Here is a 144,179-nt window from a genome sequence, read left to right as displayed (position 1 = left end):
GCGTTGCATATTTTTTTTTCATTTTAGGCCAATAAAAATGCTCATGCAACACATCCAAAGTCTTAACAACACCAAAATGCCCGATCAATCCGCCTCCATGTGCTTCATGTACAAGCAATTCACGCATAGAACTTAATGGAACACAGAAACGACTCTCTTTAAACAAATATCCATCTAGTCTATAAAATTTTCCAAAAGCCGAAGTTTCGCAAGCATTGTAAACATTAGCAAAATCACTATCATCCTTGTACAATTCTTTTATGTGTTCAAATCCTAGAAATCTAGCATCCAAAGTAGATAAAAGAACATACATGGGCGAAAGTGTATCAGCCACAATGTTTTTTTTCCCTTGCTTATACTTGATCACATACGGAAAGGTTTCAATAAATTCAACCCATTTGGCATATCTCCTACTCAATTTATATTGCCCTTTCAAGTGCTTCAATGATTCATGATCAGAATGTATCACAAACTCCTTGGGCCATAGGTAATATTGCCACGTCTCTAAAGTTCTTACCAAGGCATAGAGCTCCTTGTCATATGTAGGGTAATTTAAGGCTGCCCTATTAAGTTTTTCGCTAAAATACGCAATGGGCCTCCTATCCTGCATTAACACAGCTCTTATACCAATACCTAATGCATCACATTCAACTTCAAAAGCTCTCGTAAAGTCTGCCAAAGCTAAAACTGGCGCCCAACAAAGTTTATCTTTCAACAAATTAAAAGCCTCATTATGTTCATCATTCCATTCGAATCCAACAAACTTTTTCACAATTTCAGTTAAAGGTGCAGTAATAGTATTAAAATCCTTCATAAACCTTCTATAAAAACTAGTAAGTCCATGAAAACTCCTTACCTCACTTACCGATTTTGGTGTAGGCCAATCCCGGATGGCCTTAACTTTCTCCTCGTCCATCTCGATACCCTGCGCAGTTACAACATAGCCAAAAAACATAATTTTTTTCATGCAAAAGGTACATTTCTTAAGATTAGCATATAATTGCTCACTACGCAACACACTAAGTACATTACGCAAATGATCAAGATGCTTATTTAAGTTCTTGCTATAGATCAAAATATCATCAAAATACATAACAACAAACTTACCTATAAATGTACGCAATACATGATTCATTAAATGCATAAACATGCTAGGCGCATTTGTAAGTCCAAACGGCATGACTAACCATTCATACAAACCATGCTTAGTCTTAAATGTTGTTTTCTACTCATCACCTTCTTTCATCCTAATTTGATGGTACCCACTTTTAAAGTCAATCTTAGAGAAAATACATGATCCATTTAACTCATCTAGCATGTCATAGAGCCTAGGAATAGGATGTCGATACTTTACTGTTATGTTATTGATGGCACGACAATCGACATACATCCTCCATGTTCCATCCTTTTTAGGCACAAGTAGCACTGGCACAACACAAGGACTCATACTCTCATGAATGTACCCCTTCATCATCAACTCATATACTTGCCTTTGAAGCTCCTTCGTCTCCTTAGGGTTGCTTCTATAGGCTGGACGGTTAACAATTGAAGCTCCGGGCACAAGATCAATTTGATGTTCAATCCCCCTTAATAATGGTAATCCATTAGGGATGTCTTCAGGGAATACATCATCAAACTCCTGCATCAAAGAAACAACCACACTAGAAATAGCAGAATCAAGATCATTAGTGTTAAAATAAGCCTCCTTATACACAAGTAAGATCATTGGCTTTTTAGTGAAAAATACAGATCTGATTTAAGATCCTTTTACATAAAAATTAGGTTGTTTCTTTAATTTTTCCACACTATTATCATCACACAAGCTTACTTTCTTCACTCCTTGGTTTTTACCTCCACTCTCAACCAATTTAATTAATGATTTAGGTTTAGCCGAATCTGATGGTTTTCTCTCACCATTCTCCTCATGGGAATTTTCACTCTTCTCATCCTCACATTCCTTTTTTAAGTTCATTTGATCATCATACACTTGTTTTGGAGAAAGAGGTACAAGAGTGATGGTTTTACTATCTTTTACAATAATGAACCTATTTCCAAACCCATCATGAATCGCTTTCTGATCAAACTACCATGGACGCCCCAAAAGTAAGTGACTAGCATGCATTGGGACTACATCACATAAAATCCCATCGGAATACTTCCCAATAGCAAACGCAATTAAAACCTGCTTAATAACCCTAACTTTACCATATTCATTCAACCATTGCAATCAAAGCCTATGATGTTTAATACAACTCAGATTCAATTTCTTCACAAAGAGTATCACTAGCAACATTAGCACAACTACCTCCATCAATTATCATGCTACATACCTTGTTTTGGATGTGACATCGAGTGTGATATATTTTCCTGTTGCTGATCTACATAATCTTCTTTAATTTGCATGTTCAGCGCACGCCTTATAACCAAGGCCTCCCCCTCAACAGGATGTGCAATCTCCTTATCACTACAATCCACCAAAGGTGGCATCTCTTCACTTTCAGATTTGTCACTTTCAGATTCAACCTCCCCATTATCTCTTGTAAGCATAACTCTTCGGTTTGGACATTGAGATGCAATGTGCCCCTTCTCTAAACACTTAAAGCATTTAATATCTTTATCACGAGTAGGTTGAGATTCAGATTTACCTTTCCCATCTGTATGAGTATCCTTTTTGGCTTTAGGTGGTTCAGCGTTGGCCTTTGCATAAGGCTTTGGTTGGACAGTCCCCTCTCTCTTCAAATTCAACCTCCATGTTGAGGAAGATGAAGCTGAATTGGTCTAAAAACGTGTATTGCCCTTTCTCTTTATTTGCCTCTCCACCTTCGTTGTCATATGGATCATGTCCTCCAGTTCCACACAATGTTGTAATTCTACAACATTCGCAATGTCCCTATTCAGCCCATTTAGAAAATCTAGTCATAGTAGCTTCCCGATCCTCAATCACATTGGCTCGAATCATGGTGATCTCTATCTCCTTGAAATACTCATCCACGGACCTAGAACCCTGATTCAAACCCTGCAATTTCATATACAAATCTCTATAATAGTGGTTAGGAACAAATCGCCTTGTCATCAAAACTTTCATCTCCTCCCATGATGCTACTAGCCTCTCTCCACTCCTCCTACTAATAACATTCTGATCCCACCAAATTAGTGCATAATCCGTGAATTCGATGACTATCAATTTCACTTTCTTCGCCTCCGAATAGTTATGGCAATAAAAAATCCAATCCACCTTTTTCTCCCACTCCAAATATGATTCACGATAGTTTTTACCTTGAAAAGAAGGTATTTTCAGTTTGATAGCATCCAAATCACCATCTAAATTAGCGTGTCCCCCAACACTACGAAAATTTTCCCTTTGGCCAAATTGGCCCCTAGTTCTATTCCCATAATCCCTTCGGTTTCTAGGCTGTCGAAAACCTTCCTGATGGCCTATGGTCTCATCCTCAAAACCACCATCATCAATATCATCAACGGCCTCCTTAAAATCCTCATAATCAACCCACATTGGCCTTTCAGCCCTATTGCCATTGTTTGCTTTCGGTTCAACCCCAAGCTTCCTCACATTTTGGGTGCTTGTACCAACCTCGTTACCACATTTCTCAACCCTATCAAGTCTGTCACACACATTTCCCATCATAAAATTCATCCTCTCTATCATCTGCGTCATAACGTGCATTTGAAACGTAAGTACTCCCTCGGGATGGGGTGGGTTGTTGTTTTGATCTGTCATGATTAACATATAAAAATTGGTTAGTGGTAAAAAAAATTATCCTCACATCGCTTGTGTTTCGCTCAAACACTCTTAATATCCTCACACACTCACACTTCTCGTCTCACCTTCTTACGGTTCTTGCGAAACTGAAACCAACACCAAATAGAACCAACTTGGCAGCATAATCCAAATATATATAAGACTCAATAAACAATAAAAACTAGAAAACAAGCAAAACAAAACTGCAATGATAGTCTCGCGAGCAGCAAGCGAGTCTATTCGAAATATGAACGAAACTGAAGACTCGAATAAAAACAGAAACAAAAAATATGCAAAATCATGAAACAACACCCAAATATGTTGGATATGATGAAAATAAACTGCAAGAAATGAAAACAACAGAAAGCAAGCAAATTTCAAAAGTAAAAAATATATTATTATTATTTTGTCATGTAAAAAATATTTAAATGTTGTTAAATTGTTTTGTTAGTGGAAATGTTGTTTTAATTATATTGAGGTTGATTTGATGTGATCTGATCTACTTAGCATATCTAAAAACAACCCAAATAACTAATAAAAATATGATTTGATTAAAAAAATCAAGATGATATCTTTTTTAAATATTGAAATGACAACATTATAGATTAATGTGAGTTGCTCTTTCAAATCCGCTACCCAGGTTATGAGACTCTCGTAACCTTATAGAAAGAAAATCAATAAAAAAAATATTAAACTCAATTTTCAATCAACTTAATATATTGAAGGATGAAAATTGAAAATAAAATTTAACAAAAAAAATGAGCCAAATCAACTCAGATTAACCTATTAAACCGAGGTTATGAGACCAGGTTAACTCTATAGAAAGCAAATTGAAACAATTTATGAAGCTCAAATCTTAATGAACCTAATGTTGAAAGTAACTAGGGTCATGAGATTAAGATAACCTCATAACATGAAAACTAAAATAAATTATGAAGTCTATTCCCTAATCAACTCAATATTAAAGGATAAAATTAAAAAAAATTAACTAAAAAAGGGATAAAAAAACCCGAGTCAACGGCTTAACCTGCGATCTGAGTCATTAGACCATAATAACCCCATAAAAAACAAATAAAAAATAATAATTATAAAACACAATTTTCATTCAATCCAATATTAAAGGATTGAGTTGAAAAAAATAAAAACTAAAAGACAAAAAATAATTTGAGTTAACCTGATTTAACTTACTAAACTTGAAGTAACTCTAAAAAAATAAGAAAACAATTATAAAATTTAATTTATAAACAGTAATAATATAGAATGAAGTTGAGAAAATAATTAATTAAAAAATAAAAAAATAACAATTCAACACGGTAACTATCAAAAAAAGATTTTAGAAGGATTTCGTTGGACAAATAATAAATGCACCGGACACTTAGATCCTGCAATCGTGGTTGCATAGATTTATTTTCATGAACTGATCATACAGAGAATAATTCATTTTTTAAAGAATAAAATTTAAAATTAAATAGCCATTAAATTAAAACGCTGAAGGCCCAGAACTCTTAATATTTTAAATAAAATGATAAAGACGTATGATCTTCATTGTCCCACAATATCTGGTGACATCGGTGGCCACCGCCGGAAGAAACCCTTCACGTATATTCAATATTAAGGACAATACTTTACTCAGGCCGTTCGCTGTCCTGTTGTTAGTTGTTCAACTAATATATTAAAGGAGACTGATGACGATATATTAAAGGACAACCAATCATCACCACTTGATACTTTTGTTTTTTTTATCTCCTTGTGTTTTTTTATTAATGGACTCAAATGACTAATGACATGCTACTAGATAACATCACCTTTAAATAAAAAAATATATAATTATAATAGATGGACAGGGATTTCATTTTATTTTTTAATATTTGTAGATTCAAATTATATTGTTTAAATATATCATAAAAATAAATCTTTTAAAAAAACAGATTTATATAAACAAAAATTTAAAGTGACATAAATGCTGATAGAAGAATCTCCTTTTTTATTGTAAAACTACTGACTGAAAAAGATACTTTGCCATGAATATATTTTTAAATATATATTTTTGCAATCATGCGTATATTTTTAAATATATTTAGTGACATAAAACAATCTGCAGCTAATGTTTGCAATATTACAATCATGCTTTATAATGCATAAGCATAAGACAACATATATGTTTTATAATGCATAAGCATAAGCCATTTCATTTAAATCTTTCAAATTAACTTAAATATAAATCTACCCTTTTCTCCTCACATTAAATCTCATTCTGCTTCTTATCAACCCATACATTTAGTATTATGTCACCATATTGGTTTAACCCATACATTAAATCTCATTCTGCTTCTTAAAATTAATATCCATAGTTACATTTAGCCTTTTAACTATAGTATTATGTCACCATATTGGTTTTTGCTCAGATACAAACCTTACCACTTTCATTGATCTCCTTCCTAAATGGTAGATTTTACCATTATCATTAGTCTATGTTTGACACGACAGGCTTTAACATTTTCACTTGTCCCCGTTTGACATGGTAGAATTAACATTAATACATACAAGATTAATAATAATTTATAAAGACTTATAATCAACTATCTAATTTCCTTAAATTCAGATACATGCCCAACAAGCCTCTATTTTTTTCCTGATTTTCCTTTAATGCCTCTCTAATTACTTTTCACCAACCCTTCTTCTTCTCCACTCATCACTATCAATAATAAATTTATTTGTTTAATTTATTTAATTCTATTTTTTTTAGAATTGTGATTTATATTTGAGTAAACTTATTAACATGATTTACATTAATGGGTCACACACATTATAAGAACCATTAGTCAAAAAATAAAATGAAATGATTAGTCAAGTGTAACTTAATTGTAAATAAGTTTTAGAAATTGAGGATTAAAATGTAATTTATACATGGAATTACAATTTTAGATCTAGAAAAATCAAATAGGGCCTTGATTGAAAAACTTCCTATAATTATCTTGAAATAATATATGTGATATTATTCAGGAGAAAAATTGATATTTTATCATTTATAGAGTTTTAAGTTTTCCTATAAATAGAATGTTATATCTCTTATTTTCTACCTAAGTAGTATACAGTACAATATATTACAGAACACTTGAAAAACACAAAAAAAGAGAGCTAACACTCAAAAGCATAACAATCTCTCTCTTAAAAAGGTTTAAGAAATTTCTTACCAGTAATTCATGTGGATTACTATTAGACGTTGGACACTTAATCGACTTATGGTTTGCAATAACCTAACCTTGAAATAATTATTCAAAACCAAAAATAATATTTGATATTCAAGTAATCTTTGTATAAATCCTAAACAACCATAGATCTGTCTAGAAAAATATTGAGACTCTTGAAAAATTTTAAGTGTATTATTTATATTATGTGTATGTGTTTCAGAAAATCCAATAACTATTTCATTGTCATTGGGTCAACTATCCTCATCAAAGAGGTTCTTGCCTGGTGCCATAATAAAATGCACCTTTCATTAGCTTTGTCTATGTTGGGCTGTTTCCCATCACTGATATCCCTAGTGCAACACATTGAAGGTCAAAGAAACTCTTTAGAATTGATAAGAAAATAAAAAATTATCCTTTTATATATATTAGATACTTGACCTGTACTTCTTCGCGAGTTTTATATTTTTTTTAAATAAAAAAATTATATATAAAGGTTTTTTCAATATGTTTTTTGTATTTAAATTTTTTTAAGTGACAATCAAAAAACTTTTGCATACATGTAATCAAATAAATCAAGAATTATGTATTTTAATAAATGAAAAAAAAACATAAACATAAACGATAACTAAAAAAAATAAAAATTAAGAGACATGTGTAAATCAAGATATTTAATCTCGCAAGACAAGACATTCACCCAGTTGTGTTTGCTTAATTGTTTTATTAAAATAATAATTTTATTCAAACAAACAATAATAAAAATATGGACATAAATTAAATTGATTGAATAAAATAAAAGAAAAAAATACTATGCAATGTTACACATATTAGAAATATTATCTAGAAATAATTTTTTTATTTTTAAAAATAAAGTTCATATATACAAAAGATAAAAACAAATTATAGATGAATCATAAAATCTCTTCAAAATTTAAAAGTATAACAAAAAAAATAATTGTCATTTAAAATATGCTCTATAAACAAAATGAAAGAGAGAATGAGTATTAATGTAAATACAAACAAAACAATTCAGAGAAAAAAACCATATAAAAAAATACTTAGAAATAAAATATTTTAGGAAAAAAAGAAGAACAAAGCAAACACCAAACGTTGTTGGGTCTAACCTATTTTGTCAAGGCTCGCGCAGCTAGGCTTTTTTTTTTTGTTGCAACTAGGGTGGATGTTTATTTTGAAAAAAAAAATAGACAACGCGTCATTTGATTTGCTCAAATTCTGGTCATTATGGTGGCTAGAAAATCGGGGCTTAATGTTTTTTTACCAACAAAAAACTACTTTTTCATTTCATTTTTTACCCAAACACACATTTGGAATTGTTATAAACCTATCCATGGCCTTGAGAAAAACCAAAACATCTTCCCAAAAATCAAAATTAAACTAAAACTAAAAATCAAATCGAACTCAGATATGTTTTTTTTCATAAACTTTAAAGGTAAAAAAAAACACTTATATAAACTCTTATATCAAATGGAATAATTTGATACAAATATCGACTATTTTGCTGGCATAAATCGGTGTCAATGATATTTTTCTCTTTCCTAGAATCTAACAACCTCTCTCTCTTCTCTCTCAACTAGGGATCAAAATAACAAAAATAAATTTTTATACCAAAATTAAATTTAAAAAAATGAAGCACGGTATTCGTATAATTTATGTCATTTTAAAAGTTAGAAGACCAAAAATGTATCTTTTTCGAAACTTCTAAAATGTCACCCTTTTTCATTTCAGTCCCTATTCTTCCAATGTAGCCCTTGACTAATAAATTAGAAGCAATTGGTCTTAAATTAGGATCAAATCACCTAAAATAAAACTTTAATGACCAAAATAAATTGTCAAAAAATAAACATAGCCCTTCACAATGATCTGTGTGTGCGTGAATAATGTTGGTATCTCCAGTGAATATCCCACATGTTTTAATTAAGTATAAATTTAAAAGATGTGAAGAAAACATTATTTCCCTACGTACATTAGCATTGGGGATTACAATAGTAATTTATAATATTTTTATTTTTATTTTATTTTGACCCCTCCTTTTCTTTTTTATTATTGATTTTTTTTAATTTAGTCTTTATATGATGTGTTTATGGAAATTTAAAGTTAATAATTTATTTTAATTTGTTTTTTATATGGTTATCATAGTATCAAAAAGATATCCCAGTATTAGGTTGGTATCAGAAAAATATCTCAGCATTGCAGTACAGTCTTTTTTTTTTTACAAAGTTTAGTTAAATAAAAAAAAATATTTTTAAAAAACTAGGTTATTAAATTTTTTGAAGTCAATGACCCGGTTTGCGATATTGGTAAGGCAACTCTGATTATCCCGGTTTGTGAGTTTAGCAGGGTACCTTTTTTTATTTTCCTAATTGAACTCGATTATGTGATTGTCTATTTTTCTTTGTATCATATAATTAAAAAAAATAGTTTTGAAAAAAAATACTAATTAAATTTTAGAAAGTCCATGGGTTTGTTGACGGGTATGACGAGTTTAACTTTGCATTTTTTTTCAATTTTATCATTAAATAATGGGCTAATTGAGAATTGATTTTCATAATTTATTTTCTTTTACTTTCTATGAGGTTATTATATTCTTAAAAAAAAGTTTCAGTATCTATTTGACGCTCGATTTTGCAATCATTTAATTTTTTTATTATATAGTTAAATAAACAATATTTTAGGAAAAAAAAAGTTATTAATCCCAATGAAATCCATTACTCGGTTTGCAAGTTTGACATGTTAACCCGGGTTATCCAATTCATAAATTTAGAGGATTTACCCATTAAACCTAATATGTTTTTTATTTAAGTTTTTGATCCTTTAATTTTTTAATTTTTTTTGTTTCTCTCTTTTTCAATATTAGATTGGTTGAAAAATGAAATTCATGGTTTATTTTTTTTCTATTTTTTATAGGGTTATCACAATCTCAAATAATTTTTTTTAGAGTTAGTGCTCGATTTTGAAAGCATTTAATGTTATCATAAAATTAAATAAAAATAATTTTTTAAAAAAATAAAGTTATTAAACCCATTAAAATCCATGGCCTAGGTCATAGAGGGACCAAGGTCAATTCAATCTGGAATCATCTTTTTCTTAAAGTTTTTTTTTAAACTATTACATATTTTTACGGATCATTCAAGTTATTTTTAGATCCATTAAATTAAATAATTCATTTTAAATCAGCTCTTACATAATTTAATTCCAAAACCAAACTAAATAAAAAATCAAATTACCAATTTCAAGATTGAACGCTTAATTAGATTTAATATTACTGCCCAATAAATCTTCAAACTCTTTTAACTTTTTGTTATGGTAGTCTGACCCGCAGCAGCGGAGCGCTGATGAATATAATAGTATTTAGTATAATATGTTTTCTGTGACTGTTTATTTGATCATTGATTACATAAGCATATCGTCTTGCTTTCTTTGCCTCTAGGAACGTCAACGAACAGATTAGCTCCCTGCGGGCCTTTTAAAAAACATTTTATTACCACTTATGTGGAAAGGAGATCGAGAAGATTTTGGTAAAGTAATAAACAACTCATTATTTTAAGTCACTGCCAGGATTTTGATTGCATGACAGGCATGGCTAGGCTAATAGAATATTTATTAGATATATAGGGCAACTGTCGATTACCTGGTGGAGGGGATATCCTTAAGTCAAACCTAGAGATTTGAGTAAAATCCAATACCAGCTATGAACTGGTGTGTTTATAATACACATATTCAAAGTCTACGTTTTTAAAATAAATATATCTCAATCTTTTTTTTTCTTTTTCTTTTTTATCTCAAAAACCAAAGAGTTACTATTGGTGTTCGCAAGTTTGGTTGAACTATCTTCAATTTATAGTTAACAAACATTCAGCTTCAACTAGAACCCATAGGTTGGATTCCAGCTGAAGTCCAAGTTCAATTCACCTTTTTTTTTTTTTTAATCTTTCCCTAATTGATATATTGAATTATAGTTTGATTTTCCTTTCATTTATGTGTTTTGACCATGTGTCGTCGGTATGGGAAGGTTAATATACTTAATTTGATCTGAATATGTATATGTATTTTGAGACAACTACGCATCCAGTGTACTTTCCCCCTTTCCCAACTCTATTAGAAATGATGATTATTAGCACAACAATTTTTAATATTCTTATAAATAAAAAAACAATACTCGAAGACAAGGGGAGTACGAACCCTTCTTTTCTATAAAAGGCCATGTGTTTCCACTTTTGATAGCCATCCAATCTTTTTGTGTGTGATTAGGAAAACACAGAGAGATGGGTTCCTTAGCTCCGGCTGATAAACCTCATGCTGTGTGCGTCCCTTTTCCAGCTCAGGGTCACATAAACCCAATGCTCAAACTAGCAAAACTACTCCACTTCAAAGGCTTTCACGTAACCTTTGTTAATACAGAGTATAACCACAAACGCTTACTCAAGTCTAGAGGCACCAACTCCCTTGATGGCTTCCCAGACTTCCAGTTTGAGACAATCCCTGACGGTCTTCCATCATCAGATATTGCTGATGCCACTCAAGATATCCCATCTCTTTGCAAATACACCTCCCAAACTGCTTTAGCCCCACTATGTGATCTTATTGCCAAGCTCAACTCCTCAGGTGTTGTGCCCCAGGTGACATGTATTGTCGCTGATGCTTGCATGAGTTTCACTCTTGATGCAGCTGAAGAATTTGGAATTCCTGAAGCAGTGTTTTGGACACCTAGCGCCTGTGGTGTTTTGGGCTACTCGCAGTATCGTCCTCTCATCGAAAGAGGCTTAATACCTCTGAAAGGTAAACAACTTTCTTAAGACATTAATTGGTGCATGAATTTATGATAAATGTTTTTTGATAGTTCAGTATAAGTTATAGTTTTTGCATAATTAATTTACTGATTTCCTATTACAATATATGCTGATGAAATTAATCTTAACTTGCTGTTTGCAGATGCGAGGGATCTAACAAATGGCTACTTAGAAACACCAGTAGATTGGATTCCAGGAATGAAAGATATCCGCTTGAAGGATCTTCCAACTTTTATCAGAACTACAGACGTAAACGACGTCATGCTGCAATTCCTGAAAAGAGAAATAGACAGAACTTCAAGAGCTTCTGCTGTCATTCTTAACACATTCGACTCCTTCGAACAAGATGTTTTGGATGCTCTCTCCCCAATGTTTCCTCCGATTTACACTGTTGGTCCTCTTCAATTGCTTGTTGATCAGATTCCAAATGGTGATCTGAAAAATATTGGCTCCAATCTTTGGAAAGAACAGCCAGAGTGTATTGAATGGCTTGATTCCAAAGAACCAAAATCTGTGGTGTACGTAAATTTTGGTAGCATCACTGTAATAACACCCCAGCAAATGATAGAATTTGCTTGGGGACTAGCCAACAGCAACCAAACTTTCTTATGGATAATAAGACCTGATATTGTTGTAGGTGAAGCAGCAATGTTGCCACCTGAATTTTTATCTGAAACAAAGGATAGAGGCATGCTTGTAAGCTGGTGTCCCCAAGAACAAGTTTTGAAGCATCCTTCCATAGGAGGGTTTCTAAGTCACATGGGGTGGAATTCAACGTTGGACAGTATCTGTGGTGGCGTGCCAATGGTTTGTTGGCCATTTTTCGCTGAGCAACAGACCAACTGTAGGCTTGCCTGTACTGATCAATGGGGCATTGGCATGGAGATAGATAACAATGTGAAAAGAGATGAAGTGGAGAAACTTGTGAGAGAATTAATGGAGGGAGAGAAAGGAAAAGCAATGAGAAAGAAGGCAATGGAATGGAAAACCAAGGCAGAGGAGGCAGCTTTGGCCGGTAATGGTTCTCATCGGAACCTGGATCAATTGGTAAAAGCTCTTTCTAACAAGAAAATAAGTTAGAAGCCTGAATGCATGGCAAGCAATTTCAAGTATTGAGTATCCTACTAAATTATTATTATTTTACTTTGGTTGATGCAATTTCCTTTGTATCTTTCTTTTGATTGGCGATGTACTAGCATATAATTAAAAAATAATAATTCTTGAGATAGTAAATGGATTTTTATTTATAATATTTTTTTGAAAATTTTGCTCCTAATATATTAAAAAATTATTTTAATTAAAAAAATTAAAGTAAATATTATATTAAAAAACTATTTCAATCAAAAAAATTTAATTGATAAAAAAATTACTAAGAATAGTTTTATAATATTCTATAATATAATATATTGGTAAACACTTTCAAGTTTTAGTAAGAAATGTGATATAACAAAAAACTAGTATATTGGTATGAGCTTCGTAATAAATTAACAATAATTTTTTAATAAATATAAAAATAATATTTAAAATATAAATAATATTTTAAGTATATTGAATCTGATATAACTGGTATATAGAAAAGACTTGAATCCGGATAAAACTAAAAATTTTAAGTTCAGTGATTTAGTCAAATCTAAATTTTTTTTGGATCTAGCAACATGCACAGCTGAAAGTCTTACATCTAACTACATGCCAAATCTAAAAAGATAATTCTAGGTTTTTGGGTCGGCCAAGCAATAAAATTGTCAATTGATTGTGTATTATTCTATTGTAACACGCAAAAACAATTATTCAATCCACGTTTTGTTCCCAGCCGCCTATGCAAATTTGTCCACTGTAGTTTCAAATGAAGCTGTGACCAATAGCTACCTTCTCATCTTATGCCCCGTTTTTTTACAGTAATTATTTTTAAAAAATAAATTTTAAAAACATAAATTCTGTAAAAATAAATTATTTTTTAATTTTTGGTAATGCAATGAAAAATAAATTAGAAAATATTTTCTAGTATTTGGTTATGTCATGAAAAATAAGCTGAAAAATAACTTATTAATGTTTTATTTTTCTCAAGTTTATTAAAATAATAAGAAACAAATCTTACAAATTAAAAATTTAAATGAGAGTGACATTTAAAAAAATATATAATTTTATAAATTATCTCAAATAAAATAAATAATAATCAAAATAATAGAGATCAAATCTAAAAAATAAAAAAAATGAAAGATGAAGAAATTAAAATAATAATAATTAACATTCCATAAATTATTTAAAAAAAGAGGTAATAATCAAAAAAATTTGGATCAAATTTGATAGATAAAAAAATTCAATAAAAAATTGATAAGGAAAAAGCAAATAACAATTATAAAAATGAAGACCAAAGTTAATATAAAAATTAAATTTTAAGAGATGAAATTGAAAAATAAATATTCAAAACAAAATATATATAACAATCAAAAGTTTGAGGACCAAATTTGATATAATTAACAAATAATAAGATATTTCTAAATTTTTCACAACTTTCAGAAAATGTTTTCCACCTAAATTTTTCAGGAAAATACTTTTCTGGAAATCAAGTCAAATTTTTCTTTGACTGGAAAATATTTACCGTTGACCAACTTTCTTAAAGTCAAATAAACATAGAAAAATTTAAAAAATAATTTCTAAAAAAAAAAAAAAAAGTAACAAACAAACATAGGCAGTCTTCTGGACCGAATACATCCATGCTGAAATACAAATTTGAAACCAGTAAAGTATTCGACATCTTCAAAATGCAAATAATTAAAGTGAAGAAATCATCTCATCAATTAAAGTGGAGAATCCTAAAAGTTAAAGCTTTTAGTGAGATCACTCGAGAAAGGATCTGATTTTCGCAAATAACCACTTCACCGACCCATGGTCACAAAATCAAAATGCGCATGGTTTAATTGCAAAAAAAGAAAAAAAAAGAAGAAGATATTTTTTACTAGACAACAGGAATTGATTTTATTTTGTTTATCGAGAATTATTTTCAAAATGTTACACATAGATCCAAAATACAAGTATCCAAATGCAACTACTACAAGAATATGCCTGCTCAACATTTGCACCACCATGCCCTGGTTCTCTGACTGTAGATGATCGTTCTTAAACTCCAATCTTTCTTCTCTATCAACATTTCTTTGATTAGGATCCTTTTGCTCCTCCACTGTAAAACACATCAAATATACTAATTGATAATGTTCCAAAAATCCAATTAACTAGAGAATGGGGTTCGTGAATTTAACAATCAATTAATCAATTGGTCATAATAATCTCTTTCATTTTCTTTAGCCAAAGTAGTTGACAGCTTATATTTGGTCCTTGATAAGTCAAAGCTGTTCATAATTAATATCTGTAAAAGATCCCTTTTGGGGAAGGTGAAGAGACTTTTTGATACTTAAATAAGTATTTTTTCAGAGAGAGAATCACTACAACATTATCCAGTGTTACCGACGGACTCATTCCGTCGGTGACAGCAATGACATCCGTCGGTGAAAATCATACCGACGGAACACGTCCGTCGGTAAAACAGTCGTCGGTAAATCCCATTTCCGTCGCTAATTCTGTCGCAAATAAAAAAAATCACCCACCGACAGAAACGCCGACGGTTTACAGACGGATACGCACGCGCCCAAAAAAAAGTTTCCCGCGGGAACATTACCGAAGGAATAAATCTGTCGGTAATTTCAAGGGTAATTACCGACGGCATTACCGATGGAAAATCCGTCGGTAATTATGGCATGGCTAGTAATGTCGTCGGAAGTTAATCACCGACGAATATAATCCGTCGGTGATGCCGTCGGTAATGATGGCATGGATGGTAATTATTCGGCAACTCTCTGTTAAATACCGTCGGTAGGTATTTAAAATATATATATATAAATAATTTATTAATTGTAAAAAACCTTAATAAACAAATAGAAATGCATTAAACATTAATAATGTAAAAGTAATGTTAAATAATATTTATTACAAATTTAATGTGTTTAAAAAGCAAAATTAAACTAGAATAGCGGCGGAGCTGGAGGAGGAGGCTGGTTGTTCCCGGAACCATACGGCCAAAAAGAAGCTGCACAAGTATCGTCACCCATCTTTGATCTCATCTCCATGACTATTTGACAGAGCTCATCATAATTCGTCGAGAGTTGTTGATATTGTTGTTTCAACGCAATGAACTCCTTAGACTAGGTGTTCGATACTGATGGAGAGCTTCCAACAGTTGAGACACTACGAGTCAAACGCAAGTTGTCAGCCGTAGTGTTCGAGAGCCCGTAGACCCTATTTTTATCGGGTCCACCAAACGATCCCGCCTCCATCCACAAATCTGGATCGAAATCTGGATGGGTCAACGGATTGTCCCCATATCTCTCCCTCAACCGGCTATTATAGGTCTCCTGAAAATTCCATCGGTAAAAAAATCATCAAATGCAATTCAAGATGCAATTCAAGAAAATAATAACTTACAAAATAAAATGAATGAACGAACATACCACGAAGTGCTGAGCACGGTTGTCCACGAACTGCTGCACCCCCTTTTGGCGGTCTTGACTCCGCACATGCGTCTTTAGAAACAGCTCCATTGGACTCGGTTCACGTCTAAGAGACGCAGCCTGTAAGGAAAAAATAGGTTGAAAGTTAAATATATTGTAAGGAATGACAAATTAATTAACGATATATTTCATTAAAATTAATCTTACCATCCGTTTTGCATGTGCGCTGAATGGGACGGATCCGCCAGTGTGCGTGGTCACCGAACCATAAATTTGCTGGTTCCGGTTGTCGATGCCAGACTGTGAGCGCCGTGAGAACTCCTCTGAGGTCACGTGCTCAATATATGCCGTCCATATTTCCCCCGAGATGAATGGCGATTTGAATTCCTGCCAAACCGCCATCTCATTCCATCCTTCAAGACCGTTATCCCTCGCATGTCTTTTTGATTTTTTTTGGGTGTCATACCAAAAATCACGCAACCTACTTCTATAGTAACAAATTAGAATTTAAAACATAAACTTATAAAACAAAAATAAATATTATTTTCGATGTTACCTAGTTGCCGCATGATTCTTCCATACCCTTCTCACAACATTGTTGTCCACCCTATCCCACTCAAATTTGTTCTGTGTATATAAATAATTCATATAAAATAAAAATAGTACAAGATATAAAATTATAAAAATCATTTATTAAAAATTAACACCGACCTGAAATCGCTTAAACCATGCATCAATATTAGGTTTCCACTCAGGATGTTTGGAAACATGGCTCCATTGAAACAATGGAATCTCTATCGACGATTTAAACGCCAATGTTATAGTCCTTGCAGCCTCAATGTTTGTGAACCTGAAATTAAATAAAAGTAGTAATTAATATTAATTAGTTGTTCATAAATTATGTTATAAGTATATAAAAAAAACTAAAACCTAAACAAACTTACATTAAGAGGTCATCCTTCCATTGTGCCTGGTACTTGCGGGTGAATTGACCCCGCTGTGAAGGCACACCGCTTCTGCGCTGTGAAACCGCGCTAGAAGAGGCAGCATCACAAGTTGGCGTAGATTCCTCGCCGTGATCAGCACCTAAGGATACGTCCTCCTCGCTGCTAGAAGAACTAGTTGCAACCGTCTTCTGACGACGTGCTGTAGATTTCATTCTACGCATCTACACAAATGTATACGAATAATTATATAATTAACTTCGATTATTTAAAAAAAATTTGACAGAGTCTCCCCTGTACTGGGGGGTCCCAAGTTGTCGACAAAATCATATTACACTTCCAATTTTATTTCACATCCCGATCCAATTATCCTGGATCTCAACCCAACTCATCATCATCAACACAACATTTTATTCAATAACATCATATAGAATTACAACTATGAACATTCATTGTTAAATTGGTACTTAGAGTTACAAACATTAGATTTAAGTCATACATTCAAATTTACGGATTAATATTACATTTTTAACATAAATTCAACAATAACAATTATAGCAATACAAACAATAATATCTTAAATTAAGATAAACTAATTAAATGCAATTCTATATATATAAATTAACATTTTTAAAATAAATCAACAATAACAATTATATTTATAAATTAACATTTTTAACATAAATTCAACAATAACAATTATAGCAATACAAACAATAATATCCTAAATTAAGATAAACTAATTAAATGCAATTCTATATATATAAATTAACATTTTTAAAATAAATCAACAATAACAATTATATTTATAAATTAATATTTTTAACATAAATTCAACAATAACAATTATAGCAATACAAACAATAATATCCTAAATTAAGATAAACTAATTAAATGCAATTCTATATATATATAAATTAACATTTTTAACATAAATTCAACAATAACAATTATAGCAATACAAACAATAATATCAAAACTAAAAACTAAAATTAATAAATAAAATTAAAAAACTAAAAAACACTACACAACACACAACATAAACACAAAACAAACAATACATAAAACTAAAAAACATTATATCAATTCAAAATAAATTTGGGAATAAAAAATGCTTACCTTAATAATGTGTTGAATTTAAGATTTTATCTACAAACAATATACAAAACAAAGAACACCAAAAAAAATAATCATAATTAAAATAAAAAAAATACAAAGATAAAGAAAAAAAAATACATACTTTTTAAAACTACCACCAAAACAATAAAATCCTTCTAAAAGCTAAATATAAATGAGAGAAGAAGAGCAAGGGAGAAGAGGAGAAGAGAAAGGGAGAAGAGGAGAAGAGGAGAAAATGAACAAAGTGGGGGGATGGGCGGTATATAAAGCAATATTTCCGACGGAAATTAATTGCTGTCGGTGCAATTAATTTCCGTCGGTAATTCCGTCGGAAATTAATTGAAATTCGCACCAAAAAAGTTTGGAAATCCCGCCAAACTTTTCGATCTGTCGGCAAATCCGTCGGGATTCCCGTCGGTACTGTGCAGACAGACACGTGTCAGACATGCGTGATCCGTCGGTAATGCCGTCGGTATTGGACATCGAAATTTCCGTCGGTAATCGTGCAGACGGACACGTGTCGGACATGCGTGCGACAACCCGTCGGTGATTCCGTCGGTATTTGACGTAGGAAATGCCGTCGGAAATCCGTCGGTGAATGTGGCAAAATCTCGTAATTTTTTTTGCAACTCTCTGTGAAATACCGACGGTTTATATTCCGTCGGTATATCCGTCGTTGAAAAGGTAAATTTTTCTTATTTTTTTAATGTAGCCCTCTCAAAAAATCTTGAATTGCAATCTTACAACACACACAACACAATAACAAAGGCTGACCCTTAAAGAAGAATAAATATTTCATGTTTCAAATTATTACATTATAAAAATAAGGCTTTATAACATGTTTAGTTAGTCGGAATTTTCATCTTCGTCCTCTATTGAATTGTTATCATCAGCTTCATCGAACTCTTCAATTTCGTTATCATCTTCTTCAATAACATTCTTTTTTCCACTAGTAGGGCTCAGAACAACATTCAACTCCTCTGCGTCAACATCAACAAGACTATCGTTGAAAACACGAAAATTCAAATTTTCTTCTAAGTCAATCGACGAAGCAACTCGGTATGGTTCAACCAACTCACTAGCTTGAAAGACTTCATCTATCACACTTGTGTCTTCGTTCTCATCCTGAACAACCTCGACACGACCCTTGGGTTTTGTTTTTAAAATGAATAACCAATCAACTCTTGATCGGTCCTTTCTAAAGGAAGGGGTGTATGTGTAATAAACTTGTTGGCATTGCTTTGCGAAAACAAAGACGTCGTTTACGTTGCGGTGTCTAGCTTTTGAATTGATTTCAACGAGACCATAGTGAGGATCTACTTTGATTCCTCTGTCAGTTGTTGTGTCATACCAATAGCATTTGAATAAAAACACTCTATTTTGCTCGCTATGATATTGCAATTCGATGACCTCTTCCAATCTACCGTAGTAGTCAACTTCAAACTCACTAGAAGTCGATCCCTTAATACAAACACCGCTGTTGTATGTCTTTCTTCCATGCCCCTATTCTTCAGTATGAAAGACATATCCATTGACAAAATATCCATTATAGCACTTGACTTTTCTTTCAGGGCCCAGACATAGTAAAGACAGTGAAATAGCAGCACTACCTCCCATTTGATAAACCTAGCTTGTAAATTAAACACAACAATAATCAATAAACGGATATTATGTAACATTGACTACAATTAATTACATTGCAAGAGATAATGAGTTTGTGATAGGACTTACATGTGTTCTAAACCATGTGGCAAATTGTTCATCTTGTAATTGAAAGATCTGGGATTCGGTCAGCTGTGAGTTATTGGACAGTAAGTATCGTCGATGTTGCCTGCAAGGTTGTTCCAAAGTATATGAGTGTATGGTATCACAAAACATAAATAGTACACTCTTGACAAAGTTTAAGTCGAGCATCCACTTACTTAATAAAAGGTCTAAACTTATCACAGTTAAATATGACATAATTGTGTGCTTGTCTGAACTCTATTTCAGACAAATATCTTCCCCTCACGGCATTTTTAGGTGTGGGTCGTCCAGGATTGGAGAATATTGACAAGTTCCCACTTGAATGCACTTCACCACCATCATTATGCCGTGGAACACGGTTTATCCTCGTTCTCAAATGAGGTTCGAAATAGTATGAGATAAATGTTGAGATCTCCTCAATAATATACGCCTCACATATTGACGCCTCAACATGCGCCTTGTTCTTAACCTTTTTTTTAAGATTGAACAAGTATCTGCATATATATATATATATATATATATATATATATATATATATTAATAAAAAAATTTCAATTAAAAACATTAAAATAAAAATAAAAACATTTAATTATAAATGTCATAGCAACTGTAATATCTAGCCTCTCGAATGGATACATCCATCTGTACTGGACCGGTCCTCCAACTTTTACCTCAAACGATAAATGTACGGGTAGATGCTCCATTGAGTCAAAAAATGATGGAGGGAATATCATCTCAAGTTTGCATATTGTCTCGACGATATTCTTTTCAAGCCTTTCAATGTGATCAACATTCAACTTGCTGGAGCATATGTATCTGAAGAAATGACTAATCTCCGTTAGTGCATCCCATATCCCCTTTGGCAACAAATCACGAAAAGATAATGGGATGAGTGTTTGCATAAACACATGGCAGTCATGACTCTTCATTCCATATAATCTGCATTCCTCCGTATTAACCAACCTTGATATGTTCGAGGCATGTCCATCGGGGAAACGCAGACTCTTAAGCCATTTGTAGACTAGTAGTTGTGCGTTTTTCTCTAGCACGAAGCTTGCTCTTGGTTTTGCGACCCGTGACCCATCACAAACCAACTCCATATTTTTACGGTTACAGAACAGCGCTACATCCAATCTAGCCTTGATGTTGTCCTTTGTCTTCCCCTTCACATCCATGACGGTGTTGAAAATGTTCTCAAACACGTTCTTTTCAATGTGCATGACGTCAAGGTTATGGCGGAGAAGATTGGTCTTCCAATAAGGAAGCTCCTAAAATATACTTCGCTTCACCCAATTATGGGTCAAACCAAAACCAGGAAACTTCTACTTACCTGATTGGAGACCAAACACAATTTCACCATACTCTAACACAACATCAAACAATTCTTCACCGGAAAGACGCGGGGGTGCAACATCATTTTCAACTCTGCCAACAAAGAAATCCTTTCTGTTATTTCTATACCTGTGGTTATGTGGCAAGAAACGACAGTGACAGTCAAAAAAAGAAGTTTTACCCCCGTTTGTTAGCGTGAATGCCTTGTTGTTCTCCATACAATATGGACATGCTAGCTTTCCATGCGTGCTCCAACCAGAAACCATTCCATAAGCTGGGAAATCATTGATAGTCCACATCAAAGCTGCTCTCATAACAAAATTTTGTTTCCTCGAGATGTCATAAGTCAAAGCTCTAGAGGACCACAACTGCGTCAACTCATCAATCAACGGACGAAGACAAACATCTATATTCCGCCCCGGACTGCTCGGACCTGGTATGACCATAGATAAAAACATGAACTTCGGCCTCATACACATCCCTGGTGGCAAGTTATAAACCGTCAGTATGATCGGCCAACAAGAATAAGGAGCAGCAAATGACCCGAATGGGTTGAATCCGTCTGTACACAACCCAAGACGCACGTTCCTTGATTCAGCTGAAAAGGGAGGATGCATACTGTTAAAGTGTTTCCAGGCTTCACCGTCAGAAGGATGAACCATCACTCCATCAACCGCATGGTGTGATTGGTGCCATGTCATGTGCTCAGCAGTCCTTGGTGACATAAATAACCTCTGCAGTCTAGGTGTGATTGGGAAGTATCTAAGTTTTTTATATGCCATGAGAGTCTTCCCTCTACCAGTTCTAGGTTTGTAACGGGAATGCCCGCATGTCATGCACTCGGTCATCTCAGCATTTTCAAGGTAGTATAACATGCAGAAGTTAGGGCATATATCAATTTTCTGGTATCCTAAACCGAGGGGTTTCATCATGGACTTGGCAGCATAGAAGTTCTCTTTCAGCCTGTTCCCTTCAGGTAAAATGCTTCTCGCCCATTCAATAATCTTGTCATAACCGGCCTCACTCAACCCGTGATCTGACTTAATGGTGAACACCTGTGCTACGGCTGATAATTTACTGTGGTTCGTGCAGCCATCCCATAATGGTTCGTCAGAATCTCTCAACAGATCAAAAAACCTTGTTGCATCTGCATTAGGTTCTTCTTCTATGATTGGACATTCCCTGACATTACCTTCACTCATTCTCATTGCATCCATAACCATATTCCTGTAAGGATTACTGTTCTCATTTCCAACTTCATGCATGTTGCTAGCACTAGAAGTTGACCCAACCACCTGTTCTTCCATGCTCTCATCAGGAACAAATAGTTCTCCGTGAGCATACCAACACAGGTAATCTTCCATGAACCCTTTGGATAGAAGATGCATCGTTACAATATCTTGATGCAGAAACTTTAAATTTTTACACTTCCTACATGGACACCTAATACCGCCATCAGTAAAATTCCTCGGAATAGATGTTGCGAAATTAATAAAACCCTGGACACCGTTACAATAATCCATCCTCCGCAATCCTTGGGGTGAGTCCCGATACATCCATGAACGATCATCCATGACTTCTATTGAACCTCTATAAAACATAACAAAAATATTGGTTTTCCCCGACATTATCTAACAAACTAAAACAACACTTATGTTAAATATTCATTATCAATTATCAACTATCAACGTTCATACATACAAATTTATACATATATAAATTTACAGAAATCACAACTTCAAAATATAATTGATAACAATTAAACAAGACACTTAAACAAGCTATTAATTATTTATTTCATCACAACGATACATTTAATTCGATGTAATTCAAACAAAATTTCAACAATTTACAAACAAATATAATTTGACAAAATCTAAAACAAACTATAACAACTACAAAATTATACATTCATACTACAAGTTTCTTTGACAAATAACAATTAAACAAGTACAAACATTAACAAAATACATATACTAAAACAATAAAATTCACAATTAAATATTAAAACTAAAAAGGATAGATTTACTTACAAAAAAATGATAAAATCTACAAGAAACGGATATTGTGACCACGTACAAGATATAAGAAACTTGAGTGCTCGTGTTGAGAATAGTGGAGAGTTTGGGATGGGTGTTTGGCTGCAGTTTGGGAGGGAAGCTGTAGTTTGAGAGGGGAGAGGTGGGATGGGAAAGAAGAAGAAGGAGAAATAAAGGAAGAGAGTGTCGGCAGATGGGTGCATATAATGGTTTTTTTCTGACGGAATCACCGACGGATTACTTTCGTCGGTGATTCCGTCAGTGCTTCCATCGGTGACAGCGCCACGTCACTCAGTTTGAATCCCTCGGTAATTTTCGTCGGTAAAATCGTCTGACGTCACCACGCCGTTGTATATTTCCAGACGAACTGTATACCCCGTCGGCAAAACCGTCGGTATATACCAACGGAATTATCGAAGGAATAAATCTGTCGGTATATATCGACAGATTTGGAGACGGAATTATTTCCGTCGGTAATTCCGTTGCTTTTCTCCGGTTTTCTAGTAGTGAATATATATATATATATAAAATGAAGATTGTGAATCTTTTTTCATGAAGCTCTCATGGTGTATTTATAACTCAATCTTGGTGCAATCTCTCTAAGCTCTCTAAACTTAATTTTTCTTCAATTAAATCCTTGATTGAATCCATAAAACCCATTAGAAGTTTAATTAAGTCTTTAAACTTAATTAATTTTTTCAATTTTTTTCCTAGATCTTCCAATCTTTTGCGAATTGATTTGAATTAGACCTCCAAATTTGATTTTTTTTCAATTAAATCCTTGATTGAATCCATAAAACTCATTAGAAGTTTAATTAAGTCTTTAAACTTAATTCATTCTTTTATTTTTTCCCAGTTGATTTTCAAATTAATTTTTCTTAAATAAGTCAATTAAACCTTTTAAAATTTTAATTAAGTCCTTAAACTTAATTAATTCTTTCAATTTTGACCAAGTTTGGATTTTAACCTCATTTTTCTTTCTATTAAAGTCTTTCGTCATCCCTTTTTTGTCAAAATATCCTAGTATAGTTGTTCTTCTAGCATTTTGGTCTATTGCAGCTCGAGGGCTTATCTCCTCGTATCCTGAAAATATGTTTTTGGATTTTAAATTTTTTTAATTTTTAAATAAAAAATTTAATTACCTTGAAATGGATTGACTTATTCACTCTAATGCGATTGCACAATTCTCTAAGGATGTGATAGACACAACAACTCTTCTTAGAAGGGATGGATTTGAAGCCTTCATTGTGCGATAACACAACTCTCCTTGGAAGGGATCAATCTAAAGACTTCATAGTGCGATTACACAACTTTTTATGTGTCCAATCCCTACCCCCTTAGAAATGTTTTCTAAATAAAGGTGTAGACATGGGTCTGTCTCATTCGCTTCTTAGAAATTTTTCTAAGTATAATGTCGACATGGGTCTGTCCTCTCTGCCACTTAGAAAGGTTTATAAGTATAGGCGTCTACATGGATTCTCCCTAACTACTCAAAATTTTTCTAAGTATAAGGCTTACCCTTTTCAAGTTCCCTTTAGCTTATAAGAAAATTTTCTAAGTATAACCTCACCCTCTTTGGGTTTCAACTTCACCCCTTAGAATTTTTTCAAAGTATGAGCGTTGACATAGGTATATCCCTTCTACCCCTAAAATGTTTTTGTAAGTATGGGCTCCTCTTCTATGGGTTTCTTCATATATTAGAAAATTTTTATCAATATGGGTTTCTTTATGGTTCCCCTCTACATGCTTAGAAAATATTTTTGAATCATGGTGTATGCCCTTACACACGGACTCTCCAGTATATTACCCGGGGTTTACACTCCTTTTCTCATACAAATAAAATTTGACAAACTTGGTGTACTAGGTATTTTTACAAAGTCTTTATGTATAAATATCACAAAGACATGGGGGACTATTGATAAACTCAAATTTAATGAGTCTAAAAAACCCATTGAAGGCCCAAAAGCCCATGGTATCAGGCAATGTGCTTAGGCCTAATCTCAATGGGCTCAGCCTTAGAGAAGAGCATAGTCTCCATAGGTTTAGCTTTGAAAATATCTCAATCCCTATAGAATCAACTTAGAAAAAGAGTCTAACTCCTATAGGACATGCCATAGGAATAATCCCTCCCCCCTAGGCTTAGCCTTAGGAAAGAGCCCAATTCTTAGAGCTCAGTTTAAGGGAAGAGACCACACTATGGGCTAAGCCTAAGGGAAAAGCCTAACCCTCATGAACTCAACCTTAGGAATAACCCAAACCTTGTTAATTGTCATTCCACCAATCATTGCTTTGTTATTTCTACTTAGGGCTTATGCTGCAATATTTGCCTTTCCCAAGTGATAATCACTAACATAATTATAATCCTTAATCAATTCTTTCCACCTTCTTTGTCATATATTTAATTCCTTATGTGACATCAAGTACTTCAAACTCGTATGGTTTGTAAAAATTTATACTTAGGATGTATACAGGTAATGTCTTCATATTCTTAATGCGAAGAATACTGTTGCGAACTCTAAATCATGCATTAAGTAGTTTACTTCATGAGGTTTTAACTGCCTTGAAGCATAAGCAATTACCTTTCTATTTTGCATTAACACACATCCTAGTCTTTTGTTTGATGCATCAATGTATACTATAAATCCTTCTTGTCTTTTAGGTAATGTCAGTAGTGGAGCAATGGTTAGGCTTTTCTTGAGTTCTTGAAAGCTTTTATCACATTTCTTAGACCATTCAAACTTAACTTTCTTTCGAGTTAATTTGGTCATTGAAGAGACTACAGTTGAGAAGCCTTCTAAAACTCTCCTGTAATACCCAACTAGCTCTAGAAAACTTCAAATCTCAGTCATATTGGTGGGTCTCTCCCATTTTAATATAGCTTTATTTTTCCTGTGATCTACATATATGACTTCGATTGAAAATACATGTCCCAAGAAAATTACCTTGTTTAACCAGAAGTCACATTTGTTTGTTCTAGCATACAGCTGGTTTTCTCATAACACTTGCAAAACATTTCTTAAATATTGCTTATGATCGATTGAAGATTTGGAATATACCAAGATATCATCAACAAACACCACTACATACTTATCTAAATAGGATTTAAACACCTGATTCCTAAAATCCATGAACATTGATGGGGCATTAGTTAACCTAAAAGGCATTACTAAAAATTCATAATGCCCATATCGAGTTCTAAAAATAGTCTTCGATACATCCTACACATTGATTCTTAGTTGATGGTATCTCGATCTCAAATCTATCTTAGAAAATACTTGCGCTTGTTTAAATTGATGAAATAAATTATCTATCCAAGAAAGCAAATACTTATTCTTCATTGTCACCTTATTCAACTGTCTATAGTCTATGCAAAGTGTGAAGGTACCATCCTTCCTTTTGACAAACAATACAAGGACTCCCCAAGAGGAATTACTTTGTCCTAATGAATCCTTTATCTAGTAACTCCTGTAATTGCACCTTTAATTCAGCTGACTCTATTAGTGTCATTCTATAAGGAGCTTGAGATATGGGCATAGTATCAGGTAGTACCTCTATAGAAAATTATATATCTCGTCTTGAAGGTAATCCTAGCAACTCCTAAGGAAACACATCCGAGTATTCTCTTACTATAGGAATGTCCCTTAACTCATTGCCCTGCTTCTCACTATCTATTATATAAGCTAAATAAGCTTGACACCCCTTTCTTGACAATGTTTTAATAGTCATTGCAGAAATAATACAACCTAAAATTACCCTTCTTTCTCCTTTATATTCTATTTATTTCCCTTCTGCTACATTAAAAGTCACAATCTTATTGTATCAGTCCATGTTTGCATGGTGTTTATCCAACCAATTCTTCCTCAAAATTATATCAAAATCTTGGATAGATCTACTTACAAATTTTGACCTTGAATTTGCACATTGCACGTACCCCCTATATATTTCATCTATGTCTGCCATTTCCCCCAAATGACTACTAATTATTAACCCTTTTTCTTAACATACATTTTGGCTTATTTAGCTTATGTATAAATTTTTTTTTCCACAAAAGAATGAGTCGCACTTGGATTTAGCAATGCATAAACTTGTTGAGCATTCAAGGTAATCATACCTGCTACCATATTTGAGGCAACTCATATAGCCTCCTGGTTCATATTATATACCTTTCCTTAGGTTTTGTTCCTTGTGCTCCTACCCCTACCTTTGTTTGCATTGACCCCCAATTGTGTAGGTCATATTGGTTCCCTTTCAGGTCTATCCATAGTTATTGATTGTTGCTAACTTTAAGCTAGTCCCCTATTTGGACAGTTTCGATTATAATACCCCTTTTCCCCATATAAGAAAAACCTTTTAGTAACATATATGCACTCCTTCCAGCGATGCACCTCTTATCTAAAAACAGAACAACGCCCTGGGTCATCCTGCAATCTCTTAAGTGGAATCGATCACACACTTCACAGTGGGGATAGTTTGAAGTTTCTTGCCTCATAGTTCCTGCTGAACTTCCCCTTCTAACTAGTTCCTGCTGAACTTCCCCTTCTAACTAGCCCCTGTCGGGCTCTACCACTCGATTTCCTACTCCTTTCAACTTGAAAGAATTTGCTAGTATTTCCTCTAATAATATGATTTCTGGATAATCCCCCCCTGACTTGAAAGAGGTGGCCAAGAAAACTGAATAGCAGTCTTTTCTCTTTCCTGCTGCTATATGCCCCTGTCCAATCATGTCTTGTTGGTTCACTTTCAACACCGCTTCTAAAGCTTGAGTGACCAATTCCCTTAGAGTCTTTGATTGATAAGTGATCAATCCCTTCTTCAATTCCTGGGTTAATTCCTTCTTAAATCTCTTGATTTTATGATGTTCACTGGGAATCAACATAAAGGCAAATGTAGAAAGACTCTAGAAAAATATTTCATACTCCATAACTATCATGTCTAGCTGTTTTAAACTTAAAAACTCTTGCTCCTTATTCCATCAATACTGTGCCAAGTAGTATCGAATCTCAAACTCATTTTTAAAATCCTACATGTTTGTTTTTTAATAAATATATAGGATTTGATACACACGCACGCATTTATATCATAATAAATTCAAAACAATAAGATTTTTAAATGAAGATTGGAGACTGAACTAAAAAAAATTAACTATCTAAAAACTCAATAAACCTTTCGCGGGATAAAAAGAAAAGAAAAGAAAAGAAAGAAGATAGATTGCTGGGCAAGCACCAAGATTCGAATTTTCATGTCAATTTTAAGTCGTCAACAAATAGTTTCCATATTTTTTAATCCAAATACGACTCTTTGTTTTGCTGTCTTTCTCTACAAACCTACCTTACGATCATTAATTAATCCGTTACCCCGTGTACCAAAAGGTCTAGATAGATGCTATTATGCTATTTAATTTATATTTTTAATTTAATTGTAAAGAAATATATTTGGAACAACTTTCTTATTTATCGATCAAAATTAAATTAAACTATTTAATTAAATTTATATATGCACCGGAAAGAAATATATCTATCATACTTAATTAATACAGTAAAAAAATAAGACTTGTACAAATGATTATCAGTATTCTTTTTTGTTAATATAATCAATTATGCCTCTTACATAAGATCCTGATCCTGGGATGTTTTATATTTTTTGAGGTGGTCGTGGATGGCATGAAATGTTTTGAAAATATATAATTGCTAGTCTCAATTTTGCTAATAAACGTATGCATGCAACTCTTAACATCATAAACCCTTTTTTATCCCTTGAAAAGTATACTAAAACCTTCTTAAGGAAGAAAAAGCTCAGAAAAACTATTCATGGTTAGTAGGCCCTATCTCGTATCTAATCTAAAATTAAACCTAGGTTAATGAATTATTGAATTGTGAATAACTAGATTAACCCAATAAATTATTTTTTATTAAAATTAAAATCATTTTATTTTTGCTAAAAACTTTTCTCGATATTAACCCAATCTAGTTTAATAAGATTATTTTATGAAATTAACTAAATTTAACTAGATGAATCTATTGAATCTACTAGATTCAATTTGGTAAATATATATTTTTATTCAAATTAAAATCCAATTCATTATTAGAGCACGGAATCACATGTGTTTAATTACCAAAACTTTAAGAAATTAATTGAGTATCCACTTAATTAGAACATCAGTTGAAAATGATTCAAGACTTCAGTTGATTTATTATATCACCCTTACGTTATTATCCTATTATCAATCAAGTCCCAAACATTTTGATATTATCAATTTTATCTCAACATTAGACAAGATTATTTTTCTATTCATACGTTGTTTGTTGGCAATTTGAAAGATTCCATCTCTTACACATACCTAATTTTCATGTTGTTGACTAGAAGAATTAAAAAAGTGGGCAATTGTTATTTATTTCCAATAAAATTAACGTTATTTTAAAATTAATCTCCTCGAGATTGGCTAGCTAATTTTTAAATTAGTTAAAATTCAAATTAAAAAACCTTGGTCAGCATTCAACGGTTGTCTTATCAACACCTTTTTAGCAACGGCACACAAAACCAATACATTCAAACAAATAGAAAACATAAATATAAAAAATATCATAGCAAAATCAAAGCTAATCTCTACTACCTAGTCTTCAATACAATGCTTTCGTTGCGCCTCCGCTCCTCAGTTTGCAAGACCCTTCCTCCTCAGAAATTCTTTCAATTCCTTAGCCATCAAAAGACCAGTGATGATCAAACACACGGCTTTCCTCCACTTCCCGCAACGAAAACGAACTCCGGTCTCAAAGAAGAGGAGAAAGGAGGAATAGAGCAAACTATGCAGTTGCCGGAGGGATTACGCAGAGAATCCATGCCCCGGCATGTTGCTGTAATCATGGACGGAAATTCCAGGTGGGCTCGGCAACGAGGGATGCTCACACCTTCTGGTCATGAAGCTGGCGTGAGGTCATTGAAAGAGTTTATAAGGCTTTGCCTTCAATGGGGTATTAAAGTTGTCACCGTTTTTGCATTTTCTATGGATAATTGGACGAGGCCTAAGGAGGAGGTTGATATCGTCATGACTATGATTGAGAATCTGTTAAAGTCTGGTTTGGATGATTTTATCAGGGAAGGTGCTCGAGTCTCTATAATAGGTGATACCTCAAGGGTCCCAAAGTCTTTGCAGAGAACGATATGTGACATAGAAGAGATGACAATAGAGAACTCAAAATTCCATTTCATCATGGCTATCAGCTATAGCGGGACATATGATGTTGTACAAGCATGCAAAAGTGTTGCTCAAAAGGTAAAGGATGGTGTTATTCAAGTGGAGGACATCAATGAAAGTGTAGTTCAACAGGAATTAGAAACTAAGTGTTGCGAATTTCCTTGTCCTGATTTGTTAATAAGAACAAGTGGTGAACTTAGAATTAGCAATTTTTTGCTGTGGCAGTCAGCCTATAGTGAGCTTTTCTTTGCAAAAGCACTATGGCCTGATTTTGGAAAGGCTGATTTTGTAGAGGCCTTAACTTCATATCAGCATAGGCAGAGACGTTATGGTGGTCGATATTCATAATTACACTATATATCCCTTTAAAATTTCTAGTTCTATACTTGTTAGGAATGATTTCTTCGATCATGATTAGTTTAAGACAATGATTTTGTACCTGTGTTTTGATGTTCTGTTATCTGTGTTTAATTATCCTTTAATAAACATATGCTTTTAAAATCTGTGTAAGAAGAGCAATGAGCCTTGTACCTCTCGATCCCCCTTGTGTAAGAATAAAATGAAATAAAAGAACCATATAATAGGTGGTCCAATAATAAAAACTTGGGACTAAAATATTTGTTTTTTCTAATATTATGGTTATTGGAAATTTACATTGTCATTAACTTTAGAACCAGTGGGATTAGTCGAGGTCTATACAAGTTAATCCAAACACTCACGTTAATAAAAAAAAATTGAAATAAAAGGCTAACGTAAGATGCATCTTTAAGATCATTTGAATAAGAATTTAGTCTTGGATGATGCTTAAACTGATTCAAAATACTTTTATCATAATAAAAAATATGGTAAACATTAACCCTTTCTCCTACTTGGATTATGAATATAGACAACAGCACTCCTCTAGCACATGCTTTCTACTCTAGGATTTTAAGAAATTATTAGATGTGTCATGAGTATTTGAGTTTCTAGTACACTAGATAATTCCTCTAAAATTCAATCCACAAGACCACAAGTCAAAATGCCTCCACAATTCCCTTTCTCAAGTCTCAACAACTCCTTTGGAGTTCTTATTGGAGGAGAGTTAATCAATCTTAAGTATTGATTGATAATGTGCCGTCGGTTTCCAATTGGAGAGCGATGAATTTAGTCAAATACAGTGGTCAACAGAAAATTCAGGCACGAGAGGAGAGGAAGAAAGTGGAAGGGAGAAAAACAAAGCAGCAAAAAATATGAGGAACATCACGGTCTTACTGAAATCCACAGTGTTAATGAGTGTGTGTCTTCTCATAACTGAAACGGAGAAACGCAATGAGTTTTAATTTTTTTTCATAATTGTAACCATATTGTCTATGGTGGGAGAAATGCCTGCATATATATAGTAAAGTTACTGTGCACAAAAGCACATTTTGCTATTTTTTAGAACAATGTAAAGATGCTGTTGCCATTCCACAGTAAAATCTGTGATCCAGGGGTAATTCAGTTTTTTATTTTTAGAATCAATTGGTTATTAGCAAATTGATATAGGATAAATCGATATTCTCTTATTTTATAAATAATAAAATAATTAAAAATTTCTTGAAAGCAAAAATTATTAAACTAATTTTCAGGGCTTAATTGTCTTTTTATTTTTTTAAATACAGTAAAATAACTGATATACTCTTACAAGTAAAAAAAAAAATCTTAACTGACACACATGCTTTTTCATAGTTTTTTTATAGTTTTTTTTTTGTTATAATCAAGTTGATATATAGTCAATTCGGTCATTTAAAATCTATAGATACTAACAAATAAAAAGTGGTTTGACGTTTGCAATACACACTTCAACACTTGGGTAGTTCTCGTACTATTTGGGCAACGCATGTGGCAAACGGACTGTGGTTTGGCGGGGACAACCTATTTTCCTTTATTTTCTCTTTTCTTCTTGATTTACGTGCTTAACCCTCTAAATTTTCAAACAATATTTCAATTTGTTTTTTCTTTAGATTTAGTTTATGTTCTTTTTATTACTATTTATTTTATTTGAAATAATTTATATAAATATAATTTTTTTTCTCAATTGCATCCACCTTCAATTTTTTTCATCTATCATATTTGGTCATCGTTCTCTTAATTGTTATTTGTTTTATTTTAGAAGGTTTTTAAAATTGAATTTTGCTTATGATTTCATCCTCTTTCAATTTTTTTCTATCAGATTTGATCCTCATATTTTTTATTGATTTTTTTTAATTTTATCCTTTAACATTAAATTGGTTAGGAATTAAGCTTTTTAATTGAGCCTTGATCTAGGATTTCATGGGCTGTGAGTTTGGGGGATTAACCCAGGTTTAGGATATTTACTCGGGTTTGCTTTTTTATGTCCCTTTTTTTTAAGCTCATGTTTTTTTTAGTTTCATCATTTAACATTTATTTAATTGGTTTTGAAAATGACCCAGGTTATCTCAAAAAAAATTATTTGTTTTTCTTTGTTAAATTTAGTCTTTTTTAAAGAATTTTTTTATTACATTAAGTTAATTGATTAAATATAATCATGAGATGCTCACTTCATGATATTTTATTTGATTTACTTTCTGTGTCATTGTTCTAACAATGCATGTGGCTTCTTTCGGTGTCGTCATACAGTCTTTCACAATGATGTTAATACTGTTTTGGTAAGCTCTTTCTAGTAATGAGGCGGTGTCTACAGTGTAATGATGATGACTTTCCAATGGTCTTTTTTTCTCTTATATCGAGTATTATATTAACAACTCATTTTTTATAGTTAATTGTTGAAAAAAAAACAATGACATCGCCTAAATATCTTTTTCCGTTGTCAATTTGTTTTTCAATTTATTTATTGTCAATTTATTTTTTTTTTATTTAAATTAGTTGAACTTAGCTTATTAAATATAATCGAGAAAATGATTGAAGTCTTGGATTTTTTTGCTTTTTTAAAAATACTTACATTGCTTTAACATTATTTTTTTTGTTGAAAAAAAATTTAGGTTGATCGGTGGCATAACAAGGCCACCCATCTAGTTAGCTACTAATTGTTTTATTTTATTTTTTCAAAGCTTTGCTTATTAAATGACATAACATATATTATAAAGAAAGAACTCCAAAACATATAATATAGATATTATCATATTTAATGTAAAATTATTATAAAATTAATTAAGTGATTGATAAAACATAAATTACATAATCTCATATCACTCAACAAAGAATTTTAATAAAAAAAAATAGTTTCTTCAATTCAATGTCATTTCAACAACAATCTCTTCTCTCAAAATTCCATGTAATAATTAGGATTTTACATAATATTTGAAGCATGACGTTTGGCATCTAGTTCTGATCTTTACTTGGAAAAGTCCTGCTGTTTGAAATATTTGCCTCAGTACGTTGAATCGAAGGAGATCTGAATCCATTCAACTTTTCTTTTCTATAAACCAATAGGAAAAGACTGCTTTGAACATGTTTTGGACGCCTTTTTTTCTGAATAGTGGTTAAAAGAAAGGGCTGAGAATTTATTTTATGGATACCGATCAGTTAATTTTTTATATATAGTTATTCTATATAAATATTGTTAAATCCGACTCTAAAATTTAATCTAAATTTAAATTAATATATATATATATATATATTATTTTTTATTAAATAATAAATAATAGTCTGATAATAAATATTAACATAAATATTTGAAACTTAATAAATATAAATATCTAATTTTTTTATAAATTTGAATTGTGTAATATATAATCAAGTATAATTCAACTTTTTAACGTGTCAATTACATGAAACATCACCCATGCACGTTCAGGAAAAAAAAAAACATTCAATCATGTCTTGAAATATATCAATAAATAAAACAAACAAGTAATATTTAATTTAACTGCATTCCATTAATTAATTTCATCAGACAAGACTATATGTTGAAGTGTGTCCTTGAGCAACAAATTAATATTTTACATCGCAAAAAAAAAAAAAAAAAAGCAAAAGAAAAGAAAATGCAAGATGGCAGCGAAGCATAGCTGCAATAGGTGGTACATATATACCACTCGTAAAATCAGATGATTTCCACTCGATGCTAATAATACCATATGACCATTTTGCTATGACTTGACGATGTTGATGATGTTGTTGTTGTTGTTGTAATGACATCTTTCTCCTAAACCTAACACCATAAACATTCAGAGAAGATTAAAAAAAAAAAAGCTTACAAAGGTTGGAATGGAAAAAACACATAAGCGACAAGCTAAAAACCAAGAAAAAGATATTAGGTTTAACAAATACATCTCGGCCTAAAGACTGGGCTAGGTAGGCTAGAGATCCAAACCCAAGCTCAATGTAGTCAGGTTAGTGGACAAAAACCCAACAATTCTCCTGTTTTAGTGGAACTTGATCTAGCCCAGCTATACAACCTAGGTTTAATCCAGCATACACAACTTGGTCACTGGCCCAGCCCAGTGACCAAAAGTTGTGGAACAAAACTTGCAAAACGTGAATTCTAATTCACGTTTTTCAAGTTTGGGCGGGGGTAACTAAAAGGAAGGGGAGAGAAGGCAGCTTACCTGGCCGGGAGGGAGTGTTGCTATAGTCGTCGGTAGCATTATTTTTAGTTGGGTTTGAATTTTATTAAAAAAAAATTAATTTGGTTTTTTTAACAAAAAAACTAAAATTAATTTAAATTGATCAATTTTGATTCGATTTGGTTTGGTTATTTTAGAATAAAAATTATTTTTTTGATTTGGTTCGGTTTTTTTAGTTTGTCTCGATTTTTTCAGTTTGGATTCGGTTCGGTTTGGTTTTTTCGGTTTCAAGCTTATAAAACCAAAACTAAACCTAACTAGCTGGTTTTTTTAAAAAATCTAATCTGTTTAATCAATTTTTTTTTTAATATGAATCGGTCAATTATTTTTTTCTTATTTTTTGCTCATCTCTAGTTGCAAATAGAGGAGATTGAAGTTGGTGAGGTGTTGTCATTCATGGTGGCGTGATGCTGCTGTGAGGAGAGAAGGTCCCTGCTAAAAATGTAAATTGCTATGAATTGGTGCATCGTAGCAGGGCTGAGAGAAGAGGTCATCGTGCTGGAGGAGGAGTTCTCTGTTGGGAGGAGGGGCTTCTGTTTGTGGTGTTTTTGGTTTGGAGTTCAGCTCACAGTGAGGAGGAGAAGAGGAGTTGAAGTTTGTTAAAAAGCTATCGTGGGAAGAGGAGACGTCTGGTGTGGCTGAGACGAAGATGAAGCTACTGTCGATGGTGGAAGGAGGATTTACAATGGAGGTCACGGTGGGGTGCAACTGCTGGAATAATGTTTGTTGTTGCTGGTGTTCTTTGGTTTTTTGGCAAAACAAAATTGGAAGAGGGGTTTTCTTCATTATTTTTCTCCTTTTTTTTCTCTTTTTTTTCTTTTTTTTTGGATGAGAGATGAGGGAGGTGTAGTGGCTCCCATTTGAAGCCGCCATTGAACCCTCTATGAGTAATCCTAGTCATTGATAAAATGCCAACAAATTGTACCTTCATACCAAGCTGTTAAGTGTCGTTTGGTCCATGACTAGAGGGTATTTGGTTATGAGGTGTGGTAGATTTTTTTCAAAGGTACAATCCTTTTAAAGCATAAATTGTATCTCCAAAAGCTAAAAATAATGGCAGCGGTTTCAAGGATGACAAACAAGCTATTATTGGGCTGGACACAAAGGATAATGTCAAGTGGTGAAGAAGGTGTGTTTTTTTGTCTCATTTGATAGAGAAAGCAGGCATTAAATAGCTCTTCAAAGTAGGGCCATGGCCAACCTTTTCACAGAAAAAATAAAGAAAAAAGTGAACAATGGTGCCAAAACGGCTCCGTTTTGTTCTTTCTTTGAAATGGTCATGTTCTAATTTTGTTTAATTCGGTTAATTTGGATTGATTTTTCTCAATTTTCTTTCGACTAAGTCCATGGTCACGTCAATTTTGACCCTCAACAATCAATACCTTTTGTAAAATGATCTTTATTCTTGAATATCTTCAATTTCATCCTTAATTATCCTTTAAATTTTTAAATTCTTTAATTTACCCCGCTTTCAATCAATTTAAGCCCCTAAATGTCCGTGTCTTTTTCAACTTGATCCTTAATTTTGAAATTCTTTGATTTTCCCCTTAATTGACCCAAAACTTTATTTGTCTTGCAATTTTGTCCATGTTTTCACCCAATTGACTTTGTAGAAATTACATTTAGTGCTCTAAAAATCCAATCTTCTCAATTAAGCTCAAATTAAGCTTCCAAACTTATTTACTCACCAATAAAGTCTCTAATAAAATTAATTTGACTCATTAAAAGTTCAATTAAATCCTTGCACTTAATTAAATCTTTTAATTTGACTCAAATTAATTCTTAAACTTAATTAAACCTTTAATTGGGCTCATGATTAAATCATATTGGGCTATTAATAGTCTAATCAAGTCCCCGGACTTAATTTTATATAAATTCATCCAATAATTATTTAATTTGACCTAGAAGCTACCTTATCTTTTGATATTGGGTACAATAAGATAAAATTGGACTTCCAATTCTGTCAAAAATATCAATTTAGTTCTTTCATATGTCTGTAACCCTTCTCAACTTGCTCTTGCCAAGTTGTTAGTCCTTTTCTATTTTATTTTTTTTAATTTTAAAAGAAAAGGTGATTTTATAAAATAATTACTTTATTTTTCAACTAATGTCTTAAATTTCTTAAAACAATTAAATACATTAGACTTTTCTTTTAAGAAGTATAACCATGTTTTTTTACTATAATCATCAATAAAAAGTAGAAAATACAAATTTTTACCAAATGAGCATGGTTGAAAAGGATCATACATATTTGTGTGTGTTTCTTGTAGGGGTTAATTTGCTCTAGTTGTAGATGTTAAAAGCTTTTGTGGAACTTTTTGCCCATTAACCATCCTTTACATAATTGATTTGGATATTTGATGGATAGTATACCCTTCAATATCTTCTTTTACATCATCATTTTCAAGCTATCAAAGTTTACATATCCAAGTCTCGTATCTCAAAGCCAAGTCTCATATGCCAAAGTCAAGTCTCATCTTTCACACATGTTTTTAGGCATTTAGGCACATTTGTCTCTATATTTAGCAAAAACATCTCGTTCTTCGTAATGGTTACCCTTGTAATCATAGTTCCATAAGTATCAAATAATGTTAAAGTATGATCTTTCATCTTAATTTCATAACCCTTCTCCAATAATTGTCACAAACTCAATATATTACATTTTATAGTTGGGATATAATAAACATCACCAATAAATTGATGACTACTATTTTTAATTTGAATCAGAATCGTACCTTTCCCTTTATGGAAAACCTTTGAATGATCTACAAATGTGACATTACCTTTAATTAATTCATCAAGCTCCATGAACTTGTCTTTATCTCCACACTTGTGATTATTGGCTTCATTGCCAAGATACCATTTTTTTTTTTTTCATTCGTTCATCATAGACTCGTAATAAGGTGGCTTCTTGCTCCTTTTATACTACTAGATTGACATTCTTTTTAACTCTTTTGATTGGATTCCAGAAATCTAGCATAATGACCTATTCTTTGATAATTATAACATTTAATTTTTGTTTTGTCAAACCTGGGTCTCAAATTGTTGTTGTCTGTGGAATCAGTTGACCGATTAGTTTCAATTGGTTGACTAATTGACCTATTAAAGCTATCTCAACCTTCTTTTTCAAATATACCTCTTCCTCTTCTTCATCTACCGTGTCCACGTTCTCTACCTCATTGGGTATATCTAAAGCCATCTTGTTTTTCTTTTGTAGAGAATTTTGAGAAGAGTGTTTGTGCACCCATGTCTTCTTGAATTTTATTGACTCTTTCTTCATGAGTTTATAGTTTTCTTATAAGACCTCAAATTGTCAAAAAAACAAAATACATATTTTTCAATTCCTTTATAACATTTTGCCACCAATCTCGGCTTGTACCTCTCTACTTCTCCTTTAGCATTTTTCTTTTTTTTATAAATCCACTTGACACCTATTGACTTTTTTCTTTTTGGTTTTAAAACCAATTTTCATATATCATTCTTCTCAATTGATGCAATCTCCTCATCCATAGCAATTCTCTATTTTTCATCCTTTATTGCTTCTTGAAACACTATAAGTTCACATTTGGCAAGATGATAAAATAGTGTTGGATCAATCATCAATTGGATTAGTTATCTCATACAAGTCATTAACATTCCTCATCTGTCTTGGTGGACTTGGTGGGCTGTCATTACTTGAACTTCTACTAGAAAAAGATGATAATGATGAAATTGAGTTTATTGGTGATTGTGGAGGTGTAACTAGCTCTTGATGATCTTTATATCTCCGTAACTTTTGTGGTTGTGGTTTAAAAAAAATTGTTTTATAAAAAATATTTTTAGTTGAGGTTGGTTTGATATTTATATATGTTTGGTTAAAACTGTGGTTAAAATTGAGGTTGAACAAAAAATAGTTTAATGTGTTTGATTAATAATGCCTTTTAAATTGAGGTTATATATATATATATATATATATATATATATATATATATATATATATATATATATATATATATATATATCTGTGTGTGTGTGTGGTTTTAAATTTAAATATTGTATATTTAACTACTACTATTACATCATGAAATAAATAATATTTTTTATTTTTTATTGTTCCATTAAACTATCTACAATTCCATTACGTACAAAATTCATTCAACAAGAATTACAGTTTTCATGATTTTTTAAGCGTGCAATAAAATTAGGTAAAATATTATCAGGAATAAAATTGAGATTACAATGCGAGTAAATTTAATTCACTCTAAACTAGTTTTTTAAAAAAAAACAATTAATGTTCATGTGAACAGTGCGTGCGAGTGAATTAATAAATTCACTGCACTAGTTTGGTTTTTCAAAAAAAAAAAAGCATTGTTCACTTATGAACAGTGCAGAGGAAGAAAAAAGCAGCTGAGAGCTACTTTGAATTTAACTGCGTTTTAAACGCAAACTTAATGGGCCCCACCAGAAATAAAATGCATTTTAGAGTATTACCAAACGTTTGTTTTGTTGTGGTTGCTTCAAACGCAGAAGCAACCACGCAAACAAACGGACTCATAGATAGTCATACTTCTCACCATTATTTACCTTCCAATCTCATTCTCCTTTTTCACTAAATTTAGCATCCCTACTAATCACCATCTTTCCTTCATTAGGGTTGTAAAGCTTGTATCCTTTGAACTTTTATTCATAACCCACAAATATCATTATTTGGCTTTTATTTGATCATTTACATACACATAGCTAATGGTCCCAAACACCCCTAAATGAGTAGCACTTGGCTTTTTTCCATTCCATGCCTCTTGTGGAGTCATGTCATTCAAGCCTCTCATAGGATGTCTATTTAACAAGTAAACAACACAATCTACTGCTTCAGCCCAAAACTCCTTTAACATTTTCTTGGTTTTAAGCATGTTTCTCGCTATGTTAAGGATGTTTTTATTCTTTATATCCACCACTCTATTTTTTTTATGGGGATCTTGGTACTGTTAAGAGTTTTTTTACACCTTGATCTTCATAAAACACATCAGAACAAAATTCATCCCCCCTATCTGTCCTAAATGATTTTATAAAATAATTACTTTATTTTTCAACTAATACCTTAAACTTCTTAACAATTAAATACATTAGACTTTTTTTTTAAGAAGTATAACCATATTTTTCTACTATAATCATCAATAAAAAGTAGAAAACATATTTGTTTACCAAACGAGCATGGTTGAATAAGACCATATACATCCTTGTGTATCTCTTGTAGAGGTTAACTTGCTCTAGTTGTAGACTTATTTGGAAAGCTCTTGTGGAACTTTTTGCCCATTAACCATCCTTTACATAATTGATTTGGATGTTTGATAGATGGTAGACCCTTTAACATCTTCTTTTACGTTATTATTTTCAAGCTATCAAAGTTTACATACCTAAGTCTCATATGCCAAAACCAAATCTCATCTTTCACATATGCCTTTAGGCATTTAGACATATTTGTCTTTATGTTTAGCAAAAAAATCTTGTTCTTTGTAATAGTTACCCTTGCAATTATAGTTCCATGAGTATCACGTAATGTTAAAGTATGATCTTTCATCTTGATTTCATAACCTTTCTCCAATAATTGTCCCAAACTTAATATATTACATGTTATAGTTGGGATACAATAAACATCACCAATAAATTAATGACTACCATTTTTAATTTGAATCAAAATCGTACCTTTCCCTTTAATGAAAACCTTTGAATGATCTACAAATTTGACATTACCTTTAATTAATTCATCAAGCTCCATGAACTTATCGTCTCCATATATGTGATTGTTGGCTTCATTACCAAGATACCATACATTTTTTTTGGTTTTCTTTTGTTTTCATTTGTTCATCATAGACTTGTAATAAGGTGGCTTTTTGCTCCTTTTCTACTACTAGATTGACATTCTTTTTAACTCTTATGGTTAGATTCCATAAATCTTAGGCATAATGACCTATTATTTGACAATTATAACATTTAATTTTTGTTTTGTCAAACCTGGATCTCCTATTGTTGTTGTTTGTGGAATCAGTTGACCTATTAGTTTTAATAATTGACCGATTGACCTCTTAAAGCTGCCTCAACCTCCTCTTCCAAATATGTCTTTTCCTCTTCTTCATCTACCTTATCAACGCCCTCTGCCTCATTAGGTATGTTCAGAGTCATTTTGTTTATATATATATATATATATATAGAGAGAGAGAGAGAGAGAGAGAGAGAGAGAATGTTGAGAAGAGTGCTTGTACATCTATGTCTTCTTGAATTTTGTTGACTCTTTCTTCATGAGTTTATAGTTTTCTCATAAGACCTTAAATTGTTATATATATCTACCACACACGTTTCTTCAATCTTCTCCCCATATCTTTTAATCTGATTGTATATAGCCAATACTCTAATAAAGTAATCTGAAATACTCTCTGATTCAAACATATGTAACTTTTCAAAGTCACCTCGCAACTTTTGTAGGCGTACCTTTTTTACATTATCAGCTCCTTGATCTGATTGTTGCAAAACCTTTCTTGCTTACTTGGCGGTGGTTGTGTTAGTCACTATATCAAAAGTGGTATCATCTAGACATTGATGGATAATTGTGAGTGCTTGTTAATCATTTATTTGTGTCTTTTGCACAATCTCCCTTTAGGCTGAAGTCAACATCACTCCTTCTGCAGGCTCTTCAAAGCTTTTTTCAACCATTTCCCACATATCTTGGGAACCTAGCCAAGCTTTTATATGGATACATCAAATTTTATAGTAATCCTTTCTAAAACGAGGTTATTAAAGTGGGAAGTTTGGATTGATTATGTCAAACAATTAGAATAAACTCTAATACCACTTGTTGAAAGAAAATTGGTATAGTAGCTAATTATGGATAGTGATGCTTAATTGCAAAGCTAAAGAACAAGAGAGAATTCGAGAGGAAGGTATGTTTTATTAAGTGTTTTTCTCTTATGTACGACTTTTCTCTTTTCTACACCGATGTTTATGTTTTTTTTATTACAAGCTTATTTATAGGTCTAAAATCCTAAACAAATAAGAAATTAAACTAAACAAAAAAAAAATCTAATCTAATCATGACAAGTAATTCTACCGATTTAATCGGTTGAACGATTCTCAACCGGTAAACCAGTTCTTTTATTCTTCAGAAAACCCAAAAAACTAGTTTATTTTAAATATAATAGTTACTTCATCCTTGGAAAGGAAACATACAAAAAAGCTGACTTTCAGATATACCAAGCAGCTGCAACTATATTTTCAAGCAAGACCGGAGGTTGGAGTCAAGAGTACGGTCCAGTTTTGACAAGAGTTCAAACTTTGGTTCGCTATATCAGTGGTTAGTCAAAGCCACAAATCATTAAAGCTTAAAATATAAGGGGAATACACAGAGACTGTTACTCTGCTTGTATACTGTGTTCTGGCAACCATGCCATTCATTTACAGGAAATCCATAGTAATTTGTTTTAGTTTGCAGTTCTTGTTTTTCCTATTTGTTCATGGACTGCCAGGCTCAATCGTCGAGACTCTGCCAGGATTCGAAGGTGTTCTGCCATTCAAACTTGAAACCGGGTGAGCTATTATTCGCAGTGATATAGCAGCATTGAGACTCCATTCTAGTTGCCTATTGTGGTTGGTTGATGGTTGATGGTTGAGGTTTCTTTGTTCAGATATGTAAGTGTGAATGAATCCGAACTGTTCTATTTATTCGTTGAATCGCAAGGGAAGCCTCTAGAAGACCCTCTTTTAGTCTATTTGGTTGGAGGCCCTGGCTGCTCGGCATTGACCGGATTTTTCTTCCAAGTTGGTAAAGTCTTTCCTCTCTTTCCATCATACATGAAAGCACAGGAATTTCTCCAAATGATAGCTTGTTGATGCTTTATCCTTTTCATTGTCTTTCCAAACAAAAGAACTACTTAGTCATGTCTTGGTTAATGACCCTGCTATGAAACATAAGACATAGGTTTACCAAATCATTGTGTTCGTAGTTCTTCTTAATCTAATTTGTTATGTTTCTGCATAGGTCCACTAATTTTTAATACAACTGATTATCTTGGGGGCTTGCCAGAACTGTTGTATAACCCTTATTCATGGACAAAGGTGCAAGATTCTCTGCATTAGTTCTACTGAAAGACCATTCAATTTGATGAATTGATGCTAAGAGTTTTTCATGTTATGATTGAATGGTGCCGAATAATGTTTTTTTTTGCAGACAGCTAGCATAATATTTATAGATTATCCTGTCGGCACCGGTTACTCCTACGCAACAAGATCAGAAGGTTACCATATGACAGACACAGCATCCGCAAAACTAGTGCACCAATTTTTGAGAAAGGTGAGTGAAACAGTGGGTATAATGGTTTTTTTTTTTTTCCATTAATGTACCTGAAGAAGTTCTTCAAGCCAAACAAAAAAAAGACAATGGCAATGAGTGTTTTTCAAATCCTAAAGCAGTGGTTGATTGATCATCCTGAATTCACCAAAATTCCATTCTTCGTCGCGAGTGATACGTATGCTGGTATAATCACGCCAATTGTCGCGAAGGAAATATTCGATGGTAATTTCTTTTCTAATACTCTGTGCCCAATATTTCTGTTACTGCAAGAAGGCAGTGACATATTTGAAAGAAATTAGTGAACTATAATTGATCGATCCCCTGAACAAAGTTGAGCTAATGAAAGAGCTATAATTCATGAGCTTGCAGGTAATGAAGCTGGACTACAGCCACACATAAATCTAAAAGTAATATATAGCTTTCTGAATTCTTTATTCATGGATCTTTTGCTTTCCTTTTTCTTAATTATGGTAAGGTCATAGTAGCTATAGTTTATAGCGTTGAGTAAATGTTCTTGGAAATAATCGCAGGGATTCGTGAGTGGATCACCGCATACTGATACTGCCCTAGAGCATAACTCTAGAGTACCTCTTGCTTATCGTCTGGCACTAATATCACGGAGTCTTTATGAGGTGATTCCATTTTTCTCTCACTACTAAAACAAACGAGTTTGCAAAATCAGAAGTGAAAGAAAGCTTTGTTGTTCAATTAACAAGTGCTTTCAAATTTGGAGGTTGTGTTCGACTTTATCATTTCTGAATTCTGCTCTCTAATAATGGTTGTCTTGTGTTCTTGGCCATTAAGGGCATGCATGTTCTATGTAAGAATTTCTTACATTTCTGCTTGCTTTTGCAGTCAGCCAAAAACAGTTGCAAGGGGAATTACGTTGATGTAGATCCCTCTAATGCACCATGTTTAGAGGATCTAGAAAAAATCAACCAGGTTTTTGAAATTTCAAATTATACATGCAAACAAATGCATATGCCAAATACTTGCATGATTCCTTCTGAGAGTTTCTTGTTGATTTCAGATTTCTTCAGTTAACACATTTAAGATTCTTGGATTTGCAGTGCATTACACAAATTAACAAAGAAAATATTTTATATCCCAAATGTGCCCGATTATCCCCAAATTCGAACAATGAGGAACAAAGTAGAAGATTTCTCAAGGCAAATTCTCAGCGTTTCCCTGCTCTATCTTCTAAAATTCAAGACTATTGGTGCCAGGTCTCGTCCTTTCCGTGCTTCCTTTTGCTTTGTTTAAGGATTTCATATCCGTTACCAAGTTATTAACCAACTTTGTTTTCTATAATACTCTGCAGAATTTTGAGTACGTACTTGTTGATGCATGGGCCAATGATGAAAGAGTTAGAGATGCTCTTCATGTTAGAAGGGTATTCATCATTTACTTTTTAGGGCAACACCATATAAGATTCTTCAAAACCCGAAGCTTATAGAAATATCCTCTGCTTTATGCAGGGAACAGTCACAACATGGTACAGATGCAATTCTTTCTTGCAGGATGTCTTATACACATATAATGTTTTCACTGCTGTTGATTACTATCAAAACCTGACAAGAAAAGGCTTACAAATTCTGATTTACAGGTTACATCTCAATTCGTAATTGTGATATTATTTCCGTCAGAATCTTCTTAACCCCAAGTTTAGAATGTTCTTGCTATTCAATTCATATATTTTTCTCATTCTGCAGTGGAGATCATGACATGGTTGTTCCATATATATCAACTGAAAAATGGATAAATTCTCTTAATATAACAGTAGACAGAGATTGGCGACCATGGTTCGTCGAAGGCCAAGTTGCAGGGTACTTCAATTCCTCTTTGGTTTATATCTTTTGTTTCAAAATGAAAATTGGTGTTAGAAAAAGTTCATTCTAGCCATAATTTAGCACAAAATATATCATGTAGGTATACAGTCAAGTACACAGATTATGGATTTCGTCTGACATTCGCGACTCTGAAGGTAACAGAACCTTCTGCTATCTGCATTATTCTTGTGCCATAACTGGGAAGGAGCAAAGTGGAAGCTAATGACATGATTGATTTTTGCACATATAGGGGGCCGGTTACTCTCCTACTCAGTACACGCCTAGATGGTGTTATAACATGTTTGAAAGGTGGATCCATTATTATCCATTGTAAGTGGCAAGTAAGCAAGGTGGTTGACAGTAATTCTGAATTGACGAAGAACTGTATGTCTTTAGAGTTGCTGTTTGAACTTTTTAATTGAATAAACTTTTGCTCTATAAGGCAATTGAATAAAAACTTTGTTCCAATTAAGGGTTTCCAAAGTAGTGTAAGAAGAAATGCTTTGAATCATGGCTATGACTCGTACTTGTTCTGAAAAATTCTAAGGCATTTCGAATTGTTTGTTGACACAGATAAAGTTGAGAAACATCTAAAAAAGTTTCAATATTGAAACTTATACATAGAATAGTTGTGAATCGAATCTCATTTCAAGTGTTCTTCTTCATATCAGGGGTGCAAAACTGCCCCAGCTTGGTGAAAACCATCTTGCGGCAACCTGAAAAGGCCTAATAAGTAGAGTAGGCTGTTTGAATGTTGATTAAATGCACAAATAAACCCTTGTTTATGAGAACCAGTTGAAGTTTTGATTTGATTTAGCATACGGTGAATCCAAGGGCTAAGGAAGGAGCGTGTGGTGTCATGCAGCAGAGGCCTGTAAGCAGTTTTATATTTTCTTAAATTTATTTTAACAATAACATTTTCTCTGAAACCACGAACATCTTGGGGTGGTGGCGCAGTTGGCTAGCGCGTAGGTCTCATAGCATCTGAGTTATCCTGAGGTCGAGAGTTCGAGCCTCTCTCACCCCATTTTGTAATTTTTAATTAATCCAATTCATGATGGAATATAAATGACTTAAAAACTTCACTAACGTAATTATCAATATTTCAATTTCATATGATTTCTGGGGACTCAGTTTCTATGAATGTTCACTTTCCACAGGAAGACTCGTTACTTGCCTTAAACCACAGTCATTAAAATTATTCTGGTTCTAGTTTGATTTATAGTTATGGATTGAGTGAATTAAATTGGTCATTTTAATATTTTGTTCAAAAAAAAAATAATTAAAACAACCTTATTTAAAAAATAAAATTTATTTTTAACCAGTGTACCTGATCAACTTTTACCTAATTTAATTTAAAATCTAATTTAAATTAAATATAAGATTGATAAGTCACCAAGTTAACATAATAAGTTAAATTTAATAAAACTATCTCTAATTGGCAATGCCTTTCTATATATATATATATATATATATATATATATATATATATATATAAACAAAAAAAAACTAAAGTAGACCACCTTTTTGCACACTAGCTACAATGTAATCCCAATTTTACCTTTCACACACAAAAATTGGATTGATTATTAGTGGTAAAATAATCTTTTTCATAGGATATATTTGTTATTATTATATTGATTAAGGATAAATAGATTTTATGCTATGTTTTATGTATAATAAAATAACTTAAATACCTTTAAAAATATTTTTTTAAGTTGAGGTCTAGGAACTTTTCAGTCATTTTACTTTTTTTGCACAGTAAAATGACTTCATTGCCCTTAAAAGTGAAAAAAAATTAAAACTGGTATTGAAGGATATTTCCATCATGGTATTTTCATTATAATCAATTTAAACAAAAGGTAAATCAATCTATTAAGAAATAAAAAGAAAATGTGGCATGCGCCAGTGAGTAGATGTTACATGTGTCATTCGAGTGGCGCATACAATGTTGTATGATAGATAAAAATGTTCAATCATCATGTCTTTCAAAGTGCTCAATGGCAATTAAGATGATAGGGTTGCCCACGTGATGAGATTCGTGATGGTGTAATTTTTTTTCTCTCATCTTCTTGGAATTCCTGTTGATTCAACTAAAATTCAAGTTGCTTTTCCATTTATTTTTATTTCAATTGTAGTTCTCATTATTTTGATTGGTCTTTATTTATTTTGAATTATTTTTTTTATTGATTTTTATATCAAATACAATCCTTATTCTTTTGATAGTTATTTCTTTTCTTTTTTATATCATTTTCTTAATTGAATTTGTTTTTTAATTTTATCTCCCATCATTTTATTTATGTTAAATTTGGTCCTTATTTTTTTCAATTTATTTTTGTTTTGGATCCTTTTTTGAAATTGATTTTTTTTTAATTTCGTACTTCATCTTTGGATTAATTGATGATTGGTCTTCGTGATTTTTTCAGTGTAGTGATCCTCGTTTCATGACCTGGGTCACGACATTAAATGCAAGCCTAGGTTGAAAATTGATCCCTTTTTTATACAGATTTTATTTTCTAACTTCGTCTTTCAATGTTGAGTTTATTAAAGATTAAAATTTTTTATTTTTATTTTTATTCTTTCAATGAGGATAATCCAATTTTATGACCCGAGTCTTGAATTTATCATGCTAACTTTAATTGACTAAGGGACCGTTTGGGAACGCGGCTGCGGCCGCGTTCCCAAAAAATTTGAAAATTTTTTGTTTTTTTTTTTTGCTAAAATTTAATATGGTTTGTACGTTTTGGATCGTTTTGATGTGCTGATGTCAAAAATGATTTTTAAAAAATGAAAAAACATAGTTGGCATGCATTTTGGCATGAAAAGTTATTTGAAAAGCACCCGCAACCACACTGCCAAACACGCTCTAAGCCTTTTACATCATTGTATTTCATTTTATTTTGGTATCTTATTTGATATTTATTCTTTTAATTTTATTTTTTTTTTGCTTTTGATTTTTTTTAAATTGATTTTTTTAATTTTATTTTTCAATATTTAATTCTTGAGAATTGATTTTGTTTGTTTACATTTTTCTATATACTTTAAAACACATTAACAACACTAAAACATTATTTTTTATTTTTCTTTAAGAAAAAACCGGCCCGCCTGCGACCATCTGTCTAGCAGCTCCTAATTAAAGTCTTAATCCATTCAAAACTAGGATTAAAACTACATGCGTATCTATTTCTTTAATTCTCTATATCGTGGGATAAGATCTTTCTCTTCTTTCCCTTGTCTAGCAAATCACAGGCGTTTTTACAACCTTTCAAGAAGAAAAAGATTCAACTCGAAAGCCTTCAATCTCTAGCAGCGAAGCTAAAGTCGAAGAAGAAGCAGAAGAAGGAGGAGGCTGGTTACGAGAAGCTAGTAGCTACACCAAGCAGACACTTTCAGTGCATGTTGGTGATCAAGAACTTCATGGAAATTAAGATGAAACGTTACGTACGATGTCCCAGTTGCATGCACATCTTCCATAATTTTTCAAGCTTTGATACGACAGTTCGAGCATATCCTACTGGTAAATCACATTATCTTGCTCAAAACAGGTGTTTGAATCGGTGCTCTAACTTTCTCCTGACGGGTTAAGAATGTCAGAGGTTCATGATTCTTGAAGAAGATGACAGATTGTCTGTATTCAAATTCGCTGTAATTTTTTTTTTCCCGCCTAACAACTTCCAACGGAAAAATTCACTCTTTATAAGTAATCTCTTGTTTATTTCTGAAAAAATAACTTCTTAATATTAAAAACTCTGGCAGTACATACAATCCCATGAAACTGAAACGAGAGATTTATGACATGAAGACACAGATGATGACCATATGCTGCTGGAGTGCCTTCTGAAGGTCCCCTCTCAATATTTTTGTTCAGAATGAAGTATAGGCTATTCATGATTTCTACTTTCTGCTACCTCAACCAACATCTTTGCCTGTTTTGAAACTTTTTCTTAAAATTTCCTTTGAACTTTCAGCATGATGAGAGAGATGCTTAATTACATCAACCGAAAAAAAGTTCCAAAATTAGATTAAAATATAATTGAATCCCAAGAAATTATCGGATTGAATTCAAACTCATTCTATAATTTTTTCGAAAACTCAAGTTAATTTTGAGAAAGCAATATGGAGTGATTGATATCTATGGTTGTTTCTAGCTGATGTATATGTACATTGAAAAATGTTGGAATTCATCAGGTTTCAAACGTTGATATGAAGCCAGTTTTCAGAAAACGAACCGTAAGAGAAAACTAGTGTTTGATTAATGTTTCGGACAAAAAAAAAACATAGTTTATGAAATATGTTTTCTTATATTTTTTATTTTAAAATATAGAAATTTATTTTATCTATTCATATCTTTTTAATAAAACATATTTTTATCCTATATATATACACTAACCAAACAAAACTTATAAATATCCAACTACCAATAAAAGAGAACATCCCAAACCTCTATATATTTATTTTCAATTGAGTTCCAATCTTATAGATGTTATTTTCAATCAGATTTTTCTATAGTTTTAGGGCACAAATATGCAAATTAGACAAAAAAAAATGTGAATATTAATTAACTTTTTCATCATTGTTTTTAATCAAAGACGTTTTAGTACATAAACTTTGCACATAAGACTTCCACAATTGAAAGAAATTGACAAAAGATGAAAATTGAGAAAAGTATAATCTTTTGGAGCCTAATTGATAAAGTTTATAGATCTTGGACTAAATTTGAAGTTTTGAAAGCAAAATATAGTGATAGGCTGCTTCCTGGTTTCTACTTTTTTCCTTCGTTTTTCTAAACAGAGGTAGCGTCATTACTCTCAGCTCCGCCACCACCAAAATGGCTACAACAGCCACTTGCACCACCACACCCACCACCACCACCACCAAACCACCGCAACCTCTCCCACCAAACTTCCTCCCTTACATAGACATGAGAACCCTTTCCCGGTCAGAACTCCACAAACTCTCCCTCACCTTCTCCACCCAACCTTCCACCACTAATAACACCATATCCCCTACCATTGACCGCACAAACTTCAATGAAAGCGCCGGCTCTCGTCGCCAAACCTTCGCCCGCCCTTCCCACCACCACCACCGCCATCGCCTCGCCGCCACTCCCTTCACCAAAACCCACCCTGACCCACCTAACAATCCCATCCCTAATGACCCTGACCGCCTCGAAAACCCCACCATAATTAAATTCCTCAAGAATCTCTTATCTTCACACCCTGAGTTTCAAGAACCTGATTTCTCTGTGGAATTCGATACTTTCAATCATTTTAATCATCCCATCACTATCATTTCTAACTCATTAATACCTCGACAAGTTTTAGATTTTGATATGCCGCCGGGGGTACGGAAGAGAAAACGAGGTAGAAAACCCAAAGTGAAAGCTTTGAGTATTGTGCAGAGGGAAATGGGGTTAGAGATTGTAAATAGAAAAGGGGTGGTTGTAGATTTAGTGGGGTTGGCAAGTTTAGATGATCCTTATAAAGATGAGTTGAAGAGAAGGACTGAAGGGATGGAGAAGGAAGAAGAGTTGTTGGGGTTTTTTAGAGAGTTGGGTGGGCAATGGTGTAGTAGGAGAAAGAAGAGGAAGATTGTTGATGCAGGTGAGTTTGGAGATTTCTTGCCTGTTGGCTGGAAGCTTATTCTTGGACTTAAAAGGAAAGAGGGGCGCGCTTGGGTTTATTGCCGCAGATATCTAAGGTGGCCTGCTTCTATTTTATTTGTTTTGTGTCTGTTTTTTCCGTGGGATTTGTGCGTGTGTTTTTTTTTTTTTGTGGGAAATGAAGAAAAAGAGAAAATGAGTATGAAACTGAAATTAGATTCTGCTTTGTTATTTTGTTGAGAGGAAATGCTTTCTGTATCTTGGGGTGGGAGATGATGAAAGGTTTTTTCTGTTCGGTTTTGTTTGGAGGTGTTGCATGTGTAATCTTTGAGATTTGATGAAAGTTTGAATTTGAAATGATCATACAAAATAATGACTGATAATGTGAATTGCCTGATGAATTTCGTATAGTGACTTGCTTGCTTAGGCATTGCTCTAACTCCAGTTCCTGGTTATACATTTCTCTGAACGGGCATTGCATGCTTTATTGTTTCATTTTTCCAGCCCTTCTGGACAACAATTTATATCCTGCAAGGATGTATCTGCGTATTTGCAATCTTTAGTTGGACCTTATGATGCACAGCAAGCAAAGGATCATACTGGTCACAGTATTCAGCAGGACCGTGGAGGGGCTCCTGTAAGTGTAAGTTATAAATAGTTGCATAATAATCTGCTCTATTTTAACTTGTTCAAAAAGGTTGACTATGTATGCAACAGCATGCAGGTGCAATTGAAAGGTTGGAAGATCAGAGACAGTCAATTGAGCATCAGAAGCAAGTTTCCTTACTGGAAACTGACAATTTGGCAGAGGTTCAAATACGTGATCTTTTTGAATGCCATAAATGCAGAATGACATTTGATGAGAAGGGCACATATTTGGAACATCTTTTGTCATTTCACCAAAGAACTACACGGAGGTATAGACTCGGTTCTTCTGTTGGGGATGGTGTGATAGTGAAAGACGGAAAATTTGAATGCCAGTTCTGCCATAAGGTGTTTCATGAAAGGCGCAGGTACAATGGCCATGTAGGAATCCACGTGAGGAATTATGTGAGGGGGATTGAAGATTCACCTGGTGTGAAGAACTATATGAGGGGGATTGAAGAATCACCTGCTGTCCAGTTGGCTCTGCAAAAGAGTGATCCTCCAACCCCTGATGACTTGCCTACAAGAATCTCCAAAATGGATGCGTTGATTGAAATAGCTCAGAACTCCATTCGAGAAACATCGTCTTCTGGAGCTAATGATGAACAGAATGTGGTTTCTGATTCAAAACTTCCTGCTTCAGTTTCTGAACATGAACTGAATTCTGATTCTCCTCCCAGTGAACCACAAATGGAAGATAGCATACCTGGCAAGTCTCTGGAACTCAATTTACACCAACAGAAAGTTGATTTTATGGTGATTGATGAAAAGATGGAGAAGGTTGAAGATGCTAGTGATGTTCAAGATTTTAAAACAGTTTCATCTGCTGATGCTCAACATCATAATACATTTGAAAGTCTTAGTAGAAATGATGGTCTGGCACCTGGCACCAATGAAATTGGCAGGTCTGGAATTAAAGGGGAAACAGTTTCTGAAAGCCATTCACTTGCTTCAGTGAATACTCAGAAAATATTTGGTGCTGAGAGTAATATGATTTTTGTTGGTTCTGACAAACCACGCCAACATAAGCCTGATGAAGTGGATAAAAGCGTGAATGTTGAGATGAAAATTGGTTTTGGAAGCAATAACAGTATAGCAGATGGTAATGCTATTCAAGACACCGGAGGACTTTCTTTCAAAGAAAATGTGCTCAAGTGTGGAGTTCCTGAGCAACAGTTGCAACTGCCCCATGACTTTTCAACACCAGAGGCAATCGTGGACAAGGTATCATGCTTTATTCTTGTAGATTATTCTGAGGAGCAAATACTAGTGTGCTCACACCTATCTGAAACTTGCCTCAAATATAGTGGTGAGAACAGTTATTGTCACTCATGGCATTATCCATGCATCTTCTCTACAAAGAGTTGTTCTCCCTTCTCCGTTAGGTGCTTTAAATCTTAATTGTATAAGGAAAGTGAAAGGCCTATCTCTTATGAGGGACCTTTTAATAAATACAAAGAGTAGACATGGCCTGGCATCTCTTTTAGTTGCAACCCTTTACTCTTGGGAAAGTTGCATTTGCAACAATCTGCAATGATGTAGTGGCTGCAAAGCCACAGTTCTCTTTGTTTCACAAAATGTCTACTATTTGGTTATGCATGATGTATAAGAAATGCAGTTAGATATGACCATTTAGAAATAGTTTGCCTTAATTACCGTGCTTTACTCAATTGTGAAATGGATTGTGTTGTCTTTAGGAGTTACATAAATCCTTTTGACTAAGGAGATTGGACAGATCACACAAAAAGATGAAATGCTTTATTTCGGGGCTGAGGGACTGCTGTTTATTGAGATAGATAGGGTATCATGTCTTCTTACATTTTAATTTTGTAAGTTTAGATGTGTGAACTTGTAATTGATACTGGGTTTGTCTTAAGAACATTAGTTTGCATTCTTGATTGCAAGTTTGGTAGGGTGGTTGAGCAGGTTGTGTAAATTGGATTAGTACCACTAGTGTAGATCATGGTTATTATGGTTCTCACATAATCACACCTATTGATGAGGTGAAATTTAATAATTTACTTGTCCCTAATTCTCTGATACAGTGTGGGGGATGGGTGCATCCTGTTCTCTTTTCAGCTACCCAGATTTTCATGATAGTATTGTTGGTTGAGCATAATTTCCGTGGTAAATTAGTTTGATGTTTTCTATGCTTTTTTCACAGGGAGAAAATGAATTTGGTACAGCTGACCAAATACATGCCAAAGTTACAGGATTTGACGAGCTGAAGCTGGATGAAATAGAGCACCTAAAATTTAGTTTGGGGACAGGGCAAGAGCCTATGTCTCTGCATGAGGTTCCATTAGGTGTGGGAAATATTACTGAGATGGAAGCAGCATATGATGCCTCACTCCAGTTTGAATCAGATGTCATTGTAGACACAGCTGACAGACAACTAACAACTGTGTGTGTATGGTGTGGAGCCGAGTTCAGCCACGAGGCTTTTGATACAGAAATGCAGTCAGATTCAGTTGGCTACATGTGTCCGGTCTGCAAGGCCAAAATCTCGGGGCAGCTCAATATTTAAGATCTTGGTTTAAGAGGCATGATCTTGCTCATGGATTCTAACCTGTTTAGGGGGTAATATGAACTTCTCCAAAACAATCTTTTGCTAGTTATCGTTTAAGATGCACTAGTTATCGTTTAAGATGCATGATCATTCTCATGAACAATCTTTTGCTGATTTAGGATAGGTCTTAATATTAATGCCACTGGATTGAACCAGGAAAGTATTTGAGATCATGGTTTATGATGCATGATCTCCTAGAATACATGATGAGAAGCATTGCTAGCATCTTTGAACATTATAAACTCAACCTTTTTGAAACATGACCTACTCTATCGATGAGGTGTTTGGTACATTCTGTATTTCAAATTCAGCTTCCTTCTATGTTTCTGTCTTCTACATATCTTCTCTGGCCTCGAAAGTTGGCTTGTATTAGATGCATGATATTTCCAATCTTTATGTGACAGCAGATGCTGGCAGGAGAATCTCTGTTGAGGAAAATGTTTGCGGTGAGGAATAGGTGTGATCCCTGTCTGTATGCATTGTATGTACTTGCTGGTTGTTGTAAGATATACCTTGTAGTCACTGTATGTTATATGTTATCCTCAAGAGACTGTAAATGATGGCCATTTGAATATACCTAGTTCGCCTGCCTTAACAATGTCAACATTTTTACATCATTTCGTGACATCTAAAAAATCTTTAGCTATAAAAACTCTGGCTTGGCAGGTTAAACCAGTGAATTGCCATTCTAGAGCCTGATCAGGCAAGGTTGTACTTTGAATATATATATATATATATATATATATATATATATATATATATATATATATATATATATATATTTTATCAAAACATTATCTTTTTTGGGTTGATTTGCTGACCCACATATTAGATGAATATTAAAGCCCAAACTAGTTCTAGACCTTTGGGTACAGCTGCTTTAAGCCCAATGCAAGAAAACTAGGATAGTGTTATTATCCATTTGAACCAATATACTATTATTTTAGATTTGAAATATTTTTGTTTAAGAAAAAGCCATCTTACAAAATCGAAAGATATACTCTGGGACCTCCTTAAATTTTATAAAACAAGATTTAGGTTTCATGAGATGTAATTTTTTATTTTATTTATTTTTTGTAATTTTAGACCATGCGTGTTTCTTATCTTTAGGAAAAATAACATGGTAAAAAAGAAAAGTAAAAAAGAAATTTAGGTGTGAATTCGTTTAAATCAATGCAAGCTACTTCAAAGTTAAGCTGATATTAGCTGTTGTTTGAAGATCAATTTAATAACAATAGGTATTCATGGGTTGAGTGTTTTTTTATGTTTATACTCTATCAATTATTTATTGGGTAAGATAATTTTATATATATATATATATATATATATATATTTGGAATTTTTGGTATAAATAACATAGCTTTAGAATTTATAAATAAAATATCCTGATGAGAAGAGTACTATAAAGTTTCAAAACATTTATCTTCTAAAAAAAGTAATGATATTGTCTAGAGACCAAATATATCACAATTATTAACAAAAAAAAAAAAAACTAAAAGAGAAGGAGATTTTATTGTATCCTTCCTCACAAAATGCTATTTACTAGAATATATATTTTTTTCTTTTTATAGTAGAGATTTTATTATATCCCTCCTCACAAAATACTATTTACTAGAATTTTTTTTTTATAGTTTTTTTTTCAATTTATGTTTTTTTAATTTCAATTTCATATTTTAATATTATATCTATTGAGGATTAGGTTTTATAATTGTTTTTCAATTTACTTTTTATGAGGTAATTACTGCTCATGACCCGGATCATTGGTTTGTTGATTTTTTTTTCTCCTTTTTCATTTGACTTTTCTCCCCTTAATCCCATCCTTTAATATGGGTTGATTGAAAATTAGGTTTCAAGATTTGTTTTTGTTTATTTTCTATGAGATTATCCCTCGCCTCATAACTTGAATTACGAATTTAACTCGAGTACTTTTTTGTATTTTTATTAAATTATTTTTTTTTCAATTTCATCTCTTAACATATAGTTGATAGAAAATTCGACTTTATAATTTGTTTTAATTTATTTTCTATTGGGTTATCTTGATTTTATGAACTAGGTCACAAGTTTAGTAGATTAATTAAAGCTGACCTAGGTTATTTTTTGGGTCCTTTATATTAATTGATTTTTTTAATTTATCTTTCAATATTGAGTTTATTGAGAACTAGGTTTTTATAATTTGTTTTTATTTGCTTTCTAAAGGGTTATTATAGTCTCATAACCTGGCATGCAGATTGATAAGTTAACTAGAGATTATGTTAATTTTTTTTTATCAGATCCATAATATATCATATCATGAGCAAATAATCTAGTTAAGAATATAGCAGTCTTAAAAATAGATATTGTATATATAATTTAAGTGGATACCAATCATGGTGATTTAGGTCAATCTAGAATAAAGCATATTTCAAGCCCTTATTTTTTTTTCTTTTGTTTTATTTAATTAGTTACTTATTAGAAGCTAATCATGCTCTTCAATCAATCCTTGCTTCCACTTTTTTCTGTCGTCCAAATCCATTTGTTGATTTTATTTTCATATATATGAATTATTTCTTCTTCTTCCAGCAAATGTGCTGAATGAATATGGCTGGTAGAGTAGGCATCCAATCAACTAAAGTAGTTCTCCCCACCTTTCAAAGTGATTGAAGTGAGAGCCAGATATGTCAATATTCACACTCTAAACTAATGCACTCATCCTTTTCTTTTAATTATTAATTATTTTAAAATAGTTATTTTAAAATTTGAGTCAGAAGTTTTTTTTATTTAAAACTAAGCTTTCACTTATTAATTTTAACGAAAACCATAATCTCAACTTCATTTTCCAGAAAAAATCAATTCAAGTCATTTTTTATAAATACACTTTGAAATTATATTAATATTCTCAAAATTTATTTATGAAAAAAATAACACTGCATCATGACTTGAAGTATGAAACCAATTTTTATAAATCACACTAAACTAATACACTAATCCTTTTCTTTTTTCTTTTTGGTGGAAGCTCAATAGTTTAGAAGATACTAGATTTTTTTCACGTGCAATATTGCATGTGGTCCCCACATGATTAGTTGATTTTATTACTTTTTTTTTTTTTTGTTATTTTAGAATGTTTACGTAAAAGAAGTATCTTGGTATAGATAACTAAAATCAATGTTATGGATGAAAATAATTCAATTCACTAAAAAATTAATTCAATTATCTTTAATTCAATTATGACTTAATATATATTATTATAAAAACAATAATGTCATTAAATTTCTTATCAAAAAATTTTAATGGATTTATTTTTTTTATTAGCAAGTGATAATAATATGAATTTTTAATTTTTTTTTCAATTCATTAAACAATATATTTATTCAAATTATGTGTTAGATAATCAAATTTCATAATTCAAGTAACTCTACATCGTTTGTATATATTAAAGGAGTATATTGCTTCTAAAGATAACAATAAAGAACTTTTACAGGAAACATTAATATAATTAAAATTAATTTTGGATGAATAAAAAATTAATTTTAAATAACTCTTAGTTGGCATGTTTTGTGAAATTTAAAATTTTTTATCTTACATTGAAAGAATACAAAATTTTCTTGTAATTTATATAATGAAAAATTAAAATTATAAAATTAAGCTTGTAAAGCACAAAACCTTTCAGATAAAAAAAGCCCTAGGTGAGTGGACTTTGTGCTTAAGTCACATGGATGTTCTTGCTCACCTGAGGCCTCATGTCCTAGGCTTTAGATTGAATTTATTATAAAATAATTTTCATGTCTATAAAGATTATATTTTGTCCAACTTATAAATAAACAAACAGTCTAAACAATTTTCTTCTTTAACCTGAATAAATTTTAATTTAAGCAAAAACATTACATTATTCAAGTTAGAAATGAATCTTCTTATATATGTTAACTTTCCATAGAGACTCTTCAACTCGTGAATATTTCTTGGCCCTAAAATTTTTAAGATGGCAGCAATCTTAGACTGATTAATCTCAATTCCTTTATGTTGAGCTACCCGACATGCAGATTGGTAGGTTAACCCGAGTTTATCCGAATCAATCTAATATATTTATTGTACTGGTCAAAATTTTGAGTGCCTGAAATTAAACAAGCACATGTATAAATATTTAATTTTACTAAGATATATAACTGCGCACAATCTCTAGTTAAAATATTCTTACAAAAGATTAAAAAAATCATCTGATTCTTCCATTGGATTCAATACGTGGTGACTTGATTTATTTGTAAAATCAAGTCAAGATTTGTGCTTTGTAAGAATATGAATTTGACATATAATGCGAAGCAAGATTTGATGATTTGATGTTTTGAAGAATACATTGATTTTTCTTCAAAATATTGTTGAAGAACTCTTACAAGATATAGTTTTGTTTTTTGTTGACTTCAAGCGTAGAAAAAAAAGCTTGAGAGTTTTTGAAAGAGCTTCCTTGCTTGAAATGTTTATTTTAAAGAAAATTTTGCATATATAAAAATCTTTTATTTTTGTAGTCTAAGGTGAAACCCTCTATTTATAGAAATTTATAAAGATTAAGTTTTTTCTCAATATTACATAACATTATTTTATTGGTGGAGAATTATTTGAGTTTTTGTATATATATCACTACCAGAAATTCGCTAAATACCAACGGATTTACCGACAGAATATTTTTGTCGGTAATTTGAGGTCGAAATTACCGACAGACACTTTTCCATCTATAATTCAGTCGGTAACTACCGATGGACCATTTTCTGTCTGTAATTTAGTCGGTAACTATCGACGAAAAATTTCCGTCGGTAGTTACCGACTGAATTACAGACGGAAAAGTTTTTGAATTAAAAAAAAAGGCGGGTCGCTGACGTGGAGGTTTTGGCGGGTTTTTTTTTCCGACGGAATCACCAACGGATTCAAAACGACAGCCCGTGCAGTGCCCGTACAGTGACGTGATTGGTTCGCCGTTTAAATTGCCGACGGACTCACCAAGGGATTTGAAATGGAAGATCCGTACGGTGACGTGTCTATATTTCCATCAGAATCACCGACGAATCGGTGAAACCGTCGGAAAAAGTTAATATATGTCAGCTCTGCCGACCCTCTCCTCCCCTATTTCTCCTTCTTCTTCCTAATCCCAACTCTCCCTATCTGCAAACAACCAGCCCCCCCTCCCCCCCCAAAAAAAAATCTTCCTCATATCAGCATAACAAGTTATATTTCTTGAAGTTTTGTGGTCACAGCATCCGTGTTCTGATTTACCGACGGATTTTATCAATTTTTGTAAGTAATTCTATCTTTTTAAATTTTAACATTTAATTAAATGTCAATTTTATTGTTTTTTTAGTATATGTATTTTGTTAGTAGATGTACATGTTTTATTGTTATTTCTCAAACAAACTTGTAGTTTATGAATGTATAATTTTATACCTGTTATGGTTTGTTTTAGATTTTGTAAGATTGTATTTGTTTGTAAATTGTTAAAACTTTATGGAACTACCAAATTACATGTGCTATTTTGAAATAATTAATAGCTTGCTTAATGGGTTCGTTTAAAGTTTTATCAATGGTATTGTGGAGTGGTAATTTCTGTAAATTTATATCTTTTAATTCGTATGGACGTTGATAAATGATAATGAATATTTAATATTTATGAGAAGTTGTGATTGGTTTGTTGGATAATCTCGAGGTAAAGTAATATTTTTGCAAGTTTATTTACCTAACTTAGTTAGTTAATACATGATGTCATCATAATTTTATAGAGGTTCGATATAAGTCATGGATGATCGTTCATGGATGTATCGAGATTCACCCCAAGGATTGCGGAGGATGGATTATTGTAACGGGGTTCAGGGTTTTATTAATTTCACAATATCTATTCCCAGAAATTTTACTAGAGGCGGTATTAGGTGTCCATGCAGGAAGTGTGAAAATAAAAAGTATCTGTATCCAGATGTTGTAATGATGCATCTTCTACACAAAGGGTTTATGGAGAATTACTAGTGTTGGTATGCACATGGAGAAGTATTTGTTAGCGAGAGTGAGAGGAGAATGGAAAAAACGATGGTTGGGTCTACTTCTAGTGCTAGCAACGTGCATGAAGCGGCAAATGACAACACTAATCCTTATAGAAATATGGTTATGGATGCAATGAGAATGAATCAAGGTAATGGTAGTCAATGTCCAATCGTAGAAGAAGAACCTAATGCAGATGCAGCTAGGTTTTTTGATTTGTTGAAAGATTCTGACGAACCATTATGGGATGGCTGCACGAACCACAGTAAATTATCGGTCGTAGCACAAGTGTTCACCATTAAGTCAGATCACGGGTTGAGTGAGGCCGGGTATGACAAGATTATTGAATGGGTAAGAAGCTTTTTACCTGAAGGGAACAGGCTGAAAGGGAACTTCTATGCTGCGAAGTCCATGATGAAACCCCTCGGTTTAGGATACCAAAAAATTGACATGTGCCCTAACTTCTGCATATTATACTACCTTGAAAATACTGAGATGACCGAGTGCATGACATGCGGGCATTCACGTTACAAACCTAGAACTGGCAGGGGAAAGACTCTAGTGGCATATAAAAAACTTAGATACTTCCCGATCACACCTAGACTACAGAGGTTATTCATGTCACCAAGGACTGCTGAGCACATGACATGGCACCAAGCACACCATGCGGTTGATAGAGTGATGGTTCATCTTTCTGACGGCGAAGCGTGGAAACGCTTTAACAGTGTTCATCCTCACTTTTCAGCTGAATCAAGGAATGTGCGTCTTGGGTTGTGTATAGACGGATTCAACCCATTTGGGTCATTTGCTGCTCCTTATTCTTGTTGGCCGGTCATACTCACAGTTTATAACTTGCCACCGGGAATGTGTATGAGGCTGGAGTTCATATTTTTATCTACTGTCATACCCGGTCCAAGAAGCCCGGGGCGGAATATAGATGTTTTTCTTCGATCGTTGATTGATGAGTTGGCGCAATTGTGGTCCTCTGGAGCTCTGACTTATGATATATCGAGGAAACAAAATTTTCTTATGAGGGCGGCATTGATGTGGACTATCAATGATTTTCCAGCTTATGGAATGCTTTCTGGTCGGAGCACGCATGGGAAACTCGCATGTCCATACTGCATGGAAAACAAGAAGGCATTCACACTAGCAAATGGAGGTAAAGCTTCTTTTTTTTACTGTCATCGTCGCTTCTTGCCACTTCATCACAGGTACAGAAAGAATAGAAAAGATTTCTTTGTTGGCAGAGTTGAAAAAGATGTTGCATTCTCGCGTCTTTTTGGTGAAGAATTGCATGATGTTGTCTCAGAGTACGGTGACATTGTGTTTGGCCTTCAATCAGGTAAGCAAAAGTTTCCTGGTTTTGGTTTGACCCATAATTGGGTAAAGCAAAGTATCTTTTTTGAGCTTCCTTATTGGAAGACCAATCTGCTCTGCCATAACCTTGACGTCATACACATCGAAAAGAACATGTTTGAGAACATTTTTAACACCGTCATGGATGTGAAGGGGAAGACAAAGGACAACATCAAGGCTAGATTGGATATAGCTTTATATTGTAACCGTAAAAATATGGAGTTGGTTTATGATGAGTCACGGGTCGCAAAACCAAGAGTAAGCTTCGTGTTAGAGAAAAACGCACAACTGCTAGTCTATAAATGGCTTAAAAGTCTGTGTTTTCCAGATGGACATGCATCGAACATATCAAGGCTGGTTAATATAGAGGACTGTAGATTGTATGGAATGAAGAGTCATGACTGCCACGTGTTTATGCAAACACTCATCCCATTAGCTTTTCATGATTTGTTGCCAAAGGGAATATGGGATGCACTCACGGAGATCAGTCATTTCTTCAGAGATATATGCTCCAGCAAGTTGAATGTTGATCACATTGAGAGGCTTCAAACGAATATCGTCGAGACACTATGCAAACTTGAGATGATATTCCCTCCATCATTTTTTAACTCAATGGAGCATCTCCCTATACATCTACCGTTCGAGGCAAAAGCTGGAGGACCAATATAGATGGATGTACCTATTCGAACGGTTAGATATTACAGTTGCAATGTAATTCATATATAAAAGTATTTTATATATTTTTCTTAATTGAAAATACTTGATTAATATTTCAATGCAGGTACTTGTTTAATCTCAAGAAAAAGGTTAAGAACAAGGCGCATGTTGAGGCTTCGATATGTGAGGCCTATATTGTTAAGGAGATCTTAACATTTATCTCGTACTATTTCGAACCTCATCTGAGAACAAGAATCAATCGCGTTCCACGGCATGATGATGGCGTTGAAGTGCCTTCTAGTGGGAACTTGTCAATATTCTCTAATACTGGACGACCCACACCTAAAAATGCCGTAAAAGGAAGATATTTGTCGGAAATAGAGTTCAAACAAGCACACAACTATGTTCTATTTAACTGTGATGAGCTGAGACCTTTTATTCAGTAAGTTTATACTAATTAAACTTTGTTAGTAATATACTGTTAATTATATATTGTAATATCATACACTCATTATCACTTGCAGGCAACATCGTCAATATTTACTCTCCAATAACTCACAGCTGACCGAATCCCAGATCTTTCAATTACAAGATGAGCAGTTTGCCACGTGGTTCAGAACACATGTAAACACTATCACAAACTCATTCTAACTTGCAAAATTACTGTACGTATGCATGTCATTACGAGATTCTCGTTCATTTACTGTTTATTAATGTACATTACATACAAGGTTTATCAAATGGGAAGGAGTGCACCTAAGTCACTGTCTTCACTAAGCCTGGGGCTTGAAAGAAAATATAAGTGCTACAACGGGTATTTTGTCAATGGATATGTTTTCCATACTGAAGAATACGGGCAAGGAAGAAAGACATACAACAGCGGTGTTTGTGTTAAGGGATCCACTAGTAGTGAGTTAGAAGTTGACTACTATGGTAGATTAGAAGAGGTCGTCGAACTGCAATAGCATAACGAGCAGAATATAGTGTTTTTATTCAAATGTTATTGGTATGACACGACTGACAGAGGAATCAGAGTTGATTTACATTATGGTATAGTCGAAATCAACTCAAAAGCTAGACTCCGCAACATAAACGATGTCTTTGTTTTCGCAAAGCAATGTCAACAAGTTTATTACACATACACCTCTTCATTTAGAAAGGATCGATCAAGAGTGGATTGGTTGTCCGTTTTAAAAACGAAACCCTGGGGTCGTGTCGAGGTTGTTCAGGATGAGAACGAAGACACAAGTATGCGAGATGAAGTCTTTCAAGTTAGTGAGGTGGTTGAACCATATCGAGTTGCTCCTTCAATTGAATTGGAAGAAAATTTAAATTTTCATGTTTTCGATGATAGTCTTGTTAATGTTGATGCAGAGAAGTTGAATTTTGTTTTGAGCTCTAGCGGACAAGCAAATATCGATGAAGAAGATGATATTCATATTGAAGATTGCGATGAAGGTGATGACAATTCAATTGATGACGAAGAAGAAGAAAATTCTGACTAACTATCAAAATGAAGCCCTATGTAAAACCCTTTTTTTCATGTAATTTAGATTATGGATGATATATTTTGAAACACAAAATATTTATTACTTGAAATAATTAGTTGAAATACCACAATTATGAAATAATTACTTGAAATAATTATTGATCATGGATGATATATTTTGCAACACGAAATAATTACTTGAAATGCCACCACATCACCGACAGCCACACTGACGGCCTTAAGTTCGTCGGCATTTCACAGAGAGTTCAAAAATAATTACTTGAAATGCCACCACATCATCGACGGCCACACCGACAGCTTTAAGTCCGTCGGCATTTCACAGAGAGTTCGAAAATAATTACTTGAAATGCCACCACATCACCGACGGCAACACCGACGAACTTAAGTTTTTTCTTCTCCTTCGTTTCTTACCTTAAGATTTTGATTTTTTTTCCTCTCCATTCTTCAAAGCTTTCACCTCCAATCTCTAGCAAGTTTTCTTCATCATCTTCATCAGTTTAAAAGTTTAGTGTTTCCTCTATTTTATTTTACTTTAATGGTTTTTTTTTGCTATTTTTTGGTTTTTTTTTTGTTTTGGTGTATTTTTTGTAATGTAGATAAAGTCTATAGTTTTTTTTTGCATAATTCATTGCTAAAGTCTATAGTTTTTTTTTTAATTTATTGAATATTTTTTATTGTTGTATTGGCATAATTATTATTAGTTAATTTGTTGAATATTTATTGTTAATGTTGAATTTACCATAGAATTAGTAATTGAATATGTTGGAATAATTATTAATTTTACTTTATTATTGCATGATTTATGTTTAATTTTTTCCATTTATTTTGATTGTTATTCTAGAGTTTTTTTTTTAATTTATTGTTTTGTTGTATTGGCATAATTATTGAATAATTTGTTGAATTTTAATTCTTAATGTTGAATTTACCTTAGAATTAGTAATTGAATATGTTGGAATAATTATTAGTTTTACTCTATTATTGCATGCTTTGTGTTTAATTTTTTCCATTTATTTTGATTGTTATTCTAGAGTATTTTTTTTAATTTATTGTTTTGTTGTATTGGCATAATTATTGAATAATTACTTGAATTGTAATTCTTAATGTTGAATTTACCTTAGGATTAGTAATTGAATATGTTGTAATACTTAGTATAGATTGGGTAAATTGGTTGTGGCTATTGTTAATATGTGCAGGTTTGTGGATTTGGGTAGTATCCGGTATAGAGGAGGTGCTGTCGAATTTTTTTTATATATTTGAATTTAATTATATAATTATTTGTATCAAATTGTGTAGATGCGTAGAACGAAAACCAGAGCTGCTCGCTCAAGTGCGGTCGCAGCTAGTTCGTCTAGCAGTGAGGATGATATTTCCTTAGGTGCCGCTTAAGAAGAGGCACCTACACCACCTGCACCGTCAACCGATGCTGCCTCTTCCAGCGGTACTTCACAGCACAGAGGCGGCGTGCCTTCACAGCGGAATCAATTTACCCGCAAGTACGAGGCACAGTGGAAGGACGATCTTTCAATGTAAGTTTGTTAAGGTTTTAGTTTTTTTTTTTAAATTACAACATAATTTATGAAGTAATCACTATTGAATTTATTTCATTTATTTTCAGGTTCACAAACATTGAAGCCGCCCGAGTAATATCATTGGCGTTTAAATCGTCGATGGAGATTCCATTGTTTCAATGGAGTCAGATATCCAAGCATCCTGAATGGATGCCTCAAATCAATGCATGGTTTGGCAGATTTCAGGTTGGTGTTAATTTATAATTTTCAGCTTATTTCTAATAAATTATTAATATAATTGTAAATAAATTATTGTTTTTATTTAAACTTGTATATTTATACACAGCACAAATTCTGCTGGGACAGTGAGCATAACACTGTTGTGAGAAGGGTGTGGGAAAATCACGCGGCAACTAAGTAAGATCGAAAACAATACATGATTTTTTTTAGACAAAAATTTATGTTTCGAAATGTAATTTTTGGTTGCGTGAAGTAGGTTGCGTGATTTTTGGTATGAAGCACAAAAAAAGGCAAAAAAACCAGCGAGGGATAGGGGTTTCCAAGGCTGGAACGATGTTGCGGTTTGGAGGGATTTCAAACCGATATACATCCCGGAAGATATATGGACGCACTATTTTGAGCACGTGACGTCTGAGCGGTTCACACGACGCTCACAGTCTGGTACTGGAAACCGGAATCGGCCAATTCATGGCGGGGTGACAACGCACACTGGCGGCTCCGTTCCGTTTGCTGCACATGCGAAACGGATGGTAAGATTAATTTAAATGAAATATATCGTTAAATTCAGTTGTTGTTGATATATCTTTTTCCATTATAGGCTGCGTCTCTTGGACGTGAGCCGAGCCCGATGGAGCTGTTTGTGGAGATGCACGTGCGGAGTCAAGACCGCCAGAAGGGGGCGCAACAGTTCGTTGATAACCGTGCTCAGCATTTCGTGGTATGTTTGTTCAACCATTTTATTTTGTAAGTTATTATGTTTATTGTATTGAATATGATGATTACTTTTTTATTTTATTTTCAGGAGACCTATAATAATCGGTTGAGGGAGAGATACGAGGACGATACTTTGACCCATCCGGAATTCGATCCAGATTTGTGGATGGAGGTTGGCTCATCAAGTGGACCCGATAAAAATCGGGTTTCCGGGCTCTCCAACACTACGGCCGACAACTTGCGGTTGACCCGTAGTGTTTCAACCGTTGGGAGCTCCCAATCAATATCAAGCTCCCAATCTAAGGAGTTCGTGGCCTTGCAGCAACACACGGCTCAGCTCACCGAGAAATACGATAACCTAAAAACAGAGTACGCACAACTCAAAGCGTCTCATGCACAACTCAAAGCGTCTCATGCACAACAAAGAGCGGAACAAAGAGCGGAACAAAGAGCGGAGTCTGAGCAATTCAAAGCGTCTCAAGCACAACAAAAAGCGGAATATGAAGCGGCTCATAAACAATAAAAATCAGCTTATGAACAGCTTCGCGAAATGATTATGAACATGGCAAATAGTGGAACATGTGCGCCTAATCTTTTTTGGCCGTATAACCACCAGCCTCCTCCAGGATCTCCTCCTCCTCCTCCAGCTCCGCCTTTATATTAATTTGTAATCAACATTATTTACCTTTAAAACTTCATTTAATATTTTTCTTGAAACATATTCAGTTTGTAATGAATATTATTTAACTTTGTTTTTTTTTAATGTTTAATATAAATTTTATTTGCATAATTGGTTTGTATTACAATTAATTTATATAGTTTTATATTATATATCCTAAATAATTTTTTAAAAACAAATTAAGAAAAAAACAATTACCAAGGATTTTCCCGACGGATGAATTCGGTCAGTATTTTAAACACTCATCGACAGACTTACCGACAGAATTCATCCGTTGGCATTTAACAGTAGCTTCCACCAGTACCAACGAATTTACAGACGGACAGATTTGGTCGGTATTTCATACACTCACCGACGTAGTTCCCGACGGATAGTGTCCGTCGGTAAATTACAATATCACCGACGGAATAAAAATCTGTCGGTATATTTCAAGCGAGAATCTTTTTTTTTTGCGTGCAAATTTCGTCTGTAAAACCATCGGCAAATGGTTTTTTTGTTGCTCCGACCGATATAGCGACGGAAGGGGGAATCACCGACGAAGGTAAAGTCAACGGACGTAATCCGTCGGTGATGACGTCGGTAAAAAAATTACCGACGAACTTCTAATTACACACCGACGAAATTGGTCCGTCGGTAAAACTGTGAAATCTTGGTAGTGTATAGAAGAGATATTAACCATTATTTTAATTTTTTAGATAAAAATAAAATAAAAATAATATAAGGTGAAATTTGATTGGTGAATATTTTTTTTTAATACACTCTTTCCCACCGCAAATAATAAATTACAGTACGATTATCAAGCAGGGGCCAAAAACCAAGCAAGGTGACAAAGTGATGAATCGTTTTTTTTTGTTTTTTTTGCTTACCAAGAAGAGATATGGCAGAGACGGCGATTACCATCATTAATTTGTTGCCTATGAGTGAATGGCAAGAAGACAACACAACATGATTATTTACAAGTACAAGACAGCTTTGAGGAAAAAACTTGAGGGCTGCCGACAATGGCAAGAAGACAAAACCACATATATTTATATATAAGAACACCAATTATTTGTCTTATTATTAGTAGTAGTGATCTAAGATCTGATGCATTTTGAGACAGCGGGAATGAACAAGAAATTCAAGAGGACTAATATTTTAAGAAATAAAATTTTTTCAGCATGCAACCAATTTCGTTGCTAAAAGTCAAGATTGTGTGCGCATTTGGAACATTATTTGAAAAATACTGAAATTAATACTTATTTATGGTCACAAGATAATTTTATTCAGCTTAATGCATGCAGTGCATTGCCAATACAGAAACGATAAGAAAGAAGATCTGCCACTAGGATTCTAACATGTCTGCTTGCATGCAAGAACTTTCACCAATGCTTCCAAGTTCTCAAAGGAGGAACCACCAGGCCTAGTGACTTCCTCCGCTTTGGTTTTCCATTCCATTGCCTTCCTCTTCATATCCTTTCCCTTCTCTCCCTCCATTAACTCCCTCACAAGTTTCTCCACTTCGTCTCTTTTCACGTTGTTATCAATCTGCATGCCAATACCCCATTTAGTGCAAGCAAACATACAGTTGGTCTGTTGATCAGCGAAAAACGGCCAACAAATTAGTGGCACACCAGCACAGATAGAATCCATTGTAGAATTCCACCCCATGTGACTTAAAAACCCTCCAATGGAAGGATGCTTCAAGACTAGTTCTTGAGGACACCAGTTTGCTAACATGCCTCGCTTCTTCGTTTCAGATACAAATTCAGATGGCAACATCGCAGATTCGCCTTCAACTAGGTCAGGCCTTATAATCCATAAAAAAGGTTTATTGCTGTTGGCTAGCCCCCAAGCAAATTCCATCATTTGCTGTGGTGTTATTACAGTGATGCTACCAAAATTTACATAAACCACTGAGTTTGGTTCTTTTGAATCAAGCCACTCAATGCACCCAGGCTCTTCTTTCCAAAGATTTGAACCAAAATTTTTCAGATTACCGTTTGGAAACTGATCAACAAGCAATTGAAGAGGACCGAGAGTGTAAATTGGAGGAAACATTGTGGAGAGAGCATCCAAAACATCTCGTTCGAAGGATTCAAATGTGTTAAAAATGACAGCAGAAGCTCTTGAAGTTCTTTCTATTAGTGTTATAATCAAATTGATTTCGTCCACGTCTGCAGTTGTAACTAAACTTGGAAGATCCCTCAAACGGATATTTTCCTTTCCTGGAATCCATTCTATAGCTGTTTCTAAGAATTCATTTGTTATATAACTCACATCTGCAAACAAAAAACATGTAGTATAAGTTGAAGTAAATACCATGCATTTTACTAAGATTCACAAGACAATCTTTCGAGTTTCGTTTAAACAGATACCTTTAACAGGTGTCAAGCCTCTTTCAAAAAGTGAACGACATTTTGAGTAGCCCAAAACACCACAGGCGCTAGGAGTCCAAAACAGTGCATCAGGAATTCCAAATTCTTCAGCTGCATCAAGAGTGAAATTCATTACAGCGTCAGAGACAATACATGTTACCTGGGGTATAACACTGGAAGAGTTGAGTTTGGCAATAAGATCACGAAATGGGGCTAAGCAAGTCTTGGAGGTGGAGTAACAAAGAGTCAAGATGTCTTGAGTGGAATCAGCATCTGATGGTGGAAGACCATCAGGGATAGTTTCGAATTGAAAGTCTGGCAAGCCATCAAGAGAGCTGGCGCCTCTAGACCTGAGTAAGCGTCTGTGGTTATATTCAGTATTAACAAAGGTGATGTGAAAGCCATTGAAGTGGAGGATTTTTGCTAGTTTGAGCATTGGGTTTATGTGGCCTTGGGCTGGAAAAGGGACGCACACAGCATGAGGTTTATCAGCCATCTCTCTCTCTCTCTCTCTCTCTCTCTCTCTCTCTCTCTCTCTCAACAGATTGGTGAATGATAGGAATTAAGACGCTGCCACCGAACAAAATGAGTAGATCTCATGAGGTTGGCCGCATATATAGTTAAAGAGGTATGCTATTTTTTTTTATATTTTGGTTACCTAACATTAATTAAGTTTTTCTGAAGGCACAAGACGAAATGGAAAATGGGCTTTCAAAATTCTTCACGAAGAGATTTAGTTTTGGTTTTGGTTGACACCTAAAATCTGTTTTTAATCCTTTTTTTTTATATATATATATATATCAAACAATATGGAAGGTTCAATTAAATGAATGTAGGTATGCGTAGGTTTCATGGATTTATATCATGTTTAATTTTCTTTCCAATACATGCATGGGAGACGCTCAAACCATACATTTTCATAGACAATTCCTTCTTCTTTTTTAATGCAATCTTTTCACCAGAAATCGATCCACTCAGTAGATACATTCGTATTGGGTAAATGAGCCAAAATAAATAAATTAATTAATGGCCTAAACTGAATTGCATATTCATTAAAGTCATTTGTCCTATTAGTTCTAACTTTATATTATAACAAGGTTGTTGGATTTTATATTATAACATTCAGGGACCAAGCTAGCCACATCAATATATATATATATATATATATATATATATATATATATATATATAAACATATTTGAGAGTGTAATAATAATTATTTTTTAAAATAAATTAAAATAATATGTTTTTAGTTTGTAAAAATTATTTTTGATATCAGTATATTAAAACAATATAAAAACACCAAAAATATTATTTTAAAATTAAAAAAATAATTTTTTTAAAATATTTTTAAAAAGCAAAAACAGGATATAAAACGAACATCGAATCTATACTAACAACTATACAGGGTAAGGAGCCAGTAAATAGTCGGATTGGAGTGCTTTATATGCTCATAATTGCAAGTGTGTTTTGCATGCCCTCTCTCACGTCGGTAATAATACTCGGCCTTGGCCATGTCTCTTGTAAACCAACAAAGCAATTAATGAATATGCCGATAGAAATTATCAAAATTATGATTTGTGATTATTTGTTGTATCTAAACCACTGCTTGTGTCATCATTCATTCCTACATGTACATTCTTATGTTTTCCTTGTTTGTAAGAAATCCCATGATTTATTATGTGTGTATAAAATTACAAACTCTTTTTCTCTGCATGAGATAAGATCAATGCCTGTAATTGGAGCACGGGACCCATTTAATTTAACACCGACAGGTGGAGGCCAGTTTCAGTATTGGGGTGGACCCACCCATGTCATAACTACGAGCATGAATACAGGCAGGCAAATAAGACGACAATGCTATCACTTTCACCCAGCTAATGTCAAATTACATTAATCAAGCACGGGCTAAAAACCAAGCAAGGTGACAAAGTTATCAATCACTTTTCTTACCAAGTAGAGATATGGCAGAGATGCGGATTTTAATATAAAAACAAAAACACATGGATTTTACTGTACCACCCCCTATCACTCTTTATTAAAATATTTTATTTAATATTTTTTTAATTTTATCTTTTAATATATAATTTATTTTTAATTAAATTGTTATATTTTTATGAAATACATCATTAATTTAGCGGGTTAATTAGTTAACTTGATTTTTTTTGTTTGATGTTTTTTTAGTAAATATTTTTTATTTTTAATTTTATTCTTTAAAATTTACATTACTCTCATGATCCAAGTCAAAGCAGGTTGTGGAGGTCGAGTAACAAAGAGTCATGTTGTCTTGAGTGGAATCAGCATATCTGATGGTGGAAGACCACCGTGGATAGTTTCGAATTGAAAGTCTGGCAAGCTATCAAGAGAGCTGGTGCCTCTAGACATGAGTAAGCGTGTGGTTATATTCAGTATTAACAAAGGTGATGTGAAAGCCATTGAAGAGTAGGATTTTTGCTAGTTTGAGCATTGGATTTTTGTGGCCTTGGTCTGGAAAAGGTGCGCACCCACTGCATGAGGTTTATCAGCCATCTCTCTCTCTCAACAGGTATGGTGAATGATAGGAATGAAGACTTTGTGTGTGCTCATGCCTGCGATATCAAGTTATTCTCAACAGTGAGTGTGTTATAAATGGATAAGTACCTGTTTAAGATAGATTATATAAATATTCTATCAGATATATTTATTAATATATTTAAGTCAAATATAACGAATATCAACTCAAAAAAATTATAATTTTTAATCCGATTGGTGGATCATATTTAATTTTTTACAAGAATTTATAAAGGTTATTTTTTTTTAAAATAGCCATTGTGTAGCTACTTGGACCATTGCATTTTTAGATATAAAAAAATCTTGTCAAGGCTCCTAGTTTTGATAATTTTGATAATTTTTCTTGTTATTTTTTGATTTTTTGATATTTTTGGATTTCATGTTTCTTTCTTTTATAATTTTGGATTTTTGTTTTGGTATTCTAGTTGACATAGAGTTTCTAGCTAATTAAGATTTTATAAATCTTCTAAGAAAACAAACTTTAGTATTATTATTATTTAGAAAAAATAAATCTTTGAATTTGAAGCTCACATTTTTGTGGCCTCTTTTGCCCATAAAAAAATATATTCTTTGTTTAATTAATTTTTGCATCACACTGTCAGAAAACAAAATAAATACATATGTTGAGGTTAGCTAAGTAGTTAATATGTTATATTTTTATATTTTTCTCGTTTTAAATCTTTACCCAATATTTTAGAAAATTTATTAAATTTTGATGAAGACAGAAGAACTCAAGATCTTTCAAGAAGATTAATGTTGGTTGAGACACAAACTTATCAGAAGATATGTTCATCATAAAAAGAATGTAAATGCTTTTGAGTTGTCACGGAATATATGTAAAGGTTTAATTAAATGGATGTATTGCCTTGCTGGTATGTGTCTGTTTCATGGATTGTTTTTCCAATCCATCCAATGGAGAGGCTCAGACCAAATATTTAATTTGGAGAAAGGGACGTATAGGTACTGAAAGAGCTAGGAATCAGAGACAATTCCTTGTTTTCGACGGAGAATCTTTCACCATAAATTGGTCCCCTCGGTAGATACCCTAGTATTGTTGGATGAGGTATTGCTAGCGTCGTGCTCACGCTTCGCTGGAGGATATATATATATTTTTTGTTCATTAGGAAAATAAATATATTATTATACATATTAAAAAACACGGCAAAAATACTATGTAAACTTATTAAATTGTGAACCACGCTGTAAATATAAAGTGTTTGAACTGTGAATAATATTTTAGTGCAATAGAGGCGTTGTTTTTACTATTTTTTTAGTCAAAAAGTACTGCTAGTGGCATTGTCTTTTCTGTTTTATGTGTCAAAAGTTGTTGAGTCTGACTTGGGAGCCAGACTCAATGCTATTGGGTCTGGTTTTCAGTCAGACCCAGATATTTTTAATTTTATTTTTTTGCCTCTTTAGATTTTTTTTATTTAATATTTTTCATACGGAACAGAGAAAATAAATTGATAAGATTTTTTTTATATTGTATAAAAGTTGGGTGATGATAATTTTTTTTAATTTAAGGTTGAGTTGGTTGAATTTCTTTTCTCCCAATATAGTTGGGTCAGTGTTGGGCCTTGTTGCCCAGCATAACCCAATAACATTGGGTCCTGTTGCTAGTAGGACCCAATTCATGACGTCTCCATTAAATGTATTTATTTACAAAAGTTATGGATTTTGTTTATATGGTAGAAGTTTAATTTGTTTCCAGGCATATTCATATAAGAATTAGGATTGGGTCCTTCTATTGTTATTCTTAAGCCATTTTTACATGAACCTTAAGTGATCGATCATTTTTTATTCACTTAAGACAATGAATTGCACATGCCGCATAAGAGATGCAAATTAATAAAAAGTAAAGAGATGGTGTTTCATATCATTCATACCATCATATGCTTGCAATTCTTCGTCATTTTTTTAATTAAATAATTGACTTGGAATATTAAACAATCAGTATTTATATATTAACACCTATAGATTTTTCCACAAAAAATGAAAAGCCTATTTACATGGAGTAAAAGAAAAACTAGGTTAATTTTTGCCACAGATTAATTTAAAAAAAGTATTGTTTTTTAGGGATGACAATGTAATGGATTGTATTTCTTTCCATCCTATTTACTATAGACATAGACTCATTACACTATAGACATAGAGTGTTTGCATTGTGGATGACACTGTAATGCAATTGGGGCATTGTCTTTGCTGTTGTTTGTCAAAACATACAGATAAAGGCATTGTCTTTTTTGTTTTTTGTGCCAAAAGTTGTTGGGTTTAGCTTGGGAGCCATACCCAACACTATTGGGTTTACCTCGAAGCCATACCCAATACTATTGGGTCTGACTTTTAACCACACCCAGATTATTTCCAGTTTCATTTTTTTGTCTCTTTAGATATTTTTTATTTTCTATTATTTAATATTTGTCATACAATAAAAAGGAAATAAATTGATGAGACTTTTTTTATATTGTACAAAAGTTGGGTGATGATTTTTTTTTTCATTTGAGGTTGGGTTGGTTGAATTTCTTTTCTCCCAATAGAGTTGTGTCAGTGTTAGGCTTTGGTGCCTAGCAGGACCCAATTCATAAAACTTTCATTAAATGCATTTATTTAGAAAAGTTATGGAATTTGTTTATACATTAGAAGTTTAATTTGTTTTCAGGCCTATTCGCATAAGAATTAGGGTTGGGTCCTTCTGCTGTTATTCTTAGGTCAAGTTTGCATGAACCTTATAGTGATCGATCATCTTTTATTCACCCAAGCCAATGGATTGCACATGCCGTATAAGAGATGCAAATTGATAAAAAAGCAAAGAGGTGGTGTTTCATACCATTTATACCATCATATGCTTGCAATCTTCGTTTATTTTTTTATTAAATAATCGCCTTGGAATTTTAAACAATCAGTATTTATATATTAACGACTATAGATTTTTCCACAAAAAAAATGAAAAGCCTATGTACATGGAATAAAAGAAAAACAAGTTATTTTTTTGCCATAGATTAATTTTTTTAAAAAAAAGTGTTGTTTTTTAGAGATGACAATGTAATGAATTGTACATCTTTCCATCCCATTTATTATGGAGATAGACTCATTACATTGTAGACTACACTATAGATATAGAATATTTGCACTGTGGACAACACTGTAGTGCCTTGGGGGCATTGTCTTTGCTACTTTTTAGTCAAAACTTGATGTTGGAGGGCATTAGCTTTTCTGTTTTCTGTGCCAAAAATTGTTGGGTCTAGCTACCACATTATTGGGTCTTGTTACAGAGCCAAACCCAAATTGCTTTCAACAGGTTCTAGATTTGGCTTGTAGCCAGACCCAAGGCTATTGGGTTCGGCTTTCAGCCAAACCTAGATATGTTGAATTTTACTTTTTTACCTTATTAGATTTTTTTTTCTCTTATGTAATAGTTTTTTCATATGGTAAAGAAAAAATAAATTGATGAGACTTTTGTTATATTATACAAAAGTTGGGTGATGATTACTGTGGACATAGACTCATTGCACTGTGGACCACACTGTAGATATGGAGTGTTTGCACTATGAACGACACTGTAGCGTCATGAGGTGTTGTCTTTGCTACTTTTAGTCAAAAAGTGTTGTTGGGGGTGTTGTCTTTTCTTTTTTTAGGGTCAAAAGCTGTTGAGTCTAGCATGAGAGCCAAAAGCGACACTATCGGGTCTTGCTGGACAGCCAGACCCCACCCTATTGGGTCTGGCTACCCAAATCGCTTCCAACAATTGCTTGGTCTGGCTTGGTTGCCAGACCCACCACTATCAGGTCCGCCTTTCAGCCAGACCCAGATATTTTCAATATTATTTGTTACCTCTTCAGATTTTTTCTTTTCTCTTATTTAATTTTTTTCATACGGTAAAGAGAAAATAAATTGATGAGACTTTTTTATATTATACAAAAGTTGGGTGATTATAATTTTTTTTTTCATTTGAGGTTGGGTTGGTTGAATTTCTTTTCTCCCAATAAAGTTGAGTCCTGCTACCTAGGAAGACCCAATAGCGTTGGGCTTGTTGCCCAGTAGGACCCAATTCCTGACACTTTCATTAAATGCGTTTATTTACAAATGTTATTGAATTTATTTATACGGTATAAGTTTAAATTGTTTTTAGGCCTATTCGTATAAGAATTAGGGTTGGGTTCTTCTGCTGTTATTCTTAGGCTACTTTTGCATGGACCTTATAGTGATCAATCATCTTTTATTCGCCTAGGAAAATGGATTACACATGCCACATAAGAGATGCAAATTGATAAAAACCAAGAAGATGGTGTTTCATAGCATTCATACCATCATATGCTTACAATTCTTCATCATTTTGTTTTATTAAATAATTGGCTTGGAATATTAAACAATCGGTATTTATTTATTAACACACACACACACACACACACACACACACACACACACATATATATATATATATATATATATATATATATTTCCATAAAAAATGAAAAGACTATCTACATGGAATAAAAATAAACTTGGTTCATTTTTGCCACACATTAATTAAAAAAGGGTATTGTTTTTTTAGGGATGACAATGTAACGGATTGTTTATCTTTGCATTCTATTTATTATGGATATAGACTCATTACACTCTGGACCACACTATAAACAAAGAGTGTTTGCACCGTGGACAACACTATAACGTCATGGGGGCATTGTTTTTGCTGTTTTTAGTCATAAAATGTTGTCGGGGGTGTTGTCTTTTTTTTGTTGTCAAAAGCTATCGGATGTGGCTTGGAAGCCAGAGCTAACGTGACAGCCAGACCCAAGGCTATTAAGTTTAGCCAGACACAGATATGTCCAATTTTATTTTTTTACCTCGTTAGATTTTTTTTCTTTTCTCCTATGTATTTTTTTTTCATACGATAAAGAGGAAGTAAATTGATGAGACTCTTTTTTTTATATTGTACAAAATTTAGATGATAATTACCGTGGACATAAAGTATTTGCACTGTTGACGACATTGTAGCACCATGGGGGCATTGTCGTCGTTGTTTTTTAGTTAAAGAGTGTTGCTAGGGGCGTTGTCTTTCCTTTTTTTGTTCCAAAAACTGTTGGGTCTGGCTGTCAAGCCAGACCTAGCCCTAGCCCTGCTAGGTCTGGCTTGTCAGCGACACCCAAATTGCTTCCAACAGGTGTTAGGTCTTGCTTGGCAGTTAGACCCAACGCTATTGGGTCCGGCTTTCAGCCAGACCGAGATATTTTCAATTTTATTTTTTTGCCTCTTTAGATGTTTTTTCTTTTCTCTTATCTAATTTTTTTCCATACGATAAAGTGAAAATAAATTAATGAGAGTTTTTTTTATATTGTACAAAAGTTAGGTGATTATAATTTTTTTTTATTTAAGGTTTGGTTAGTTGAATTTCTTTTCTTCCAATAACATTGGGCGCTACTACCAGCAAAACTCAATTCATGACACTCCCATTAAATGTGTTTATTTACAAATGTTATGGAATTTTGTTATACGGTAGAAGTTCAATTTTTTTTAGGCCTATTCATATAAGAATTAAGGTTGGGTCTTTCTGTTGTTATTTTAGGTCATTTTTGCATGGACCTTATAGTGATTAATCATCTTATATTCTTCTAGGGTAATGGATTGCACATGCTACATAAGAGATGCAAATTGATAAAAACCAAAAAAGTGGTGTTTCATAGCAATCATACTATCATATACTTGCAATTCTTTGTCTCTTTTTTATTAAATAACCGCCTTGGAATATTAAACAATAGGTATTTATATATTAATGGCTACAAAGTTTTCCATAAAAAATGAAAATACTATATACATAGAATAAAAGAAAAACTGGGTTAATTTTTGCCACAGATTAATTAAAAAGAAGGTACTATTTTTTAGTGATGGTAATGTAACGAATTGTATATTTTTCCATCCCATTTACTATGGACATAGACTCATTGTACTCTGGACCACATTGTAGACAAAGAGTGTTTGCACTGTGGACGACATTGTAACGTCATGGGGGTATTGTTTTTGCTATTTTTTAGGCAAAAAGTGATGTTGGGGGCATTATCTTTTCTGTTTTCTGTGCTAAAAGCTGTTGGGTTTGGTTACCAAGCTAGATCCAAATCGCTTCCAACAGGTGCTAGGTTTGGCTTGAAAGCTAGACCCAATGCTATTTGGTTCGGCTCGCAGTTAGACCCAGATATTTACATTTTAGATTTTTTTTATTTTCATTTAAGTAATTTTTTTTTCATGCAGTAAAGAGAAAATAAATTGATGAGATTTTTTTTATATTATACAAAATTTGGGCGATGATAATTTTTTCTCATATGAGGTTGGGTTGATTGAATTTCTTTTCTCCTAGTAAAGTTGAGTCCTACTGTCTAGGAGGACCCAATAGCGTTGGGCCTGTCGTAGCATGACCCAATAGTGTTGGGCCTCACTACCGGCAGGACCCAATAGAGTTGGGTTACCGTCAGATCTAATGCATTAAATATTCTCTATATTCTTCATAATTTTTTATATTTGAAAAAAAAATATTATTAACCCGCTGCGAAGCACAGGCCAATATGCTATTAATCATTAAAAACATGTTTTAAACCATAAAAAAAAATGGAATTATATTATGTGTTAAGAAAATGCTAAATGCGTTTAATGAAACAATGCTATTTTTAACATAAAAAGTTTTGAGAAATGATAATCTTGACACCAATGTATTAAAAAAAAAATATGTATAACAACAACACAATACACTACAAGATTTAACAGTTTTACCGATAGAATTTTTCCGTCGGTGTAAGACACATATTCCATCGGTAATTATATTACCGACGGAAATGATCGTCGGTAATGTTTTGTCCGTCGGTAAATCCGTTGGTAATAGAATTACCGACGGATTTACTGACGAAATAGACGCGTCAGTAATAATTTTTTTATTACCAACAGAATTACCGAGGGATTTACCGACGAAATTTCCGTCGGTAATTATTGAAAAACATTTTAAAAAAAATTTATTTTATAAAATTATAAAATAATTAAATTAACATAAATTAACACTGTATAATATATACTCAAAATGCTTGGAAAAAAGAATAAGAAAATCAATTCAAACAAATTTGCAACAAATAAATAAAATAAAAAAATAAATTCAACTAAAAAAATTCATATGAAAAAAATGAAGTTGCAATTGCTAAAATTTTTAAAATCCTATAAATAAATCTACTAAAAATTGATCTCATATGAAAAAAAATCTCACAACAACATTTATACAATTATTAAGAACAAAAACAATTAAAAATAAAATAAAAAACAAATATAGTGAAAAAAATCATGAAAAAAGAAGAAAAAAGAAAAATCTTACCTTAATGTAGTTGCAAGTGAAGCTAAGGAGAGAAAAAAAATTTCATTAAGCATATTAATTAAAAAAAAAACTAAGAGGATAAAAGAAGAAAGAAGAAGAAGACATACCCAAGCATGGAGGAAAAGAGAAGGAGATGAGGAGAGAAAAGAAGAGAAAGAAATAGATAAGAAATGATGTTTTTTACATAAAGTGAAGAAGAAGAAGAAGACATACCTTAATGATGTTTTTTACATATAGTAAAGAAGAAGAAGAAGAAGAAGAAGAAGAAGAATAAGAAACGGGTCTGTCTCTTATGAAATAAGGGCATTCAGGTTTTTTATTGGGACACTTTACCGACGGATTTACCGACGGATAATTAAATATTAATATTTTTTAATTATTCCGTCAGTAATTCCATCGGTAATATTTAATTTAAATTTTCAATTTCGTAAAAAATTTTCAGAATCCGCCAAAAAATTACCGACGATTTTTCAATCCGTCGGTAATTCTGTCTGTAATATTTAAATGAAAATTTTAAATTAATTGAATTTTTTCAGAAAACCGCCAAATAACATCGACGACTTTTAAATCCGTCGGTGATTTACTCTTTGGAAAATACCGACGGAATTTTCTGTCAGTGATTCCCTTTGTAATTAACATGATGAACAGTGTTCACAATTTACCAACAAATTTACCAACGGAATCACCGACGGAATAAATTCCGTCGGTAATTCCGTTAGTAAAAATGACATGTCATTATTTTTTTTTGCTTTGTTTTAATTTTTTTCCCACGGTAATTCCCTCGGTATATACCGAGGAAATATTTCTGTCAGTAAAATCCCTCAGAAATTTACCGACGGAAATATTCCCTCGATATTTCCATTTGTATTTATCAATTTTCTGGTAGTAATACTTGTACATTGGCGAGGGGGCCTACTTTAATCCATAATATATTTACTCATACATAAGAGAAATAAACACGAGTAAGAAATATAACAAATAAGATTCGATGATTTTTTTTTAAATGAAGAGTTGCATAAAAGAGCACCCTTATTGATATCATATGAAAAATGCCACAATATAAAAAATAGAGTAAAAAAGAATGTTATATAATAAAATAATATAATATTTTTTTTAATAATTAACTTTTAAAGACTTTAAATTTAAATGAAGGGAATTTTTTTATTTATTAAAGCTTGCTTTTATGATTATGGTAAGTTGTTGTCTAAGAAATAAATATTTTAATGAAAAAAATATCAAAATTATTATGATTCATTATTTATTTAAATATATGATAAGAAAAATAGATATATGTATAAAAGAAAACGAATACAATTTCAAAAAAATAAAAATAAATAAAGGGTTGTGTTGGGTTTGTCTTAAATTATGAAGTCCAAGCTAAGTGAAAAAAATAAATATCCATGTATTTAGTTCATATATAAAAAGCTTAAAATTATCATTTTTTAAGGTTAAGATTTATTTGTAAATGTTTTTATTTTCTACATTTTAGGTTGCTAGAGAGAAGAAAGAAAAGGTAAGTTTCAGATTATTTTAGGATCTTAGGTGAGAAATTAATTTTGTGTGATATCTTGTAATCTTCTATTTTTTCATAGTTAATTTTTCTGATCATCTTGCATGTGGAGTAGTTGTAAGTTGTCAATCAACATAAGTTGTTTGTGTATTTTTATACTTTTATGTGATTGAATGTGATAATTCTTTTATATTTTTTTACTTACTAGTTAGTTTGAGATTTTATAATTGTTTCCGGGACAAATTGGATAAAGAGAGTGCTCACTAAAACTATAAAAGAATGCTATAATCTTATGAAAACTAAAGTAAAATCAAATATTATATACAAAATAATATCGTAAGTATTTCTTTAATAATTTAATTCTAAAGAATTTAAGTTTCAATCGAGGTAAAAACAAATACTCAACAATTAGAGCCCGGGTACCTGGGTTCAAGTTGTTTAACTAGGCTAGCATTTATTTTTTCAAAATGGAAGGACAATGATTCCAACTTTTTTTTTTAAAAAAAAAAACTATTAATTAGTAGATGTCACATTGTTTGTAGTGCTACACATCGCTTCATATACCAGCATAGTTTCAACTACCAAAGTAGTGATCCAAAATTTTGGTAAAAGAAAACTATTTTCTAACTTATTCATCCAAAAACACTTAATAAATATTATTAAAATCTCAAGAAAACAATTTATCTCTGTTTATTCTGTGTATTTTGAGATTTTATTAGATTTTAAAACTTTATTAAAGGCTAATTTAATGAATATAGAGATAAGAATAATGTGTTATTTGCACGTTCTCACGAGAGTTCTTTGGCAATGTTAATAAACTCGTCCCGGCTTAATGAGTGAACATGGAGATCACCTGACAAGTATCCTTGGCCGGCACAAATTTGAAATTAAATCGTTCCACACCATCAAGCTGTGTATATATGCATATATGTGTTTTTAAATTGTTGCATTTTCCATTAAACATTTGTAGGATGTAGTGGAGAATTTAAAGAATAGTGGCTTAAGTGTGAAGGAAGAGGAGTTTGAGGGACTTGAATGAAAAGAAGAGATAAAATGAAATGGTAAAAAATAAATTCTCATGTGCACGCTTCTCTCTGCTTATCATCGACTTTATGCCATGAAACAATGATGACAGCCCCGAGAAAACCTCAAGCTTCCATTTTTTTTTTAGCCAAGAAAGAGGATCTAAACGACTAGAAACCTACTAACCCACGACCACTCAGTGAGAAACCCAGCCTTCTCTCCCGTCAACAAAAAAGCCATCGACAAGCCTTTCATGAAAAAATTATAAAAAATATATCTTTAAATTTCATTTAATAAGATAAACTTAAGTTAAATTGGTTTTTTAAAAAGATATCATAGTTAATCACAACTTTAAATCTCACAACCATTATTATAACTAATAAAAATAAAATTAAATATAAGATAATATGAATCCATGCAATTTTCAAGTTTAAAAAGTTTTTACTTTAAGGGGTGTTAGAGAATTATATAAATCATTTGTGAAACGTAATATGATCAAATCGTACTATTTCACCAAATCTTTTTGAAACAATGTTATTCTGTCAAATTTGTACATTTGTTGTGCTAATTTTACAACAAAAAAAATTCATTTTTATTTTTTGTTTGGCTTATGTTACTATTGTTTTAACGAATAATGAATTGTTAAATTGTTTCTTGATGAACAATGGAATCAACAAACCTTTTAGTTTTTTTAATTTAATTTTAATAACGTTCATATGTGATGTGTGTTATATTTGAGGTTAAAAAAATAGATAATGCTAGGAATATTTAAATTTTTTGAATATTTTTTTATTAGGTGATGTGGCAATCGTTATATAGAAAGATTTTTGAAAAATGAAATATGAATCTTAGCACATTTAATAATGCACTATGATCATTATAGAATGTATTGATTAATGCATATTGGCCTGCCATAATACTTATGTTCATCCTTGCATGGCCCGAACTTTGTGCTACGCGACTATCATCAATTTATATTATGTGCAGCTTAAGCCAATGCCAAACCAAAATAAAAATAAAAATAAAAATATATATTATTATAAAAAAAATTAAAATACTTAATTAGTTTTATGGACAAATCCAGCATATGTATATAGTGAGCATTCCTTATGTCACTTTATAAACATGTTTAATCTCTAAATTGTATATTTGTCATTTACTTTTTTTTTAGTTTTTATTCATTATAAAGAGGCAATTCTTGATTTTCTTTGGCAGCAAGTTATGGATGATAAACTTTCTGCTTTGCATAAGATAAATACTTGGGACTTGGTTTTTCTACCTCCTAGTAAGAGTGTTGTTGGTTGTTGTTGAGTGTATAAGATCAAGACTAACTTTGATGGGTCTATTGAGCAATACAAAGCTAGGTTGGTTGCAAAAAGATACTCTCAACAGTATGGTATGAATTATGAGGAGACATTTACCCTTGTTGCAAAAATAACTACTATTTGTACTCTTATTGTTGTAGCTTCGGTTCGTCAATGACATATCTCACAACTTGATGTTAAAAATGCCTTCTTCAATGGAGATCTTCAAGAAGAAGTTTATATATCGCCTCCTCTTGGTGTTTCACATGACTCTGAGTATGTTTGTAAGCTCAAAAAAGCATTATATGGTCTCAAACAAGCACCTCGTGCTTGGTTTGAGAAATTTTCTGTTATAATCTCATCTTTTAGATTTGTTTCTAATAGTCATGATTCTGCTCTTTTTATTAAGAGCACTGATGCAGGTTATATTATTTTGCCCTTATATGTTGATAGCATGATTATTATTGGTAATAATGTAATAATATATACATGATCACCTGATTATTATTATTATGATGATGGAAATAACAATGGTATATAATTTAAATTTAATACTAAGGATTCCATAATAAAAATATAGTTTGGAATTATTTAATATTGTTTTCAAATTAACCACAAAATTAATTTCCACGCGCCTGTGAAGCATTTTATCAAATTTACTCCCCTCGGGTTTATTTTTAACTATCATGTAAATAATGTAATGAAAATTGAGATAATAGTACAAGAAACATATGATTAATTGTTTTAGCTCAGATGTTTTTTAATTTTTATGTTTTTGCATTATTTACATTAAGAACTATGTAAATCTACGAAATTTCACTTCGTATTGCTCATCTAAATTGTCTGATCTACCTATAATGATTGAATTATTGATAATTATATAACATTTTTTAATATTAATTAATTTAAACTAATATTCTATGTGTCATTAATAAAGTCATTAAAAATGCACTAATAGCTATGAGTAATTAAAATTGATGTAATCATTCTAAATTTATTTATACTTCTTTATTTTTCGAACTCTAAATTGCATATGTTTCAAGACCGGTTATTGCTGGTCAGCTTCGATTGTAGACTTCATTTTTCTTGTTGGAGACTGTATCTCTGTAAATCATTAGACATTAGAGAGCATTCCCTGTATCTCTCTGTAAATTACATGACTTGAATTTTTGGTGAAATCGATCATTTGAACCATAAATTTGATGTTTTTGATGTCTATGAAAGTAAATGTTCAGAATAAATTAAAATATTAATTTCCAGCAACGACCATGCAAACTGGAAGAGTGCCTTTCAAATCGTGACTATAGACTATATATTTCTCTTCGCATGAAATAATGGAATGCACAAGAAGGATCCTTTGGGACTCAGAAAGTCATGCAAATAATAGACGTACGCATCGGTTTTAGCCACAAACATCCCTTTCATGTGCACAGTATTCTCCATGGAAAGGTAAAGAGGACACTACCTGGTAATAGCCCAGAAAATAAAAGAGATGTAGCCGAGCCATCTCAAAATTATTGTATACTATATTGATGCATGTATTTTCATTTATATGATTCATAAAAAAAATCTGATAATCGAGAAAGTTTATTTTCTTGTTCGATTTCTTGAATTCAAATCTTAAAATTAGCATTTACAAAAAAATATTATTTTTAATATATCAAATAGATGCGGGAGTGTATTTTTAAATCTCTCACAAAAAGAGTTTGTTTTGAGTAATGTTTAAACTAGTTTTAAAATACATGTTATTATAAAAAATATTAATTCGATTATTATCATTATTTTGATCATATGCTTCTTCAGATTACTAGTGTGGACGAACAAAATGACTAATACTAAATGTCCAAATTTTGTTAACGGTTGTTTAACGACTAAATGGCATAACAAGGGTTGTAATTTTATTATTATTATTATTATTAATGTGGGTATTGAGACAAGTTTACGTGCACTTTGACTAATCTTATGTGCCCTGAAATTAACGACCATATAAGTCTCTATTGATTATCATATTAACAACCATAGAGCTTGAACCTGAGACCATTAGAGGAGCAAACTTTTTAGTTTCAAATTCTTATCACTAGACTATCTACTAGATGATTAAGGTTGTAAAATTTTAGTTGGTGGAGGCTGTTCTAGCTTTAAATAATTAGCTTTGATTCTAAAAAATATTAATATTAACAATAGAAGAAAGATAGTTAAACAAAGACTTTGATTAATTAAAATATAAATTTTCTAATACTACAAACTTGAAGCATGTACAATGTTTATTTTATTACACTAATGAAAATCTAAAACATAATTAACCTAGCTACTTATCGATTTCATTTAAGAATTAAGAGCTTACGAGAAGCAGTGCACCATCTAGCATAAGAGGCATGGAGGTTAGGCCAGTCAGAAGATGGGCTATATGTGAAGTGGTGCAGCCACAAAGACAAGACCTGCTCCTGCTCTTCTTCATGTTCCAGCATCTCTATCATCTCTTCCAATATTCTCTCTAGTTCAGCCCTTTCTCTCACGCTGAGGACTGGTGCATCAGTGCCATTGCTTGCTCTACATAGTAATGGTAGCCAAGACATCATCATCTTCATCATCGTTTGCCTTTCTTGTTCTCTTTGGCCTTCTTCAGTTTCATCAAGTCCCAACTCCTTGGCTTGTTTAAACAGGAATGCTGAAAAGAATTTCATGCAGTTAAACACACTCATAGTATAAATTTAAACAAATTAAACACAGAAGAATCAGCAAGCAATTAGTAAGTCTTGTCCCCCCCCCCCCCCCCCCTTTTTTTTTTAATATTCTTCATTACAAGTTCATTATTTGAGCCTGTAGGTTTCTTACTTTAATCATGGATGAGAAACATTCAGAAAAACTCGCATAAGAACAAACCTGCTGCACCTGTCTCATCACGACATGATCCTATATATAGTACTTATTAACTGATTAATTAATTAGAATTTCTTGTTTGACCAATGAAGAGTTCGTCTATATAATTTATTTATAAACAATTGTACATAAGACTGTTTTCCCTTTCAATCTCAGGATTCTATGCATGTCAGTCCTCACGAACACATCCCATCACAAGAAAATATTTTCTTGTTCTTTATCAGTGGTATAAATAGTGGTCAAACTCGGATGGCCGCAGTAATTGGCCGTCGAGAAACTTTTCTGAGATAAAAATTCTATGCATTGAAATTTAATTCATTGAAAAACATCTACCATCTTATTAATTAAAATTTTTCCATAAAATAAAATAGAAATGTTTGTTCATATAGTTTTCCCAAATAATATTATGAAATTTTAATAATCATAATCAAAGTGGACAACAATATCAATCATTATTGTTAAACTTGGTTGCCATCGTTAAATTATTCTTAAAAAATTAGTGATACAAAGTTTGATTTAAGCTGAATTTTGAATTGAACTGATTTTAACTTGAACCAGTAGATCCAACTAAGTTGTCCTGTAATCTTATTTACTTAGTTAAATCCAGTCCAAATTTAGCCTAATTAACACTAAAAAAAATTTAAAATGATATTAAAATATCATTATTTTGAAAAAAATCAATAATCAGATTAATCAAGTGATTTGTGAGTTTATGCAATAAATAAGTAATCCAGTCCGAACTCTTTAACAACTATATTATAAACAAAAAAGAAGTGCTAGCAAAGAGTGTTAATTGAAGTGCAATCAATGGCGTATAATCAAAATAAGGGAAAATCAAGCCAATCAAGAATACAAGTAATCAAAAACTAAAAAAGAACCTTTTCTAAGAATGTATGTTTTGATTGAAAAATAATAATATTAGCCGTTTAATTTAGTTTAGGAAATTAAAGCTCTGGTTAAGCAACTTAGGCCCAATTAGTCCTGAAAGAATTAACTTACCTGAGACTTTCACCAATGAACCCTGTAGCCGAGCCTCAGCTGAGAGAGCAAGCCAAGCCAAGTTTGAAGCCGAAGCCCACCTCCAAACAGCTTCTTCCCCACATCTACAAGTAGCCAATTTCTGACCCAACCAAAGCAGCTCAGCCGCCAACTTCTCTGCGGACCGGTCCAACCCTTCTCTACCTCTACCAAACCTGGCCCAACTCCTACCCCGAACAGCCCGAACTGCTTTTAAGACCCGGTTCAACTGATCATTAACTGGTCCCGTCCTTGAGCCGCCAGTTTCACCCCCATCACGCCCTATTTCCATCATGGCTGCTTCAAGCTGGCTAAGAGTCATTGAAAAAGCCGCAGATAAAACCCCACGGTTGACCTCTTGTAAAGCCTCGAAGTTTTCTTTATGGTTATCATCTATAAGCTTCTCTGCTAATGATCTAACTATTTCATACTTTCTTGAGCTAACAGGAATATCATTGACGATTGACAGTAGCTGTGTAAGTGCTCGAGCAATACCTGAATCTCCAAAACCTGATGATGGCAAGTAGTTTTCACTTTTGGGTGGCTTAAGAGGATGGTACTGATGAAAATTGTTGTTATTATGATCTTGGTCACTAGGGTTTAAAGAAGGGAATAGAGAAGGAAGTAAACGTAAAAAGAAGAGAAAAGAAGTGACAAGAAGATAACGAATGTGTTCAAGAAGTTTATATTTTTGTGCTAAGGTAACGAGGGATTTATCAGCAAAGATAAATATGGTGATTGCTATGTTTCTTATTAGCAAAGGAGCTATGGTGATGGGAGAGGTTTCCATCATGCCCATGTTTTGATGGAGTATACTTTTTAGGTTTTTCTATCTCGTTATGTGAAGAAGAGAAACTATGTGGTTTTTTTTTTTTTTTTGTTAAGAGTACAAGGAAAATAAATATAGGGGGTGCGGATGGTTTTGTTTTTGTACTTAAGAGGTGGGAGATCGATGAAGTGATTACAGCTGTGTGTGGCTAAGGAGCAATTAATCAGGACATGGTCAAGTCACAATTGAGTCATTGGAATGGAATATGTGGTGATTGGTAAGCACTCGTTCCATGAGATTTATTAGGGTTGTTAAAAAAACGACTAATATATATTATTTGCATTATTCAATCCAATAAAATTAGATAATATAAATATTTATAAATGATGGTGGATTAAAAAAATTTGAAAAATGAATATCATGGGTCTAAATTTTTTAAACCCGGTCAATCTGATTCAACTCATGTACCTTGTAATAATAAATTTAGTTTGTTGAAATATGTCATATAATTATTTTTTTTTGCAATTGATTTTTATATTTTAATTAATTGATTTAGTTAATGTACCAAGCCTAAATTGTTTATTATAGTTAGAGAATAGAAGAATAATATAATTGTATAAAATAGTAATGGTTGCGTGTGTGAGTAGCAACCATCTTTTGCGTGTATATATGTTTAAAGTTGTGTACAATAGTAATGGTGGAAAACACTGCACATGATAATTACACTATGTATATGATAAGTTCTCTGTAATATGCCCTCTCAAGTCGAAGAGGGAGATTCCACTCGAAGCTTGGATCGAAAATGAGCAACAGGTGCAGATAGTAGCGGTTTGGTAAGGACATCAACTAGTTGATCCTTCGAAGAGATGAACCGAACTTGAATCTCCTTCTTGGTAACTCGATCATGAATAAAATGGTAGTCCACCTCAACATGTTTAGTATAAACATAAAAGATAGGGTTTACTAACAAAAATATTACCCCTAAATTATCGCACCATAAGGTAGTTATAGGTGGAGAATGAAGACGAAGTTCTGACAGTAACGAACAAAGCCATAGGATTTCAGTAATGCCATCAGCGACAGCTTTGTATCCGGCTTCAGTAGAGGATCTAGCAATAGTACGTTGCTTCCTAAATTTCCAATAAACATTAATATTACTTAGATACACCAGATAACCACCAGTAGATTTTTTATCGTCAACATTGTCAGCCTAATCTGCATCAGTAAAGTCATAAAGGGACATAGATGACCCTTAAGTAACATGTAAACTATAAGATGTCGTAGCCTGAAGATACTATAAAATATGTTTAACAACCGTCTAGTGGTCTTTAGTAGGAGCATGCATGAATTGACACACCCTATTGACAGCATAGCAGATATCAAGTTTGGTAAAAGTAAGATACTGCAAAGCACCGACAATCTATCTATACTTAGTGGAATAAGAGTATGGAGCACCTGAAAGGATGGTTAACATAGAAGAAGGGGATGAAGGAGTGTCAACCACTTTACAAGATGGCATACCTACTTGTCAAATGATATCAGTAGCATATTTATGTTGACATAGTAGAATGCCCATAAAAGTGGTTTTTACCTCAATGCCTAAGAAGTAATGCATAATACCCAAATCCTGAAGCTTGAATTCTAAGCTCAGTATGGTAATCAATTAGTGGAGTAACTTAGAGTTACTCCTAGTCAACAAAATATCATCAACATACACAAGTAAATAAAAAAGAGCACCATAAAAAAGAGGATAAAAAGAGAGGTGTCAACCTTAGATGCTTGGAAACCAATAGAGAGCAGAAAGTACTTAATCATTTGTACCAGGCCCGAGGAGCTTGCTTGAGACCATATAGTGATTTATAAAGACGACATACATGTGTAGGAAAAACATAATGAATAGAACTAGGCGGTTGGTCCACTTATACCTCTTCCTGAAGGATGTCATTTAGGAAAGCATTGTGAACATCCAACAGATGAATCGGCCAACCATAAGAGACAGCAATAATAAGTACTAACCAGATGGTGGTAGGTGTGATTACAGTACTAAATGTCTCTAAATAGTTAATCCCCTCTTGTTGAGTGAACCCCCTTGACACTAGTCGGGCTTTGTATCTCTCAACACTATAATCGGCATACCGTTTGATCTTATAAACCTATCAACTTCCAACCAAGTTCATAGAGGCCTGGTAAGGGACTAGGGTCCACTTACTATTATCATGTAAAGCCTGGATTTCCTTTTGTATAGTGTGTTGACAAGACGATAAACGATTTGCCTCCTAAAAGATGGAAGGTTCATAGGCAAAGAAAGATTAATGCCTCGGAGTAAAGGTGATGTTGAGGTTAGCAGTCTTAGCCTTTTGTGGCCTAGAAACCATAATGTGTTGACGAGGAGCCAGAGAAAAAGATGTCAAAGCACCATTATTCGAGACCTGTTGAAGACCAAAATATGAGACTTAAATGAATAAATTCGAAGCAGGAGGAGAAACATTAGGGAGACCTATTGGTGTGGTGGCCAAGTATGAACTAAGCCGAGAAGAAGCGTCTAGTAATGGGCGAGCCAACATAGAACCAGTTCGTTACAAAGCTATTAATTTTAGTAAAACATGGCGAGAAGCTGGAGCTAAAACTACACCTAGACACTGATCAACAAAAGTATATGCATGTAGAGATAATGAGAGCGGGCTAGCGCTCATGAGGTGATGCAAAACAGGGGCAGATAGGGCTGGTAATGCAAGTTGGGCAGGGGAAACAGAGGCAAGAAATAGTGATAAATGGTAAAAGGGCATAGGAAATATGAGGAATAATTGAGGTAAATATGTTCTGGTGTTTGATTGTGGGGGAGAGTTATTCTATTTAGAAGTTTCTGGAGGGAAAATATGTTCATGAAATCGAACATGATAGGCCATAGAGATGTAATGAGAAGATAAATTGAGACAGCGATAACCTAAGTGGGAGGTGTTGTAACCAAGAATGACACAATGAGAGGAACAAAAATCGAGTTTATGAGCATTATATGGATGAAGAAAAGGGAAGTAGAGACACCTAAAAGTGCGAAGAAAACTATAGTCAGGAGTTAATCGGAAAAGACATTCAAAAGATGATTTGTAATTAATAATAGAAGTTGGCATACAATTTATTAAATAAACAGAAGTTTGAAATGCATAGCGCTAGAATTTTAGATGGGCTTTACATTGACCCAGAAGTGTAAGGTCAGTTTCAACAATATATCAGTGTCGGCGTTCAACCATGTCATTATGTTCATGGGTATGTGGGTAGATCAAATGATGGTGAATGCTAATAGATTTAAAAAAAATATTTAATTTATGATACTCTCCACCTCATTCTATTTGAATAGATTAATTTTTTAAAAAGAACTGACGCTTAACTTGAGTTTGAAATTGATGAAAATTAATGAAAACATCAGATTTTGCAACTAAACGAAAGAACAAAATATACTTCGTATGAGCATCAACAAATATAACAAAATATCAAAAACTATAAAAGGACAACATGGGGGAAAGTCCCCAAATATCACTAAAAATTAATTCAAAAGGAGCCGAAGTTTTGTGACCCGTAGGTCCTAAAACAGATGTGATGATTTTCCTAACTGACAAGTATGACAGTCAAAATGAAATTGTTTTGACATATATGACACTTTTTTATTTGACACTAAGAAACTTAAAATACATGAACTAGGATGCCTAAGTTAGTGGTGCCAGACATCAGCAAAAGTGGATCGATATGTAGTCAAGAAAGCTTGAGGCAATGAGGTGGCAGAGAACTCAGACATAATGTAAAGACCATCTCTACTATGACCAGAAAGAAGCATCTTCTTGGTTATTAGATCCTTAACATAAAACACAAAAGGATGGAATTCAGAAAACACATTATTTTCTAAGCAGAACTTTTGAACAGATAATAGAGGCTTTTTAATGTGAGGTACGTGTAGAATGTTGGATAAAGTGAATATACGTTTAGGTGCGTGGATTTTAGAGTGGGCAGTATGATAGATAGCAAGGTCCTTACCATCTCCAACATGCAGTTGATCAGTGCCAGCATAAGGTTCTGAGCTCGCCATATTTGTAATGTTAGGTGTTACATGCTGATTAGCACTTGTATCAGGAAATCAAGTAAAAGAAATACTCTTAGATTTAGTATTATACACCAAATTAGCATTGGCTTACATATTATGAGTGGATAGTTGAGGGCATTGCTATGATGAATGCCCAAAACTATAACATAGTTGACATTTTATTTTCTGCGGATTAGACCACTAATTGGAACCCCCAAAACAATTGTTTTGTTGCCTAAAATTTTGTCCAACAAACTATCCAGAACCAAAAGCATTACTGTTAATATTCTGACAAGAGTTATATTAGTTAGTTCCGTGATTAAGATAGCCACGATTATGATTCTTCCATCCTCCATAAAAATGACCCTTGCGACCAAAATTTTATTTATAATTGTTAACTGAAGATCATTATTGATGCTGTGGGAGGAAGGCTGAGAGAGGCTGAGATGGTGTTGGCAACAGTAAGGCTGTCACAATGGGTTGAAGAGAAGCCTTGTGTAGAAACTCATATATGAGAGGATGGTTGTGAAGATCAATGTATGAAATAAGTTTTGCTCTAGTAGAGAGGATGGTTACTAGGTCCTGAAATTCTCCTCTCAATCCATGAAATATATAGAGGTTAAAATCTTCCATGGACAGTGGCTTACCAGCAACAGCAAGCTCATCAAATAACATCTTGGCTTGCTGCAAATAAGCACTAACAGTGCTATCATTCTGCCTCGGGTCGGGTCTTGGAATGATCCATGGAGTTGTATGATTCGTGAGTTAGAGGGTGAAGTAAGAGAAGTTTTAAGAGTTGTCCACAGACCATGGGATGTATGGCAATTAACGACAAGATACAACACTATAATAGACAGAGACGACAGAATAACACTCATAATCAATTAATCTTACTGCTTCCATGACAGATATGACGGATTAAGATTGGATAAAGCCATATCATCAAATGGTACATACGCAAGGGGCATGGGAAAGAGCCATCAACATAGGAGTACACACCTTGGCCTTACAAGTAAGGTTTCATCTGCATCCTCTAGTATAAGAAATTTATGTTTGATAATTTTAAAGAAATTACTTGTTGAGTGTTTGATAGAGGAACAATCTTGTAAGAGGGTCTGGCTGCTGCTGTGAAATCAGATGAAGAAACCATTGTAATAGAGTAGATGTGTGGGAAGGCAATAATCGAGGTGTTGTTGATGGCTGTAGTAGAAGAATGAAAGTCAAAAGAGAGTGATTCGTTACCAGAAGAAAAAATAGCAGCAACAGCCGATACACTAGCAGAAGGAAGGATTGTTGCAGTAGAAGAGAGAATTGATGCAGCCATGTGAGAGTCCATATTTTGGGTGCTTGCAGAGTCCATGATGAAGAGAAATATCAAGTCTACTCTAATACCAAGTTAGAGATTAGAAGAACAATATAATTGTATGAAATAATAATGGTTGTATGTGTGAAAAAAGACTTCACATGATAATTACACTATACATATGATAAGTTCTTATTAATAATCACAACTTATAACATGTTTGGGATAATTTATTAAATTCAAATCTTGATTCTAATTGAGCTCAATCCATGAAAATTAGCAATATAAGCTTAACTTGTAGATAACTGTAATATCTATAAAAGATTTAGATTAACTCAATATATTCAACTCATTTAGATAAAAAAAATTTGAATGAATCGAGTATAAAATTTGTAAAATATCAGATATTGGACATAATATAATTATGAGCCCGAACTTCTTCCAACTATATCCATAAACACTCATAAAATCTTATATAGTCGCCAACTTTGTTCTTTGATGTTATTCAATTGATTAATATGAAAATTTAATGATTCATACTTTGGATTGGGTAGGATTCATAATCAAAATTACTATAATAACAATTGCATGCTGAATTATCAATTCAATCAAATCATAGAGTTATAACTACTAGTCCAAGAATTTCATTATATCATATCTCAATTTGAGTTTAACAATTATTCCTTCTAGAATATTAGGTGAAGCATGTCAACTCAAGTTATAATAAATATAGTTATTAAATTTAATTTGAGATTGATTTGGTATATAATCTTGATTATAGAATGGATGGGTTCAAAACAACATTAATTTGAAAAAAAAGAAGTCAAATAGATTTTTAATTGCATCACAAATTCATCCATTACATGAACCAAGTCAATTCTATACTAATTTTTTTTCATACAAAATTAAAAGAAGAATCGGTCGGGTCTTCAGTTCACTTTGGCAGCCAGACCAGATTTAATATTAGCGGTTACAGATCAACAAAGAATCGAGCTTCAGATTTAATATTAGCTGTGGAGCCAAAATCCGTAGTGTGAACAGGTTGAGTTCAGTTTTTGTTTAGAATAGCTAGTCTGGCCAGTCAAACAAAGAATAGAGCTTTGGCTAAACTTGCTTGTATTTTGCTTTTCTCTTATAGAACTGGCCCAGCTACTTAAACATAGATGTGGCAGGCTTTCTCATGAATTGGATGGACGAAATGTTTTTATAGGTCAACTATGGACTGGTTTGGTATCATTGTTAATTTTTGTTTTCTAAAACTTTTTTTGTCAAGTATTTTCATTAATTATCCTAATTTTCATCTTTTCTTCTACGTATTTCTACCACTATTCCTTATTTTATGTTTTTAAAATCTGTTTGCAAAATTCTAAACTCAATTATAATATTCAATTTACTTCTATTTTTCAATTTTGTCAACTATTTTTTTCCTTCACAAAATTATACGTAGTTTAATAAATGTAAACTAATAAGGTGTTTTCTAAAGAAGAAGAAGAAAGAATTGGTGATAGAATTTTCCTTGATGGAAAAGTCTTCAATATTCCTCGAAGTACATTCACTCTTGATGATTACATTTAAGAAACAAATATCAGTAATTTCTACTCCAATATCATCCTCAGCCTACTGAAACAGTATGTGACAGCTTCCTTTGATTTTCTTTTTACAAGGAAAGAGACATGCTTAAAACTAGCCATGTGAATCACAATAAGATTTGATTAACTAAGATCCATCATGTTTTATAAATGCTGATTCGAATATTCATGTTAAACTAAAAAAAAAAAAAAGATCCACCATGTTTTTTCAAATAAAGATTCCACAACTGATAGCCCACAAGAACTAGAAAAGCATAAGCTATTCAAAAATAGGTCTTGAATTCAGAGCCTCCATAATCCTTGGCCAAGCCTTGACCATTTTTGCAAAGTATAATAGCTTCTTGTTACGTATTTTCAATCATCCTGTTTTAAGCAAATGCTCATCCTTGATTCTTTTCAAGGATGAAATCTGTCAAGGATCCTGGAGATGGAGATGGAAATGCGGCTGAATCAATGAGGAATGATTTTAAGTGCTTAGCAAATTCCTTGGCCTTCTCTAAATTAACTGCATGTCCTGCATTCTTAATGATCACTAACTGAGAACTTTCTCCCACATGCCTGTAAAAGAGCAGTTCAAGAATTTAAACTGTTAGGAAATAGTTGATTACAGGAAAAAAAGACTCAAATTTTCAGAAATTAAAATGCCAAAATCATCAAAGAGTTTTGTTCTAACCTTTTCAATCTGTGCCCCAATTCCACAGGGAAGATTTGGTCTTTCTCTCCCCATATTATTAACGTTGGCTGCTTTGCAGGAAAAAAAAGAAGAAGAAAAGAAACTGTTTTAAAGATTCATTAACACATCCTTTAGCACCATTGCCTCCTATGTTGTAAAGTGTCGGAGGCTATAAATTGGCACAAAATCAAGGATTTGAACTAGATAGGTCAAGAATGGTAAGGAACCTGAGTGATCTTTGGTAGAACAGAAAGGTTTCGACCATGAAGTATGGCTTGGATCAATTCCCTCTTCTCCTTAACATAATCTGTACACATAACCTGTCAGAGAAGAAACATTGCAGACTGTAAACCGAAAGATTATCATCAATGTATCGAAGGGTAATTTTTTTTTGCGTATTGGGCCTAACCTACGAAAAAATCCATTAAATATAATAATTCACAGAAGTTAGAAGGACTTGCATCAATAAAATCTGTGAGAAAGAAAGACGGTATGCCCATGGCAGGTTTGACAAACGAAAACCGCATCAACTCCCTCAATTTCTCTGCTGTCTGTGGCAACAAAATGCTGGCTGCTTCATCCAAATTTGGAACAGCAAACAAACCATTGTCCATATCCTTTTCTTCCAAGCAAACCCCAGCACAACACAACACAACTTTTTCTATTCTCTCTTGAAACTGTGCAGCCATGCTATACCCCACAAATCCTCCATAACTGATCCCAACAAGGTTCATTCTATGCACCCCATTGGCCTCCATTAGCCTCATAACGCATTGAGCCTGGAAAGACTCGGTTCTTTCAGGCCTGGATGTGTAGGACTCACCGAAGAAAAGAAGGTCCGGAACGTAGACATTGAAACGTGATGTGAAGATATGGAGATGCTGAACATATTGCCACATTGCATTGGCTCCAAAGCCATGGAGAAGCAGAAGACTGGGTTTCGATGATTTGATGATTCTTGGTACCCAACAATGCATAATGGTGCCATCTCCAAGATTAGCGGAGTGGGCACGAAGACCGGCCTTGGCGAATGAGTAGCGGTAGAACCAATCCCGGGATGCTGTAAAGCTGAAACATTTTGACATCATGTTTCTTGATATATGTATGAAAATCAGAATATATAATTATGTATGATTATTGAATTCTTGGCTTTCAGTCCTAGCAATCTACAAAGAAAAAAAATTTCCGAGATTGTACCTAAGATTTTTATTTTTTTATTTATTTTGCACTAACAGGATCGAAAACTTGAAATCCTTTGTCTTTTGTTTCAATGGTCAAGTGACCATAAAAAAGTTAGTAAACAGATATAATTGGAAAAGACTCTTCCCAACAATTCGGAAAAAAAAAATTGCACTAATTTTAATGCTACTCACAAAAAATTTAAAAACAAATTATATATTAACCAATTGGGTTAGTGATATATTAGATCATTGGTCAGAATTGCAGGTGATTTCTAATAATTTTTTAATCATTAACTCAAATTACAATTGGATGATATCTTTTTGTTTAAATATTAATATGAAGATTTATTGGATGATATTTGTTTTTGAAATATTAATACAATGGCATATTGAATCGATTCAGGTTAACCTGATCAAATCTGTGACTCGGGTCATGAGATTGTGATAATCCTATAAAAAGCAAATTAAAATAATTTATGAAAGTCACTTCTTAATCAGCCAATGTTAAAGGATAAAATTAAAAAATAAAAAGAGAATAAAAAAATTAATCGAGTCAACTCGGATTAACTTGTCAAACTCACAACATGAATAATGAGATTGGGATAACCCTATAGCATTTAAGTAAAAAAAAAATATGAAACTCAAATTTCAATCAATTTAATGTTGAATGACAAAATTGAAAAAAACAATTGATTATAAAAAGGATTAAAAAACAACTCTAATCAACTCGGGTTAACCTGTTAAACCTATAACTTGGATTATGAGACTAGGATAACTTTATAAAAATAAAATAAAAAAGACTTCGAAGCTCTATTTCTAATAGATTCAATGTTGAAGGTTAAAATCAATAAAAAAAATTAAATATATGAAACCAAGATAACTCCATAGAAATCAAATAAAAAAATTATGAAGCCTAATTAAAAAAATATTAAACTAAAAAAGGAAAAATAAATTCAATGTCAAACTCGTGATTCGGGTCATAAAATTAGGATAACCCTATAGAAAGCAAAACAAAATATGACAACCAAATTTCCAACCAACTCAATGTTGAAAGATGAAATTAGAAAAAAAATCATTTAGAAAAAATAAGCAAAAAATATTATTTAAGTCAACTCAAGTTAACTTACTAAACTCGCAATCTATGTCATCAAAGTAAGGTAAATTTGTAGAAACAAATAAAAAAAAATTATAAAGTCCCACTTAAAACTGATCTAATAATGAATGTTGAAATCAAAAAAAAAATATTAAATCTTTGAGACTGATATATAGCCCAAAAGAAAGAAAATTGAAAAAACTATGAATATAGTTCCCAAAATAATATTGAAGGAAAAAATGCAAAAAAAAAAGATTGAGTTGTTGAAAGGTAAAATTAAAAGAAAAAACAAAATATTATTCTAATGAATAATGTTTTGTGATTGTTGCTATGATGATTTAGCTATACCTTTTAATATTTAATTAATTATGAAGTACAATTTCTAAAACAACTTAATATTTAAGTAAAAATTAAAAAATAAATAAATAAAAGGTTGATTGTTGAAAGTTGAAGGGTGAATTGAAAAAAAAAAAACAAAATACTAGTGTGTCTATAATAATTTAGCCACACCTTTTAATATTTTGTTAATAATTCCATGAATTGTTTCTAATGTGGTCCTTCTACTAATTTTAGTATCCCTTATTGCATCATTAGTCAAGAATGTGATTGATACCTTGGATGATGACAATGTTTATTTTTACTTTTTTTTTGATAATGTAATGAAGTATAGCCGAAAATGATGAAAAAATAATAATTGTTGCTCATGAAGGAAAATTATTTTAAAAACATTATGCAGAACAACACACCAAACGAATTTTTTAAAATAATAATGATTGTGATTCAAAATTAACCCGGTAAAAATAATTCATCTTGATTTGACCAATAATTTTTTATTTTTTTATTTTTTTTTCCATATATATATATATATATATATATATATATATATATATATATATATATATGATTGGTGTATTTATTGTTGTTCATTAATTTTTAAGATCGAAAACTCCATTGACTTGATAAAACAAAAAAAAATAAGAGAAATATTTTGTATTTAAAAGTATTTACACCCTGTTTCTTTTGATTAGGTTCTAGCTGGTGAAGACTTGAATGGTTGCAGTTTGAGGTGGATGGTAAGAACAGGTGTGAGGTTTTATGATAGGCTAGCTGTTGAACGATGGAAAAAGCAATGGATCCATGCGAGTTCATGTTGGAGCTTAACCTGGTGAATTACATCATCAGCCCTGGGAAAGGGCTTGCTTGTGTGTTGGGGAAGCGCAAGAACCTGGAGAAGATTCATTTGGACATGTGTGTTGGAGTCAGAGGTTGAGATACTATATGCTTAGCGAAAAACACAAGTAATCTTCGCGCAATTTCTCTCCGAGTTCCTTCAGATTTCTCTCTGCCACTTCTGATGAACAGTTCACTAAGATTAAACAGATGAGAGTCCTGGCTCAGAACTGTTCAGTGCTTGAACCTGTCTGGTCTCTTATCTTCATTTACACAAAATGGAATCCTCAATTTAATTCAGATGTGCCCAATTCAGGAACTCGCTTTAGACCATGTGTATTCCTTCAATGGCGTTGGGATGGAAGTTCATTGTTCAGCTCAAAATCTTGGAACCCGAGAGCTTGTCAGATGTCAAGAAATTAGATTAGCGATGCCCTCTACAGCTTGGGAGCCAGTTTCCTTGTTTGCGTATTATGATTAAAAAAATATTAGGGAGTTACTGGTGATGGATTGGGCCCTCTTATTAGGAGATACAAATTGGAATTCTTAGCTGTTGAAGATTGCCCTCAAATTTCTGAAAGGGGCGTTCAAGGAGCTGCAAGATATGAATCATTCCGGCAAGACTTGTCCTGGATGTATTGAACTTGTATTGGACTCAAAAAGAAAAGGAGTACGCATGAAATTTATGCAATCTTCAATGCATTTTGTAAGTGGTGATCATTTACAATTAGATCAAAATCCTGTTTTCAGGATCTGTTGTTGTATGATTGTTACTCCTAGCAGTGGATTATTTGGCTGTGATTGTAAAATATGTAATCCTGTAATGGACCACCAATTTGTGGAATAGTAGCATGATCCTTGTGGATTTATTATGAAATAACATTTTGAAACTTCGATTTACTTTCATTTTGAGATTTTTATCACTTGAAAGTTTGAGAACCTTTACTCTAAGCATACATGTTTTGGAATTGATAGAACTAGTTTGCAGAACTGGTCGGAAGGGCATTCCTAAACAAATGAAATGTCTGACAAACTTTTTCCTATATATGCACATCCATAATGCAGCGCATCTGTCTCCATTGTTATTCAAGGACCTGCAGTTTCAAAAACATAAGTGGCTTCCGGTTTCGCTTAATTTGTTTTCCTCAGCAGTGTTGAAGGATCTGGACATGAACTCAGTGAGCGAGGATGTTGTCAACACCAGGCTTTGAACACAAAGAAGATACTATCAAACACTCAAACAAACAATAATCAGAATTCAATGAAATACAAGTGGATAAGACTGGATTACAAACTAGGAACAAGAGAAAAAAATGGGGAGATAAAGAAGGAAGGCAGAAAAGAATTATTACGAACTAAAACAAATTTGCGATTCTGTGCAATATGAAGTAGCGATGAAGAAAATCATTGTTTTTGTAGCTTCATTCTGCCATCTCAGCAGCTCTTTCTACCAGTTTTTTCTCCCTATGTAGGCATTTTACTGACTGGCTCTGCTAGTATCTAGAGGCCGCTTATCCAGAAACGGGCAGTCAACAACTCGGACATCCTTCACTGATGGTAGTGGCAGGGCATTCCAATAGAAGCTTTTTAGATTTGGCAAGGATAATAATTCGACAGCTTTGAGTTTTGCAAATGGGTTTAGATTTTCCACCAACTCAGGAACCTCAGGCAGTTTCTCAACACTTGCTACCTCTACCAGTTTAGGGCAGTTTGATACCCTAAGAAATGTAAGGTTTTGAGCAAGTATAAGCCATGTCAAGTTACTCAATTTCAAGCAATTTTCTACATATACACTGGAGAGGCTGTGGAAGGGTCTCTCGGTTGTGGCCACTTGGGCAAGGTTGTTGATAGCTTGCATCTTTTGTAGCTCCCCTTCCCAGTCAATCTGCAACTCTTCCAAACTCCCACAATGACAAATGTGCAGAGTATCCAGATTTTTCATATTTGCTAATGATGAAAAATTAACTAGCTTTGAATCATGGAAAAGCTCGAGGTGTAGAACTCGAGTAGAACTCTGCATCCCTTGGAAGCTTGACAATCGCTCAAGAGCAGCAGCACTTCTTATGGTGACAGTCAGCATATTCAGTTCTTTCAAGCACTGCAGTTCTTCTACCAAGGATTCATCTCTTGAAAGAATACAGTCTTCAGCTGCCTGTTCAGAAGAACCACAACGGAACATTCTTAATATACACATCATCGGGAAGCCAGATATCACTCCGTGTGGTAGTAGATAGAGCGAATGCGTATACTCCAGGTTCAAATATCTCAACTTTACCAATTCATTCAACTCTGTTGGCAACTCCTTTATGCCTGTCCGTGAAAGATTCAGATACTGTAACGAAACCAACTTCCAAACATTCCCAGGCAATCCGAGTAAGGAAATGTTATTTGACAAGTCTAGAACTGTTAGTTTAGGCATAAATTGGAAGAAACCTCTGGAGATTTTTTTCAAATGAATACTACCAAGAAACAAAGTTTGAAGATTGGAGCAGTTTGGTGTTTCTGAAAGATGTTCTATATGATTTGCCATAAACGAAACCTTTCTGCCACCTTCCCATTTTCCAACCTCCGGAGCCTTACTTGATTGAGCTCCAGTTTGCACGAAAAAATTTTGTTGATCCCTTTCAATATCAGATGCTATCCACAACGCCATATCGCGAATCACATCATGCATTCTCACACAATCATCTTTATCTTCCAATAAACATGCATGGAGAAGACAACCGATAACGTGATACCCCCAATTCTCTACCACTTCCCTGCCATCATTTCCATCTAAAATTCCCTCACCAATCCAATAATCTATCAGATCATTTTTATTTATCAGAAAGTCCTCTGGAAAGAGACTACAGTACAGAAAACAATTTCTTATTTTTTGTTTGGATAGATTATCATAACTAAACTTCAACAGAGGGAATACCTCATCTCCCATGCCTGAAAATTCTGAAGCTGATTTACTTAAGACCTGGATAGCATGACGCCATTCTTGAGGTGTTTTCTTGCAAGCCATAGCCCGACCAATAGTGATGAGCGCAAGGGGCAAACCTCCACATTCTCTGGCAACATTTCTTGCGAGTTTAGGAATATCAGGATGAACACAAAGAGTTTGATCTCCTACTTTTTTCTGAAACAAATCCCAAGCATCGTCCCATGCCAAGCAATCTACCTTCACAGTTTTGTGAGCATCCATCAGGCCGCAAATTTCTTCGGAACGAGTTGTGAAAACTACCTTGGAACCGTTCTTCATATCAGGAACAGGAACTCCAAGTTTTTTTAAATCAACCCTCTCCCAGATATCATCCAACAACATCACAAACCTTTTATGGCGTAAGGCATTAAATATGTCCACAGCTTTTTCGTCAAGGCTTTTATTCTTCCACAAATCATCAGAACAACCTATATTTCTCCCTATGCTTTCTTGAACAGTGTTAAGTTTCAAATCTTTTGACACCACTACCCATATCACAATATCAAAATAATCGAGTGTCTTGAGAGACTCGTTGTTGATTTGAGTCAAGAGGGTAGTTTTTCCGACACCCCCCATTCCATATAACCCTACAATTCCCACCTGTTTTTCTTCTCTCAGGCAGGTCCACACCTGATTGAATGTTGACTCCAACCCCACTGTTGGTTCACTGGGCCTTGCAACTCTTGAAGCTGCTGGAACCTTCTCAGCCACCACTTTGAAATCTCCGCTGGCCTTTAAATCAGCCACATCCCGTAGCATCTTATCCACTTCTTTGGCAAACCTGTAGCTTGACTTGTAGTTCTTGGAACAGTAACCTCTAAGACACAGTCTTTCAATTTCTTGAGAATCTTCTCTTAGCAATTCATTAGCTCTATCTATAGCAGCTTCTGCCCTTGAAATCCACCTTTGTACTTGGTCTAGCCGCTTCAATTGTTGCTCCTCGTCAACTTTCACTCTTCTCATCACATCATTATGTAGATCTGTTAGTCCTTCCACTGCAATCTTCAAACCATTGACATTTTCTTCAAGCTTGGATATGTAGACAGCTTTTCTGAAAGTGAAATCCAAGCAACCAGAGAGTAATTTATCGCATGATATGGAGATCGAGCAACAGTTTCCCATATATTCTTTATCAAGATTTCAGTAAAGTGAGAAATCTGTCAGGGAAAAAACATCAAAAGAGGAGGTTTCAGAAGAAGGACACAAGCCTAGTTAAGCCCTTTGTTTGGAAACAAAAATCTTACTTATTAGATCATTTTGGACATGGACTTGAGTTTTTCGTTGACTTACGGAATAATGCTAAAGATCATTAGTGATAAGGTTTGAGAGAACCCTACGAACCATGAAGGTTCCATATGGGGTCCCCAAGGTTGATTAATTAGAATTGTTTGGAAATAATTGTAAACAGCTTGTTAAACTTTCCTTTTAGTTCATTTCCAACCTGTACCAAAACCAAAAATAACAAATTAATAACATGTCGATGGGGTCTGTTTTTTCCCGTGAGCTTGAACACCTCGGGATAAAATCATTAATTTTATTTGACCCATCTTTTTATGAAATAAGCATAGGTAAATTATCATCGTTATTATAAAATATTTGTAAAAAAAATTATTTATTTATTTAGAGACATTTTAATAATTAAATTAGAATCAATTTACAAAAAAATCAACTATTCTTTTAATAAAGGTTATTTTATTAAAATAAAATTATCATTATTAAAGCAAAAAGAATTTAAACCTGGTAGAATTATTTTTGTTTCCTTATTCTATAGCTCCCAATAACTTCTCTTTATTGGAGGAGAAAGGTTGGCATGTTCTATCAGAATAAAATATATATAATTTATAATTTTATCAGAATAAAATATTTTTAATTTATATTCCCATCAAAATAAAATATCTCTGATTTAAGGGCTCAGCCCAGCCAAAAAAAAAAAGAGAAAGACAGAGGCTAGGTTTATTAAACTGCCTGTCATCCAATCCCAACCGGGCTAGATTCAGCCCAGCCCATTAAATTTAATAATAATATAAAAAAAATTCAAATTTTCAAAAGAGCATTTTAAAATATTTATGGCCCCTTGCATGTTTTTCCAACTATTTTGTATAATATCAGGTTGTAGATTTACATTGTAAGATATAGACTCGATATTAAAAATTGCATCTTTTTCATGTTTTAAAATGTAAAATGGATATTGTAATTAGTTTATGATTATTCATTAGGGTTTAGCTAAAAAAAACCATAACAATTATCATGTTGGGAACGTTAGGAATTAGTTATATTTAAGTATCTTTGATCCATCAGATGACGTCTAGGCTCAGCACTTGGCTACGCCCAGGAACGATGGGTTTTGTAACTCGTTAGACCCACAGGCATCAGGCACTGAGCTCATGAATGATGGGTCTGATAACTTGTTAAACCTACAAGCATCTAAACTCAGCGTTTGGCTGAGCCCAGGGATTATGGGTCTTAACTTTCTCATGGTCAACTCTTTGAAGAACAGTTTCAAACAAACAAACAAAAAGCAATAAATGTTGATCCATTAATAGCCCCCCAATTCTTTGTGTATTATATGCAAAGAATTTGAGAAGCCTCTACCTGTAACAGGTGAGACCTTTTTTTAAGATTTGTTTGCGTCCTTCCTGGTACCGTTGGGATCCTCAAGTCCAGGTGGCTTCTTGCCCTTGGTAGAAAATCCATTTTGGGGAACAAAATGATAGCTAGCACTCAATATAGCACTTGAGTAGACTTCTTAAGACATGTGAAGATATGAAAAATTTCCATCCGATAGTGACGATGTAAGGGTTTTTTCTTTATAACCCTAGTTATTCTTACTTTTTCCTTTTCTTTACTTTTACTTCGTCTAATTTGTAAAAAAGAGAGAAAAAACAACTCTTATAGAAGATATTCCAATCCATGTCTTTCTTTACCTGAGAAAAACATGTACGAATCATCCTAAAAAACCTTTTAAATGATCTTTCTTTTTCTACTAGAATTAATGGAGTCTAAAAGCACTAGGCCTAGTTCAAGAAAGAGAAGTGCTCCAACTCTTGAGAAGGAGTTCAAGTTTCATTCAGAACATGAAAAAAATGACAGGAGAAATGGGTCCATCATATTAGGCCTTAAGGTTCGAGGGGATGCTATATTGTGTTGTCCTTTGGTAGAGAGGAGAGAAGATCCTCTCATAAGGACCTATCTATTTCTCCTACTAGAGGTGCTTAAAAGATATAGGTCCCATAAGATTCCCTCACATATCCCAGCCATAGACCCTCAAGAGAGAAGGAGGTTTCCTCAAACCTCTAAGGATGACGTCCCCAACAACATATAGATTGTGGACGTGAAAGTCATGGCTTGCTAATAACCTGACGAGTATGTTGCTTAGATGTCTCTCCCTGATAAACATATCAATAAACTGACCCTAAGAACCCTCTAGGTTTTTTAAAAAAAAATTACTACCCCTCTCTATATGTACAAGATGAGGTATTCCTTCCCTCTTTAGGGATTTGTGAGGGATGTGTTTAGCTATTACTAGTTAGGTCTGAGTCAGCTGTATCCTAATTGGTGGACAATCATGTCCGCTTTTGAAAACTTTTATAGAATGGTTGGGCTCAAGCCTACTGTAAATGTCTTAAAGAGTTGCTACTAATTGGTCGCCAGCATCGATGACAGCAACGATATGCGTTAGTTCTTCACCTTTGCTAATAGGAGCAACAACATCATGAAGAATACGATGACTGAGAAACCCAACTCTACCAAGAACCTAAAGGGAAAGTGGCTAATCATAAGATATATTGAAATTGTCGATCGTCAGTAAGGACTGTAGCAAATCTAGGGCTGCTCCTTTTATTGAAAAACTCCTCCTCACGAGGTAAACATCAAGCCTCATTTGAGCTCAGACAAAGAGAAAAAATGTGCAATATTGGATTTAACCAAAACCGACTATGAAGTTGACAAAATGGTTAGGTGATATTACTAGGATGTTTTGCAAAGTATAGAGTCATCATATCATGTTGTCTTTTTTTTTTTTTTTTGCTTGTTTCAGAATCTAACATTCTTTTGTCTTTATAGGGTTGATAGTTGAAGGAGAAGGATAGGTGTCATAGATAGAGGTGAAGAAACAAGGGAAAACTCTCTCTTCTTACTAAGGAATTCATTGTTCTTATGGGCTCTATCTCTAAGAAGACACCATTGGAGGGCATAACCCATGTGGAAGATGGGGGTTATGATCTTCTCTTATCCCGAGAAGAAAAAATCTCAACCCTCTTTGTAATAATCGTGAATGTTGCTACTCACTTCAAGAGGAGAAGAGTTTATACTTCATTAACTAACCATCCCCAAGCCCCGTCGATAGAGGCTTCTACTGCTATCTTTCCTTTGCCTCAACTTCCTGCCTTATCATCCAAGGAAAGGGCATCTATGACATCCACAAAGTCTGGCACCATAGAGTTCCAGGACATCTTTGTTGATCTAGCCTTAAGCCATAATTCATTCAATTTTTCAACTCTAACACAAGAGAAAGGGAAATTGATAGAGGCTATGGTTAGAGGGAGAACATGCCTTGGTGATGCTGGCCTTGAGGTTGTGACAAATCTGAAGAGGGCCTTTACAATCCCATTAAACATCTCTACAATGTCTGATGAAAACTTTCATCGTTATTTAGTGTTAACTAGCCAAATAGCTTTCAATGTAGGGACAAAACTTCTTGTTTTTCAGTTTTGGTTAAGTGATTTCTTCTTTTTAATATTATCTCTTGGTAGGTTATTATGATGTGTGCCCATTCCAGGAGGCATTGAGCAACAAAAAAGAGTTATGTAAGGAGGGTGATGACTGTAAATAGGGAAAATCAAGCAACCTTTGACTGCCTTCAGGAGAAAAAAAATGTTGTGGAGGCTAAACTACAAAGCATTAAGGTGGCTTATTCCAAACTAAAGGACTAAATGTATGATCTTTCCCTCAAATTGAGATCTTAGGAGAAAGCATTTGAGGCCTCCTATAACAAGGTAATTCCCCTGAAAAGGGAGCTTCTTCAAGTTAGGGACTCTAAAGTTAATATATAAACTGAGATTGCTGCCACACAAGCTGAGTTATTTGTACCAAGAAAAAGAACCAGCATCTTCAAGCAAAGCTTGAGTTTTTAAGGGATTCCCCCGGGTAAAGTTGGAGTCTTTGAGAGATTCTCCTAAGAAATTTCAAGAGTTTTTCAAGGGCTCGACAACTTTGACTAAGGCGATGGGAGATAAGATATTCTTGGTCATATCCAACCTATATTTTTTCAACCTCTCCAAGGGGATGCAAGTGGATTTTAGTACAGCCTTCCATCTAGTCTTAGTCTCGAATTTCTTAGACGTCTTCCTAGTGAGGGCTACTTTGGCTCTACAAAGGAAGTATATGACTAAGAAGCCTAGGCTAGATCCTTAGACCCCCTATGTATATATGTGTATTCTCGTTTATATATATCATATTTTTCTAATTCTTTTGTGGATTTGCATAAGTTTTAGTCTCTGTATAAAGTTTCATATTTAGGTCTAATTCCAACACTTAATAAAGCTTTTTTGGATCTATTATCCATACTTAATAAAGCATTTATAGGTCCAACGCCTATACATAATGAAGCATTTCTAGGTCTAACAATTATACTTAATGAGACATTTCTAGATCCATTGCCCACATTTAATAAAGCATTTCTGGGTCAAATGTCCATACTTAATAAAACATTTCTAGGTCGAATGACAATACTTAATGAAACATTTCTAATTACAGGCGATAGATGATCTAACCTTAGCTGGATTCATAAGGGCTCTAACTTTTTGGAACAATGAAATATGTCATTTAGTTTAGGTGTATTTATTGTGGAATGTTAAGAAGTCTCTTAGTAGGGAGTGGTGTTAAATGGTTTTAATTTGGTCTATATAAGGCCTCATGGGCATTGTTCCTATAAGAACAAAAAACTTTTTAACCAGGCAGAGTCCATCATATCTTTAAAGGAAAGTATGATTGCCCTACAAAGAATATGTCAATCTCTTCCAAGGTAAATTGTTTTGTAGCACTAGAAAGAGGAATATTTTTTAATAAATAAAGGTCCTTCAATTATTATGAAAATATGACTGGAGAAATGAGAATGTAACCTCTTTCCTTATGGATCATCTACCTATGAGGTCCATAAGCTTGGTAGAAGTTATTGGTTACCAATAGCTTCTGAAGTTGCATGGATTAAACCAACACTCTGTTAGTAGCCATTGAAGGCTTTTTAAAACCTCAAAATTCCAATTTCTATAGTAATTAAGGATGATAATGGAAATGAAGCTACCGGTTTACAATAACTCTTGAACTTACACGGTTTGAACTGATATCTTGTTGGTACCTGATGACAATCTTTCAAAACTTCATAGCTCCAAATCCAATGGTAATTAGGAATGATAATGGCCTAGCTCCTAGAGGAGCGATCAATGGCTTTTTTATAATTTTCCTACAAACAGCACCAATGATGAGGTCCTATTTTATCTTATAAGGTTAAAGGTTGAGCAATCTGACCTTCCCTTCCATGGTGAAAGCGTAGGTAAATCATCATCGTTACCTATAAAAGTTCATCTTTTATCTATTTGAGGTATCTCGATGATTAAATTAGAATCAGTTCAGGAAAAATCAATTATACCTTTGAGTAAGAGTTTTTCTATTATATATGATATAATTGTCATTGTTAAAACATAGAGAAAAATTTGAACCTAACATTATCATCTTCGTTTCCTCATTTTATAGCCCTAAGGTGCTTCTCTTCCTTGTAAGGGAAATATTGGTATGTCCTATCAGGATAAAAAAATCCCTGATCTATGATTCCATCGTGATAAAATATCTTTGATCCATCAGGCAATGTTAGGGCTCAATGTTTGGTTGAGTCTAGGAATGATGGGTCTAGCAACTCATTAGAATCATAAGTGTTTGGGCTTAATAATTAGTTGAGCTTAGGAATGATAGGTCTAGCAACTCACCAGACTCACAGGTTACTAGGGCTAGCACTTGGCTGAGCCAATAAATAATGGGTTTAACAACTCGTCAAACTCATAGGCGTCTGTACTCGGCGCTTGGCTGAGCTTAATGATGACGAGTCTTAATCTTCTCATGGTCAACCCTTTAGAGAGCAGTTTCAAACAAACAGATAGATAAAAAAATAATAAATATTGATCCATCACATGTTAAATTAGTTTCTTTGCTTTATTGAGTTTTCTAAGCTAGTATTTTGATTGTGTTAACATAGTGGTGAGTTAGTAAACTTCATAAAAGACTTGGATACAAAGAAAGTTACCTAGATATAGCTAGTAAAATTATTTTAAAAAAGCATGTTGTTATCAGGTCCGCTGACCATACCTTATTGCCTCACATGTTCAATAAACAAGAAGTTACAAAACTTGTAACAAACAAGTAGGCGTAAAGGAATACATAATTATTAAACTCGGCCAGTAGATTGACTCGATAAATTTGTGATTCGAAACTTAACTCCAACTAGGTTTTAACATTGACAAGGTCAAACATAGGTAACTTAATAGGTTCACATTGTGATTCAATTGACCTGGCCAAACCCTGTCTAAACCAAAACCAAAGATTTTTTTTATAAAAAAGATAGAAATGACATATTTTAATATAAAAAAATATTGATACGAGTTGATCTAGTAATCTAATAACTTAGATTCTTTATCAAGTTAGATTTCGAGTCAGGTCTAATAACTATGGAGTATTGAATAGATGTGTAGATTTCTGAACTCATTCTTTTAGTTTATTTTATTTTGGTTTTATGGTAAGGGACATCTTTGGTCTATTTTCATACACTAAAATTAAGTGTATGTTTGGGGTTTCGGTTCAATTTATTTTTCATTAAAATTTGAATATTTTTCCTTCAAATTAATCTTTTTTAGTATTTTTAGATCGTTTTGATGTTGATGTCAAAAATAAAAAAATATATATTATTTTGATGCATTTCCAAACGAAAAGCACTTTGAAAAGCAACTATTACCGCATTCTCAAACACCCCCTAAATATATCAATCAAGTGAAAGATATTTTATCTATATCAGGATTATATGATTTAATATGAGATTTATACTTTTTACAACCAAACTCAGGTTTGATAGTTAAAATGAAAATATGTTTTCTTAATCATCAAGTCATCCTTCTCGTCAGCTTTTCTTATGCTTATTATTTTTAGTGCAAAGAAACTAAATCTCATCTATTGAGTTAAAAACACAATTGAATTCTAGGTTTTCTACCCTGCACCATGGATTCGCAATGCTTACCTTATTAATAATTTGCTAGTACATAAATTCTGTAATTTGTGTTGGATGGTATGCTAGTGACATAAGTGTGCGATGAAATAATAGCTAGTTAATTGATGATGTCCTACAAAATCCAAGTAGCCTAGAAATAGGGCTCTCGGATTAAATAATCAGTTAATCATTTGGTCCTAGCAATCTCATCCATTCTCCCTAGCTAAGGTAATTGGTAACTTATACTTAGTGTTTGGTAATCCAAGGTGTCTTATGGCTAGTACCTGTAAAATATCTCTTTTGGTGGAGGTGAAGACTCTCTGATGGTAACGTTAGTAACTTTGTAAAGAGAGAAAGTGCAATGATGTTTAAGAGAGATAGACTTTAAAAATATATATGCTAAAAATATTGAGAATGAAGAGATTGTGAACATTTGTTCATAAGGTCTCATGGTGTATTTATAGCTCATGAGTTTTGTCTTTTATGAATAGAAGGGTCTGGAGTGTAATTTTACCTTTACAATATTTTGAGTTATACTCTACTCAAAATAATACATATTGGATTAATATAAAATACTGAGGGATTCGCATAGGGTCTAGAAAAAAATCATTGGGGACTGTTGGGCTCAGTGAAGGTGCCCAAGCTTATGAGAAGTGAAAGTGGGTCTGAGCATGCAACCTGGACCCAAACACGCTTGACTAAGACGTGATAGCACGAGCCCACGAGGGGTGAAAGTGGGTTCGAGCGCACTACTTGAACCCAAACACGCTAGGCTCAAGTGTGACAGCCCGAGCCTACAAGAGGTGAAAGTGGGTCCAGGTACGCTGCTTCAACCCAAACACACTGGGATCGGGTTGACAACCCGAGCCATCAAAGAGAGTGAAAGTGGGTTAATATTCTACTCTCATAGAATTGTAATAGAAGTGCATGTACACCAAAACTTTGCTGGAAAAAAAAAATGGAGGCACCTCCGTAAAATTGTGTTTGAAAGTTGAACAAAATGCTCTTGTTAATTAACTTGCCAAAGTGGGCTTATGCAGGCCTATATAGGGACTGGACCTGTGTAACGAAGTGGCATCCGATCTCCTTGGGTTATTAAAAACCTAATTGTGTTCACTATCTCAAACTCATTGTTGTCATATTTTCAAGTCACTAAGTTATCCGGTTCATCTTAATAAACCGATTTGGAAAGACAACTATACTCAAAACATTTGTAGTATAAGAGCCTATTCAATCACCCATAATCAAAGCTCTTATAATTTGGAAAGACACCCAGTGATATGAAATTGAAGAAAAATCATCACAAGAGTAGGGATTCTGCATGATATTACCTTCAATCTGTAACAAAAAATCAGCAAACTTAGCTAGGTAATATTAAAACTAAAATGGTAAGCTTTGATATGAAATTTTAATTTTAATTTTCTTCAAGTGCCACTAAAACATCACTTAATGAAGCCTTAATCATGTTACCAAATAACTCTTGATACCAAAAATTAAATCATTTCCTTGTTAACTAATCAGCATAAAAATTCGATGATCCCTACTCTCTCTGTATATAAACACAAACCCTAGTATCCTAACGTCTCACACAAGCTACAGCTAAAGTACATTTTCTATTTGCTTCTAGACTGAAAAATGGCCTTGATCATCTTCCTAGCGTTCGCTCTTCTCCTTCATGGAGCTCTCGGCAAATCCATCCTTCACCTTTCTCGTTTTATGTATAAATTTTATATTTTTTTTCTGATGTCCGTTAGACCCCTGGATTTGAACAAAATAGTGAGATAGATCCTTAAATATAGCAATGTTGTATGCTAGTACTAAATTCTTTCTTATTTATTAGGTGAGCTTATATGTGAGCAGTTGCCGGCGGATCTTTGCGCATACTCAATTGCAACCTCTGGTCAGAGATGCTTGTTAGAGAATTATGAAGAAAAAGATGGAACGTTTAAGTACCAATGCAAGACAACAGAGATTTTTGTAGATACCGTGAAAGAATGGATTGAGAGCGATGAATGTGTTAGTTCATGTGGCCTCCATAGAGAAACTGTTGGTGTTTCATCGGACACTCTCCTTCAGCCTCAGTTTTTGGCTAAACTTTGCTCAGATGAATGCTATCAAGCTTGCCCTAACATTGTTGATCTATACTCCAATATGGCCTTGGGAGAAGGTACCCATTTACACTTCTTTATCTGCCACCAATGAATCAAATAGCCATGTTTCTTTATAATTTTTCACATGCAATTCTTAACATTTTTCATACAATAAAACAATGTCTCCAGGAACTTATCTGTCAACATTGTGCGCCGATCCTTGCCTTGCCAAACACCAGGCTAGAAGTAATGGTGACGCAGCCCCTGCCCCTGCCTCCAGTACTGTAGCCCAAACACCTGAAGCAGCCATTTTCGGGCGGTGCTGATGTTGCCTGTGGTCTATCTTTTATTTGATTCTGTATTGAATTTGCTTGGAGCATTTCACTCTTTAGTACACACATCTTATTCGAGTTGTTCATTGTGTCAAAGAACCATCTCAACCTAAAAGTTTAAGCTGTTAGGTGAGGTATCAGGATATGATTTATATTATTCTCTAACACACCCCCTCAAGTGAAAGTCATTTGGGCTTGAAACTTGCACAGGCTCACTTTACCTTGTGCTTAATTTTTATCAAATAAATAGGGATGGTGAGATTCGAACTCGTGACCACTTGGTCATCAAGGCTCTGATACCATGTCAAAGAACCATCTCAACCCAAAAGCTTAAGCTGTTAGGTGAGGTCCCAGGATATAATTTATATTATTCTCTAACACATTGAAGCTATGCCATGGAAAACATATTTGCGCTAGTCTTTTTAATGATTTGGGCATGATTGTAAACCTTTAACTGCTCTCATTATTTCATCAGTTTATAAAAAATAATAAATTCCTTGTTGGTTGGCCATACAATATCTGAACCTATGAATTTTTTCATCATTCAATTTTTTTTCCTTTACATTGAGAAGAGTTGAATCCATTTTTGTGAACAACTAGAAATGTCATATTTGAAGAGTGGCCTCAGGGACGTGGTTTATAATTAGTGGCTGACATAACATACTAATTTATGACATCATTTTTGTCGCAATGAAATCCTGTCCAAGATTAATGAAAGCTTTTTACTTCCAACTGACTAGAATATCAATATCCTGAACATGATTTGTTACTGACAAAAAGATATCATATATACAATCAGGCCAAATAGATAAATCATGTGCAAATGAAAAATGAAATGGAATTTAAACTTGTTTGTTTTTATATTTTAAAAGTGTTTTTAAAAAAATTTAAATTTATTTTTTCTTCAAATTAATATTTTATATTTTTAAATCATTTTGATATGCTGATGTTAAAAATAATTTTTAAAAATAAAAAAATATTATTTTAATGCATTTTTAAATGAAAAACACTTTTAAAAATAATCAAAACTACACTTTTAAACACCCTAATTTACATTGGAGACATTTATAAACTAAAACTTTTAGTTTTTAAACCCGTAATTCAGAACTTGATTCGTGCTAGATTTCAATTTGAATATGAAAGGACATTGACTCGGTTATTGGGTGACTTGATTAAACTCAGTCTAAATCTCATTAGGCCAGCAAGAAAGAATTAAAAAAAAAACCGACTATAATCATAAACTGGTGACAGAAATGATTTTTATTGATGTTTGATAATAGGAGATCAATTGCCTGGTGGTTGAGCAGAGCTGGGAGCTCCGTTTTTTATTTTGTTCTCTATTAGTTTGCCATTACCTTTGAGAATATATTCTAGTGCAAATAACAAGTCATGAAAAAAGGAGAGACATTTGAGGTTTCCTATAACAGAGGATGGATCTGCACCTCCTTCAAAGGTTACAGCTGCAATCAGGGCAGCGACCGCTAGAAGGGTATTTCGTGCATCGCTTGGAGCATCTCTACCAATCTTAAACCGAAAGTATTCGTTAAAATTCTTTGATGAATTTTATTGTATGGGAGGCTGATCAGTAGCCATTTTGTGTAACTGTGTAATATGCTTGAAGAATAAACATTCTTGCCCCGTCAACTAAACAGAGAGTGGAAACTGTCCTTCATCTTGAAAATGGAAGGCCAATGCATCCGTGGCCACAAAACATGCAGCTCAAACCAAGAAGAAGAAGGGGAGAATGGAAGAACATTCTCCCCTTCTGTGTTCTGCGGTTGCCTAGGCGACCAACCGCAGCATGTGCTGAACAGAACGAAGAACGATAACTTGTTCAGGTGCCGAGAAATAAATCGATTGAGGACCTGAATCACCCCTTTTTGGGCCCATATGAGCAAAAACCATTAACTTGGTTTATCAGAAATGGGCTATCAATTAAGGCCAGGAGAAATCTTGCAATTTATCAGCTCAATAAATGAAAACCCCTACAATTTTGCATTTTTCTAGCTTAGATATTTTTAAGATATTCTTTTCCTTGAAATTTCTCTGTGTATTAATTTTTTAATTATTCATAGATCCAATAAATAAATTTTCATCAAGCATTGTCCTGAAATATTGATGAGTGAGTTATAAAATTGTTTAATACATGATTTTATTATATTCAAAATATTTTTATGATATCATATTAATTATTTTTATTATTCATTAATCAACATAGCATAAATGAACAGCCGCTGAGCCTTGTCCTTCATGGAAGTGATTAATATGCGACTTGTTATTTTGCAAATTATAAATATAAATATTAATTATCTATAAGTACTCAATTCTTATTTGAATTTGAATTTGTTATGTTCATGTTGATGTGTATGTGGATTTATTCTTGTTTTTTTATTTTTTAGGTTAACCTTCTTTGTTGTTGCATGTAAACCTTGGGTTAAGATTTTAAAAACAATATGAAAGTAGAATATATTAAAAAAAATGTTAGTAGTGTTGGACCCTTGAAATTAAGAATAAAATTAAGTAAGTACAAATTTTCAATTTTGATGGAGTTTTTGAATGGAAGAAAGTAGTATTAAAAAAAATGGCCAAAATCGATAAAATTACAAATTAGAAGACACAATTATGTTTTTGGAAGGGCCGGCATAAATTTCAAAGGCATGAGAGAGGAAAGGAAAAAATTTCACCACGGCCTAATCGGACCTTCTATATTAGCACGTGTTACATCGCTAGAAAAAGAACAACTTGCTACTCTCAATACCACCGTGGAGGGAGGATTTTGGTAACCAAATAGCTCTATACGCACCACTTGAATAGCGTGAAGGCTATCACGTGCTGATGCGTGAATTAAACGTATTAATAATTTTTTTTAATAATATTTAATTATTTAAATTACCAAATAATCCCTAACCAAATCTAAAAATAAATAGAATAAAAAGGCTAAAACACTCTTGAAATCAACCTTAATTTTTTTAGATTTTAAGGGTAATCTTATCATTTAATTATTGATAAAGAACTTAGAGTGCATTTTAGTTTTTTTTTAATGTTTACTAAGAAAACAGTAAAAAATATTGGTACATAAATGTCATGTCAAAAACAGAGCCACTTCCTTCTCCTAGCTACGGATGGGATAGGAATCAAAAGAGATCTAGCCAAAAGAAAAGGAAAAAGAAGTTGCGTCCATTGGAAGCATTTTGACAAATTATTCCATCGTAAAACAACGACTCATGAGAAATTTCTCCATTTGCTGCTACCATGGATGGACTTTTATAGGGTATTTGATTATGTGACTGTGGCTGCTTTTAAAATAAATTGTGTAATTAATATGTTTGGTAATAATAAAATGTAAATTACTGAGTATGTTGGGCTTGTTAAAATCACTGGTTTGTAAGAAGCAATTCTGAATTAATTTATCTAGGCACTGTTGATGTTAATAATGTTTTAACTATTGATTGGATTACGTTTGACCCAGTAATTTTTTAAAAAATTATATTTTATTTGAAAAACTAGTATTTAATATTATTTAATATCACTACATAAATTAGAAGGATATCGCATAATAACGTAGCATTTGCGGAATTTAATTGCAATTCCAATTATGTTCTTACCAGGTCCGACCCAATTAAAAAAAATTTAATTTTTATTTTTATTTTTAATTGTGTTTTATTTGAAAAATTAGAAGGAGATCACTTGATGATATAACAAAAAAATCAATTTTTATTGTTGCGCATTTAATAAACCATGAAAAATATTGTTATATTATTCTTTTTTTATTATTATCGTCTTAATAGTAAATGTTAAGGTATTTTTTAGTGAGACAAAATTATTGTTATATTATTCTGGTTGACGGTGTTTTTTAATGTGGAGCTGCGGTAATTTTTCTAGGGGTTTTAGCTTTTTTTTTTAATTAATTAATATTAGCGTGGATGAACTTTCTCATCTCTACTTTTTTTTTCCCGAATAAAACATATTTTGTTTGGGAACGTTGGGTTTTTCAAAAAATATTAATTTTTTTTAAAATTAATTTTTTTTATTAAAAATTAATATTTTTTATGTTTTGAATCGTTTTGATGTACTAATTTCAAAAATAATTTTTTAAAAATAAAAAAATATCATTTTAATGCATTTCAGCACGAAAAATAATTTGAAAAACAACCACAACTACACTTCCACACAAGCTTAATTCATGTCACCCTGCAACCTATTAATTAGTTCTTTAATTTCTCCTAATTATGCAAGAGTGGAACTCAATCTTGAATTATATTTTGAAATATAGTCACATAATATATTTTCGGTATATTTAAAATAACAAAAATTCATCCTTACAATGACAACAATTCTACAATTTACCTTTCCCTTCATCTTTCCTTCAACTTACTATTCCTATGAAAGGGTTAATTATGTCAAACACAATTCTACTGTTGGGTTTTGATTGGTCAGATCCCTTTACTAGTGGAGTCACTTTACTATATTTATTTTATTAACATCCAAGTCCCTTAATTTAAGTGATAAGTTAATTCTATGGCGTGTCATATTGTGAGCACAACACATGTCCAAAAAATTCAGAAAGAAAAATAATTAAAATTTTGAAAAAAAATATACATTAAGAAAATCATGTCTTTGAAAAATACACAAATAGAATCAAACATGTTTAAACATCAATAAATCAATAATGTTATTCTTCATTGAAGAAGGAAAAAATAAATATTTTTCTCAAAATAAAGCAAAGAAATTAAAAAAAATACTTTTTTGTGCTCAATAAATAAAATATTAATTAAAAAATCAAGAATTATAAAAAATAATAACAAATTCAGCATAAACTAATAAAAAAACCAAAAAAATATTTTGTTATTTCTTCCTTGTATTATAATCAAGAAAAGTGGTTTTCTAATATATCAAACTATTATTTTCATCAATATTGGACACGTGTCACACTTTCAATGCGACATGTCATCAATTTAAGCGGTCTCTCATATTAGAATAACATATAGTAAAGAGACCTCGTTAATTATATCAGTAATGGAGGGATCGACTCAATCAATTAAAACCTAATTACAGAGGGATACTAAACATAATTAACCCTAAAAGAGAGCAAAACCATGGAAGAACATTCAAAAGTGGCTCCATGAATTGACTCAAAAGAAAACACACATAAAAAAATGCAGTGGTCTTTGTGCACTTTACACTTTTCCACAAGTCATGAAACTCGCAAATGAAGGAGAGGGAGCAGAGATCACTTGGACAAACATAAACACTGCCAGATACAAAAATCATAAAGATATCATCATGGCACACTTTCTTTGTCTTGATTCTTCTTGGGATTTCGCACTCCCAGCTCTCTCTTCTCAAAATGCCAAGTTAAATTGTCCATTTCTCTCTTCGCAAAGAGAAAAGTTTGAGTCCCAAGAACTAAAACACCAACATTCGCGTGCTTCACTGAGCTTTTCTTGGGAATACATTCTCCCTCGTTCTCTATATCCCTTGTAGAGTCTGTTTTTAGTCACTTAGACCGACATTCTTTTTTGTTCCTGGTGAATGTTTCTTCAAATACCGTAGTAACATGTAAAGAATAGGTCATGTTAATATTTAACTTGCTCTATTATATTGAAATATATGTGCCCTAAATAAAGCCAAGCTAGCAATATATCGGCCAATGCAGCAATATATAGTCGTGATTGTGTGCAAGAGAGAGTTCTGTTTGATGCTTTTTGCATGGGAGTAAGTATTAAACAAAGCACGAGAATAGAAGATTGACTTCAAGATTTGGAGAAATCTAATTGATATTTGGAACGAGCCACTTTTTATTTCCTGTGTAAACTGATGTTGTGTCCATGTTCTCTGTTTGCGGCAGCTCCTTTTGTATACCTTTTTGCATGAAGATGAGAGTGGAAAATCCAAGTCCCTTGTTTGTGATAAATCAATATTCACGTGCTGGCTAGGATGCATGGCATTGTGTTCATTCGATTCCAATTTGGTTTCTTTCCAAACTTGGGATTTTACATATATATATATATATATATATATATATATATATATATATATATATATATATATATATATATATATATATATATTAGCATCGGGTTTAGGTAAAGTTTATAGCGGGTTTGAAATATTTATACCCTATCTAATATTCAATGGATAAAATAATTATTTAAAATGTCAAAGAACTAATTCAATCTAATAACTTAAACTGTTAGGTAAGGTTTTAAAATATAATTTATATTATTCTCTAACATATTTTCTCGAGTAAAAGTTTTTTGAACTTGAAACTTGCACAGGCTCACATTACCTTTTTATCAAATCAATAGGGATGGTGAGATTCAAACTCATGACCGCTTGGTTATCAAAGCTTTGATACTATGTTAAAAAATCAATTCATCTCAATAACTTAAACTGTTACGTGAGGTTACAAGATATAATTTATATTATTTTCTAACATAAAATATTCATCTATTTATATCTGTTCGAGTTGATATCTATCATGTTTAGGTTAAATTTCAATACTTGAAATCAAAGTTCACGGTTATTTTCAGAGAAGTGTAAAATGGGGCTCGATCACAAATGAATGCTTGAACTAAAAAATAAAGAGTTATGATCTTCCATCCTTGAAGATGTGTAGGAAGAAAATCTAATGAATTACATGAGTGTAATGAACCAGAGACCGGCAAGTACATATTTTGCCACCATAAAAGCCATAAGAACGTTAAAATCACAACTATCTAATGAAAAAATAGCTTTCGATCTAAGATATAAATGAGATTAATAAAGGAAAATTGGAAAAGGAAAAGGCATTCCCTCTCTTCATGTTGTGTGATTCTTTTCCCTGGTGGAGCAAGAGGTTGTACGTGTTTTTTGTAGTAGCTAGCAAAATCTCGATCCAATCATTGCAAGCTCATTGCTTCTTCTCTGTTTTATTTTTTTTCCCCTTCTCAATTGCTGGGTTGGGGATGCACAACTACGTACCCTACTGCCCAATTAAAGCTGATTAGGTAATGTTTGATAAACAGGGGATCAAATTGAAATTTGAAGGGCAAAATTTATACTTATCCTACCCTATAAACTATTGGTATATATAATTAATTAACCTTCTAGAATTAGGAAGAGAAGGAAATGACTGGAAGTGGAAACTAAAAACAAGTATATAATATTGATGAGGTTGGGAAATCTAATATGATGAGATTTTATATGTATATATATATATATATATATATATATATATATATATATATATATATATAATCTAATATGATGAGATGACTCTTTATATGGCTGAATTAAAGTGATTGATAGTGGAGAACAATGGTTATGTTTATTATAACACCGGTAAAACAAGTCTTCTTGTTACTGCATTTTTAATAGAGGAAGGGTAATATTTAACTTTTTTATTTAAATTTATTTTTTTTATTTTTATATCGTTTTAATATGTTAATATTAAAAAAATTTAAAAAATATTGTTTTGATATATTTTAAGTGAAAAACACTTTAAAAAATAATTGCTATAACATTCTCAAACATCAATAACCTTTATTTGTGACTAAATAAGTAAAAAAAAAAAAAAGTCTAACATGACAATAGATATTACAATAAAGTTAAATTATATAAGGAAAGTTTTCTTCATCAAACTCATTATAATATGGATTGGAACAATGTTAGCAAATGTCTTATTTTTTAAAATTTCATAAAAAATAATCATGGTAAGAAAATATTCTCAAACTACAAAAAAAAAAAAAAGGATTGAATCAAGGAACTTTCAATGTGTTATAAATGCAATAAAATAAATCATACCAAAATAATTTTTCCACTTCTTCAAAATAAAAAGAATCATCGTCATCATAATGCATTATGACAATTAAAAATGAAAATGAGGTACAATTATAATAGTGCAAGGGGTTTGGGTCTTGCGTAGAAATAAATTTTTATGGTCCCACATCAAGATTTAATTTTTTTAGATCCGGTCTCGGATCCAATTCTCTTGAGTTTGAAATCAGAACTCAAGGTTATAGGATCCTAAGTTTCTAAATATTATTATTTGTATTATAAATATTGTTATTTTTATTATAATTAAAAATATTAATATTAAAAATAGTATTGTTTGTGTTATAAATATTATTATTATTATAATTAATAGTATAAATATTATTATTTATCTTATAAATATTATTATAGGGTCTAACGTTATAGTGAGATTTAATTTTTAAATTTTAAATATTTTAATATATTTTTTTTATGAAAATAAAAAGTTGACAAAGCGCGGCCACCTAACCAGAGAAAACAATGTCGGCAAAAAGAAGAAGGAATAAAACGCAAAGGTTCATGGCTGTTTATACATTGTGGAGAGCCCTCGGCACTTGAATAAATAGAAGAGCAATGATGTGAAGTCCTATAGTAGAGGGTAACTGTATAGAATTGATGGGTTACAGTGGCGTGTGAATAGTGATGTCATAGGTATTCTTCACTGTACAAACATTTAATGCAGCTACGACTTGTCGGTGTGGTTGCTGGATTGATTGAAGAATGTAGGAGGGTCTGCAGCAATTCTAATTTAAAATCTTTTTTATTTAAAAATATATTAAAATAATATTTAAAATATCCTCCATGAATTACTCATAATATTAATACTTCATAAAAATATTCACGGTTCATAAATAATTTCTTTATTTTACCACTCAATTTGAAACCCTATTTTCGCAACTTTCAATTTTTTTTTTCTCAATTACATTAATTTACATGTTGTGGCTGTAAATATGGTGTTTTTAAATCAAAATAATAATTAAATATTGCAGTTGGGAGCCATAACATCCAAAATAATACTATTTTATGAAAACTTTTTACTCATGTGTTAATTTGTCGTTTATTTTTATTTTGTATCATAGTTATTCAATTTGTCCTTTTTTTCTCCCCACTCTGCTTCTCCGTACAAGCGTGCTTGAATTTCCACATGTGCAAACACACTGGAGACGTATTTTTTTGCAATGAATCACCATCTTTCCACTGCAGCTCATATTAAAAGAGACATTAATCACCGAAATCCTTCTGTGCATTAAAAGAGACAACTTTTTTCTAGCTTCTATTGCAGAGTTATTTTTCTTTCATGTCTTCTTCCCAGTACTGTTGTTTCACTCCTTTTTTACTATGCTTGAATCCTTGCCTCAAACGTTCTTTACTTTCTACAAGTACTGTTGCTAATTACCTTCATTCTGCTCTTTAAGACCAGTCACCCTTTCCCTGCATAAATTACTTTGTAAATCTACACAATGGACTTTCTTTTGGCTGCTAAAAAAGTCACCTTTAATCTGTATTTACTTCCTTAACAATTAATTTTCTAAGCTCAGGCATGCTTTATAGTGAAAAAAAACCTAGTTTAGAGTGAATTAAATTTATTTACACTGTAATCTCAATTTTATTCATGATAATATTTTACTTGATTTTATTGTACGCTCAAAAACTCATGGAAACTGTAGTTCTTATCGGATAAATTTTGTATGTAATGGAATTCTACATGGTTTAATGGAAAAAAAAATATTTTATATAAAATATTATTTATTTCATGATGTAATATATATATATATATAATCTCAATTTAAAAGTCATTCATAACTAAATATATTAAATTACTTTTTGTTTAACCTCAATTTCAACCATACTTTTAACCAAATATATATTTTTCCAAACCAACCCCAACTAAAAATAATTTTTGTGAAACAGTTTTTTATTAAACCACAATTATAACAGCTGCTACCACAATTCCAAACACACTTACAATAAATTGTGTTTATATTGTCGATCTACTCTGCTTCTTTTTTTTTCTCTTTTTATTAATTTGAATATTCGGCCAGCTTGTATCTTGACTAATCTCACAAATCATAAAATTAATAAACATAAAAATTCCTAGTAAGTCTAAAATTTATAAAACTAACCTTTGAAAAACAAAAGTAAAACCTGACTTCTTCATCTACATATCTCATAGTTACTCTACTCCTCTTTCTTTAACAATTATATATATTTATCCCAGTACTTCTGTAATCATGATCTTATAAACTAAAATTCTACTTTTACTGACTTTGCCTAGTATTTCTTGCGAAAAAAAAAAACACAAGTTTTGTTATGCTTATATTAGTAGTAGTAGTAGTACCTACAAAGACACTGAACACACACGACATTTTGAAACCCTGTGGCTGTGGCTGTGGCTGTGGCTGTGGCTGTGGCTGTGGCGCGGGCAGCAGGCTACTTCTGTATTATCCAATAAAAAAAATATCATAATCATATCACACCATTATTTTATCTGAAAGGATCTTTACCGTCTAATGTTAAAGTCAAAATTAATTTTTTTTAATAATAACTACAATTATGTGTAAAGACATAAATATTTTAATAATTAAAATCTATAATAGATAAAAACAAGGCTTTGTGTTTTATTTCAGTCCCATTTTGGATGCTCACACTGCAAAACCACTTTTAGTGATCTACTAGTATACATATTTCTTTCGGGCCAAATCATTTTTTTAATATAATAAAAAAACATTTAGGTGGTGAGAAATTATTTAATATTATTATTAAATCTAATCCAACAAGCAATTCGAGACCTAACTTTTTACCTTGCTTGGATTTAAAATTAAACTGTTAAAGAATTGTTTCAGCGTGAACTAGTCCAAAAATAACCTGATTAATGAGTAAAAAAATCAAAGATAAAATTAAGAAAAAATAATAAAATTAACAAGACAACCTTCCAACTTAATTATCTACCTAACTTGAATTTAAAATTAAATTATATAAGAGTTTTTTTGACATGATACAAATAACTTGGCTTTTTAAAAATAATCTGGCTAACTAGTAATAAAAATTTAAGAATAAAATTAACATAATAAAAAAAATATCTTGTTTGTCTAGGTTTAATTTTAAATTATATATAGAAATTGACATTAAGAATAAGATTAAAAAAAAAGAAAAAGAAAAAGAGGGGGGAGGGGCACCTGCTTCACTTTTCTTTTTATATAAACAATAATAAAGTGATCAGAGTATTGATTGCTAAGATTTACATTAACCATCATTGTCTAACCCTAGAGATCTTCCCATTTTGAAGAAGATCTTCCAAACCCTCCATTGAATTTCTTTTGCACGACCCCAAGAGATTACAGTCTAATCAAGATATTTTCCCCACCCAAAAAAAAAAAAATCAAAGCAAAATTTGAGAGCCTCTAACGTAATCCACCTAGAAGAAGTAGTGATTGACATGATCAAGACCATTCGTATGTCATCATACGCCAATGAACCATTCCCATGACTAAATCGTACAGGAAATCCTCCTTTCTTCCTGGTTTTTTACATGCTCTCTTCTTGGTTACTTTGGTGTCCTTCGGCTCCACAACCAAGCAATTAGGTTTGTGGATTTTGCGTCAATCGTGTGTGTGTGTGTGTATCTATGGAAAAGCTGAAGCACTAATTGGAGTCAAACAATCTTGTCATTGACGACAACGTGACGCTAAAAAAAGATTTACGTAATCCAACGGCTATTAATGAATACACCCTACCCAGCTACCTCGATACTATGCATCCACCACGTCCCTTGATACCACCCATCAAATCATCAGGTTCTGTGCAAACCTGTACTGTTTTTCTTCTACTTACGATTATGTCCTCCCCCTCTTTTTCTTTCACAATTCGGTGTAGAGTGAGTGATTTTTAAAGTAGGGGTCAGAAAAAAATTGATAAACTTATTAAATTGAGAAAATTAATAAAAAAATAATTGAAAAAATTAAATCATGAAAAAACTGATTAATTGATTAAAATATTTAAAAAAATATCCGGTTTAGTATGATCTCGATTTCATAAGCTTAAAACTGAAAAACTCAACTGAACCGAACCGATTGAGTTAAAAATAAATCGAACCGAAAAACCTAACCGAAACCAATCCCATTAGAAAGTCTAAAGAAAACTCAAAAAACAATATAGTTTTTTGTTTTTAATATAAAATAACCGAACCGAACTGAAACCGATCAGTTAAGTTTTAATTTTTAATATATAATAACCGAACCATACCAAACCAAAACCGGTCGGTTTAAACTGGTTTTAGTTTTATTTTTTATATTTTATAAATTTTTGATTTTGTTGTTTTTATAGGTAAAAAATGAATCGAATAAAAAATAATCACCCTTATTCAAAAGAAATCATCATGTATTTTTTTTAGTCTAAAGGGAATTAAAATTGATGATTTTTTAAATATATTTTATATAATATATAGTTTTGATATACTATATCAATATTATGCTTAAATATATTATATTAATATATACTTTCAAACACAATATTAAACTAGCATAAATGCATAGTTATAGCTGAAATCAGCAGAATACCGTATAATATTTATACCATGATTACAAAACATGGTTTAGCTTAACAGAACAATTTGATGGCTCATTAATTCAGAAGCTAATTATATTTGAGTTTTATTTTGAACTGATATTTTTATTAAAATAATATTTTTTTATTATTTTTTTAAAAATAAAAATATATCATTTTAATATAAAAAAATTGAATTAAATTATTGATAAATAACCTCCACACCCGAATCTTACCATGTCTTTAATTTTATAACTATGATTTACCCCCGCAAATGTATCTATAAAACAGAGACCTCCAAACAAACTATAGGGTTATTTCTGACATTTGAAATGACTGAGGCCCCGTTTGTTTGTAGGAAAGTAGTTTCCTTTTGGAAAGTGAATTCCGAGGAAAGTGAATTCCGGGAAAGTGAATTCCGGTAAAGTATTTTCCGATGTTTGGTAGTGTAATGGAAAATAAGTTGAAAAACACTTTCCAGTGTTTGGTTATGTTATGGAAAATGAGCTGGAAAATAACTTATTAATGTTTTATTTTTTCAAGTTTATTAAAATAATGAGGAACAATTCTTACAAATTAAAAAGTTGAATGAGAATGAAATTGAAAAAAAATATAATTTCATAAATTATCTCAAATAAAATAAATAATAATCAAAATAATAGAGATCAAATCTAAAAAATTAAAAAAAATGAAAGGTGAAGAAATTAAAATAATAATAATTAACATTTCATAAATTATTTCAAATAAAATAAGTAAAAATCAAAAGAATGAGGACCAAATTTGATAGATAAAAAATTTCAATAAAAAAATGATAAGAAAAAAGCAAATAGCAATTATAAAAATAAGGACCAAAATTAATATAAAAATTAAATTTTAAGAGATGAAATTGAAAAATAAATATTCAAAACAAATTATATATAGCAATCAAAAGTTTGAGGATCAAATTTGATATAATTAGCAAATAATGACATTTCTAAATTTTTCACAACTTCCGGAAAGTGTTTTCCGCCCAAATATTTCAGGAAAACACTTTCCTGAAAACCAAGCCAAATTTTCCTTTGACTGGAAAGTGTTTTCCGTTGACCAACTTTTCCAATAGCAAACAAACACAAGAAAGTTTGGAAAGTGGTTTCCCGGAAACCACTTTCCGGAAAACAAACACAGCCAAAAGGGAAAACACTTTCCTATAAATCAAACCAAATTTTTCTTTGACTGGAAGGTGTTTTCCGTTGACCGAAAAGTGTTTTCGTTGACCAGAAAGTGTTTTCCGTTGATCGAAAAATGTTTTCCGTTGACCAACTTTTCTAATGGCAAACAAACACAGGAAAGTTTGGAAAGTGATTTCCCGGAAAATAAATTACGGGAAACAAACATGGCCTCAAATGAGGATATCCCTCCTGCCAAGGAAGGGCAAGCCTGTAAATATGACGGATTACGGTCCATCAAATTTGACAAGCGTATCTCTATAAATCCTTAAATAAATAAATAAACAATAGTTAATAATTTAATAATTTAATTTTTTTAATATGCAATCTCTTCAATAAATAATTATTTTATTTTTGCCTCGTTTATATAAACCCCTCCCAGGCTCCTTAACCGTGAGACTTGTTTTACTCCACCATGAATAACCAACAATTACTCCCCATCCCGTTCTTCCCTAAACCCGAAACATATCATTTATCGGAAATGTTTAGGCTCCTAACTGAAAATTCATCATTTTGTGGATCTCTTTTACAACCCCAAAATTCATTTTCATCACCATTTACCTCTAATAACTACGACCCCTCAGCTTACTTTCCTGTTTCGACTGATATTTCGGCTATTGTTTCCCTCCCCGGTTTTATCAAGAAACCACCCGAAACACCACCTGTTCTTGATGGAATTGGTGCTGTTGTTGGCCAAGAAGTCCTTTTTGGCACGACCAATACCAAGAATTCAGAAACATCGGATTTTGCTTCGATTTCTAAGCGTATCGGGTCAAAAGAAAGAAAACACGAAAGGGGGGCTAAGAAAAACTGTGCGAATAATGGGGTTCCAGTGCAAAGGACTTATAGAGGGGTTAGAAAGAGGCCATGGGGGAGGTGGTCAGCTGAGATAAGAGACCGTATAGGGCGGTGCCGCCACTGGCTTGGAACATTCGACACCGCGGAGGAGGCAGCGCGTGCATATGACGCTGCTGCTAGAAGACTTAGAGGTGCAAAAGCAAGAACTAACTTTGAAATTCCTCCTGTCTTGCCTCCCATATCTTCTTCTCCTTCTCCCCCAAATGCATGCTCAAGTTCAAGTTTAAACAATGCAGAAGTGAAGAGGAGGACTAATAATTCTAACAACAAATTGATTGGTAATGGTGGTAGAAAGTGTGCAGTTGTTACTTCCGTGGCACATTTGTTTAGTAATTTTGAGGGGAAAGGAACTAGTGGCGGCGGCAATGTGGAGCTGGATTTGAAGTTGGCGACAGGGTTTGGCGGCCATCATGATGGCAACAAGAGTGCTGCTAGTGCTCCTCCATCTATGGTGGTTTAGTGTTTTTCAGTACTTAGTGGTATCAAGTATGATATATGTTTTTGGTGTATATTATGGTGCCTATTTATATTATTTTGGATTTACCGTTGTATCCAGGTAGTTTCATGTTCATGAGCTGATGTTGTTGCGTGTGCAAGAAGGGCTGGTAATAGCTATAGCTGGCTAGTTAAGGCACTTTCTTAGAAGATGATTGTTGCCCATGAGTGTCAAGAAGACGATGAATATAGAAACTGACAGTGCTATTTAGTAAATCATGTCTCTCTCTCTCCCTCTCTCTATCTCTCTCACTGAAATGGCTTGATGTTTTTTTGAGTCTTCCAATGCTTGCATGGTGGAGTACTGTGCAAAACTTGCAATTTTTTGCTTGTAGATGAGGGAAAATATTACAAAATTCACTGGTTTAAGACGTAGTGTGCGGTACATATTCAAAAGATTCAAGTTAAGTTTTCAATTTCCATAGCTTGCCTTGAAGTAAACGGAGAAGTATAAGCCATTAAATGATCAAGTAGAGTCTAAGAGACCTTGCATCTAGTACAGCTAGTCTCTATATATGTTAGGTTATTTTTCGATACTACTTTTTTAATTAAGTTTTTATTATAATTTTAGAAGGAACTGGTTAATTAATTAATATTATATTTTTGTATGAGTTTCACTTAAAAAGTTTTTTTAAAAAAGATTTAATTATAAAAAAAATAAAAATTTATAATTTTGTTAAAATCTATTTTTTCAAACCTAGTCAAATGTTATCACAATTTTAACACATAAGGTTGTGATTTGAAATGTGTTTTTTTTTTCTTATCAAATATTTGATTTTTTGGTTAAATCTCTCTATTCTACTAAAAATTTTGGGTTTTTTTAAATTAAATTAGCATAGCAAACTAAAAAAATTGAGGGAATAAAACAAGATTTGGCGCAAAATATTATAGTTTAATTTTGTCGCACTTTTCTTTGCTGTTACCGTTTTACCACCTCAACCTTTGTTTTTTAACCAAGGTAAATATCAACCTTTATTGTAGTTTTATAGCCAAGGTAAATATAATATATTACTATTAATTATTTTTATTTGGTTTGGCTAAGTTGAAGTTAATTATTAATTAATTATTTCAATTAATTATGTGTTATGTTTAATTTATTTTAGGTTGTCAAATTAAAAATGATATATTATTATAATTGACTAATAATATAGTTAAATACGCATATGTATTCATAGCATAAATATGGCTTATATGTTTCATTGAATTGTTGATAAGTTTGACGAATATAGTATTTTCTTTGAATTATATTAATTTGAGTTTGATTCAATATAATTGAGCATGAAAATATCAATTGATAATATATCATGAATCATGTTCAATTTTTGGTTAAGTTTGCTTTAACATTAAATTTTGAAAATTTGATTGAATTTTGCCATTTAAAATTGAGGTAATGCATTTTAGGCAAAATTACATTAAATTCACTAGAATCCAATTTTTTTTTTAATATCCAATAACATATTTATGTTATGTTATTACACTGACATTATTATTCTGGAAGTGAACAATTGTATCACATACAATAATAGGAGTAGTTTGTTGTTAACTGGTAATTTAAACATGTCATATGTATAAATAAAAGAAACTATTTGGCATGGACTTGAGTGGAATTATATTGATATTGATGTTAAAATAACTGGAAAATATCAAATTGATAAACAACAATCTTATCCTGTACCGATTGCGTATGATGATAGTTTTAAGAAAATGATTGATTCTTTTATTCAAAGTGGTTTGAACATGATAATATTGTATGTGAGTAGTTAATCAAAATCTGTGTGTGTCTCAACTTTTGTTGGTCCTTCAAATTTAGTTGGTAGAGGTAGAAATAGTTTCGGATGATTTGCTGCAAAAGATAAATAATACATATTTATTTGAGATAGCAAAGTTAAAGGGTCACACACATGTATTTTGATTTTTGTCCAAAAAAACCACCATCAACTTGATGCAAATTTTATTACTAGTACTGTTATATCAATCCTTGTAATGAATAATCTTTCAATAAAAGTTACAAGTATACGGGATGAAATAAAATTGTATTACAAGTATAAAATATCATATGCAAAGTATAGGTTGTAAGACAGAAGGTGATTAAATATCTTTTTGGTTCACATGAAGAATCTTTTGAAAAATTGCCTAGATTGTTGGTGGCAATAAAGAAATCAAATCTTGAAATAATTGTTGATTGGACTCACATAGAAAATCTTGATAGTATAATGGTTTTTTGGTCATTTAGACCTTGTATTTAAGATTTCAAATATTATAGATCATTTATCAGTATTGATAAAACACATTTATATAAGTGATATAATGAGAAGTTATTGATTATAATTGATTTTGATGTAAATAATAGGATATTCTTGTTAGCTTTTGCAATTATTGATGAAGAAAAAATGACAATTGAAGATGACTTTTTCTTTGCTTACAAAGATACATTACTAGTGGTAAAACTTATGTATATATAATATCAGATAGACATGCAGGCATCAAAGATGGTTTATGCGAGCAATCATTTGAATTAGCACCATTTAATTCTAAATTAAAAGAAGAGTAACATGTCTTAAGTAAATTGAGGAAATATTTTCGACAACACCAAATGATGGTGACGAGAAGGTCTTACGAAGATACAAAATCAATTATGATTGAAATGTATTGATTATTTGATATGATTGCGTTAATTATTATGATGATTTTAATTTGTTTGTAAATATGCTAGAGCATATATACTTCTTCAATTGGCAATTTATTATTCATTGACCTTATAGGGAGATATGTTCCTTTGCTTTATCTGACGCTCTTAGAAAATTTTGATGTTATCCTCACATATAGTTAAGGATCTGTTGTATTGACATCCTTGTACAGACATCTATATCTTATACGCGTGAAAAAGACTAAACTGGTCAGGGGATGTTTTCTACTTTTACAAGTATGAATTGAAAAAAATAAGCTAAATAACTATTTAGATTTGAATGTTTAATGCACAACAAAATTAACAAAACATTTTTATTTAGTAAAAATTATGGTCGTAGGAACAACTCTATGTGGGTAGGCCCTGTATATTGAGATTGTCGAATATGACAGTCCAAACTATAAGGGTTACATTTCATCTCCCACTAGGATGTAAGTATTGCGATGTTATTTTTGCAATTATGTACATTTATATCGTGTTCTTGAAAGTTTGAAAAATGCAATTAAACTGACATGTTTTTAATGTTAGGTAATGTGTTGGACAAGTTCTTAAAAATAATCCAGCATGTGTGCTTGTATTTTATCGAAGTGAGCTTGATATGCAGCATGCTATTTTTAAAACTATTTGTTAAATAAAATAATTAACTATACCATATTATTGTTGTTTGATATTTATTTAACTTATAATCTATAAGTCATGTGGACGCCTTAATCGGAAGAAAGATTAGTCGTTGCTCCAACTGGCTACATTAGCGGGATAGATATATGAACAATAGTGGTCCTGCTAATATGTTTTGAGATAGTCGAGCTACATTGTCCGGATCAGATAATACGACAATTCAGTTACAGACAACACATTCAAGTCGATATTTATATTTGTGATGCTTTGCATGTCATTACTCGTGGGGGTAAGAATAATGATTACGATTGGTTAGGTTGGCAAAATACTTATGCATCATAGTGGGATGCATAGAGGAATGAGATATTTACTGAGATGCATCATGTGATTACTAACGAGGAGTATATTTTTTCATACATGAGTATAAACACAAATGGTCATTATTGCGGATCACAAGCAGGTTCCTCCACCTGGATATATGCAATACAAGCAACATGCCCAATAGATTTAACATCACGTAAGTAATAAAGTTTTTTTTTTATTAATATATGTTAACCGTTGAGTTTTATGTATTTATCTTTTAATTTAACATTAATATTTTATTAATATTAGGTTGGTTTTTTGTTACGGCAGGGTCGAAAGGCCACATCTTATCTTCATAGTACTGATGAAGAAAGCAAAGTTCACACCATAGCGTCTCAGTGGTTAAATGTTTGTCGCACTAGACTCAAAACCTTTGAAGAGATGTTAACTTTTGATGATGTCGTGCCACCGATATGCTCGGATCATCCAGTAGAGAATGTAGATGTAGATAGATAGATAAATGAGTTATCTTTTTATATTTTGGAATTACTTGAATATTGTATTATTGAATTAGTTTTTATTCATTTTTCATGTATATGTTTTTTTTTTGTGCATTCCTAAGGCTACTTGTGATTATGAATACGAGAATATGTTGAGTTTAGTTAGACTTTATTGTTATTGTGGTTTTTTGTAAGTTTTTTTAAGTGAGACAAAACTTTAGGTGTAGTTTCTATATGGAGAAAACTCTATTTAAATTTTGATAAAACTAAAAAAAAATTAACTCTGTAAAATCATAAAGCATATAAAATTTCAGATTAACAAAAATTATGATTTTATAAACGTTTTTAGGCTTAAAAAATTAAAATAACCTAAAACTAAATGGTAGCCAAAATAGTCAGACTATTTTGGCTATTGTCCAACCGTTTTATCAAATGTCTAGTCATTTCTTAAAGCGGTCTCTTTGAAGATATCACGGTTTAGAATCATAACATCTAATCAAAAGTTGTGATTCTTAAATGCAAAATTTAATCAAATATCGCGGTTTTAAACCGAGATGTTATTGAAATGTCGTGTTTCTGAATCGCAATATCCTCAAAATATGCTATTTCATAAAAAAAAAACAAAAATTATGTAATTGCCTAATTTATCCATAAAATTTCTTTTTTTTTTTTCAAACAACAACAACAACAACAACAACAACAACAAAAGCTACTTTAAGGCCAAACAAGCAATGCATGCAAATTTAAAATATTAAAGTAATAATTTCAAGTAGTGCATGTTCCTTCTTGGTCTATCATGTTTTGCTCATGTGTAGACTAGAGATATTTGCTTCAAAACTCGCAAGTGTGGTGAATAGATAAGTAGCTGTAGTATCAATTAATGTACAAGTAAAATGTCAAAGTCTAAACTAAATAGCGCACAGCAGCTCATCTGGTAGCTAGCTAGTGTAGAAAGGGGACCTCTAAGCCGCCCATGGAAGGTGGGGGAAGCTAGAGGGGGAGATAAGCTCACATACAGTTAGGTACCAGCTGGGTAAGTAATGATGGCAATTCATTAGGATTAGACACTGAGAGTCATGAAGATATCTTTCTTTCTCTGTGTCTATCTGGCACTACTTCATTGACAGAACACAAACAGTATTGCAGATATACAGTGAGTGAGTGCAAGTGTTGAAAGATTGAAGGGAAAGGAAAAGAAACTGATGTCCTTCTGATTTGTTCTCAAATCAGACGTGTTGAACCTTCCCCTCTAGTTGCTTAAGACTTTTTTTTATTTACTCCGAGCATAGCTGGAACTCATTACTGATGACGATGATGATGAAGATGATTATTATGGGAACTCGGATATTAATTCGAAGCTCATTGCATGCCGACATTCTATATGGAACCCACGTCTCCTAAAACACAAGGTTCCGGCGAATTAACTACTCTCAAACATGATTATTAAAGTGTTTCGGCAGGTAATTCTCGGACATTCTTAGATGACCGGCCAAGTTAGACACAAAAAAAAATTGTAACATAAGAAAAAATGTTCTCTGTGGGGAAATTTCTTTTGACATTTTCATTATCAAACTAAAACACTTTTAAGTCAACTTTTTATTTAGTCTAGATTTCAACATTAAAACTACCAATGTGATAGAATTAACTTAATAGATTTAGAAAATAATAATAATTAAAATAAAAATCCAAGCTCGTATAACCAAAAATAATTTAAATGATCAGTAAAATTATGATTTGATTTTAAAAAAATATCTTAAAATAATTTTTTTTAAATATTTAAAAATGAATATATTAGATTGATCCAGGTCAACCCGCTAAACATGTGACTCCGATCATTGACTCTACATGGTTTAATCATATTTTTTTTATTTTAATTATATCATAATAAAATATAAAAACTAATTCAAAATCAATCAAATATTAAATGTTAAATTTAAAAAAAAACAATAAAAACTAAACAAAACAATGAAACTAAAAGAAAAAAACAAAAATAATAATAAGATCAGGCCAGGCACACAGGCCTTGTGGCCCAATGCGTTTGAGCCGTAAAAAAAAAAAAAAAGCTTAGCCACATAGGCTAGAGGCAAGCCTGTGCACTAGGGTAATACTATTTTTTTTTTGTTTACTTTTATAAGAAGCAGACAACCATCTCTTATTGAAAAAAAAATAGATGATACATTGGCTACTAGGCACTAGCTCAAAATCTCACTACCACTGTGATGATAAAAACTAGATAAGAGGTTTTCTAGGTTGAAAAATTAGGTTTTCAACCTATTTTCACCCCAAAAACCTATTAAATACCACAAAAATCAATCTATATCACCTCATAAACTAAGTATGATTTACTTTTTCAGATAAGATAAATGTTCAAAATTACCATTATCAAACCACATCATTGAATGAAACTAATTGTCACTATAAAAGATGAATTTCTTCTTTGAAAAGTGGTCGAACCTCATTAGTTGCCGTGATCTGTATGAACCGAGCAAAAAGCCAGTTCATTCTAGTTTTTCAAAAGCTTTTTTCATGGCTGGTGAAACATCGATGCAACGACAATTATACCAGCGACTATGTCTAAGGCTATACCAACGACATGCCAGCGACTAAGCTAGCAGTTATGCCTAGGCTATGCTCCATATGGCTACATTAGAGGTTTTTCTTGTATGTATTTACAGCACATGAAAAACACCCCCAATCTTTTTACTGAGAATTTTTTAGCCTCATCAGAAACAATATTAACAAATTACATAAAATTATGTTTTATCCTTATATATATTATCATCGAACATGCAACATTTGGAACAATAAACAAAGATGATTATTTTCACTTTAGTTTCTATGGAGTATTATTTCTTAAAACTAATTTAAAATGATAATTTCTTCACTTATCGAAATCATGTTAGAAAAGAATTTGTCATCGCGATAAAAAGATAATTTATTGCTAAAAAGATAATATAAATAAATTATGATTGACTAAGTCATTAAATCAAATATGTTTAATAATAAAAAATAGTTAAATCAATTATATATAAAATAAAATATTTGTATCAATACAAATTTAATATCTATCATAGTTCAAAAAAATATAAAATAGTAATTTCATCATAAATGAATATTTTTGTTATCAATTAATACTCAACTCTTCATCATTAAATTCAATTTCTTTAAAAATATGATCATTTTTCATTTTTTATGTTTTAATTATTATATCAACTTTTTAATAATGAAATCCATTGTTTTTATAACATTAAAAAACTTACTCATAAAGAAAAATCGTATACTTTTTGATAAAAATCATTCTTTCATTAATTAATTATTTAACTCATTAAAAACTTATTTACTCTAATTCATTGTTTTTTTAATTGTTACAAAATTTTAAATTGTATAAAATAATTTATAGCTTATTTTGAGCAATTTATTTCACCATATTAATTTGATGAAACAAAAAGAAAAACAAATTTTTAATAAAATTACATTCTTAAATTAAATTATTGATATATGTGTATGATAAAACATGTTATAAAATTAATAAAAAAAACCATGAAATATTTAAAGAGACATTTATAAAGAAAAATAAATAACTTGGTTTTGTCTTTATCTCTATCCCTTTTGTTCATTCTTTACAGAGGAACAAAAATTTGCTAAAGATGATTCATTACACATATTAAAACTTTTATTTTTAATTTTATTTGTACAGCTAAAAACGTTTCTATCTTAATTGTACAAAGAACAAGTCATTTTTCATCTCTACATCTCTTCCTCCTCTTTAATTTCAAGACCTCCATAGCAAATATACTAGAAACTGTTTGTTTTTGTATTTTAAAAAATTTATTTATTTTTATTTTTTTTATTTTAAATTAATATTTTTTTAATGTTTTTAGATCATTTTGATACGCTGATGTCAAAAATAATTTTTAAAAAATAAAAAATATATATTATTTTAATATATTTTCAAATAAAAATACTTTAAAACATAATCAAAACACATCAAACACGCTCAAATGAAAAGGGTAAAATCCACGGTGCATATTACTATAACTCTAAACATTTGCACTGTAGATTGTAATGGTAAAAGTGCAAATTTGCCCCTCGTTCATGATGAGGTTGAGGGTAGAACATTACTATAACTCTAAACATGTGCACTGTGGATTGTAATGGTAAAAATATATATTTACCCCTCATTCCATGACGAGGGTAGAAGGGTTTTTTATTAGTTTTTTAATAGTAAAAGTACGCACAAACCCATGCCACCAAAATTTTATGTCAGATGTTTAAGGGTATTTTTTTTCTTTTCGCCGTTAACTGAATAATGTCATTACTAGGATGCCCATGGGGTCACAGGAACCTTAACTTTGGTCAAGGGCTATTATTTTTATTTTAACCCTAATTTTTTTTATTGTTAGGTCAGATTAGAGGCATATTTTTACTTTAGTATTTAATAGATTTTTAAAAATATTCCAGTTACTAAAATGCCCTCGAGGTCAAAGAAACTTTGGCATTAGTCAAGGATTGTTTATGTCATTTCAACCTTTTTTTGTGTTATTCTTTGATGAGATTAAGTGCATAATTAAATTTTAGTATTTAATAAATATAAAAAAAAAATTGACATCACGTGTATTGCGCATGTCAGTGCATGAAGGGTGGTCACGGTCTTCAAATGGTGCGTGCAACATCGTTCAAAAGCTAAATGATAGCTTCTGAAACGACATCTGAATCCTCCCAGTGGCTCCTCCATCCCTAATTGGCACGTATACTGAAAGGATCTCTAGTTTAGCGTCGATAACCCTTTTTTTTTTCTTTCTCTCTCTCCTCCTCGGTTTTCATGCTTGGTTATTTGGATTTTCAAGTCTGCTCCTCAATTTCTTTTGTCATTAGATTTGATCAATGTTTTTTTTGTTTTTAATTTTTTTCCTTGTCCCTTTTTTTAGAGTTTTGATTTTTTTTCTTTAATTTCATCATTTAATCTCAATTTGTCATGAGTTGTTTTTTTTTTCACTTTAGCCTTCATTCTTTTGATTTCTGGTTTTTTTTCTAAACTCTTTTGTGTAATTTTTATTGGTTTTTTAATTTCATCCCTCAATTTAAATTTATAGTATATTATTTTTTTTTCAATTTAGTTCTCATTCTTTTGATTTTTTTTTCTTTTATTAAAGATATTTTTATTTTCAATATCTCCCTTCAATCAAAGATATATAATTACGCTTTAATTTATTTCTTATTTTTATTTTTCAATCATCATTCTTCTAATTGTTATTTTTTTGGATTCATTTGTATAATTTTATTTTCAATTTCATTCTTCAATGTTTTATGTTCTTGGAATTGGGTTTCACGGTTTTTCCATATATGATGCTTTTAGTTTAATAGTTCAGGTCACAGGTTTGAAAAGTTAACATGGTTAATATCTTTTTTTTATTTTTTTTTTTCAATTTCATCATTCGATATTAACAAAAAAACTGCTTCGTACTTTTCTTTAATTTCTTTTCTATCTAATTATCTTAATTTTATGATAGGGGCAACGAGGAAAGGCTTGCTTGTTATTACTCAGGTTACATGTTTATCACGCTATCTTGGGTTTACTCGAGCCAATTTTTTATCCAATTATGTACTTCCAAATATTTATTTCCAACCTGTTATGTTTTTTTTTTAATTTCATCCATTTATTATCATTGTCTATTTTTCAATAGTCTAATTGAAATAAAATCAATTTATTAGACTTGGTTAGAGCTATAACTCGAGTCGTTGATTTTTTTTATTTCTTTGAAATGTGTTTTCAGCATCTTGTTACATAAGCTAGAATTAAAATAATGTATTTACATGTATCACTAGCTAATAAAAAAATAATAAGGGTGAAAGAGGTGGTGCTTTTATTGTGCATCACCTCATAAAATACTATATATTTCAAAAGTTTTGGGTTTGACAGGTTAACCTGGTTTTTTTTCCTTTCTCAATATATGTTTCTTTCTCAAATTTCATACTTCAACATTTGATTTATTAGAAATTAAGTTTCATGATTTATTTTGGCTTGCTTTATAAGTGGTTAGCTTTGTTACATGACCTGAGTTTCAGGTTGGACAGGTTAACCTAGTTGACTCAAGTTTTTTTATTTGTAATTGATATTTTTCAATTTCATCCTTCAACGTTGGGTTGATTAGAAATTAGACTTTATGATTTATTTTGATTTACTTTCTATGAGATTATTTTGATCTTATGACTGAGGTTATGTGTTTTCTAGATAAACTCGGGTAGGATTTAAGTTATTTTATTGTGTATTTTTTTTAGATTGATTTTTTTTTTAAAATTTCATCATTATATAATAAGTTTATTGAAAATTAGATTTCATTATTTATTTTGATTTAATTTTTATAGAATTATCATAATTTTATAATTAAAATCGCATGTTTAATAGATTAACTTGGAACTTGAGTTATTTTTTCTATTTATTTTTTTATAAGGTTATTCATGATTGGACACTATTATAGTATCTAGTATCAGGTTAATTAGATAGCACTCGGTTTATTAGAAACTTGAAGTCCATGCAACACGTTAATTAATTTTTTTTTAAGGATGATATAATAAGGTATATGAAGAGAAAAAACACCATTGTTTCGAACTACTTAGAGATTATTAGGTATTAGAGTAGCTTCCATATTTTTTCAAACATAAAGAAACAATTGTTTGATAAGTTAAATAATTTGTGTTTTTTTAATGGTATCCATATATAATTGTGTTTCAAACCTTGATTTTGTAGAAATTAAAATAATTTTATTTATTTATTTATTTTATATATAAAAATTCACTAACAACAGTTTTAATCAAATATATATATTTTTTATTTTTTTTTAAATTATAAATAAAAATATTTTTTTAAGTTATTTTTAAACCGTAATTGTAAAAACTATCACAAGACTCACGGACATTTAGTTACAAGTGTGGTTTCAATATTTTTTCCACTTGCTTTTAACTGCATAGATAACATTAAATAAATTATATTACAATTGTAATTATAGTGTGTTGAATTAGGTTTTTTTTTTTTGTTATGGAAAGGGTAACAAGATTTGAATCCTAACCTAAACAAATTGTCTTTATTATTTGTTTTTTAAAAATTGTTTTAATCAAATTTGATTGAATCAATTTATTAATTAAATCTTGAATTATTAACATTTTTAAATTATCTCATTAATTTGAACCGAAGTTAACATCATTGTTTAAGGGTACAATGAGTTTTACATTTACAATTTTTCCCTTCCATTCTTTTTTCCCCTTAATTCATAATAGGGCACTTATCAAAATTGGTTTTTATTATATATATATATATATATATATATATATATATATATATATATATATCATACAAAAATGAAGGTGGCATTCAGCCATATCACCGGCACATTCTTGAGGAAAGGACAAAGGGGTTTTACTAATTAATATGCTTTAAAGACCCCCATGTGAGCAGAGCAGCTGCCGGAGGCCAAAGCATGGAGTGTAGAATCAGTGAAAACTGGATTGCAGAATGGCTTTATTTTCTTCTTTTCCGGCTTTTCAAGCTGTTGCATAGATACCACTGCACTGCACTGCACTGCACTGTTTGGCAGACTGGCACCATTTTACAACCTAGTTTAAGCTCAAAATTCAGAGGGAGTCAGCCACCTAGAAGTTCCTCCAAGTCTAACGAACACATACGTGTCAAGTATTTAATTATAACTTAATTCCAGTTTTTATTAATATTAATCGATTAATCCACGTAATATAAGAAATAACTTTTTTTAATCCAATGGAGATCTTTCTCAATTTAATAATTTTTCTTTTCAAAAAACTTCTTTTCTATTTTACTTACATCTCTTTTTCTTTAAGAGAAAAATCTAAAAAAAATTGTCGAGATCTAAATCATAAATGGATTTATAAATATTTAGCTTGCGAAAACATAAATACTAATTAATGAATTTGCTAAACTACAAGGATTGAATTATTTTCTTCCACTTCCTCTTTGTTCTTCGATTTTTTTTTATTTGTTCAATGTCGATGTGAAAATATTTTATGGTGTGCTTGGTTGTTACATCAAATCCCTTGTTATCCCAAGGAGACAGGTTGAAGAGGAAGATTTTTATTAAAAAAGTAATAAATTCAAATCCTAAAATCCACTCAAAGAAAAACCCACCTTCCGAATCCCATAAATTCAGCTGATTTCATGATCTTTAATTTTGTGATTTCCTTTACAAAACTGGCTAAACTGTTTTGAAAAAAAGGGATAAAAGATTAATTAAAAAAGAGAGGGGAGGAGGAGAGGTTAATGATGAAGCTTTGTCATGAATTATTGAATGTTTACGGGTGCATAAAGTTTTTATTGTTTTTAATCTAGATCATCTTTCATACATCAAGACTATATCGACTTTCCTGACCTAATTAAAAAAAATATTTATGATAAATTAAAAAATTCATAAAAATTAAAAATATTTATTATTATTAGTATTACTACTACTGAGTTCCACCTAGTTTTTTTAATTTAATTTGGATAAAAATAATTACGACAGTCAGTATGATGCAACATAATCTCCAACACGCTTAAATCACATGAAGTCAAAAAAGAAAAGAAAAGTGGGGGCCCAATCTCTGGTAACTAAGAGGGCCATCTTCCTAAATTTGTAATATAAAGTTCTGCGAAGTTTTTTAGCCCTTTCCTTCCGTCCGTCCATTGCCTCTGCACTGGCACACACGCCCTATGGTTCCAGAAAAACAAGTAATGCACCTCATGAGAAGTTAAACTAACCCATTCTCATGACACCTATCATGCGGATAGAGCCAGCCTTGACAACTCATGACACCCGTGAGTCCGTCTATATAATATGAAACTGACTCCACAAATCAAGAATTAGAAAACTCCAACGTAGACTCGTTACAAGGTTATAGAGATTGTGTGTGTAAGAGAAACTAGTTAGAGAAGATGGACAGCAAGAAAAAGAATGATGCTAATTGCTTTCAAATGCCCCTTCACTACCCCAAATACTCCATGAAAGATTACCAAACCATGCCTGAATGGCAGCTTGACAGGCTCCTTGCTGATTATGGGCTACCTGTACACAACGACTTGGCTTACAAAAGAGAGTTTGCAATGGGAGCATTTCTGTGGCCTAACTTTCAGCAAGGACAGAAGCCTTCTCCTTGACGTAGCTCTTTGCGCTTCTCTTCTTGCAAGGAAAAAACAAGAGTTATGAATTGTCATGTTGAGTAATAGGCTTTTGTTATGCCCTTGTTATCTTTCTGGCTAGCTGCTTCCCTTACATTTGATATCTTCATAATAAGAAAGTGAGCTTGGTGTTGTGAATTTGGTTCCTCATGTGTGTGTGTGTTCCTTTTTATTTTTTACTTCCGCCGTTTTTTCTTTTTATATTTCCGTGATAGGATTAACTAGGACTTGTGAGTCGTCGGCCTCCATTGCTGCCGGGTTCACACCGCTGCTGCAACTTGTCTGCCGAAGAGGTGAGGAGGACCATCTTTTTCGACCATCTTTTCATTTTGCTAGGAGTAGGTGCTTGCCCTTAGTTGGTTGGGGTTGTTGCTAACAGACGTGAATATCGGTTCAAATGGTTTGGTTCGGATAAAAAAATTACTTTTCAAATTTTTAAACTGTATCAAATCAAATAACCAAAGTGATCGGTTTGGTTTTAACTTTTGTTACAACCGAAGAAGTTCAAAAAGTTGGGGCTATTTTTATTAAAATTTTGATTTTCTTAGACAAAAAAGAGTTTGCTTGGTTTAATTTGATTTCTTGGTTTTCTAGTTTGATTTCTCCATTCGTTTCTTTTTTATTTTTTATTTTTAAAATCAAAAATCAAAATTGAAACCAAATTAACTAAACAAAACTATAATAAAATTAAATATGTTTAAATTAAAATAAGAAGGGTATTTATTTTGTTAAAACACTTTAAAATAATGAATCTTTTATTATTGTCAAAAATAAATTCTTTATCCTTAAAATTTTATTGCTCCTCACTTGTGCAATCAAGATTTTTATAGCATGACTTCCAAGATTCTAACAACATCATCTTGGTTTAGATGCACTTTCAAATTAAGGTCTTTGAACTAAAATAAAAGAACTCAATTATTTCTCAACAAAGTGAACTAAATTTTTAGATTTTTGGAAGGAAAATCAAAACATAAAAAGATGAAGAAAAACACCACAAATAAGGTGAGAAAAAGCATCTAAAATTTTGAAAAACATTCAAGTTAGAAACTTTTTCTTCACCCTCTTATTTTTATAGTGAATTTTAGAACATAAAAGATTGAAGAGCCAATAATAATTAATTCTCACAATTATCGATTTTTGATTAGTCAACATAAATCAATAATTAAATATAAAAAAATTAAGATTTATTTGAGTAGAAAAATAAAAAAAAAATTAAATTAATTTCTCATTCATATATAATTTATTTAAATCATATTAATTAAATAAATTTCTAACAAAAATAACTCATAGTTGCTACAGCTCAAAATTTTCCGAGCAAAAGCAAGCATGAGATACGTTCACTCTTTGATTTGGTTCTAGAAAAAAAAAATGCATATTACAGCCCCATTTCCAACACGTTGAATCCAAAAATGCCAATATTCCTCCTTCTTAAAAGCAGAAAGAATGTCGAGATAGAGAAAATTAAAAAAAAAAAAAAAAAACTTTCCGTTGAACAGGAAAAATTTTGCCGATAAGAAAAAAAGAGGAAACTGATTGGACATAAAACGTGATATAAAGCAAAGCATTGTATTTCCTATTTAAAAACTATGGTTACTACAAATATTTCCATAATAGATATTTCCAATTTAAAAACTAGGGTTACTGCTTGTATTTCCATAATTGTCTCTATATATGTCGGTCTTTATTTCCCGTTTAGCATTCCTGATGCTAGGAGGAAACATTCCTCTTTAAAACACAGGCTGCAATCAATACTAGATCTCTCTTCTTGTGGAATCAAGGGTATTTTTTGGATGCTGGCTAATAGAAAACATGGGGCGCGGGCGCTACGTCTCTGGTCTTACTCTTCTTTTTCCTGAAGGAACCCACAAGGAAAACTGTGGCTGCCTCAAAGTGCAAGAGGAGAATAGAAAAAACAAGGAACCCAGTACCAGTACTCGTAGTTTGCTCCCAAAGATGATTAGAGAAGAGGACACCGGTAGCAGCTTTCAGATGCCACTCCACTACCCAAAATACACCAAGGAGGATTATGAAGACATGCCTGAATCGAAGATTGACCTTCTCCTGGCTTCCTATGGCTTATCTACTCATGGTAACTTGAACTACAAGAGAAAGTTTGTAATGCAAGCCTTTCTGTGGCCTGATTCTTCCACCAAAGGAAAACAAAGTTCTTGAGCCGTTTATTAGGGCTCGCTTAGAAAACCACTTCGTTAATATAACTAGGTTTGTTCTACAAGCTAAGATGATGCATTTGGTTAATTAGTTTTTAACCAAAAGTTTTGAAATGATGCGAAGTAAAATTCATTTTGCATCACGTACATGTACTAAGAATTAAGTGGCATTATCATATGATATGAAGTTTTGGTGGCTTTTATCTATCTTAATTGAAATCTTAGGAGAAAAAAAATGTAATTATGATAAAAAAAAATTAAAAAAATTCATAAAACGTTTACTTCTCGATCCTTGATTTGTAGTTTGAATTCTACAAATTAGACACCACTAGATTTCCAACTTCATACCATCATGGCCAAATCTCTGGTAACTAAGAGGGTCATCATCTTAAATTCGTAATATAAAGTTCTGCAAATTTTGTTTGCCCTCTCCTTCCTTCTGCCCAATGTCACTGCACGGCACACACTCTATAGCTCTAGAGAAACAACTATAATGCACATCATGAGAAGTTAAACCAACCGATTCGCATGACACCTGACATGCAAATGGAGCCAGCCATAACAATCGACACCCATGAGTCCGTCTATATAATAAGAAACTATCTCCCACAAATCAAGAATTAGAAAACTCCAACCCAAACTAGTTAGAAAGTTAAGGATATTGTGTAAGAGAAATTAGTTAGAGAGGATAATATAAGAAGAAAAGGAATGGTGCAAATTTCTTTCAAATGCTTCTTATCACTACCCCAAATACACCATGAAAGAATACTATACCATGCCTGAATGGCAGCTTGACAGGCCTGTACACAATGACTTGCTTACAAACGAGAGTTTGTAATGGGAGTATTTCTGTGGCCTAACTTTCAGTAAGAATAGAAGCCTTCTCCTTGACATGGCCCATTGCGCCTGTCTTCTTGCAAGGAAAAAAAAAAGGTTAAGATGGTTGAATTGTCATCTTGAGTAATAGGCCTTTGATATGCATAAGTACATATTTACAATGGTATAAGTCAGGTAATGATCTAATATACCTAAACTTGATAGAATATCAAGCTCAAATGACAAGGATATAACTTGCTTCCAGGTCCAACATCCTTGGATTTAACCTACGCTAAGTCCAAATATATATGGGTTTGATGAGATGTTAGCTACATACTGAGTCGAAGTACATGTGATTTTAGCAAGAAGCTAGACTCAATATTCTTAGGTTCAATGACGCATTAAGCCTAAATACATGTGGGTTTGATAAGATATTAAACCCAACACTCTTAAGTTTAGCTACACGCTGAGTCCAAGTACATATAAGTCTGTTGAAATGTCAAATCCAATATCCTTGGATTCAACTACATGTTGAGCCCAAATACATGTGGGTCTGAAGAGATGTCAAGCCCAACATCCTTGTGTTCAGCTACATACTGAGCCCAAATACATGTAGGTTTGGTAAGATGTCAGACCAAGCACCTTTGGGTTCAACTGCGCTAGACCCAAATAAATATGGGTTTGACAAGATATCAGACCTAACACTTTTGGGTTCAACTCCATG

At 32.4% G+C, this 144,179-nt stretch overlaps 10 protein-coding genes, 1 non-coding gene and 1 pseudogene across 14 annotated transcripts; 8 read left to right on the top strand and 4 right to left on the bottom strand.

The window, feature by feature from the left end:
• Nucleotides 1-11,177: 11,177 nt before the first annotated feature.
• On the top strand, nt 11,178-12,986 carry LOC133677236 (7-deoxyloganetin glucosyltransferase-like). Its single transcript, XM_062099150.1, has 2 exons — nt 11,178-11,742; nt 11,896-12,986. The coding sequence occupies exons 1-2, from the start codon at nt 11,229-11,231 to the stop codon at nt 12,831-12,833; spliced, it is 1,452 nt and encodes a 483-aa protein (XP_061955134.1). The 5' UTR covers nt 11,178-11,228; the 3' UTR covers nt 12,834-12,986.
• Nucleotides 12,987-30,004: 17,018 nt separating this feature from the next.
• On the top strand, nt 30,005-31,130 carry LOC133681173 (cis-prenyltransferase 4, chloroplastic-like). Its single transcript, XM_062104334.1, has one exon. It carries the CDS (start codon nt 30,061-30,063, stop codon nt 30,973-30,975), a length of 915 nt encoding a protein of 304 aa, XP_061960318.1. The 5' UTR covers nt 30,005-30,060; the 3' UTR covers nt 30,976-31,130.
• An 11,397-nt stretch (nt 31,131-42,527) lies between these two features.
• On the top strand, nt 42,528-45,813 carry LOC133697629 (serine carboxypeptidase-like 18). 2 transcript variants are annotated; one of them, XM_062120324.1, is made up of 14 exons: nt 42,528-42,749; nt 42,848-42,984; nt 43,201-43,277; nt 43,390-43,512; nt 43,629-43,734; nt 43,882-43,919; nt 44,043-44,144; nt 44,368-44,454; nt 44,583-44,738; nt 44,834-44,905; nt 44,991-45,118; nt 45,225-45,338; nt 45,442-45,496; nt 45,592-45,813. In XM_062120324.1, the coding sequence occupies exons 1-14, from the start codon at nt 42,607-42,609 to the stop codon at nt 45,673-45,675; spliced, it is 1,422 nt and encodes a 473-aa protein (XP_061976308.1). In that variant the 5' UTR covers nt 42,528-42,606; the 3' UTR covers nt 45,676-45,813. The 2 variants fall into 2 exon arrangements, with proteins under 2 accessions (XP_061976308.1, XP_061976317.1); XM_062120333.1 differs by having other exon boundaries at nt 42,529-42,749; nt 43,632-43,734.
• A 470-nt stretch (nt 45,814-46,283) lies between these two features.
• TRNAM-CAU (transfer RNA methionine (anticodon CAU)) lies at nt 46,284-46,368 on the top strand. Its single transcript is given in 2 exon segments — nt 46,284-46,321; nt 46,333-46,368. It is a non-coding gene; the product is annotated as a tRNA-Met (tRNA).
• Nucleotides 46,369-50,100: 3,732 nt separating this feature from the next.
• Nucleotides 50,101-54,774, top strand: LOC133671127 (uncharacterized). Of its 3 annotated transcripts, none has more exons than XM_062091793.1 (5): nt 50,101-51,041; nt 51,448-51,580; nt 51,661-52,812; nt 53,753-54,168; nt 54,565-54,774. In XM_062091793.1, exons 1-4 carry the CDS (start codon nt 50,170-50,172, stop codon nt 54,113-54,115), a joined length of 2,520 nt encoding a protein of 839 aa, XP_061947777.1. In that variant the 5' UTR covers nt 50,101-50,169; the 3' UTR covers nt 54,116-54,168; nt 54,565-54,774. The 3 variants fall into 3 exon arrangements, with proteins under 3 accessions (XP_061947777.1, XP_061947771.1, XP_061947764.1); XM_062091787.1 differs by having other exon boundaries at nt 51,448-51,586; nt 54,562-54,774; XM_062091780.1 differs by having other exon boundaries at nt 50,102-51,041; nt 51,448-51,586.
• Nucleotides 54,775-68,026: 13,252 nt separating this feature from the next.
• LOC133692174 (7-deoxyloganetin glucosyltransferase-like) lies at nt 68,027-69,928 on the bottom strand. Its single transcript, XM_062112918.1, has 2 exons — nt 69,173-69,928; nt 68,027-69,076 (listed from the first exon to the last, which is right to left on the bottom strand). The coding sequence occupies exons 1-2, from the start codon at nt 69,666-69,668 to the stop codon at nt 68,148-68,150; spliced, it is 1,425 nt and encodes a 474-aa protein (XP_061968902.1). The 5' UTR covers nt 69,669-69,928; the 3' UTR covers nt 68,027-68,147.
• Nucleotides 69,929-85,096: 15,168 nt separating this feature from the next.
• On the bottom strand, nt 85,097-87,705 carry LOC133681054 (uncharacterized). Its single transcript, XM_062104142.1, has 2 exons — nt 86,784-87,705; nt 85,097-85,572 (listed from the first exon to the last, which is right to left on the bottom strand). Exons 1-2 carry the CDS (start codon nt 87,598-87,600, stop codon nt 85,226-85,228), a joined length of 1,164 nt encoding a protein of 387 aa, XP_061960126.1. The 5' UTR covers nt 87,601-87,705; the 3' UTR covers nt 85,097-85,225.
• A 7,209-nt stretch (nt 87,706-94,914) lies between these two features.
• LOC133695188 (uncharacterized) lies at nt 94,915-96,292 on the bottom strand. Its single transcript, XM_062117058.1, has 4 exons — nt 95,665-96,292; nt 95,435-95,514; nt 95,208-95,278; nt 94,915-95,092 (listed from the first exon to the last, which is right to left on the bottom strand). The coding sequence occupies exons 1-4, from the start codon at nt 96,290-96,292 to the stop codon at nt 94,915-94,917; spliced, it is 957 nt and encodes a 318-aa protein (XP_061973042.1).
• Nucleotides 96,293-98,140: 1,848 nt separating this feature from the next.
• Nucleotides 98,141-99,535, top strand: LOC133671932 (F-box/LRR-repeat protein 14-like; annotated as a pseudogene).
• A 322-nt stretch (nt 99,536-99,857) lies between these two features.
• Nucleotides 99,858-102,987, bottom strand: LOC133706003 (probable disease resistance protein At5g63020). Its single transcript, XM_062131500.1, has one exon. The coding sequence runs from the start codon at nt 102,739-102,741 to the stop codon at nt 100,129-100,131; it is 2,613 nt and encodes an 870-aa protein (XP_061987484.1). The 5' UTR covers nt 102,742-102,987; the 3' UTR covers nt 99,858-100,128.
• A 23,258-nt stretch (nt 102,988-126,245) lies between these two features.
• Nucleotides 126,246-127,377, top strand: LOC133687814 (ethylene-responsive transcription factor ERF084-like). The gene has a single exon (XM_062107144.1). The coding sequence runs from the start codon at nt 126,246-126,248 to the stop codon at nt 127,146-127,148; it is 903 nt and encodes a 300-aa protein (XP_061963128.1). The 3' UTR covers nt 127,149-127,377.
• Nucleotides 127,378-142,280: 14,903 nt separating this feature from the next.
• On the top strand, nt 142,281-142,643 carry LOC133671775 (uncharacterized). The gene has a single exon (XM_062092586.1). It carries the CDS (start codon nt 142,281-142,283, stop codon nt 142,641-142,643), a length of 363 nt encoding a protein of 120 aa, XP_061948570.1.
• The last annotated feature ends 1,536 nt before the right edge of the window (nt 142,644-144,179 follow it).

Source organism: Populus nigra, chromosome 1 (assembly GCF_951802175.1).
Source record: "Populus nigra chromosome 1, ddPopNigr1.1, whole genome shotgun sequence".
NCBI lineage: Eukaryota > Viridiplantae > Streptophyta > Magnoliopsida > Malpighiales > Salicaceae > Populus > Populus nigra.
This window is presented reverse-complemented; position numbering and strand designations above follow the sequence as displayed.

Excerpts from the sequence above, each read along its gene's own strand:
- LOC133677236 (XM_062099150.1), top strand. The coding sequence starts at position 11,229 with ATGGGTTCCTTAGCTCCGGCTGATAAACCTCATGCTGTGTGCGTCCCT. Across the intron at positions 11,743-11,895 it reads AGGCTTAATACCTCTGAAAG|ATGCGAGGGATCTAACAAAT; the intron begins GTAAACAACTTT and ends TGCTGTTTGCAG.
- LOC133681173 (XM_062104334.1), top strand. The coding sequence starts at position 30,061 with ATGCTTTCGTTGCGCCTCCGCTCCTCAGTTTGCAAGACCCTTCCTCCT.
- LOC133697629 (XM_062120324.1), top strand. The coding sequence starts at position 42,607 with ATGCCATTCATTTACAGGAAATCCATAGTAATTTGTTTTAGTTTGCAG. Across the intron at positions 42,985-43,200 it reads CGGATTTTTCTTCCAAGTTG|GTCCACTAATTTTTAATACA; the intron begins GTAAAGTCTTTC and ends GTTTCTGCATAG. Across the intron at positions 44,145-44,367 it reads TATCACGGAGTCTTTATGAG|TCAGCCAAAAACAGTTGCAA; the intron begins GTGATTCCATTT and ends TTGCTTTTGCAG.
- LOC133671127 (XM_062091787.1), top strand. The coding sequence starts at position 50,170 with ATGGCTACAACAGCCACTTGCACCACCACACCCACCACCACCACCACC. Across the intron at positions 51,587-51,660 it reads GTGGAGGGGCTCCTGTAAGT|CATGCAGGTGCAATTGAAAG; the intron begins GTAAGTTATAAA and ends TGTATGCAACAG. Across the intron at positions 52,813-53,752 it reads CAGAGGCAATCGTGGACAAG|GGAGAAAATGAATTTGGTAC; the intron begins GTATCATGCTTT and ends CTTTTTTCACAG.
- LOC133692174 (XM_062112918.1), bottom strand. The coding sequence starts at position 69,668 with ATGGCTGATAAACCTCATGCTGTGTGCGTCCCTTTTCCAGCCCAAGGC. Across the intron at positions 69,077-69,172 it reads AGGCTTGACACCTGTTAAAG|ATGTGAGTTATATAACAAAT; the intron begins GTATCTGTTTAA and ends TTTTGTTTGCAG.
- LOC133681054 (XM_062104142.1), bottom strand. The coding sequence starts at position 87,600 with ATGGGCATGATGGAAACCTCTCCCATCACCATAGCTCCTTTGCTAATA. Across the intron at positions 85,573-86,783 it reads TTCATTGGTGAAAGTCTCAG|CATTCCTGTTTAAACAAGCC; the intron begins GTAAGTTAATTC and ends AATTCTTTTCAG.
- LOC133695188 (XM_062117058.1), bottom strand. The coding sequence starts at position 96,292 with ATGTCAAAATGTTTCAGCTTTACAGCATCCCGGGATTGGTTCTACCGC. Across the intron at positions 95,515-95,664 it reads CACAGATTTTATTGATGCAA|ATTATGTTAAGGAGAAGAGG; the intron begins GTCCTTCTAACT and ends TTATGTGTACAG. Across the intron at positions 95,279-95,434 it reads TTCTACCAAAGATCACTCAG|CAGCCAACGTTAATAATATG; the intron begins GTTCCTTACCAT and ends TTTCCTGCAAAG.
- LOC133706003 (XM_062131500.1), bottom strand. The coding sequence starts at position 102,741 with ATGGGAAACTGTTGCTCGATCTCCATATCATGCGATAAATTACTCTCT.
- LOC133687814 (XM_062107144.1), top strand. The coding sequence starts at position 126,246 with ATGAATAACCAACAATTACTCCCCATCCCGTTCTTCCCTAAACCCGAA.
- LOC133671775 (XM_062092586.1), top strand. The coding sequence starts at position 142,281 with ATGGGGCGCGGGCGCTACGTCTCTGGTCTTACTCTTCTTTTTCCTGAA.